At 32.3% G+C, this 118179-nt stretch overlaps 4 protein-coding genes and 1 long non-coding RNA gene across 12 annotated transcripts; 3 read left to right on the forward strand and 2 right to left on the reverse strand.

Annotated features, from left to right (window-relative positions):
* Nucleotides 1-2761: 2761 nt before the first annotated feature.
* LOC144845238 (dynein light chain Tctex-type 5-B-like) lies at nucleotides 2762-8885 on the reverse strand. 5 transcript variants are annotated; one of them, XM_078702421.1, is made up of 4 exons: nucleotides 8803-8885; nucleotides 6239-6506; nucleotides 5579-5738; nucleotides 2762-3106 (listed from the first exon to the last, which is right to left on the reverse strand). In XM_078702421.1, exons 2-4 carry the CDS (start codon nucleotides 6448-6450, stop codon nucleotides 2948-2950), a joined length of 531 nt encoding a protein of 176 aa, XP_078558547.1. In that variant the 5' UTR covers nucleotides 6451-6506; nucleotides 8803-8885; the 3' UTR covers nucleotides 2762-2947. The 5 variants fall into 5 exon arrangements, with proteins under 5 accessions (XP_078558547.1, XP_078558548.1, XP_078558549.1 ...); XM_078702422.1 differs by having other exon boundaries at nucleotides 6239-6503; nucleotides 8816-8875; XM_078702423.1 differs by having other exon boundaries at nucleotides 8816-8875.
* A 1055-nt stretch (nucleotides 8886-9940) lies between these two features.
* On the forward strand, nucleotides 9941-60242 carry LOC144844728 (pikachurin-like). Its single transcript, XM_078701763.1, has 13 exons — nucleotides 9941-10423; nucleotides 48786-49061; nucleotides 49513-49720; nucleotides 50343-50487; nucleotides 51656-51836; nucleotides 52912-53037; nucleotides 53539-53776; nucleotides 55382-55610; nucleotides 56730-56910; nucleotides 57024-57102; nucleotides 57506-57649; nucleotides 58151-58338; nucleotides 59133-60242. Exons 1-13 carry the CDS (start codon nucleotides 10282-10284, stop codon nucleotides 59288-59290), a joined length of 2295 nt encoding a protein of 764 aa, XP_078557889.1. The 5' UTR covers nucleotides 9941-10281; the 3' UTR covers nucleotides 59291-60242.
* Nucleotides 60243-62925: 2683 nt separating this feature from the next.
* LOC144845518 (eukaryotic translation initiation factor 2D-like) lies at nucleotides 62926-70833 on the reverse strand. 4 transcript variants are annotated; one of them, XM_078702907.1, is made up of 14 exons: nucleotides 70695-70833; nucleotides 69965-70155; nucleotides 69568-69651; nucleotides 69101-69296; nucleotides 68184-68452; nucleotides 67899-68013; nucleotides 67266-67415; nucleotides 66675-66845; nucleotides 66423-66512; nucleotides 65998-66087; nucleotides 65435-65564; nucleotides 64368-64542; nucleotides 63592-63698; nucleotides 62926-63555 (listed from the first exon to the last, which is right to left on the reverse strand). In XM_078702907.1, the coding sequence occupies exons 1-13, from the start codon at nucleotides 70748-70750 to the stop codon at nucleotides 63634-63636; spliced, it is 1782 nt and encodes a 593-aa protein (XP_078559033.1). In that variant the 5' UTR covers nucleotides 70751-70833; the 3' UTR covers nucleotides 62926-63555; nucleotides 63592-63633. The 4 variants fall into 4 exon arrangements, 3 of the variants coding, with proteins under 3 accessions (XP_078559033.1, XP_078559032.1, XP_078559034.1); XR_013612558.1 differs by having other exon boundaries at nucleotides 63456-63474; nucleotides 63541-63698; XM_078702906.1 differs by having other exon boundaries at nucleotides 62926-63698.
* A 363-nt stretch (nucleotides 70834-71196) lies between these two features.
* Nucleotides 71197-107527, forward strand: LOC144844990 (nipped-B-like protein A). Its single transcript, XM_078702108.1, has 43 exons — nucleotides 71197-71358; nucleotides 76433-76504; nucleotides 76865-77033; nucleotides 77728-77852; nucleotides 78411-78638; nucleotides 79271-79414; nucleotides 79563-79723; nucleotides 80310-81039; nucleotides 81289-81414; nucleotides 82103-82174; nucleotides 82628-82717; nucleotides 83456-83565; nucleotides 83803-83889; nucleotides 84373-84607; nucleotides 85106-85257; nucleotides 85603-85683; nucleotides 86110-86210; nucleotides 86616-86781; nucleotides 87177-87256; nucleotides 87599-87728; nucleotides 87964-88107; nucleotides 88461-88652; nucleotides 88940-89154; nucleotides 89944-90046; nucleotides 91021-91119; nucleotides 91600-91746; nucleotides 92354-92488; nucleotides 93045-93197; nucleotides 93832-93940; nucleotides 94541-94680; nucleotides 95345-95579; nucleotides 96009-96157; nucleotides 96564-96831; nucleotides 97451-97505; nucleotides 98120-98255; nucleotides 98940-99047; nucleotides 99424-99624; nucleotides 100339-100485; nucleotides 101919-102081; nucleotides 102807-102921; nucleotides 104480-104654; nucleotides 105063-105308; nucleotides 107363-107527. Exons 2-43 carry the CDS (start codon nucleotides 76441-76443, stop codon nucleotides 107525-107527), a joined length of 6651 nt encoding a protein of 2216 aa, XP_078558234.1. The 5' UTR covers nucleotides 71197-71358; nucleotides 76433-76440.
* LOC144845218 (uncharacterized) lies at nucleotides 72644-73582 on the forward strand. Its single transcript, XR_013612512.1, has 2 exons — nucleotides 72644-72814; nucleotides 72846-73582. It is a non-coding gene; the product is annotated as an uncharacterized LOC144845218 (long non-coding RNA).
* Nucleotides 107528-118179: the final 10652 nt, after the last annotated feature.

Genomic DNA, 118179 nt, shown 5'->3' on the forward strand with positions numbered 1-118179 from the left:
AACCGTGTTAAATTTATTTATTTAACTCTTTAATGCCAAAGGATTTGTTTGTTTTAGGTAGTTTGGCTAAAGCCATCGGTAAAAATGACAGAGTCAATGAAACGAATAGTAGTACCCTTAATTTTACTAGAAAGAATCTTACCACCATTAGTTATGACATCTGGAACAAAACCACATGAATACAAATAATGCATTAAAAAGTAACTATCATAAGCTTGATTATTATGAGCAAGGCATGTAATATTATGACCGTAGGGATATTTTTTGAATACATATTCACAGAACTGGAAGCATGCGTCATCCCCGTAAAATGTTTTAGTCTTTTCCCCACAAACATCACATTCTTCGGAAAAAAACCAGATCCATTACATACATTCTCGCCTGAATTATAATCCACTTTTTGTTTCAACAAGGGGGGCTCTAGACTGTATACCTCTGACCAATCAAATCACGCAAATGCTAGCAAACAATCGCTCCTTAATTATAACTCCCTCTTTTATATTATCCTATATTGTCAACAAAAAAAACAAAGCACCCGTTGTGAGTATTATCAGTAATTGTAAAACACCTGTGATACACTCTATACAAAGCCTCCACTTTGTTAAAACTATACATTCTATTGTTAATTAATTAAAATTAGATTTCTATTGTCATGACCACCATCATTCTACGAAAACACCTGTATCATCCAATTAATACCCATTTGTTTTCCTAACTTTAATCAAATATATTTCTTATTATTTCCCTGTACTTATCCTCCTCCTATAGATACTCCTTTGTGAGCCTAGGACTTTAAGTAGCAAACCCTTTGTTTTCCTATAATTCTTATACAATAGATTTCCTTTGTTAGCCTAGGCTTGTTACAAGCGAAAAATCGCTCCCTAATTATAACCCCCTCTTTTATATTATGATTAAATCCTATTGTCAAAAAACAAAGCACTCGTTGTGAGTATTGTCAGTAATTGTAAAGCACATGTGATACACTCTATACAAAGCCTCCACCTTGTTAAAACTATACATTCTATTGTTAATTAATTAAAATTAGATTTCTATTGTCATGACCACCATCATTCTACGAAAACACCTGTATAATCGAATTAATACCCATTTGTTTTCCTAACTTTAATCAAGTAGATTTCTTATTGTTTCCCTGTACTTATCCTCCTCTTATAGATACCCTTTTGTTAGCCTAGGACTTTAAGTAGCAAACACTTTGTTTTCCTATAATTCTTATACAATAGATTTCCTTTGTTAGCCTCAAAGCTCTTGGTTAGATTTCTATTGTCATGACCCCCATCATTTTACAAACACACCTGTATAATCCAATTAATACCCAATTGTTTTCCTAACTTTAATCAAGTAGATTTCATATTGTTTCCCTGTACTTATCCTCCTCCTATAGATACCCCTTTGTTAGCCTAGGACTTTAATTAGCAAACCCTTTGTTAGCCTAGGACTTTAATTAGCAAACCCTTTGTTTTCCTATAATTCTCATACAATAGATTTCCTTTGTTCCCCCCACTTAATTAGCAAACCCTTTGTTAGCCTAGGACTTTAAATAGCAAACCCTTTGTTTTTTTAACAATCACCCCTCTATTGTTACCCTTTCACACATTCTATTGTTCTCTTAGCGTCCCTTCTTTGTTAACAATCACCCCTCTATTGTTACCCTTTAACACAATAGATTTCCTTTGTTCTCCTTCAATCCCATGGATACTACTAGTGTACAGTACAAATTCAGCTCACTATTGATTGTATTACATTTAAAATGATAATCAAAAAGGAAGTAAATCTATGTACCAAAAATAATATAGAAAATGTACAGAATACTGCATTTATAAGGTATCACACTCCTCCTTACGCATACCATTTATTATATGAGATGAGTACATAACAGAACTTACATAAAATATACAGTTTACATTGCACATATAATGAGTTAATTTACTAATACTTTTCTTAATTTAAAAGAGTACAAAGAGAAAGATAGGCCTACATTGTAACATTAAAAGATAAATACAGAAATAATATAAATTAATACCATGTTTTTTTTAAAAAATAAAAATAGGTCTACACTAAAAATAATATTGCTATATAAAATTCATGCACATATTAAGAATAATACAAGAATATTAAAAGTAAGCTATTTTACAGAATATGTATTCTTAGTTTGAAATAAAAATACCATAGTCAGCACACCTCCTACAGTGAGCACATACTAGCCAATGACAGGGTACCTTTTTAAGGTTTTTTTGGACTAAAACACAATGTAAAAGGCCTATAAACTATACTTCTATAAACAATGTTATATGTACCTTTTGAGGTTGGTTATGCAGGCTCAGGCAGTGGATATGATGTTGTAAAATAACCTCGTACTGGACTTGAACCCAGGACTCCAAGGTTGGTAAGCAAAAATGTCACTGACCACAAAAACCTAAAATATCACTGAATGGTGACATTAAATTTGAGTTACTGCGTAATTGAAAAAAGAAACAATTGTAAAAGAAAAGATTGTCATCATCACTAGGTTGCTGCCTTACACTAAGAGTTTTAACATTTGTATGAGCAATCTTTGGTGCCAACTAGCTTTTTAAAAATCATTGTTAACACAAACAACATATGTATTAATTTTAAAAAGATCAAATAAAACTGTTTTACTTTAAACATTTTTTTAGCAGTTGATTTTTTTATACCATTCTATTTTGTTAAAAGGAAACATTTTACACCTCTACAGGTTGCATTAAATGGCAATTAAAAATTGAAATGGCTTAAAAATTCAATAATAAACAATTGAATAATTTGTGTACAGTATCTTTAATTTAATATATTTACAGAATTTATTTTCAAAACCTATGAGGTAACTTTATTTTTATATAATTGTTTGACCCATAAATCACAATTATTTTCGCCAATATGAAGAGGTCTCAAGTAGATGCATGTAGTCAAATTATTCATAATAAAGTCCGTAAACAGTCGCCGATGCAAAGAGGACGGAACTCTCATACGAAGCTGATGCAAATGTATCTCTTTGTGAATCCCATAAACATCGGCTTCCGAGTTGGACGTCTTGATCTCGTTTCTCGCCTATGTATACCATGCAGATCAGCTAAAATACAAAAATGATCTCTTTTGAGAATAGAGGGACAGAAATGACAGAGTCGTTAAGGGGCACAATATCCTGTTTTTTTTGTCTAAATAGGTCCTTGCTATAAACTTTAATTTAACTAAATGATAAACTATGAGAATGTATGCAAGATTGCAGTGTGTCTATTTCAGCAAACATCATTTTTAAATGTTATGACACATTACTAGTACTGTAATTAAACAAATAAAATTACTGTATTTTAACTATTTATTAATTTATGTTTTTTTTTGTCGTAAAGGCTTCAAAATGTAAAGCTTGACTTGATTAATGCTTATTCAATCAATTTATGAAATAATAATTGTAACAAATACAATAACTGATTGTTGAATCAAGGTTATGAATAAAATAATTCATTCATATTAAACAGAAAAAAAAAAAATTATAAATTGCAATTTTTTTTCATTATTAAGAAGCTTTATAAAGAAGAATAATATTTCTTTAATAAGCTCTGTCTACACTATCAAACTAGTTTGACAAAAAAGTGTGATGTGTCCAAATATGGTAGTGATATGACATCATCATATCCATATATGGGCACATCACATTTTGTTGTCACATAAAGTTTGATAGTGTAGACAAGGCTTAAAAAACAATATCCCAATTGATGATAATAGGAAATTTCCTCAGGCCTTAGAGTATTTAATAATAACAGAATGATAGATTAAATCTAATTAATGTGAGGACGAAAGTTAATAGACATGTTCTGCAGCAACAATAAAAACACCTGCGAACTGTGCAGTGAATCTATCTATAGCTATTAGGATCAACAAACAAGTGTTTGTATCTCCAGAACATCTGTCTCTGTTGAATGCAATGAGAACAAAAATATATATGCTGCTGGGTTAATAATTCTACAGAGACTCAACTAGATTTGCTTCATTCACTATTTGTCCCATTCAATGGAATAGATACATGTTTATAGTCAGTGAAAGCATTTAATTTGAATTTAATAGTAAATATATTTTATAATTGCTACAGTAGCCCAGATAGTAACACTATAGGACTGTTTCCTAATATTGCTAGCCCGGATAGCAACAACAATATGGGATTCTGTTTGTTAATTGCTAGCCTGGATAGCAAAACTATAGGACTGTTTCCTAATATTACTAGCCCATATAGCAACACTATGGGATTCTGTTTCCTAACATTGCTAGCCCATATAGCAACACTATGGATTCTGTTTCCTAATATTACTAGCCCATATAGCAACACTATGGGATTCTGTTTCCTAATATTGCTAGCCCATATAGCAACACTATGGATTCTGTTTCCTAATATTGCTAGCCCATATAGCAACACTATGGATTCTGTTTCCTAATATTGCTAGCCCATATAGCAACACTATGGGATACTGTTTGTTAATTGCTAGCCCGGATAGCAACACTGTGGAATTCTGTTTATTAATATTGCTAGCTCGGATAGCAACAATATGAGATTCTGTTTCCTAATATTGCTAGCCCAGATAGCAACACTATGGGAATCTGTTTCCTAATATTACTAGCCCATATAGCAACACTATGGGATTATGTTTGTTATTTGCTAGCCCGGATAGCAACAATATGGGATTTTGTTTATTAATTGCTAGCCCATATAGCAACACTATGAGATTATGTTTCCTAATATTGCTAGCCCAGATAGCAACACTATGGGATTCTGTTTCCTAATATTGCTAGCCCGGATAGCAACAACAATAATATGGGATTCTGTTTGTTAATTGCTAGCCTGGATACCAACACTATGGGACTGTTTCCTAATATTACTAGCCCAGATAGCAACACTATGGATTCTGTTTCCTAATATTGCTAGCCCAGATAGCAACACTGTGGGATTCTGTTTCCTAATATTACTAGCCCATATAGCAACACTATGGGATTCTGTTTTTTAATTGCTAGCCCGGATAGCAACACTATGAGATTCTGTTTATTACTAACCCGGATCATCATTAGCAATAATTGAATTTGCTAGCATTATCACATAAACATTTATGTTAATTACAAATGACCACTGAATCCAGTGAAGGGTGTTGTTAGTTGCCATGCCGTCATTCACTTCAAACATTTGTAAGTACATTTAATTAAATGCAAGTTGACTTAGCTTTGATAAAACATTACATGATGAATTAAATACATTTTCTACACTATCGAATTTTTCATTGAAATTCACATCATATTATTATTATTACAAACAATTAAATGGATCCATGTTGATTATGATATGTATATTCTCATATTTATAAAATAATGTAGGAAAGAGAAAAAAAAGAACAATAATATGGTATATTGATTTGTAATTTTGACAGGGAATTACATGCAAATTTTTTCTTAAAGTTGTCTACTAAGTATACAGTATTATAATATAATACGTTGGAATGTTGATTTTTTTCCTACCCACATCTGTATTGACGAGAGTAATATTGAATGGCGACAAACTGACCTTAAACCTTGGGAAGTCTAATAACTTGACCTGCTCATTGACTTCACCAGCGATGCATTTACTTAGATTTCCGATGACACTTGCATCATAGATGACCAAATCTGCTAAGTGTTTCTCAAGTGTAGAGTGGATTATTGGTTGTACATGCTCTACAACAAACCTACAAACAATTAAACATGCATAATATGGATAGTGATTTGACAAACTATAGACTGAATTATACTCTATATGACAACATTATCTAGATTTTCTTGGGTCCGATTTAAATCCATAACCTACAGATCATTAGCCTAGAACTATGCAATGCTTGTGCTTGATATTTGCGATTATTATTAAACATGAAAAATGAAAAAAAAAAAAAAATATATACAAAAAAAAATATTTTCTTGGAATGGGAGAGTCGTTTTGTAATCCTAATTATTTTATTGTCTATAAAAAGAATTAATTTTTAAGTAAATCATTACATGATGTTTTTCTTGTAACTGTCAAAGAGACTCATCAGAAATGACACCACTCACTGGGGTTGTTTGTTTGATGTCAGGTTTGTTGTTGGTGGTGTCATTCAAAATAAGTCTCCCTAACAGCCTGAAAATTAATGCTTTTTACATTTCAAATCCAATTAAATATTTCCTCAAATTTCATTATCTTTTACTCTTATACCTTTTTGGGGGTTCCATTCTGTACGTATTCTCTACCTCTACTTCACCCTTATGTTCATAGTCTTCAAGGTCTTCTAAGCTTGGTGCGCAAGCCATCGACACGTAACTGCTACCAGCCTTGACGTTGCGTCGTGTCAACTCAAAGAAACTGGATTTCTTCTTGCCCAATATACCTGACCTGGCCTCCAGACGAGGCTCAACTTTGGTTGCCATTTTCACCAAAATATATGTTTCAAAGAGTGGTACTGTATTGAACAATTATTTGTCTACTGGAAGAAAAAAAAAACCAAAAATTATTAGCATATTATGAAATCAAGGTGGTTGGGGATATTTTGAGGGTAAATGATATATTATATATTATAGTTCAGCATTTCTCATTCTTTAGGCACTGGGTCTTTCAGCGACCTATTTAAACAAAGTATATACTGTATTCAGTATGATTCTATAGAATTGTATTTAAATGATCCTACTCTTCTTATACTTAATTCAAAATAATATTAATTAAAAAAAATTACATTACCAAAATCAAAGAAATTAGTAATTAAGTTATTAATACCAGTAAAGTTTAATCATAGCCTACCATTATTTTATTTCTCTTTTAGTTATTTTAATGGATTGTATATTTTGTACTAACTCTGATTAAGATCAAGTGGATAGTACAAATTATCTGTTATAAGTAGAATTAAACATCCGCTAGTAAGAACATTATCACCATAAACAAACTAAAGATATTTGCAATAAACAATAACGATTTAATGAAGGATATGGTCGAGTAATCGCACCCAATATCTCCATTACTGTATTCTATCATATTACACCATCCAGGAAATATGAAAAATATGTACAATGCCTTGTAGGATATTAGCGTATTAATAGTGGCTTTAATATTGATTTTAGATGATAGTTCACAATGGATTATATTCAAAGACTAGGCCATGATAAATATCATTATTTACCAATGTTTATGAGTTACAATTACTGGATTAGAGTAAGCAAGTGGTTTATCAAAATGCAATTAAAAAAACATTGTTAAAATAATTATTTCAGTTGACAGTGTAGCCGCTAGGATTTGTGTTTAAAATAGTAAACAATTAATTTATGGTAAACAGTGATCATGATTTTCATAACAAATTTGATTCCTATCTATTATAGTTTACTTGTACAGGAGAATTCCTCCTTTTGGGACACAACATTTAAGGGGACAGTTTGTTCTAGTGTATTTGGACATTTTTCAAAATAGAAATGCGGAAGATTTAATTGATGTATTTACCTTTAAAAGCTTCTTTTCTAATAGGATTTAAAAAAAATACTGAATGGAATGTTCAACAAGCAAAAAAAAATAAAAAAACTCCTGGACTGACAAACCAAAATACCAATGTTATCATATTTCACCATATAAGGCAGGATAACTTACATGGTAAATAGAAATATACTAAACCAGATTTGAGTTTATGAAAACTGACAGAACTTACCTACAACAGTATGGAAAAGTACATATAGCATAAAAAGGTATAAATACCAACAAAAAACATCAAATTATAGCAGAATACGGATATGCATCCCAGGTCCTTGTTTACAATGCAAGATCCTACATACAAATGACTACACATGTGGTTTATCAATTACTATGGCAACTGTCATGGAGCTCTGTATGATATTAAAATAGCATGCACTGTGATTTAATTGAAAGGCTTCTCAATGAATGCTCGGTCATTGGTCTAATGCGTAATGAGGAAGTATTACTTCACATCAGTAGTTTACTTTGTAGATAGTTGCCATAGGAGCCAGATAAATTAATTTAAAATTGGAACGCTGGACTGTAGGAGGTCGGAGAATTTAGTTATCTTTGTTTTTATTTAAGTTAACTGAAGGATTTTTATAGGAATTTTGAAAATAATGTGATTGAATCACAAAAATAATATTTAATTATACTATGTGTATTTCAATGGTGTAATCAAATCCTATAAATAGGTCAAAATAAATACCAAGTAAAGAAAATTATTACTGTATTTTCTTTACTATGATGAATTAAAAAAAAAAACAAACAATACAGTAAATAAAAAATGAATACTGAACTTTGAAACCTGGCCTAAATTAACAGCATACAAAAAATGATAACTAGGCCTTTAAAATATTATTAGGCCTATGATATTATTACGCCAGCTATGATGATATACAATTAGGCCTATCTACAAAGTACAACTCGGCCTAGGCCTACCTAGCCTAGCTAGGCCTGGGGTAGGGCTCTAGGTGCCAGGGGGCCTAGGCCTAGCCTAGATAGAGTCCAGTTACTAGGCCTAAACTAGGTAGGCCTAGTTAGATAGAGGCATGTGCACTGCTGGCCTACTTTTCTTACTGGCTGGCCTCTACTACACTACTAGCCTCTAGGCATGCTTTTAATGTTTAGAACCCCTGCCCCTCCTGGGCTGGGATAGCTAGGCCTGTTCGGATAGGCTAGACCTAGGCCTAGGCCTAGTCTACTTTAGCTTTATGCCTAATAGTGTTTGCCTAGGTAGATAGGCTATGCCTAGCCTCTGCCTAGCTAGTAGGCTACCTCTTATTCACATTTATGCCGTACCCTAGAGAGGCCTAATTAATGTGGTAGATTTTCTAATCAAAACAAACACAACACACCAAAATAATAGCGTCGCTCGACTTTGCGCGTGGTTGCCAACAATTAATTTTGTCCAAAACTTTTAACCAATCAAAATTTAAAGAATCTTTACAGGATCGGAAAAAGTACTTTTAGTATAACGCCCTCTATAGATTTAGAAATCACGACAGGTAATACTGTAAAAGTTATCAAGAAAAAAGTTTATTAATTCATTCATTCCCTTTATTTCGGGTAGCAGTATATACAACATAAAAGATTGTACACTACTCTACTGTACTACTACTGCGTCAAGACGGCGTGGCCTATATTGAAAAAGTTTTTCAACACCTTTCTTGATGATTTTATATTTATATGTATAGATGCGCTTTTATACGTTTTTATTGATCATTTGATTGTTATAGTTTTAAAACTTCGTGAATACCATTAATTCATATATTAAATACCCATACTAGGCCTAGTTTGATTTAAGATTCTTATATACGAAATGCTCAATAAACTAAACAATTATATGGTCATTTCATGACTCTTGAAATCCACCTATGCAGTAGGTCTATTTTATTTCGGTGGTGCAATGCGATATATTGCACCACCAAATAAAATAAAAGAAACTTCGGAAGCTTTCCGATCCATCACAATAAAAACATATTTTGTCTGAGGTTTCATATTTAAATTTAAATTATTGTTTTATTATATATTTATTTGTTTTTTTACTGTTTGTTATTCTTATAAAGTTATGTATAAACAAATGTTATAACAAATATAAGTGGCAATTTTTGTTGCTGTTGGTTTTGAAATAAAATAGCTAAATAAATTACTGTTGTTCATGTTTGCAGCCATTATTTGGCCTCGGAAGTACAGTTTCCCTAATCCTTTCTCTTTTTTATCTGTTTTTGGACCAAATAAATAGTTATTGATTCTTAATTCTATACTAGACCTTAATAGTATGAGTATTTAGTATAATTACGAAATTAATGAATGGGGCTCACGATGTTATAGAAACTCTTTCTCTCAAACTCTTCTATTTTTAAAACAAATATAGAGAGCGCCCTCTAGGAGGGCGTGCAAAGTTGCTTTGCGCTTGAATGGTTCAGTTCATTCATCAGAAAAAAACACACAGAAGGTTAAGAAGGTGCTCAGCAGACGTGCATAACATAAGGAAAAGTTATTGTTGTTTTTGTGTGATAAGTACAGGTGGTGGATTTTTTTGGTCCCTCTTTACCTTCGCGAATTCCTCGACCGTTACTATTTAATTATTGACCAGAAACGAACGAATTTAAGAGAATTTAAGTACCTGGAAATTTAGGCTGGTTGCAAATTTACACGCAGAGATTGCCCCAGCAGAAACTGATTGCTTGGGTTTTTGAGATTGAAGATTTGGCACTGGAAACTATCACTCGTCGCCTTACTCAATTACTGGAATCCGCCAAAAAATGGCTTGTTATAACATTCTTATTGGACTAATTACTGCTAGCTTATTATTTAGTTCGTGTTATTCTCAGAGATGGCAAGGAATCCTACCAAATGTGGCAAAAAAGTCGTTTGATGTCATCGGAAAGGATAACCAGTTTGAAGGTATGGTATAAAATGTTGGTGTCTGTCCGTCTGCTGCTGATCATATTTCGGCGGCCGCCAGTCATTTCGTCTTTACTTTCTTGGCTGTCTAGTTTGTTCATTTTATATTTTGTTTATCTAGTGAATGTGAGTATCCCCCTCCTACAAAACAGATTATAATAATTTAATATATAACATCAATATTTTAGAAGAAAAAAAATGTTAATGCAAGATTTCTTGTTTGTTTATCCTGGTAATAATTGATAGAAAAAAAACACATGCTGTTAATTGTAATTGAATTTAGCTGTGGAAATATTGGGGATTTTTTATGATGTACATTGACATCATTATGTATTCAGATATGAAATCTATTTTGTTATTCATTACATTACACAATTATCTGGATCAATTTGTCTGCTTTTGAAATTTCTCTAGTTTCATTCTAAAATTAGACAGAACATGAACAAGTAAAAGTAGTATTTCACCCTGAATTTATTTTTAGACTTTTCAAAAGAATGATTTCATGATGTGGGAAAATCCCATGTGTCTAACTGTCCGCCTGCCTGTGTTCATACTCTATCTCCTGTTTAGTTTCATTGTTTACATTTGTTTACGAAATTGTTTGTAAAGGATCCAGTAAGTTATGAATACAATTGACTTTCAATGATGACATAGTTTACTAATTTGGTAATTTTACACATAAAATATCAGTAATATGAATATTCTATTTGCAGGTATGAGTTAATTATGTTCTCAATAAAGGAACTGTGATTTTTTTAATTCTTTGAATGGTGAATAATTTCAATGACATCATTTTATTTACTTTTTGGTAATTTCAATGGTAAAATACCAGTATTAATGCTGTAGGACTATGAATCAATTCTTAAAAATGAATTACCAAAATCATAATGTACAAATAATGTATGTTAATAATGTATTATTAATGCTATTGTATGACTATGAATAAAAAAATTACCAAAATGTACAAAAGTAGTCAACAGCATAAAAATAATTCCAAATTTTATTTGGTACATTATGTCATAAATGTATCTTTAACTCTTATCTCAGCAATACTATGAAATGTCCAACTTTATATGAAAAATGTATTCGAACCTGTAATCTCTCTCACTTAGGTCAAGTATCATAACATTATACCACAAAACAATGTAGTTACTATCATCAAATGATGCATAATAATAGTTTTTACAGTAAATTTACTGTTAAATATTTTTTGGAGGAGATTGCGTTGCGTTTTACTACAAACATATTATGAAACTTCAACCTTCATGCTAAATGTGAAGCAAATGTATAATTCAGTACATATGCAAGTGGGTTTATGGTTTATTGTACGATTGTGAATAATAAATCCTTGAAGAAAATTCATGATGAAAGCCAAATGTAGATGTTGAGAATTCACAAGGACTCCAGATTGTTTACATGCCTTTCACAATAAACATTCCTACAATTTATTGCTTTTATAGAAAATAAAAATTATCCTTTAAGCTGATCAGCATTGTAACTAATTTTTTGATTATATTTCATGAAATAAATTAATAATGTATTAATTAAACAATAATAGAAGCAAATAGTACCATATTGCTATAAAGTGAAGGTATACTAAAGTGTACATACATCTTGATCAATTTTATACTTTTCTATTGTTTTGAATACTGTCTGAGCATGATCTGAGTATTAGGCCTAAGCCTCGATTGCAATGGACTTAATTTGGTCATATTAACCTGGTCGCCGGCTGAAGTGACCAATCCAAACACTGGCTACAATTCCAACAGGGTTAAATTAACCAAGTCCAATAGTTACTTTTACTGGGCAGTCAATGGTCTCGGTAAAACTAACCATGTGAGTACACTCGCACTCGCAATCGTTTTTAAAATCACAGTTAAATTTCGGTAAAACTAACTGTGTGAAAATAAAAGTGCAAACGATGGTCAAATCTTCCGATGACATCGGGTAAAGTTACTCTGGTTAAAATTTACTATTTTTCAAGTTCAGTGTGAACAAGGCTTTAGTTCCAGAGTATTTCTCAATTTAAACAATACAGTAGGGAAGTGTACCAATGTAATTACATACCAATTGTTTTCCTGTACTTTGGGTATTTAAGTACAATTGTAGGTACTTTAAATAAGGTATTGAGCTGATTCAAATTGACTATAATTATGGTCATCAAATAGATAATAGATTTATTGTTGTCAATTAACACTATTGGTGTCATTGCATGGGTGTTTCACGGTTTTTATAGGTTATTATAGCAAATAAACCTATTGTCCCTTCAATTGTTTTGTTGTATGTTCTCATTGTTTCCCAGATAGAGTTAATAGACTTGCAGATTTAAGCCATCCAGATAGTAAAGGAATTATCCTCCATGTTTAGATCAAACAATAGAGATTATGTTACTCATCTAACCTTTGAACTTTTTAATGGACTTGTTTCCAGAGAAATTTTAAATTGTAGGTTATTGTCAATTGTTAAAAATAGCCATAGTAAGTATTGTACCTCTCTCTCGATTTGGTATATAGTACACTTAGGCCTAGTACTGAATGTGCAAGCATGGAGACTTAAAATAAACTCTATATACACTTACACTATACTGTAATTAAATCAAACTCCAAATAAAGAGTCAGTTTTACACATAATAATCAGTGCATCTATTGATGTTTTTGAATAATGATCGGTTTTACTCTTTTTTTTTTCAATTAAAACCCCAAATATACATGATAGTAAAAAACTCTGCATTTATAGTTAGTAACATGATAATTGTTTCTAAATTATTTTGTAAGTTTCAATTAATTACTGTGTAACTATAATGTGTAATCATTATTTTGTCTATAAATAACATAATTCATAATCCACTGTACCTAGGTATCTTTATTTTGGTTTCCCTTTCCATTATTTAAAAAACAAAGAGGAACAAAATGTTTTCTTGGAATTGAATATGCTAGGTTTAACACATGTTGTGTAGAAATCTTATCTGCTTTATGTTTATCTAATTGTCCATAATGATCTGATAAGGCCAGATTATTGACATAGGTACATCCTTCTTATTATTTCTGTTTTGCCAATACTGTACTAGGTGGTAACAAAATAGAAAGATGAAACTATTATTTTGGTATTACTTTAAGATAATATTTGATTTGGTTAAGGATAAAAAGACAATATTATTTTAGCCTTTAAAATGTCTGAAATTTATAGTTTCATGACTCCTGTTTCAATGTTTTGTTTTTAGAGTGAAAAGTGTCAACATGTCCTTGTTTGTTTTGTCAATATAATGTGGTATAAAACATGTTTTGAATATAATTCAAAGTGCAGTTTAATGATATCTGTATAAACAAGATGGACGAATGAATATAAAGATCCGGGCAAAGACCAAAAGATCCACTGATGAATCGCAAATTCATATAGAAAAATAGTACATTGTAACACCTAAAACTCTGTCTACACTATCAAACTATATGTGGCAAAAAATGTGATGTGCCCATATATGGACATGATGATGTTTATTACTACTATAACTACCATATTTGGGCACATCACACTTTTTTGTCAAACTAGTTTCATGGTGTGGACAGAGCTTGAAATGACAACCATGACGCTTTGAAACAGTTTGCCTATAAAGATGATAATACGATGTAAAGAAACTATTCTTCCAAACCTCTACAAATTAGATAATTTTGCATAAAATCACTTCAAAGTTTGCTATCTGTAGTAGTTATTACCTTATCCACAAGATACTGTAGGGTCATCAATGCAAACTGTTTTTCCTTTTTATTTCTACTAACCATTTGGCAAAATTATTCAGAATTTATTCAATTGAAATCATTAATCAATGTAATTTAATACACAATTGTTGCTTTACATATTACTAGAATTATGCATACCTGCAAAAATTCATCACAATGAAATTAAGATTTTAATGATATTCAATAGATTAACAAAGGTCAATAATGATCCACCTTTGAATAATAAAGCGAGACTAGGGACTATCAGGCCATGATCAGGCTGTGTTACGGTTTAAACAATTTTTAAGCACATGGAACATGCTGCTGGCAGTGGCACCACAGGACCGGAAAATCCTCAAATCTAGTCGGCCATTCATAAAATTTGAATGCGAAAGTAACATGATTTGAATAGAGTTCTCATAAAATCTTTTATTCAAGAAATGTTACAACACAAACCAAAAGAACCAGTGTGTATCACTCCAATTTTGTTGAATCTACTCAACTAACTTAAAGTTATCTGGGATTGGCCCCCGAACTTTAAGTTTGTATAAATGCACCCTTATTGAACAGTTGGTAAATGTTTATTTAATGCATGATTTAAACATGTTTGTGATATTTTTGTACTTACTTGTCGATAAAAAGAAACAAATGTAGACATTTAGACATTGTATTGCAGACTGCCTCCAGCCTTTTTCAACAATTTATAGAGAAATGTGTGCGAGAACGAGGAATTAAACCATTTACATGTCTCCTACATGTCGTGTCCAGCATTAACATTAGCGATTCTAAGCAATCATGAAATTGTCTAGGAGCAAAGACCTGGAGACTGACTAGTCGGCTCTTTTTGTCGTTGGCTGTTTAATCTTTTGGGAGTGATGTTATTCATCGCGATTGTGCAGTTACCTGACAGCAGAGGGCGATGAAGACTGAACCAGGTGTACATTTTTACGGGTGTTAATCGTCTCTTGTCCTGTTTCTATCGTAAACTTTATTTTTAGTTTTACTAGTGCCATGTGGGTAATATTGATGGTTTTGACGGTAAACTAAACCAAATTCAATTAAAGTTAAATATCCCCTTTTGTAAATGATACAAGCCACTAACCCTACTACATCCAAGTGGTAGCAAGCAATAAGTAATCATTAAATTATGTTTTCCATATAAATTATAAAACATACTAATGTAACTTCTCTTCACACTTTTGACATTCTTGACAATACAATATGTTATAACTTATCTTTTCTATGTAGTATAATGTCAGTTTTAAAAGACAAATGCTATGTGTTATTCATGTCTGGACACATATAGATGTTCTATTCTTTGTAGTAGAATTATTTATAAGATGACATTTGGATTTTTTTTTGGTTACACTGTATACAAATTTGACATTGAATTGTCAGTTATTATATGCCAAAACAAAACTTTTTAAATATTAAATGGCCAATATTCTATTAAAAGAAGTTAATAATACTCAATATAGAATTTCATTAAGCAACCAAATATGGTACAGTCGATCTACACTGTATCACATATGAGCAGGAACATCCTTGCACCTCTACCATTAAAACAAACAATATTTGGTGTCATTTAAAATTTATTTCAGACTCCATAAACGCATTATGAAATGTAATCAGATTTATAATACTTCTACTAATTACTACAAAGAGGAAATTTTGAAACTTTTAAAGTAGCCTTTTAGTTTTTGTTTAATGGAGTAGAAAATGGAAGTGGAAATGCTCTGATGTTTCTCACTATTGCTTCTATAGCATGTTTAAGGTAGATCTACTATTGGTTTTGTATTGTGCTGTGTCCTCCCTATTGGTAGCTACAGTACACCACCCTTAGGCGCATTCTTATCAATTGACTTGTTGATACAGTTTAGGACATACCATTGTCCTGGCTGAGACCATGGAGGTAAATTTTGCGGGTTAAAAAAAATTGATGTATGTCAAAATTGTTTTCTTTATAAATTGGTATCAAAAGAAATTCTATTTTAAGGACATTATATTTAGATAAAAGTGCAAGAATGTTTGTTTTAATGAATACATGGCGTTTTTTTATCCTAATTGGTATTCAGAAAAATCAAATTATAGTTGAATTCGCCTTTTCATTTTTGTATAACATAAAAGTTTTCTGCTCATTTAGAAAGTAAAGAAAGCCAGTTAATATACACATTTATAGAAATATTTGTATGAAAATTCATTTTGATTACTGTACCTTAATTTATTGAATTATCTTATCAGTCTAAAGTTAGAAGTGGATATCAGTGCTACCCAGACCACTTAAATATGTGAGTGGAATAGTACGTAGTAAGTAAAACATACTGTACATTATGCCTACAATATGTACTTTGTACAGACTTACACTTGTACTTTACTATACAAGTATGTACTTTCCTCTTTATGGGTGAATGGAAACCTATTCCAAGCATAAAGGTGATAATTTACAAGTTTTACAATCTTTAAAGAATTACAATTCTCTGGTTGATTATTAAAAAGCTCTGGGAAATTAAAGGTAAAATAGTTTTACTCTATTGCAAAATAAATAAAAACAAACAAAGAGGTTAGGTGATCTTTTCTCTAGCTTGAGGCCATTGAAAACAAATCCTTTAGTTATTAAGAGGATGGTCTCTTGAGTCTGATCGCTTAATTTACTGGAGCGGCGGCCATCATAGTGTTAACACTGCACCCACGGCAGTTCTTGCATAACTAGATAAGGACATTGTGCAATTCCCAATGCATAAGAATGCCTTTTTATATGTCTTCTGTTAATGATACTTGTTAAACAAGACTAAATAGCCTGAAGAAATACCCTGTTGTATTCACAATGTTTTGTAGGGGTTCTATACCAAATGCTATGTTGAACATGTACCCTATTTACACAATACTGCATCCATTCAATTGAACAAATTTGTTCAGTTCAACTTTGTTAGATTACCAGACAACAAAGAATGATACTGTAAGATTAACTACGTACAAATTGGTATCGTTGAATTTGCTTTTTGAAAAAATAGAACAAATTCCAAATTTGGTTAAAATGGTTACTGTTTGTACTATTAATGAATATTAGTTAATGAAATATTAATGAAGTACTATATCTCAGTGTACAGTATTTGCTTGCACCTAACATTTTTTTCTAAACTAAGTTCTGTGAATAAACTAAGCTAGTTATAGCTGAAGCTACTGTACAGTATATAACAAATAGTTTTGTATATTCTCTGACCTTGTGTAGGCCTACTGTATGAAAAATGTGAAATTTTATTTCACATTGATTCCATTGTGTTATTCTATCATAAATATCAATATCCAAACTTGTAGACAGGAGGAATTTGAGGGTTCAAACCTTTTCCTGTGCCCTCTTCAAGTAGAGACAAGTGGTGATGGAATAGGCCTACTTTACACTACCCAGTTCATGACGATTTTTTGCTTCTTTTGTGGAAAAACGTATCCTGTAAAAACCAGGCTAGAGGCTTGCTTATTATTTTGTCACCCACATTGTCCACCCACATTCTGTCACCCACATTGTTCTGTCTTCATTCAATACCTTCACACTTGTAGGCCTGATACTTGGACTTTTGGGAGCTGTAAGTGTAGGTTCCAGGTCAACACAAAGGTCAATTGCTTTTTTATCCAGGTGAATTACTTTCTGTCATGTTTCCTGCTGTATGGGATTATCCTCCTGATGATAATTAGCAAATAAACTGTAGAACAGATAGTGTATGAGGATGGTAATGGAAAAGGCTCTCCATGACATTTCCATTTATTAAGATTGATGACTTAATAAGATTTACTTGAAATTTGAATGATCTAGGAAGGTGATTTTTGTCTAATTTGAATATCTTGATAATCTCATCCATCTATTGGTATACTCTCATTTCTTTATTTAAATTGAATAAAAAAATATTAATATAGCATATTGTATTTATAGTACATAAAATATGTTTCATTGTAAGGTTTAAATTAATAATGTTGTTACCAAATTTGATTTAAAAAATGTTATCCGCTGCACTGTATGACATGCAACTAAACACCATGTGTTGTAACACAGGACTTTCCACAGTCCTTGATTCTAGACCACTGACTAGGGCCCAAGTCAGTAGTATCAGGTACTGTGAAGTTTAAAGCTCTGTCTACACTATTAAACTAGTTTGTGTGATGTGCCCAAATATTGTAGTGATATGCCCAAATATGGTAGTGATATGACATCAAAATATCCATATATGGACACTTCACATTTTTTTGTCACTTAAGGTTGATAGTGTAGACAGAGCTTAATTTAGTTCACATTTTTTATATTATTTTAACAATAGGTGTCGCATCTAAATATTATTCAAAATCATATGGTCTATTTATTGTTTGTTCTGTACTTTACTGCACAGAGTGCTAATAGTTGCAGATTGTCAATATATTTTATTATTTGTAAACTTTTGAAGCATATAGATAAAATTGTATTGAATGTTGACAATTGTGATCCAGCATTTTGTTGTATTTGGGTTTAGGGTTTAAAGTGCATTCTTATAGTTAGATTTATCTAGGAAATAGCTTGAGTAAAATGAAACTGGTAAAGACTGGTCATGTGTGTCAAATCATTTTATATAATTGTTAGTGTTTTTGGAGTATAGAACCCCAGCGATGTACCTATTGACATATTTACATTAACCTGGTTAAATGGCATTCCCAAAATAATGATTAAAACACCTAACCAATTGGGTTTTAGACTGCTATTACTGGTTATCACAAAATTTAGCAAGCAATGCAAACTAATGATGTCCAATGCTTTAAATGGTTTTATCAAAACAAAAAAAAAACAAACAAATTTGATGAAAAAACTTTAAGCTGCAGAGATAGTTTTCTACTGAAACAAAATTGATAGATTATTGTAACAATTGTAAAGAATGAAATAAAAGTGAGTGAATCTCACAAAAGACAAAAAAAAAAAATTTGATGTTATAAAATTATTTTTTATCTATTATCAAATCAAACAGTTGGAATTATGCAGTAGAAACAGACCCTTACATTACCGATTCACAACAGCTTTATGAAATTTAGATTTATATTTAAAAAATAAAATATATGATGTATTGAAAAACCGTACACTGTAGGTTAATCTGCATTTTAATGATGACCTTTCAAATGCATCACAAATATTTTGAATTTCCATCATGAGTAATTTGTATCAGTCTTACTCTTGTATTCTGTAGGTACTGTATGATCATTAATACTCTATTCATTATATATAACAACTTTTCATCGCCAGCCAAAATATGATGAATGAATTGAACAGTATACCAAAGAAAATGAAGGTGTCTAGCTTACCTGGATAAACTGGCAAATGCCATATTCTCCTCAAAGAGCGAGATATACTTGAAAAGTAGAAAATTCATTGAATACCCCTCTCCATAAATGGTACAGTCCATAAACCATGTCCTCAAGTGGGAGCATCCCCACAAAAACCACCATCATCATTTGTCTGTTTATCCAGGTAAGCTAGCACTTATAAGACTACCAACACCATTTCTGGTTTGTGTAATTTAATTACATCAAAGACATTTACTCATAAATTATTTGGATCCAATGAAATTATTTCAATAAATACTGTAAGTTGCACTGAATGTTCATGGAAATCAAACACCTTGGTCTAACAATCGTGCAAAGTTTAAAGAGAGAATTCATTTAGATTTCCTCTTGGAAATGGCACTTATTTTCCTATTTTCAAAGCACAGCCAGATCAAATCACCCCATTTCAGAATATCTGTATCCCATGAGATAAATTACCATCTTTCTCGCTCATTGTATGTGGTAATTTTCTTACTTCAGATTCAAAGATTGTATTCACTCAAATAAGCCTTCTTTATACTGTACAACAATATTCTACTTTACATGCACAGAGCTAAACTACAAAACATGTACTTTCTTCATCTTCAAGTATGGATGGTTCATGTATAATTCTGTTGTCTTTATTTTGTTTATTTATGTTCCATTCATAATTACTGTATTTGTGCAATTAGGAATAATGTATTTGACAAATTTAACAAATATAATGAGTTTGTTTCTTTAGGTAAAAAAACAGTTTTGCATCCTCTCCTTCATACATTTATGGACCTGTATGATGGTGACCATTCTTTAAAAACTATTATTCTCATTTTTGTTATGTCATAATTAGCTTAAATACTAATATTAAATCCCTACATAACTTAATAGTTTGCATACAGTACTGATAAAAACTATTGGTAGGATTCTACCAGTCTGGATAAATTTCATAAGGGAATGGCTTATAAGGTTAATTTATTGATAACATAATTATAAATTTTGAGAATATTATTGTGTTGTTGAGGCATACGGTATCTTGGGAATTTTCCTATTAAGATAACATTAATATTTAGGACGTAGAGTAGATTGGAGGCAGTTTCCATCTAGTAGAACATTAACTGTTATTGTCTCAAATCTTTGAAAATAGAAGATCTACTGTGATTGAATTTACAAGTTAACAGGTGGCAACAAACTTAAATTTATGAATAGTAAAGAGATCATTAATTGAATAAATGGTACACTGAAGCCAAACTGTAATTTAACATTTATAATTTGCTTTGACATGATTTTATTCATGCGTCAGCCCATTGTGACTACTATCAAGGGTTTCTGTATATTTAAAGCCATATCATTAAAATATATTTGACATAATGTTGCATAAAGCGTGGTTGCCATTAGAACGCACCGCAGCAACGTATTGACGTGATGTATTAAATAATCACAAGTGGGAACCGACGACGCAACAGTGCTGCAAAAATAGCAGGTTTGATTTCACGCAACCTACGTTGCTTACAGTAGGTTGCGTTACGTTGCATCACTAGTGGGAACTAAGCTTAATAAACTCATCTGGTTTTAGTTCTGTCTCTAGAGATGTTTGTTTGGAAAGGCTGTTCTCTCCCCCATGAAAATTACCCATTATGTAAAAGTTTAATTTCTAAGAAAAAGACATTTATTAGTATTAAAGATGATTGTACAGTATTGACATTCATATAAGCTGACCCTAAGGGTAAAAGTGTGCAGAATAATTAATGAATGAACCATGCCTACATTTTGGTCGAATCTCTCAAATCTGATCCACAATTAGGAGGTGAAAAGATCCAAGGAATTTTAAAACTTGATTTTATTGGGGAACATTATCTGAGATGGTATATTGCGGCTCTAACAACTTGAGTCCAATATATTGGCTCTCTGTGTTAAAATATGGACAATTTATTTTATTTACTGCCTAGTCTTTTCAAATGCTTTAGGATGTGTCAGTTCAGTCGTGGATTGCCATAATTCAGTGATAGTACTTAATCTTGTTTCAAATTCTAATTCAAGAAGGGTAGGCTTACTGCATACCGAGTCAATTTGATACTTAAGTTTTAAGTTGCGTTCTTGTGTATTCCGAGTTAAAAGGCTGAATGATTATTTTATTTTTCACATTAAATTGCGGAATGTGAACGTTTATCAATGTATAACATTTAGTATTAATTTTGTGAGCATCGTAAAATTCACAATCATCTTTCTCGTCTGCATAAATAGCCAGTCAAGGCGTTGAAGCGTGCAAGTATTAAGCCTCATTATAAGTTTACTATCCTCATTATGTACAGTGTAATCAATTATATTTTTAGTAGTTAACCTGTTTACTACAAAATAGGTTAATAGTACAACATGATTAAATGTTGTACAAGCAACTAAATGAAATATCGACTTCCATAAACATTTAATTCCAAATGATTCTGTGCAAATCAACCAACATGGTGAGTGCAGTTTTTAGACCTGCTAGTCTATTTTGTGCCTAACTTACCTGGATAAACAGACAGTAGCCCTTTCTCCTCGAAGAGCAAGATATAACTCGAAATGTAGAAATTCTCATTGAACACCCCTCTCCACAAATGGTATAATTCATGAACTATGAAATAATTATTAAAATACTCTATACTATAGAATTTTTAAAAAATGAAAAAGAAAGTTGGATAGATTTAGAATATTCATATTCAAAATTTGCTATGTAATTGTTTTCATTTTTCTGAAAAAGAGAATGTTTTTGTATTTCAATTTTATTAGTAAAATTTGACAGCATAAACTGACAAGTGCATCTTTAACGGCCCCTGTGCTTTGAATGAGAAACATAAAATGTTATGATGTATAGTGCATGCAATAAAAAGTTAGGTACGCTACAATACTGTTAGACCAGGAGCATGTAACATCCGTACAAGCAGTATTATAAAGAGGATGCAATATCTTGCAGAAGTATCAGCTATACTAGCCTTTTTATCCTTTTTGTAAAATAATTAATTTTCAATTAGTGCTTAACCATGCATACTCTATCTCCTAAAACCTGTATACTCTATCTCCTAAACCAATAAGGTCGATACTTGCTTATACTGTACTTATATTTTATATACTGTATATTTTTATGTCACATATTCAGGTCACAGATCGGTCACAAATACAGTCCTGTCCATATGAAAGGTAGTGGCTATAGTAACTTGACAAACTTCTATAAAGAAGGAATGCATAGCCTGGTGGGCTTTAAACAACCAACCACCAGCATCTTGCACAATATTCTGTATTCAACTTTTATTATTTCTACAGGGTATTTCTCTCAAGGCCTACTACATATTTCATGCCAAAATGTTTAGACTTAAATTTATGAAAGTCACAGATGTTTATAAAAGAGTCATGAATTTAGGTATTGAATTTTGTCCATCAATGTATCTGAAGAAAATGAATTTTATATGAGGTTGTCGTCTTTAATCAGTTTAAATGACTTCGATATCTTGCCAACTTGTGCCTCTTAGCATATTTTCTTCAATCTACATTGGATCCCTCTCTTTTATTGGGGACAATCCTATTCAGGGGACATCCCTATTCAAGGGGCTCTTTCCTATGAAAAGAAACAATATGTTTTAACCCTGCAACCAACCCCAATTCAGTTGTTAACAGTATAATGGGTCCTGAAAGTGTCCACTTAGTAGGGCTTCTATTGTTACAAGTTGAATTAATATTATAATTAATGGTACTGTATTTTACTTTCCTTTCAAATGTAGTACTGCTTTATTTTCCAAATTTATGATGCCTTTTATGACAATGTGTTGAAATTCCCATAGCAGTTTACTACCTACTGTACATGTGGGTAGACACTGTACCGGGTGATAATAAATTTAGCCATGTGTTAAAAAGATGCAGTCTATTACGTGACTAGCTTACCTGGATGAACCGACATAGGCCTTTTCCCCTTCAAGGGGAGAACATAACCGAAAAGTAACATTTTATTCATGAACTCCCCTCCAAGACAGTGGTATCGCCCATGCGCCACGCCCTCAGGTGGGCGGCAACGCCCATGCATACCTCACCATTTCTTTTCGAGACGTCGAAACGTTAACACGTTCCGACAACAGAGGAGAACAATAGAACCTATTGTGTTTGGACATACTTATAGTATTGTGCGAGACTGAGCCTAGCTCTGCCGTTGGAGTGGATTATACACGAAAGATCTGTTTTGTTGTGTGAGCAGCTACTGCTAGAAGCTAAAGCAACGCTACTCACGTTAAACATATCTGCCAACGAAGCTAAGTATCATAGTTTCGGCCGTTATCCGTGGGATTTCGGTCTGGTTTTTGTGTGCTAACTGAACATCGCTAGCCAAGACCCGGTGCCGGGTTTCCTTGTCCGATTGTTGTGGGCTATACGTGTGCTAGTCACCATGCCCAAGATGGCTTGTGTTGCGTGCGGGGGGCCTCGTGCCACGATAAAGTGGGATAAACATACGAAATGTTTATCCTGTAGGGATTGCAGCCAAGCCGATCCGTGTGAAGTGTGTGTCAGGTGGCCTCCGGCGCGATTCGCCGCTCTTCCAGCACGCGCTGAGAAGACCTCGCCTATACCTGAGTCTTCCGCGGAGGCTCCGCCGTTGCCCCCGATCCCGGTAATTCCGCCGCCGATCCCGGTAATTCCACCGCCAATCCCGGTAATTCCGCCGCCGATTCCAACTGTTACACCGCCGTATGTTGGTCAAAATACGTCAGGTCAAGCTCCTGCGGAGCAACAATTCGACTTGTCTCCCGCCTTTCTACAGGCGGTCGCGGCGGCCGTACGGGCGCTGCCTAAGGATGGCCCTCCGCCGGTGCCATACATGCAGCCACCTCCGACTGTCCTTCTTCCCACGCCGGAACCTGAGGACGTTGACATGGAGGACGATGAGACACTTGTGTCTTTCTCTGATTGCGACGACAGTGCGGGGGCACCCGGGCTCCAAACGTTGGTAAACCGTGTAGTACCGGCGGTGCTATCTTACCTCGGGGTAGACTACGCGTACAAGGAGGCTACGCCGCTTCCGGAGTACAAGCGCTTCACGACGTTCGGGGTACGCACTCCAGTGCGTCACGCGCGAACGAGCCCAATCGTTCCACTCGAGCCTGAACTGCTAGAACGATTGGAGAGCGTGGCCCGGGAACCGCCGCGACGGCCCGCGCCGGCCGAGTTTGCTACGGTATTCCCGGTCCCGCCGGCGCACTTTGAAGAAGTGCTTCGCTCCCCACCTATCCCGGATGCCGCGAAGGGGAGAGCGCGGGAGGACCAGGGTCTGGAATCGACTAGAACTGTTTTCCTTGACCCCACGGCTGCTAAAACCGAGGAGGCCCTCACTGCTTGTGATAAGGCAGCGCGTGAAACACTCCGCGTGCTCTCGATGGCGGGATACCTGCTCTCATTCTTGGCAGACCCGGAGCGGCCAAAAGAACTTGATCCGGGCGTGATCACGCTACTGCAGCAGATCACGGGACTTGCAGCCGACCAGCAAGCGTCAGTCGCATTAACAGCCAATGCCGCACGCCGAGTTAATTTGCTGCAAGCGACGGATATCGCGCCCGGCCATCATAAACGCTTTACTACCGTTGAGTCGTTTCGGTCTACGGACCTATTCTTTGGCACGTTCTCCCAGCGGGAGGATAAATGGGCGCGCGAACGAGAGGTTCGTAGGGAAACGCGCGCGCGCTTCCCTCAGAAGCGTGTTGCTTCTCAATCACGATCTCAAAGGGGCCCCCCGCGGGGGCCACCTCCGCCACCTCTCCAGCCGGCTCCGGTGCGTCCCACGCATCAACATGTACCACCTCAACCTGCTGCGCAGGCCACAGGTGCGTCTTCTTCACAGCCCTTTCGCGCTAACCCCACCCGCGGTGGGGCATCGAGGGGCCGTCGTCGCGATCGACGACGATACGCGCGGCGTCGATGATGCAAGGGGACGGTCCACTCCCAGCGGGGGGAGTGGACGGTCCACTCCCAGCGGGGGGAGTGGACGAGTGGGGGGTCGCCTCCGCGAGTTCGGAGGGGCGTGGGACTCACTCCTACAAGCGGACAGTTGGGTCTGCGCGACCGGAGGAGGAGGGCTACCGTATCGAATTTACAGCAACCCCGGTGCCGGGGACGATAAGCCACACTCGGATCCCGAGCGATCCACAGATGCGCGGCGCCCTCCTGGACGGCGTTTCCGACCTTTTACGCAAGGGCGCGGTCGTTCCGGTCGACGCTCGACACGCCCCACCAGGACACGAGTCTACGATGTTCCTGGCTCGCAAATCCTCCGGCGGATGGCGACCGATACTAAATCTCAAGAGTCTCAACAAGCGCTACATCCGACCAGCCAGATTCAGAATGGAGACGCTCTCCACGATTCTGCTTGGCCTGCGACGAGGAGACTGGGCAGCCTCAATAGATCTCAAGGATGCGTACTTCCATGTACCCATCTTCGAGGCCGATCAGCGGTGGCTGCGCTTCCGCATAAGCAACCAAATTTACCAATTCGTAGCACTCCCGTTCGGGCTGTCGACAGCCCCACGGGTCTTTACGCGTGTCGTTCGGGCGCTGGCAGCGTTCCTGCATCGACACGGTATCCGTATACACATGTACTTAGACGATTGGTTGGTTGTGGCCCAGTCACGAGATCAGTTGCTGCGCAACATAGATTTCGTCCTCGACGCCACGGAACGAGTAGGTTTCTTAATCAATCGGGACAAGTCGTGCCTGCTCCCGACTCAGTACCCGCAATACCTTGGAGCCCGGATCAATCTGAACACATGCGTGGCTCACCCGACCGCAGCGCGAGTGGTCTCGGCGCAGGCAGCTCTGGCCGGTCTGCTCGCGAGTTCGGCTCCAACGGTATTCGACTGGCTCAGGACTCTGGGCTTCCTCGCCAGCTTCGTCGACCTACTCCCATTCTGCCGTCTCAGAATGAGACCGTTGCAGATCCATCTGCTAGCGTTTTATCGACCCGCGTCAGACTCTATCGACAAAGTGGTGCCGGTGTCCCCATTCGTGGCGACACACATTCGTTGGTGGCTAAACACAAAAACTCTCACTGCCGGCCGGTCGTTCGTCAGGTCCACGCCAGACATACGAATTACTACCGATGCCTCCGAAACCGGATGGGGAGGACACTCGGAGACGCAGCACGCTTCCGGCCTCTGGTCTCACAGCGAGGCCCGTCACCACATCAACATTCTGGAGCTATGGGCGGTGCAGCGCACGCTAAAAGCTCTCAAAGCGTCAGTGCAGGGCCGTCATGTGCTCATTCGGTCCGACAGTACCACCGTCGTGGCCTACATAAACAGAGAGGGCGGCACGCGCTCGCCAACACTCTGCTGCCATACGTGGACATTAATTCATTGGTGCATCGCGCACAAAATAACATTAACAGCAGCCCATATAGCGGGCCGGCTAAACACAGTAGCGGACGCGCTATCAAGGCCTCTGCTTTGCCCGACGGAATGGCAACTCTCGCCGCGTATAGCCACCCTCATCTTCCACCACTTCGGGCGGCCGCTCGTAGACCTTTTTGCGACAGCGCGGAACACTCAGCTTCCGACCTACTGCAGCCGGTTCCAGGAAGCCCAAGCGTGGCAGATGGACGCCCTGTCCATCTCGTGGGACGGTCTCTGGGCGTATGCGTTCCCACCGATCTCTCTCCTCCCGCTCGTGTTGTCGCATGTTCATCGCCATCACTGCCGGGTGCTCCTAGTGGCTCCATACTGGACGCGCCAGTCATGGTTCCCACTCCTCTACAGCTTACTGTACGACCACCCCCTGCAACTACCGGTCCGTGCGGACCTTCTATCGCAGGGCAGAGCACATCTCTCACTAACAAACATCCGATCCCTGCGCCTGACTGCCTGGCCATTGTCAGGGATCGCCTCCGAGAGTCTGGCATACCAGATGGCCCGGCCGCCCTGGCGGCCAAGTCCCGACGAGAATCGACGCTAACAGTGTACAATAGCCGTCTGAAGCACTTCTTCCGGTGGTGCGCCGAGAAGAACACGGACCCCAGGACTGCGTCTCTGGGTCTTATCTGTGACTTTCTTTTTTACCTGTTCAATTCAGGGTTGCAACCCCGCACGATTGCAGGTTACCGGTCGGCCATCGCGGCCATATTGCCGGCGCTTCCCGACGGTTCGACGATCTCTAACTCTTCTGTCATCACGCACCTCTTGCGAGGCATGCATCATGAGCGTCCTCCTTCGTCGGTTCTCCTCCCGCGCTGGGACATCAACGTCGTACTCTCTGCACTCACCCGCGCCCCCTTCGAACCATTACATAATGCCTCTCTTTATAATCTCACCCTCAAAACGGCGTTCCTGGTTGCAGCGTCATCCTGTCGACGCCGGGGTGAGTTGCATGCTCTATCGCTAGAGCCCGGCCATATTAGGTTCGAACGCGGTGGCGTGCGGCTAACTTTTCGCAGGGGGTTTCTAGCAAAATCGCAGACGTTGCATCACTCGCCGCCCGCGATCTTCATCCCCACCATAGCTGCCTCTTCTTCTGTCCGCGAGGACAAACTCTGGTGCCCGGTGCGGGCCTTAAAGTTTTACGTCCATCGGACCAAGGACGTACGAGAAAAGCTCTCTCACCTCTTCTGCGTCACAGTCCCGCCATTCGGTCCGGCATCAAAGGCCACCATAGCTAGGTGGATCATCGCCGCGATCCAGGCAGGCTACTCGGCGTCTCAAACACCTCCACCTGCACACATGCATCAGGTACGGGGTATGGCTGCGTCATGGGCCCTGTTCTCGGGTGTTCCGCTAGCAGACGTACTACAAGCAGCATGGTGGCGATCGCACACAACGTTCACAGCTTTCTACCTCCAAGACCTCGCTCAAAACATGGCACCAGTAGCACACGCTGTGCTGAAGCCACAGTAAACAGGTATGTTGATCAAATTACCTCTTCTTGTCAGCCCACCACCGACTAGATGCCTAGTCCGGTGCTATTCTGGCCTATGTCGGTTCATCCAGGTAAGCTAGTCACGTAATAGACTACACAAACCAAGAGTGGTGTTGGTAGTCTATGAGTGATAGCTTACCTGGATGAACAACCCTCCCTCCTCCCCACTTGACAAGCGTCTCGTGGAATGGTGAGGTATGCATGGGCGTTGCCGCCCACCTGAGGGCGTGGCGCATGGGCGATACCACTGTCTTGGAGGGGAGTTCATGAATAAAATGTTACTTTTCGGTTATGTTCTCCCCTTGAAGGGGAAAAGGCCTATGTCGGTTCATCCAGGTAAGCTATCACTCATAGACTACCAACACCACTCTTGGTTTGTGTAATTGTATGCTAACATTAATGATATTACCATTTTCATGCAAGTGAATATAAACTTGTTTAGCATAGTAACTCCTGTAATGTGATTTAAGCATTAGGTCTACCGTATTCATTTAAACCATATACAGTCAACTCTCCCAATACCAGACTCTCTGAAAAACCGGAAACTCTGCCAAACCAGACTTTTCTTGAGGTCTAAAAGGTCTTAAATTCATTTTTATCATTAGAAATACATTCCAAATACTGTACCAGACTTTCCAGAAAACCAGACATATTACGTCAGCCCAATGGTGTCCGGTATTGAGAGAATTGACCATATTTTTTTTTATCATGTACTTAATTTTGACCAATCCTCAAAAAGTCACTTCTCTGTTGACAATATTGACGCCTTTAAACACAAAGAATCGGTATTATTTCATATATTAGTACCAAAATTGGTTTGAAGAAAAATCTTTGGAGTTTTTAAAAATATTTTTATATAAAAAAAGTACCTAAAGTTGATTAAAACCTATGAATAATAATTCAATGCACTTTTCTATTTATTATTACTGTATGTTAAAGTATCTTCTATTTCGATACTTGATGTTCGCCCCATTGTAAACTAATAAAATTGTTAGCAAGAGCTCTAATTGCTTCTAGATATTATTGTTAAATCTCGCCTAATTGGTCTTTTGAGGACTGATATCAACGATGGATATTGGCAACTGCTGTATAAAGGGAATAAAAGCTGATCTATAAAGGAGGGAGCCTATTAATAGTGCTTAATTTTACGATATAAAACCCAGAATATTAAACGCTAAATGTTAATTGTTCTACTTGTAATTTTAGTATTTTATTTAGTAACAAACTGTGCACAGTGGTGCTCATATATTTTCCCATTCTTTCTCCCTGATCAACTTGATTATATTTTTTAAAAAAACCTTTTTTATTTATACAATTTTTCTATTAAAGACCTGTTTCTATAGAGCAATAGAATAGAACAGATTAATGGGTCCCTTCAGAAAACCACAAAAAGAAATGATCTTAATACAGTTTACAGTTTTAAAAACCCCAATTGATTCCTGGTCTCGATCGATTGTCAAACCCATTTTTAGCTACAATGCCATCTAAAACGGTGAATTCCAATAAACGTTTGGAACTTATTTCAACTTTATTTATAGAGGGTAACCCTTCCAGCTGAACCCGCAGGCCAGCTGATATTCAGGGGCCCTCTTAAAAATGACAAAATATATAAAACTATACTTAACTAATACGAATCTACTATATACATTTAAATTTAAAACTATTGTATAAAAAAATAATTATCCAAAAAAACTGTCCTTTTATATTATTCAGACACAAAGCCTATTCATCTTCCATGACTCACACTGCGAGTATATCAATGAATACAGTAACTTTTAGATTGTAGTGATAGTATTATTATTATATTTAATGGCTTGGAAAATTAAATGCATTATTGTTCAAGTTCAATTTATAAGTTTAGTAATTTATTTCACAGCTGGCCCTGTGGAATATTGAGAGATTATATCATATCTATTGTTCCTCTGGTTTGGAGGATGTTCCATCACCAGGTTGAATCAAAATCCAAGGCCAGGCTAGTATATATGGCTGGAAAACTGAATAAAAACTGGGATAACTAAGCAAAAAAGTTATAAATAGGTGGATTGACTTAGCTATTTAATCAATATTGTGGATTTAGGCGGGGGCTAAACAGGCTGTAGCCCCCACCTAAACTCTAACAGCCATATCTTTTTAAAAATAAAATAATGACTATTTTTATTTTTGTGCAACCTGACAGATCGTTTTTATCATTTATGAAATATTTAACACCCCCCCCCCCCCCACCCTAATCTATAATGCTGGATCTGCCCCTGATTCCTCCTTGAGCAAATTGTGTACGAAATAATTAATTCTGGCTCAAAATTGTTCAATACTAATCTCTAGTCTAGTCTCTCTGCCTTTTAATATTTGTTTTTCTTTTTTAATGTTGTATTTTAAATGAAATTGAAAAGTTTGCATGTGATTTACAGCTATCCATCACCACTAAGTTTATGTCATGTTCAAATAAAATATTCATCTTCTGGAAAAACCTAATTCCTTTGGCATTTTATGCCACATTTAATGTAGCATTCAGTAAATAGATGATTTTATATTATCCTTCGTATCAAGGTTATCGTCTTTAAATTCAATACTATTTTTATGGAGAATATTTCTTCTAGATTGTTTACTTTTGGCCTTTCTCACAACATCAATCACAATTCTTTCCATTTTTAGAATTGCCGAAGTACTGTACATCATTAGACAAAAACAAAAAAATATGCCAAATTGTATTTGATAAAAGTTTAACATACTGTAATTATAGGAGTACGATAAAATAAATAGTACTTAGCAAAAACTCTTACGGTTCTTCTTACAGATTATTCTATTGCAATTATTATTCAGTAACTATGCTTTTTTTTTCTGAAATAAAAACATTAACTTGTTTTCAGTTTGTATAAGCTATTAATTATTATGTGTATAATTACCACAAAAAAAAATGGTTTAGTAAATAATTGTATAAACATAAGAATAAACAAAATATAGTTACTGTAGTAACTGCAGTAGAATGAATTATTTTGCTATGGTCTCTTAAAACAATGAGACCTTGACAATAATATAGTTTATTGTGTCTTGAAATATCACAAGCTCCTTTTAACGCCAATCTTGTACAGAAAAAAAACACGACAATAAAAGCGAACTAGTTTTAAAACACCAATGTACTCATTTAGTTTGTATGATGAACATTGTGTTGTAAATTCTTGCATGTGTAACTAACAACATCTCGTCGGCATTTTCTATGCCCCTGTGTAATTCTCTTGAGAGGATGATTCACCTAAGTATGTCAGTGTATACACGTTCTTCTCGTTGACTCGCTTGTCAACAATTAATAGCGTCCATCAGCGGAGTGGAATTATGGGAAAATGGATTAAGGTGAGCAAAGTAACAACTACAAATATTGACCGTTTTCCGTGAATCTATGAAAAGCCCAACTTTAGAGCTTTTATTTAAAATATTATAGCTATAAGATCATTGTGAAAAAAATAGATCGGATAATAAATCTAAATCGTAATAACTGGTAATATATCTTATTTATCATATCTGTCTCTGAAATCCACAACAATTGAAATAAAATAGAATCGAATTGAAGAACAACATTAGTTTTCAATAAAAAAAGTTATTAATTTTAGAACTTAAAATCTAATTCTTTAAATTTGAATTAGTTAAATTAAAGAGACTTTGAGAGGAGAAAGAGAATTTGTTTTCTATTTTTAAAACTAATTTTGTCAAGATAGTTATAAAAAAAAAATAAAGAACTCCTGTATGATTAATTAGAATAAACAAAATGTACAAGCTATGTTAAAATATCTTGTTCTTTTTAAAATATAGCACACATTTTACTTAATATGAAATGTTATTTATGAATCATATAACCTAGTTACTTTTACTACTTAATGAATGTAAAAGCAAGTGATTTGTTTTTTCTTGTCTTATTTATTTATTTCAAATGTCTATCCAAAATAAATGTGGTTGTCTTCATTTTCTATGTTTTAATGAATTTCCTCTGTAATTAACAATAGTATCACAAAATAAATATTTATCGTTTATATTTTAGATGTGCTGGCTGGTAATCAAATGAAAGTTCATAAGAACTCTAAGCATTGACCCAGAAAAATTATAGAACATTTTGGATCATCTGGTATTATTTATAATATTGAATGATCTGGCATTTATCAATCTTCAAGTCAAAAACAGTAACTTTTATTTATTAATCAAAGAAAAATATCCAAAACTATTTGCTCACAGTAGGTTATTTTACAAACTGACTGACAAAATCATTAAATTAAAACAAAGTTTAAGATAATTTGATTGCTAAGCAAGTTCAATAAACCTGGCCCTAGTCTACAGTATCAGTCTTACTGATCCAGATATAAGCCCATCCTTAGATATTAAGCCCATCCTTAGATATTAAGCCCATCCTTAGACATTAAGTCCATGCAAAGTTATTGTTTATACATTCAATTTAGATAATCATATTAAAAATATGTGTGCACCTCTTATAGAAATTTTAAGGTGTGTCTTTATAAATAAATATGTTGTGGAACAAAGATTGTCTGTATTAAGAATGTCTATGAATAAAAACATTGATTTTAATGTCCCTTGTAGAATAAACGAGAAAAATGTATATATATTCAGACTATCTTAGCCTTTTCTTAATGGTCTTATACTGCTATACCATAATCAGCTGAGTATTCATGCTAAGCTGTTACTTTGTGATAGCTGTGGATTGATTTTGCATTGATTAGTAACAGAATATCATGATTTAATGTAGTAAATTGAATGTTCTGTCAATAGGTGCATCTTAGTGGAATGATTGCCATGGAGATGGCATGTCTAGAGATTGCTATACAAAATTGAACTGGGTTTGACTCCTCTATTGAATTTAATAATAGTTAACCTGTGATTTTTTGTTATCATTCTAAGTAGAGTTCAGTTAGAGGGCCCTACGAGATTTAGATGAGAATTTAAAATAGAAGGAATATACTAAAAGTATGGTAACTGTAGAGAGAAGAAGTTAAGAGAGTAGAATAGTGATAAAAATGATATAAAGAAAGAAGAAAAAGAAAAACTTAAAAAGTAGATTGAAATTATTTGCCCTTCATAAATTATGAGCTTATCATAGAAATGTGCTCTAGAAGTGTTAGTGAGATAAAAATCCTTGATTGGTCAATATTTGTAGTTAGACATTTCAAAGCACAGTTAATTAAAAGGCATTATATTTTCACTACTACTCTTGTTGCAAAGCTGCTAAAATTGATCTAATTATCTTTTAGTTTTACATCATTTCTTAGAAATTATATTGGTTTTGTTATTAATAATACAATTTTGAAAACAAATTGTCAATCGTATAGCTATAATTTCGGATGCATCATCAATCAAATTTGTTATAAGTAGAGAATTAATAAAAATCTTTTAATTTAGAATTACATATTTATGTCTACTAAGTTTATATGAGTTGTCACTGTCACACTCGTATATTACTTACAGACTTTGGCATAGTATTTAGTTCATGTTATGAGTCTATAAAATGAGTCTATAAAATGTAAATTAAACATCATCAATAAAGCACAATGATATATTTGATGTCTATTGAGTGCAAGTATGTTGGTGCCAGTTGAATGATAGATAGCATGGTATTCACTCCTTCTTTCCTATAGAGTTCTGCGGTGTGACGTCACAACGATAGATGGTGCTGTGTGGTTGCTAGCGCAACCAAAAATGCGTTCAACGCTACTATGTTGATAAACTATAGATCTATATTTCTATCAAAAATGATGTATCTTAGCTTGATCTTTTTTAAACTTAAACTGTAGTTGAAGAATAAATAGATTATTAAAAACAAATATTTAGTGATCTTTTGAAATTTTAGTTTGTTTCTATAGAAAATTATTAAGTTTTAAAATGACTACTTCAATAAGCCTATTCCAAACCATTGGTGACCTTTGTTGGAGTCACTCAGGCAGGTTGAACGTTTTCTAGCTACGAAACGGCGCCACCTACCATCGTGACGTCAGCACCGCAGAACTCCATAACATTCTCTTTCTTCGTTCCTCAGACAAGATACAGTATTAATCGATCTCAGGCCATCCATTTTTTGCATCTCACCAAAAAGGTTAATCTTAATCTCAAGCATGTCCTTCTTCCTCCCCCCTTTAAATATGCCTTAGATCAGCTACTGAATGTGTATTCTATGATATTTCTTAAAATGATTAAAAACCCTAGAAGTTTTTATTCATCCAATCATTTCAAAATGCTTGTCCCTTCAAAACTCTGAAGCTGTCTCTTAAAACTTTAATCAATCTTCTCTTCCTACAAAGATTAAAATTTCAATTTTATAGTCAATAATGCAAAATATAGTATACCTTCGTTTCATGGGTATTTATGATTTATGCAGTTATTTTTTTTTATAGTGTCCATATTGCGGAAGTATAATGCAAATGATTTAAGAGGATGTAGTAGAAACTGAAGAAATAAACAGGTGTTTTAAATAATTTTGCTACTTTTGTCTTCCTAATGTTCCATTCTGTTATCGATAGACTCACTGCAGCATTGTAATACATTGTCTTGATTAACTGATGAATTTCATAGTGTTACAAATCGCATAGCTTAGCTTTATAGCAAAATTATTAAGATATAACTTAATGTCAGCTTATGTCTCTTTGTAGTCTTATATGCACTATTAGAAAATAATAAATGGACAACATAACAATTACTCGTAATCAAGAAGACTTAGTTTCATGTTATATTCTCCAGTGCTAATAATGTAAATAAAAGCCTAACCATATACAATTACTCGATGTAGACTACATTGACTTTAAGATGGAGTGACTAATTTTAAAAGTCGTATAATTTTCAATTTCGAGATCTAGTTTCTGCGGCATATCAGCAATCCAAGGATTCTTGCTTGCTCTCGATAATCCGCAAAATGAGAATGATTACTTTGACATTTAGAAAGTAGCTGCCCACATTATGTGGTCTGTGGTGACGTCTTGCCGCAGGAGTCCGCAGTTAATATCGCCAGTCTGATTTGTATCGGATATAAATGAAATTATTTAAATGAGTTTTTAACAACAAATTTCCAGCCAATTTGGTTGATCTAGATCTGAAATCTTTACATTCATTAGGGCATAATGTTGCCTTGGTGATCCTTTTGTAGTTAAGTGACGATATTTGAAGTATTATTGTAAATTAACGCAACATTGTTATGTGAAGATGTTCAGGTTACTGCAAACTGTGTTAATTGTATCATAATTTATTAGAACTGGATTTTAAATTTAAGAATTGCTGTTAAACTCTTTATATTTCAAGTTTTATTTTTTTTGTTTGTGTAGATCATCTATAGGCTCATGGTAGCAACAGAGAATCGATCTGCAATGTGTTTTAGGTTTATATATAAAATGTATAATGTATAGCCTACATAAAATGTTAGGGTGTAAACCTAGGGATCAACATGGAACCAATATGTAATCTACACTATGATATTAGATTAAGATTAAGTAATTTTTAATGCTATTTTATTAGGAAATATAATCCTTAAGATATATACTGTAAACCAAGGTAACAACAAGCATTCCAAGGGAGCATACCTCCACCCACACATAACAAAAGCGGAATATTAACACAAAAGAAACACTTTTCTTTTGTGAAGTACCACCTATAGTTTTCTTAAATAAGTATCTGTGGATTTTTCCACAGACAAACCAAAAACAAAAAAAGATTTGGAAAGACATTAAACAAGCAAAATAGGAGTGGAAGTATAACCTTTGGTGGACGTACATAACAATGTATTTTTCGTGTCGATTTTCTTTCAATATATTTCTTTAGACTGTAATAGTCTTCTCCAGTTTAAGCAGTCTTGTACCATACTAATGCATACTTTTACTAGAATGCAAAAACATAATATAATTCTGCAGTGCAAATGAGAAATCTACTTTAGAGAAAAATAAGACGGATTGAAAATCAAGGCTCAAGTGCGCAATCCAACAAATAAAGATAAATAATGCAAGGGATACAAATGTCATATCAAATCAATTGATGTTATTTGCCTGCTAACTGATGTTGACTAGATCAATCATATTTCATGCATTTGCTATGCTGATCTGATGCAAGGTGTAAATTATACGAGTCCAAAGGCATTTATATTACAGGCATTTAAAAAAAGCAGTACCGGCACTAGTGAATGCTTGATAAAGTAGTTCGGTATAAATGATGACTAGAACGATTAGAAGACATAGTTTGAATTAACATTTTTTTATTTTCTTAATATAATCTATGCATCTCTATTAATATCCATGCCCTCACTATTATCCACATTCTTCCTATTATCCGTGCCATCCCATTCCCGGCCCTCTATATCTACCCGTGCCAAATATATTCCATCTCTTTAACTTCGCAAGTTATACTTTTTAAATATGCTCATATACTTTCGAATGGGCATCCCATTCAAATGGGCGTACCATTCAAATGAGCGTACCATTCAAATGGGCGTCCCATTCAAATGGGCATCCCATTCAAATGGGCATCCCATTCAAATGGCCATCCCATTCAAATGAGCATCCATTCGAATGAGCATACCATTCGAATGACCGTCCCATTCGCATGACCATCCCATTGCAATGAGGTTCCCATTCCACTGATCATACATTTTGTCAGTACTTTTATAAAAATTAAAATCTTAAAACACAATGACCTAGTTTTTATCAACAACTTCAGTTAGATAGATTTTTACTTAGATTAAAAATAAAACTAAATTAAATTGGAAATAGAGAAATTTCATTAAAATTTATTTTCAATATTCTTATTTCAAATCATGTCATGATTGCTGATAACTTCACTAATTACAAAATATTGATTAACTAAAATTGTGAATAAAACCTTTGAACCTAGTCGGTCTAGCTTTCCACATTTTTAGCCGATTGGAATCGAGGTCCACGTTTTCAATTATCAAATGTCTTGAAAGTATTGATTTGTGGAGAATTTAAGCTAAATTATTGCTTATTGAGTTTGATATTGTATGAACCAATGAGATGTTACTATTGTTGTAATTAATACTTTAAAGGAACTGGGTCAATGTATTACTTCTTCTAGTTAGTTAACAGTAGTTAGTTATTATATACCGTTTCTCCCCTGAATAATATTAATTGTGTATGTGTATGACAGATTTCAAACTGACTAGCTAAGATACTAGCTCCAGGATATGTTTCAAAAGTCCCCTCTAAATTTCGAAAATTGAAAGGACAGCAAGTTAAGTCAGCACTTATTTTACCATTTTTAGGCCAGGGCTCTTCCCCTTCCTCTCCCTATTTCAAAATCTTAGATCCTTCACTGTACTGTTTTTCTGCAGCAGTTTAGCAATATATATGTCTACAGGAGGGTCTAATTGTGGTAGCCAGAAATGGACTAAAAACCAACATTTTGGGTGGGCTTATAACTGAGGGCCTGTAGCTTACATCTGACAGTATCTCTTGATATTGATAGAGAATGATAATGCTTATTATATAGAATTCATATTCATTTAGAATGATCGCTTTAAGATTAAAATAGTATTAGTTTATCAATGACAAGCGAGGTGTGGAATTACACGCACCACAAGGTGTTAGATTTCGGTCGCTATCACGTCTGTGAAGAAGATTTATCTGATCCAAAATTGTACGATGTACGTACATGCAGACAAGGCTGAGAATCTGTCTGTTTAATCGTGGTCACAAAAAAAAAAGAACAAGACAAATTAGAGTGCATCAAATAAGGACATATAAACTGTATTTTTAGTCAAATATAAAATTATTAAGAAAACAAGCTAAACAATGGAATTAGTTATGAAGTTTAATACAGACTCCTGTGTTGAATTATGCTAATTTAAATGATATTCTACCACATATCCACAATCTTTATTAACATTCGTAATTTGTAATTATTGAAATTGCTAAGGGAATTGGGAAACAAATATCCCATTAATCTGAGCATAATGTAGGCTATATTTATTTGTGTATTAATGATTTCCAAATGTACACAGTTTAATAATTTAATTCTTTAACAGCTGTTTATGGATTTATCTTTTACAATGGACATTCAAGAAAAGATTATTACTAGAATTTATAAAGAAAACGATTTGAATAGTGTTAGAAAATGGATACACTGTTATAATAACTCAATTTGGTATAAAAAAACCATGTAATTGATGTTAAGTTACATATAAAAAAAAACATAGTTGGAAATTAAAATTGCTTTATTTTACATTATGGTTAGGAAACAATTTTATTTTAATGAATACTGTTTTTTTCACAATTTCTTTTAAAAACATTTTTTTTGGTATTAAATTTTACTTAATTATTTAGAAAAAAAGAATAATATTTTCCCTTTACTGTCTTATAAAAACGAGGCCTCTTTTTTTCTTTTTCTTTAAGCAATATATAAATCATCATTTTAAATCCAACATTAGTTAAAAGCTTTAAATATTTTATTAGTTGCAAAAATATTTCCACGAGTATTATAGACATGCAGTGAGCTAAATTCTTGCCAAGAATAATGTAGAATTATTCATTAATCTGTGGCTGTAGTCATGCCAAACCATTTTGATTAGATTCCGAAATATAGAGAGAATACGGAAAATAAATCTAAAGAAATAAATACAGAAGGAGAATGGAATTTGTTTAGGTTGCAAAGGAATGGATGTTTTAGGAGTAGAAAGAGAGGAGTAGAGATATAATGTAGAATTATTCATTAATCTGTGGCTGTAGTCATGCCAAACCATTTTGATTAGATTCCGAAATATAGAGAGAATACGGAAAATAAATCTAAAGAAATAAATACAGAAGGAGAATGGAATTTGTTTAGGTTGCAAAGGAATGGATGTTTTTAGAGTAGAAAGAGAGGGGTAGGGATAGCAATATTATTAGGAAAAGGGGATAAAGGCCCATTTACACTAGGACGATAACGATCGACGATAAATATTATAAGCATTTTTTTACACAAAACAAAAGAAATTAGAAAGGTTTTCGTTCTAGAACTATAGGATAATCATTTATGCTGTCTCTGATAAAAATAATAAAATCGTTGTATTGTCATGATATTATTGCTCTTACTAATCATGACGTCATTTGATTGGACATGTGAAAATATCATTTTCATCAAAGGAAGTATAGATGGTTATTCTATAGTTCTAGAATGAAAAGTTTTTATATTATTTTGTTTTATGTATGAAAAATGCATATTTGTCTATTTATCGTCGATCATTATCGTCCTAGTGTAAATGGGCCTTAAATGGTAGGAGAGGGAAAGCAGGTTTGGGGTATAAAGAAGGAAACAAAGGTAGAATTCAAAGTGCAGATACAGTAGAAGGAGATAGAAAGAAATTGTAAAAGGAGAGAAGTAATAATAGACGATAGAGGATCATTATACATAAAGACAAGCGTTGCACTATATAGATTGTAATATTTATTAATAATCTAAATGGTAAAGAATAGCCAGCCATACCCAATTGCCATAAGAAAAAGTCTGCACTTTGACATTTGAATCACGTACAGGGTAATATAGCCTCTATTTTTCACACAACAAAATGTGCAAATTAATTTAAAAGAAGAATAAGTCGTATTTGTGCACAGCATGTTTCGAATTTCGTTTCATGATGCTGATTTTGAAATGTCGTCTCATTTTTACATTGTCAAGTATCTTTTTATTTATGATTTGTGTCAATCCAACTCAAATAATGTTTTCATAAAACTGTTTTCTTAATATTTCTAATGAGAAATTCTTTGAAAATTGAATTGCTACTTCACAGAAAAGTTAAAATATATTCATTTCATTATTTAGTAGCGGTGAATGGAATCGTTCACAGAAAAGACTTTAATTTAAGTAGCTTGCTGAAACAAATGTGCTTTTTTAAAAACATTACTGAATGCTTTATGTTTTGTTTTTCTACACTACGTCCATTAATAGTGTTATTTTAAAACGCTGTGAGTTAAATGAGAAGAATATTTTTTAGTTCAAAAGGAAAGATGAATGAAAATATATTATTTATCATATGTAATTAGTAAATCAACAATAGATTATGCAATAGACAGTGGGAAGAAATTGATATATGGTACATTGTTGTTACTGTTCAGTATAACAAATTGATAATGTGTATCAATTATATAGAGTTTCAGGCGTGTTATAAAAAGATATTGAAATTATCCCTGTAGAATAGGATACAAATGTCATCAATAAATCATATATTTAGAGGAAATGTCAGCGGTACCAGGTCACCACTTGTTATTCATGTCATCATCACCATCATTATTTTTACTGTTGTCAATAGTTATCATTTATCACATAACCATCTATATCTTTTATAATATAGTTTTAGTTTTTGTCATTGCTGTCAATCAATGTCATTTTTGTCATTGTCAATCAATGGCCATGTTTGTCAATGTCATTATTGTCACTGATGATTAAAGATGATCAACCTTAAAATATTATAGTAATCAAATTTCAAGGTTGTCTTTAGTCATCAGAACCCTGCTTGCTTTCTAGAATTTTGATTTATTCTGACAGGTTACAAAAAAAGATATTTCCATGTACCAAGGCATAGCTGAATATGTTGAATGTTCTGGTTTTTAGGCTCAGTATAAATTATTCACGATGAATGCTATAATTCATTCAAGTTTATTTTAAGTAACCCAACCTTAACATCTTTAGATACAGTACTAGGACAGGTATCAATCTTGTAATACCTTGATATCTAAGTACTATTATTATTAACAATTTATAGGTTTTGGTTAGTGTTTTATGAGCAAACCTACCTTTTAAAAACAAATGCTCTATACATGGAAACCGAACATTTGATGATAAAAAATATCAATTAAAAAAAGTAAATGTTTGCCAATTTCCATAGAACCATCTTTTTCCATAGTTTTACAAATGGCAATTTTTTAAATAACGTGGACTACATTGCAAATGGCAATGTAGATCTTGGTTCCCACTTCAACACGACGCAAGGGCGTAAATCCTGTAACCGTAAGTAAACAATGTGATGGATTATCTGTTGTATATGATTGGTCAACTAGTTGGGTCGCGCCTACGTCGTTGCGTTGCAACCAAGTAGAACCAAGCTTTAAGCTTCATTTCTCCGTGCCAGTCCATAGCTAATATGGTGTTCAACTATAAATGTCTTTCCTTAGCTCATATTCATGCAATTGAAATCATTTGATTACCTAAATGGTAATATAATTGGTTTTAGGAATTTTGATAACTCTTAAATGCAAGTCTTTGCATTAAATATATATAATTTTTTAATTATATCTTCTGCATTTATTTTTGATCTATGTAGCCAAACTATTTAAATTGCACTTCTCACAAAAATAGTTTTATCAGATAAGTGGTCTAAAAACATGAAGAAGTTAATATCATTTTATACATGAAACATATACTGTTTCTGCTGCCAAGAAAAAAAGAAGGAATTCAATCACACATAATTCATGTGTTTTATTTCTTTAGTTGAAGCAGGGAGATGTAAAATAAATTTATTTTACATCTCCCTGGTTGAAGAACATATTACCACCTTGCCAACATCATTGTTTGATGCACATGTTATAATAGTTTTGAGGAAAATGTTTAGCTACCAGCCATGTCAAGGTTGCAAATATATGAAACTTCCTTCCGCTATACAGCGATTAAAGTACAATCTTAAATCCAATAGACTTATTACAGGCACCTAGTAGCTACCCATTACTCCCTTACGGACACATTAAATTCTAAGAAGGTATAGAGATAAGTTGGCCTTGCCTAACAGTGAACTATATGGAAAAAATGTAACACATTTGAAAGTAAAGAGAACAAAGGCTTTGTGGTTAGGATTTTAGGGTGTAGGGCGTGTCTAATTATTCAATATTTCCTAGGTTTAATCTGTGGCTATTTGCTAGATTTATAAATGAATACTAAGGTGCAATTTAAATATACCTGCATATTTGAGGATCAAATGCATTGTGTTGACTTCCTTTACATCCACTTTAAATTTTGCATGAAAATGATTGAAAATGTTATGGAAGGCTTACACCCCGCTGTGGACGTGACTTATCACCCGTATAGTGAATGGCTTTGAAATGTTCTTCCCTCCACATAGCAATGTCTTGTAATTGTAGTTTGTGGAATTTGTAGCAATTAAAACATATAGTGATGATATCCTCTTTTGAGAATCATGCAAGTTTCAACTAAGTAGAATATTACGGGATAGTAATTAGGGACTTAAAGATTATCAGATTTCGTCATGATGAAAGGCCAGCCTGGTGGTCCCTAGTTAGTGGTATATCTACGATAGGAAGTTCAAAAGGTTCAAAACATTTTGGTTGGTGTTAAAATGAAAAAGTTCTTTAAAAGCTACATTAAAAGTAAAGTTGTAAATAGAATTGCATTTGTGCAATATTTATTGTCAAGATTGTGTCTCAACTAGGAGAAGATCATAAACTAATAATTGTTGATGGGTGATGTACCCGACGTAAATACATACATATAAACATTTTTTATGTATGTATGTATGTAACTGACGTACACACACCTACATCAAATGTGCATAACATATTTAGGAAACATTAGGCTTGCGGGAAGCTTGAAGATATTAAATAAATTAAATTAGTTGGCAGTGACATTATTAGAAAGTTTGTAGAAACAACCATCCAATCAGCTTTGTCAAGCATAACAAGGTAAACTAATCTATTGATTCTTCTTGTCTGTTATCACAATATCATGCCTGTGATTACAATTATCTGTGTGTATTTAATTAGCTAGTTAATTACCATGGTCAATATTATCAATGGGAGATTGACTATCCTTGTACAATCAATTTAGCTGACAAATTTAAAGATAAACAAAGGTGAATAAAAATGAAGTTTTAATAAAGTTTTTAAAAAAATGGACATTTAATTTTAAAAAATGACTAGAAACCTGTTTTCTTCCCGACAATGTTTAATTATTTTTTCATACATCTTTAATGAATTCTTAGTTTCATGAAGAAAACAAGGTTTAATGTACAAAAAAAAATATCCATCTTTACAAATTAATATATTCAAAGTTTACAGTTCTTTAGTGACTGTTTGACAACACTCGACTTTTAAAATTATTTACATTTGGTAGAAGCTAAAATGCATTTTCAAGATTAAATTTACACATTTGATGTTAGTACAAATGCAATGCACTTTTGAAAAACATACAGTTTGAGTTGAGTAGTAGCAAATATCTTGCCAATTTAAAAAAGAATATCGTGCAGATTCATTCCAGTTTTACAGGCCTTTTGATTTGTAATTCTAATTGTTAAATGTATTATTCTTGGTCCTCAAGTTTAACAGGAAACTGAGGAAATTTCTGTCTAGAAACAGTTATCTTACAAGAGAAACACTAAATTCAACTTGACTTTGAAAATTAGGTTTGTTACTTATTTCGTTTCACTGAAATGGATATTCTATCTAGGTTTAAAATTCTTGGTGAAACTTCTTCCAGTTCATTGAAGATGTACTATTAAGTTAGGGTGAACATTCTAACGATCATAAGTCAATTAAGACAAGTGCTCCATAAAATATAACAATTTTCCCATTTCTAAAACATGTAAACTCTTCAGTGGAACAAATTATAAAAACTGTTAAATTCCAGAAGAATATGCACAATTATTTGATACTGTATCAACAAATATTTAGTAGTTTAAATGAAATCTGAGCCAGATATCTTTTATTTCGTTATCGTGTCAGAATTGGCTAATTTTGAAAACATGTAAACTCTTTAGAATCGAGTATAAAAATGTGTTACACCATTTGATATTTAATCAATGATCATGTTGCAGTTCTAACAATATCCAAAGGAAATATGAGCTGGTTTTTATAAATAATTCATTCTTTTGTATATTTGAATATATTATCCAGGAAGGAAAATCAAGTCACAAAGTGTATTCATCAATCTTGTAGTTAAAAGAAATGAAAACAGGATTAAAAATTGAGAATATTTATGTTGTTTGATCATATCATATTTTATGGTTCTATTTCCAATCTTCAATTTAGTTTAATATCACTTTTATATTCATTGATTTCACCAATTCTCCCAAAGCTATACAGTTAGATATAAACCAGGTCTAAAATGTATTGTTCCATAATGAAATTTATTGTGATTAAAGAACCTTAATGTTGTTGGCCTCTATTCTGTCTTCCTCATCAATTCCCCTAGGTCTTAAATATGTATTCTACTGTACAATATAGCTGTTTCCTCCTGAGACCCCCTCACACACCCAACCAAAAAAGTGAAAAAAATATACAAATATAGTCATTGATCAGTACTTGTCCCATTTTTCTAATGTATATTTTTAGATCATGGTGACATCTTTTACAGATGTATTTGAAGTGGATTTATATTTACTACTAGTACAAAAAAAAAGCAACCTATACTCAGATGAATTTTTGCTTACCACCCACCATATAAAAGATTGCTCTTTATAACTTCCTACTACTGTTTATCAAACTTGCAATGTTCTCTATGATGCCTTTTAATTATACTTCAGGGTACACTTTGTTTGCATGTTTCTAATTTTGTTTTTCAACATCATAGAAATGGTCCATTTACACAGTATGACGAATAAGATGGTGATTGTACTAAATTCTGTCATCATCTCCCCATGAATTTTGCCTTTGAATCTGATTATAATTCAATTTAAGGAAATTTAATTTGCTATTGGTGTTTACAAAGCCCTATTCATTATGTCATTTCCTGAAAGAGATTTTAAATGCCCTAGATGAGGCAAGTGACTTACATCATTCAATTGTAATATTGCCCTAGGGTGAACTTGATAAACTTTTTTTTACCCACGATTTATGCGATATTATATTATCACTTATTGATCTAAAAATAATATACACTTAGTAATAAATATGATGACCTACATTTAAAAGTCAATGAAAATGCCAACTTGATGGAGGTTAATTGTCCTCACATTGTAGTTTTGTCTATTGTCAGTTTGTGGGATTTTACAATGCAAGCCGTGCATGAATTTCACATGCATAGCTTCAGGTCTTTACCTACTTGGTCACTTTCCTGTATTACACTGAAATCAAAATCAATCAAGTCCTCAATTCTATACCAAATGCAATATAGATTATTTCAACTGTACTTGAATATATATGCAGTCTTCGTAGATCGAAAACATTTTTCTAAGAATTTATCAACATGAAATATAGTTATATATTGTATATTCATTCAATCAATCTGGTCCATCGAAATAAATTATGTAAGCAACAAAATAAACTGTATTGACTAATTACTACAACAACACGCTCTCACCTCAGAATGGCATTCCAACTGGAGAGCATCTTTGAGACGTTGTCTATAATGTTGTCTATAATGGTTGAGAATAAAACATTTATATATCATTTTATTGTATGTTTAGACACCTTAGACTTAAGTAGAGCCAGTTATAGGACTGATGCTATTTCTCCTAGCTATTAATTATCAACAGTTTTATGTGTGTTATCAGTAAATTTAAAGGCAGTCTTAGAAATTGTTATTACATATATATAATGCATTTAAATACCTAAGAAATAAATGAATTATTCAATCTGTACTATAATATTAATACTCATGACAATGAACTTACCACAAGATCATCAATTACAATTCGTAAGATAATAAATACCAGCGATGAAAAACTGTGCCATGTGGCAGTGTTATGATAAGCAAAAAGTGTTTATGTAATAAAAAAAACTTTCTAGCTTGAATTCATGTACAGATTCCTAATTCGGGTCTTAAATTAGAATGTCTCAAGTACATTCATTACATTCACCCACGCACATGCTTTCATACGTGTGGCGACTAATGATGTTTTTAAATCATGAATATTACATAACTTTACAGATATAATGATGTATAGAAATTAGCTAATAGTGTTGCTGAATTATTGTTATATGTATATGAAGTAAGTGTTGTTCAAGTTTCATGCTTGATTGGTGTTTCTAAAGTCCTCATAACATTAATGTGTAATGTGATTGATTGATTGATTGATTGAGAGTGATATAAGATTGTGTTAAAAACGTATTACAATAATATTGAAAATTAGGATCCTCACAAAGACCATACAGGTACTATTTGCGTGGTAATAACCATCAGACCTTTTCGATGTGAACTACTAAATGTAGGTCTTTTCAGTTCAAAAGTTATAACCACGTTTTGTCTTTTTTCTATTGTTGTCATGGCCTCTTCTGTCATGCAAATAAGGTTTATTTTATATAGGTTAACATGATTTAATAAATTTTTGAATATTATAACAACAATTGATTGTCCATCAAACTAATATGTCAATTATAGTTTCCCTGGATAAAGTTACACTTGTATTGTATAAAAGCAATTCTAGATGATATTTTCTGTAATTCAAAACTAGATAATTTCAAATTTCCTGTAGTCACTTAATTAGTTATTTGAAGTTTAAGTGGTATAGTATTAGTAGTGAAATCTGAAGTACAATTTTTCCAGTTCGCAATTCAAGCATTATAAACATAATTGTACAGGTTCATGCCACTCCTCGACCATATAGTTCTAGTATTACTGGAGGTCTGGTGTACATTTATGTTTTGTGTGCCTTAAAAAACCAGTGCATCTTTCGGTAAGGGAGTTGCCCTGTAAATTTTCAGACTCTGTCGTACCAGGGAAAAGTTAATTTAACTCTTCCCTGGTTGTACAGAACCTATCTACAAGCTTTGCTTTCAGTACTTGTGTCTAACTTGTAATTCACTTTAAAGTCAAAGTTAGAATTCTGAAAGCTACAATAAAATTGACTAAATTGTTGGCAATATGTATTAATTGTAATAGGCCTACATTATGAAAAAGTTCTCCCACGTGGACACTCCCTAACATACAACCTTCATCATTTCTTTTCATAACGCCATTGCTTTACCAGCTAAAGAATTATTTGGAATCTTGTTCAACAAGTTTCTTAAAGCTTACTGTGTTTTACGTCTTGTATTTGCTGAGTAAATAGTGTCCGAGCATAACAACATGATGTATAAATAAAAACCATTGTTGTTTTAAAATTAGAATCGAGTTCGTTGAATGAACTACTGTATTGAAAATAAGGACAAATCCAAGAATGTCTTTTGCTAGGAAGTAGTACTACCAACACCATTATTGGTTTGTGTTATAATTATTTGCATACTCAAATATTTATGACTATTCTCTCATAGTTAACATTAGTGATGAGCAAGTTATGATTCAGATATGTTTTGCTTTAATTAGGCAAAATTCAGTAGCATGATTGAAATCCTTTAAACAAATCTGCATGGAAATGAGAATGCATCGACCTGATTACTTATGTTAATACTTTCCTAATCTATTTATATTACAACGCTTGATAGCTAGTTATTAGAATAATTTGTTGGTTTATAATGGAGGCAAACAAATACATTCCTCAATTAAAAATATTAACATTTATAAACCATCATTTTGCTTTTTATAGAATCAATTAAAATAAGTTTTACGGTCAAATAAATATGGTAAACTAATTCCTTGCTCTCTAAAAAAATGAATAAATTATAAATAGAAAATATACATTACAGACACAATAGTGGATGATCACCTAATTATTTAAATTACTATCAGTTTTCTTTACAGCATAAATGTCAAAATAAATAATAAATATATCAATGTTTATAATTTATATTAGTACTATTGAACTATTTGTGTATTATATTTCTTATCAAGATAAAAAAATATATAATATATATTTCAATGTTTGCAGCAATTAGGGTATAACATAAAAGATTAGTGATACTAAAAAGTTCCCAGCGGTCTGTAAGAGACTTTACAACCTCCAACTGAGCGACCCATGCTATGGTGATGAAAAATGTTTTAAAAAATTAGTACATGCCTATAGTTGATAGAAAGAAAACTTAAATTATGATTTATGGCATTGTCTGGGTAGAGGTCAAAGGGTATCTGACAAGGGTCGACCCCTATTTATTAAATATAATGAGAAGAATTTCTTTTCATGGCCTCTAAAATTATTTTATTTGAAAAGTATGTACAGAATTTAAAATGTCTTTGTTAAATTGAACCTAATTTTTGAACATGCACTGGTTTGTCATTCCACCCTTGTCTAAAAAAAAGTTGAACATGGAACAATGTGATTCAATAATGTATGTGGAGTAATTTGATTTGTATAAAATACCTCCATGATTGAATTAAATATGGTCTGAAAAGGCTGCCTAAATGGGCAGTATTCACAATTGCGTCAGGATATAGACCAGTTTAGGTTTTTTATTTGTTTATTTATTTTTATTTCAACCATCTTTAAAGAGGGTAACCCTTCCAGTTTAGCCCAGTGGGTTAACTAATATTCAGTGGCCTTTTTAAATACATTGCAACAATAAACAAAAGGTTTGAGATGTTGATAGTGTTATTTGTGACATGGACTTGATAATAACAGCCTCACTTTTTTGCTTATTTCTCAGATGGTATAGACATAGACAGTACAGAAGAAAGTGCATTCATAGTAGATTTGGACACATTTCCGCCAGAGTTTGGAAGCGGAGGAGAATTCAGTGGAGATGATGAGTTTGGCAGTGGAAGTGGTACAGATGAAGAAACAACAACAGCATCCGCCGTCATCGAGACGAAGGATCCGTGTGATGAAATCACGTGCCAAAATGAAGGTGTCTGTCTACGAGAATCGCAGAATTTTAGATGTCGATGTCCACTGGGCACGTTCGGAGATCTTTGTGAAGAATGTAAGTATATTCACAATATTTTCCAGAAAATGCAATTCTATTTTTGTTTCTTGTGTTGCTCTGAACTAGATTTTAATTTTCTGCAAATTATATTATTATATTATGCTAGCCAGAGATCAGTCAGACTAGTCTTCATTTGAATATCCATTCAAATAGCATAAAAATATATTTATTTATTCATCCATCCATATATCCGTTGATGTATCCATCCATCTGTCCATCTAACCATTTGTTATCAATTCATTTCATCTATCCATTTGTTCATCTATCTGTCCATCCATTCAACTAATAATCCACACATTCATCTATCTTTCCATCCATTTATCAATTCATTTCATCTGTCCATTTGTTCATTTATTGATCCCTCCTTTCATCTACCTGTCCATCCATCCATTTTCCTATTATGCATCACGACAAGCAGTTTTTAAAATGAATATTTATTTTTTTGCAGTTATTGATATTTCATATCCTCAATTCTATGGTCATTCTTACATGTACTTTGAGAAGCCTGTAAGTATCAACATGTATGATGCCTTTGAGATGACTATAAAATTCAAAGCGATGGACCGTGATGGCATTCTCGTTTTTGGAAGTCAAATGGAATCACCACGAGGAGATTTCTTCTCCCTCGAGTTACGTGATGGAATGATTGAATTTAGGTAGAGAAATTTTAACCATTTGTTCAAACGGATCAACCTAAGTGGTTGATGGTCTTTATTTATAAATCTCTCTACTAAATAGGAAATATTTTTAGTAAAAATGTAACAAAAGTTTTGATTTCTGTTAAATAAAGGCTTTTACTAGTACTAGTATAAAAGTGGTTGTCGTTGTATGTCAAACTACATATAATTTGTGTTTTCTAAAATATTGTAAAAGCTAATCAACAGGCATATTACAGTTTATTACAGGCTATAAAACTGTTGAAAATTCCAGCAACTTTATTAATTTAACAGTGTGCTTTGATAATTTTTTGGCTTTATTATTAATATATAAAACAATGTTAGGCTATAGTGTATGTGCTCATTAAAATGCGCAGTTTTTTGATTGACTGATTGAACCTAGGATAGTAGGGTTACAAGTAGTGCACTCAACTAGTTCCCCATTTCCAATTAAAAGCTTAACGTTTGGTCATTATCCAAGTCACTGCCTATATCCCTTTATTGCTTAGTGATAATAAATCAGTTGCTGCAGACATCGTATGCGCCATGTCACATAATAAAAACATCTATAATTACTAATGTTTGATACATTTTAATTGAAAACTTATATTTTGTCTTACAGGTTTAGCCTCGGTCTACCGGAAGTCAAGATCACAAGCAAATCTGAGATAGATTTGATGGACTGGCATACTGTAACAATTAAAAGGGACAACAACATCGCAAATATGGTCATTGATGGAGGAGAACGGTTAACCATTGTTGCCGAGGTTTGTATATCCCATGATTCATAGCTATCAGCGACTTTCATGCACAGGTTACGAATACATAATCACCTTGATGCATTTAAATTTTTGTATCATCTATTTTGTTAATGATGTGGATGTCTCATTATGATGTTAATAGTTTATAATGTACTAGGTAATATGCGTGAATGTTGCTAGAATACTTTGAACTTTTGAACCCTTCCTATTTAGCCCTTAAGCTTTTATAAATAAAAAAATAATCACAATGCAATCTGGTACGTTCAACAATTTTTATTGTACAAATCCTGTGGTTTTCCTGTTTTTATAGGTACATTTAGTAACACTCTGCATTAATTGAAATTAACATTTTATGTATTTTTTTCACTACAAAACCCGCAGGAAATAAATTAATTTTAACATATGCATCTGTAAATGTATATGTACGAGTATGTATTAAGTTTAAAATGCATAATGTAAGAAGCATTAAACACAGCAGAATTAATAGAATGAATATAACATAATAGAATATATAGAGATGATGAAAAGATGATGTTAAATAATTGTTTTTTTTATGTTAAACTAATACAAAATAGATTTCTTCGTACAATAGAACACCTCCCTTTCAACACCTGCATTCATATTAACATTAATATAAAGATGCATTGAATTCTCATTAGTGGGCTGAATTCTCTGTTGACACAGAGGCGTACGTACATTGTCAGTGACACCACTTAGTGTATAAAGCTATCAGCAAGCGTAAAAATGCGTGTTTATTCCTGCCTCATAATCATTGTACATGCAACATTTTGCACCCGTTTGCGAAATCAATGATGAAGTGAGAGATATTGTTACATAATAAGCAATTCTATTGAGTTTTTTTCGTTAAATGCAATGAAAATAGCATTAATAACAATTAATTTTTTAATGTTCAAAATGTATAAAAGGTTTAAGCCCTATCAACATTTTTATTTGGTATAATCTACCATTCTATTATGTACTGTACATAGTCATATCAAAATAAAAACTTATTGTTACAAATTGTAAAACTCGTCAAGTTAAGGGAAAATTGTTATACTGCTCTACCAAGTTATGGAATGACCTAATAATATAACCACCAATTTAAAAGATGTGAATGTTATTGTTTTAAATATCTTCTTTTATTTAGAAAATTGCCCTATTATTTTGTTTTCAGGACACGTACCGAAAAATGTCATTAAACCAGAAGATCTACATCGGAGGTCACACCGTTGATGCGTATCATAAAAATGAGGGCAAAGGTCTTACCGGCTGTATCGAGGAATTGAAGATCAATGACTATATCTTTGATATGAGACAAACCCCATTGGGTGATGCAATTAATGGAATAGATGTTGGTATGTGTTTTTTTAATATTTTTTTTAATTACAAATTCGACACAATAGCAATACATATACATCAATATTCAAAGAGAAAAAAAGAGGTACATAGACAATGGTTCATTATAATGATAATAACTAGGTTAATGGTGTGTCCAGAGAGAATAATGGGCTGATAGCCTGACACAAAAGTGAATTCTCTCTAAACCACTAACCTGCGAAAAGAGAACATTGAGTACATTCAATTAAAATTTGTTTTTTTTTTCAAATATGTATATTTAAGATTTTTAAAATTATTTATTTACTTTATTACGGTATTTATTTGTTACAATGTGTTGTGCATTCATGATGTATTTAAACTGTCATTTTAGATAATATTGTTCTATTAATAGAAGTACTTGCCAAAAAGAACATAAAAAAAAAAGATTTGGCCTACTGTATGCGTATACTCTTTCTTTCATCATTTTTTAAAATGTATTAAAACAAAATAACCAATGGATAATTGTCTCAAATAATTGTTCCAATTTAAATTTTTTAAATATTAGTAAGCAGTGGAGTATTATACTACCTGATTTTCCATATTTATATGATATACTTAACTAAAGTATTCCACTATAAAACATAATAATTCTAAATGATTTAAATATATCATTTTTGATGTAGTAATCGTAAATGTGGAATATTGGTTTGTTTGTTCATAAATCATATTATGCTTCTCCTCAAATTGAGTTCCTGTTACTAACTACTTAGTCTTTGTAAGGGTTCTATGGAAATGATCGTGTTAATTTTTAATTGTCACTAAAATAATATTAATTATTTAATTTTGAATACTGTAATATACAATACATATACATTTGACTGTATATTTTACAGCTTTTTGCAAAAGAAATGGCAATTACTGATAGAATTTAAAGACAAAATCTTATTACCATAACAACACTTGTTATTTTCCTAAGACGACAATTCCAGAAATTGCTCGTTTAATTTAAGAAAATACAAAATTAGATTGTTCATTGAGGATAATCAAGAAAGCCTTAATTGCAGCGGTGTCCTCGTTAATTTCCCTTCTAATTTATTTACTCAATTTAAACAGGCGAATGCAGTAGTGGATTGTGTATGGCTGATGCTTGCGTGAATGGTGGATCCTGCGTGGTGACGTCAGCAATGAACTATCAGTGTCTCTGTCAACTTGGATTTGGTGGTGTTTCATGCGAGCTTGGTATGTATACAAGTTGATTCAATAACTGTTTCAAGGTTTTTGTGAATGATTGATAATTGTTTGATGTATATTAATATTGATGATATTAAACCGATTAAGGGCTAGAGTTGCCCGAAAGATTTTTCTGGCTCTTTTACAATATTGTTTGATTTAGCTTTTTGCTTATTTTATTTTTTATCTCCATTGAGATTCAGCCACTGATACTCTCAGCATTGTAATTTTTTCAGTAATTTGCCTTTGGATTTAATAATATTCATAGCTAATGTATTAATGTATAAATTGATGATGATGATAATGATGATGTTAATCGATGATTATATTATAGATCCATGATTATAGTATGTATAGATAACACGGTTACAGTTTAGCGTAACAAAAAACTCCAGAAAGCTAATTTACTGTAGTAAAAAATACTTACTCTTACTCATGTATGAATATATGACAACTTTCATATTATTAGTTTATGAATACAAATTGAACATTATCTTGCCTTATCCACAGAACTCGATTTAATAGTGCCCTCATTTGGTGGCTATTCATACCTGGCGTTTGAAGGTCTTAATAAGAAACATCTGACATTCTTTGAATTGTCCATGATCGTCAAACCGCACAAACCAAACGGCGTCCTCGCTTACTGCGCTCAGACCTCAGACGGCAACGGCGACTTTGTTTCGCTAAACCTTGTCAATGGTTATGTTGAGTTTAGGTTTGACTGTGGTTCCGGTCCAGCAATTGTCAGGTAAGTAAATTGTACTGTAAGGTTATCATACTAAAATATATGGTTTTTTAGAACAAATTTCTAGTTCATGTATACCATTAGTTATCCACTATAAATCTAGAATTTTTAACTTTGTGACTTTTATACCCAGGGTGTCTGCCATTAATGTTTAAATGTAAAGTATGATGACATGTGGCAATAGCAAAAAGACATCCAGTTATGAATATACTTCAAAGGGTACATGAATGAATATGAAACATGTGGAACACAAAATTGATAGAAAATTAGGAAGCCCAGCTGCATAAATGTGACCAACCCATGTGTGACTATACTCAAATGAGGTTCTGCACAGTATAGGAAGAGGATGAAAGGGTTAATGAAATTTAGACCAAAATACATATCCCACCATATTAGAAGTACTTTAAGTGTAGATACATTCCTAAAAGCTAATTAGATGTTTAAAATAATGTCAAAATATTTCTTAATTTTACACCTTTAAAGTTGTCTTTGAAATACATATATATGGCCCAATCCCGTCATGACAGACGATAACCTAAAGTCCAAAATATTATTCAATTAAGCTAGGTGCGTCTCTGCTACTGATGAGTTCTGTTGGGTTCATTTATTTGTTAAAATGTTTGTATACAGTAATTTATAAACATATACAATTTGGTTTTACTACTCTGCTGGTGAGAATACTATGAAGCCTTTCTTTGAAAAGAATCTCTAAATATTAATAAACAACTGGGCTCCACGAAACTATAAACAAAAGATAATGGATGGTCATACTGTATATTATATTTTGGATCAAACGTGGTAATCTATATTCATGGCGTTAGTGCTTTCAAAACTACAGGAAACATAACCGCCTTAATGTCATTTTATACACGCATAGCAAAGTGATTGTTTTATGTGTTAATGTCTAACATGGACATTCATCACATTCCTGCAGGTGCTATTTACAGTCGCGCAATAAGTATGTGCACTTTTGTTGAGTGGACAATCGTAAAATGGATTACTTTGGATGTTAATTTCTATAAGAGTCCCAAATGACATGTAATTATTGATTGGAACATGATGAGAAATTAAATTTGTTTATATCCATTTTAGTGTTTAGATATTAACATTAAAATATGATAATGTAAAGATGAAAACAGATTAGTGCTGTCTATCCTGTATAATATTTTCCAAGATAAAATTAATTATTTTATATAAAAGCTACCACATTAATTCACATTGGAGCACATTGTCAATTATTATTATATTAGACTTTTAAAAAGATTTCCGACATTCTCCAGTTTTCTGAATATCTGGTTTATTAAATTTGTTTATATCCATTTTAGTGTTTAGATATTAACATTAAAATATGATATTGTAAAGATGAAAACAGATTAGGGCTGTCTATCCTGAATAATATTTTCCAAGATAAAATTAATTATTTTATAAAAAGCTACCACACAAATTCACAGTGGAGCACATTGTCAATAATTATTATTATATTATTATAGACTTTTAAAAGGGTTTCAGACATTCTCCAGTTTTCTGAATATCTGGTTTAGGAAAGTTGACAAGAGTTTTTTAATATTTTAAGTATTTAATTAATGGTTGCATGTTTTTTTTATGCAGGTCATCTGAGAAACTAGACCTCAACAAGTGGAATTCTGTCGCTATTTCACGTACAGGGCGTGATGCCGTCTTAATGGTTAACGATGTAGGTGAGGTGAAAGGAATGTCTCCAGGTGGCTTCTCGCAAACCACATTTAAAACTGATCTATTCATCGGTGGAGTTCCTAATTACGATAATGTCGCTAGTAAGGCAGAACTAAGTGTTGGAATGGTTGGAGATATTCAAAGGGTATGTCTAATTATATTCAGTACCTAAAGAAAGAAATCTCATTTCACTACAGTTTTACAAAAATTTAATCATCATATTTTGGATTGCATGGTAGTAAAGAAACGCAAGATACGTATAATACCTTAAGTTACGTTCACACTGAACCTAGATTCTTAGAGTTGCCAGATAATCCTGAAAATGATAGTAGTGATTAAGAGTAGAAACGAACCTTTATTAAGTTATGTTCACACTGATTCCAGTTGTCAGATAATCCTTGAAATGATAGTAGTGATTAAGAATAGAACCAAACCTTTATTAAGTTATGTTCACACTGATTCCAGTTGCCAGATAATCCTGAAAATGAGAGTAGTGATTAAGAATAGAACCAAACCTTTATTAAGTTATGTTCACACTGATTCCAGTTGTCAGATAATCCTTGAAATGATAGTAGTGATTAAGAATAGAACCAAACCTTTATTAAGTTATGTTCACACTGATTCCAGTTGCCAGATAATCCTGAAAATGAGAGTAGTGATTAAGAATAGAAACAAACCTTTATTAAGTTATGTTCACACTGATTCCAGTTGCCAGATAATCCTGAAAATGAGAGTAGTGATTAAGAATAGAACCAAACCTTTATTAAGTTATGTTCACACTGATTCCAGTTGCCGGATAATCCTGAAAATGAGAGTAGTGATTAAGAATAGAAACGAACCTTTATTAAGTTATGTTCACACTGATTCCAGTTGCCGGATAATCCTGAAAATGAGAGTAGTGATTAAGAATAGAAATGAACCTTTATTAAGTTATGTTCACACTGATTCCAGTTGCCGGATAATCCTGAAAATGAGAGTAGTGATTAAGAATAGAAACGAACCTTTATTAAGTAATGTTCACACTGATTCCTGTTGCCAGATAATCCTGGAAACGTACACAAAGTAACTCATTTAAGATTCTGTATAAAAACATGAATGCAGTGTCTGAAAAATGTAACATACAGTAGCCTGGAGATTTACAGCAACTTGACCGAATATAGAATAAGTGTGAATAGCTTTAATAACATTCAATAGTAGTATAATTAATAGTAATTACAATTATCACAATTTCCATTAATATTCATTCCCTCTATTTTACTTTTAGTTGAAAATTGATGGCTTCCCAGTTGATTTAGTAAATGACGCCCTGTATGGTATTGGAATTGTGAATGCTAATCATCATTGCACAAACCAACCCTGTCAAAATGATGCTGTTTGCCAAGCAGATTATGATAAACATAAGTGCCACTGTCATTTAAGCTATTACGGTGAAAACTGCGAAAATGGTAAGTTTTTTTTCCTCGCATAAATAAGTTACATATTTGTTGTTATTGATTAATTACTGGAGCTGTAGCTTGGTTATTAACTGGTTTTTAATATTATGTTTTAATTTTCTTAGAACATGACATCAAGATCGAAGTACCAATGTTTAGTGGAATGAGCTACTTGAAATTTACAGACACAAACATTTTAAAAAGGTAAATACATTATTTTTTTAATGTCTTTTTTCATATGTAAAAATAAAGAAAAACACATATAACAATACCAATACTCCACTTAAAACTTGAAAACTTTGTTATAATTGGGAAATCCCCTTCATAATTTTTGGTGATAACATACTTATTGCCTACCATACACAATCTAGGGTTTATATATATGTGGGTTTTTTATTGTCAAATTTCTATGGAAAATGAAATCAATATGAAATCTGATGAGACAGTATTGGTAAAATTCTCTTAGTACTTCCGTATCAAAAGCTATTAGCCCTAATAGATAATAAAAACTATGTCTTAATGATATTGTCTTTGTATTCTGTCTGTATTAGCCTTAATAGATAATAAAAACTATGTCTTAATGGTATTGTCTTTGCTCTTTCTTTAGATTGACTGGTTTGACAACAGACATAACAATGGATTTCAAAACAGTTAGCAATGAAGGTCTAATGTTATGGACAGGTCAGGATGCCATGACCTCATCTAGTGATTTCATGAGTTTAGGTATACAAAATGGTGTCCTCAGGCTAAGGTAAGAACATTATACATAAAGTGAGCACATTGTTTTATACTACTTTTAAGCTCTGTCTACACTATCAAACATAAAATTTGATAATAATGTAGACAGAGCTTAAGGATTGTGCATCAATATAATAATTTCTCTGTAAGCATCACAAGTGCCCCTTTAAAGCTCTGTCTACATTATCAAACATTATGAGACAAAAAAGTGTGATGTGCCCATATATGGACACGATGACATCATATCACTACTATATTTGGCCACATCACACTTCTTTTGTCAAACTAGTTTGATAGTGTAGACACAGCTTTACAGTTCTTGTGTGCTGAACCAGGTTCCAGAGGCTGTGTTCATATTTATTATTTTTATAGAGTTTTGTGAAGTGTGAATTCGTATACTGTACACTACAACCTTTCAGTTAAGATTTAAACTCGGACATTATATTCTAATAACAATATTTTAATTTGCTTTATTTAAAATTATAATATATATATATATATATTTATTTTGAAGCTATAACCTTGGAAGTGGTGAGACATCCGTGACTGCAAATACATCTATAAATGATGGAGAATGGCATACAGTAAGCGTTAGTCGTATAGGTAGAGAGGCCAAGATGACAGTGGACAAGAAAGAAATTGTAAGCGCTGTCACCAAGGGCTCATTATCCTATCTTAACACAAATAACGGAATGTTTATAGGTGAGTTTATAAACATTTTATACTCTATTCATACTGTATAAGCAACTCGGCCCGTTCGCACTTTAGAATTTACAGATGTATGGTTGCGTGTTGCTTCCTCTGTGGAACCAGTTGCTGGATTTTTAAAATTATTTATTTATTTATTCAATGTTCTGCCATATACAATACAAGAAGACAAAACATATACAAAAGGCAAGGAAAGACCAAACAGGTGCTAGTTGGTCAACCCAGAACAGAGCACAGAAAGAAATAAATAAACAATTACATTCTACAATCAAAGCATCTACAAGACAAGAAAACTACACACATTTTCAACAAATTACACCTTTAAACCACAAGCAAAGTTGGTAAAATGATGCATGAAATAAGACCTTGCTGTGTAAAATGTTGTCAGCTGACGACGTGCATCTGACTAGTCCCGAGAGTAATTTAGGTTACACATGTCATTGAGTTTACAGTCCGAACACAACCTCATTGTGATCAGTCATAATGTAATATATGGTGATTTGGAGTGAATCATGCTCAGTATGTGCTTTTTTCTCATGGTCACAGACAGTGGTACTACCCAACACACTTAAGGCCCATTCAGACTTAGTTATTTACCCGAGTAAGTTCGCTTTATGGACCAATTATTGCGAACTTGGGTGTTTAGATCACCAACTTACCTCGTCCTTAGTTTCTCATGTAAATGGTTGCTGTAAGGGTACAATTTAAATCAGTTTAAGTCAGTCAGAAACAATTAAGAAAGACATTTGTTATTATACAGTATTAAGAGTTTAATCTTTTCTTTTCAGGTGGAATGAATGACATTGAAGCTTTGACGTTAAACCGTTACTATGCTGGATTCCAAGGGTGTATTCGCAACGTTGAGCTTGCCAGCAAAGTCGGCACTGTCGTCGTTGAACTAGTTGGTGGTGCCCAGGAAGGCCGAAATATCCACCATTGTACCTAATCAATTCTAGGCCTAGTGAAAATTTAAAAAATTATTAAATTGTCCACAGTGAACTGAATGTTTTGGGTCTGTAACATAGATACAATTCACCATAGATATCAGGGTATGGAAGCAATGCGGAATAATTGTATAATATTGTAGAGTAAAGGATTTTGATTAAGAATCTTTAATTGGATATGAAGTGAAGGATCATTGGAAATACCAAGTTGTTGAATCATACTCTAAATTCCTATAATTTTAGGAATTTGCTAATGCCAAAGTATAATAATGATATTAGCAATTTAAAAAACCTAATAAATGAAAGAATTCAATTATCATCCATATGTATATTCATAATGGAATTTGTAAAATCATTTTCTACGGAGTACGTTTAGTCTGATACAGCTATTTATAGTCAGTACAGTGGCAAACTAATAAACTACACATTGTTAATAATAATTTTGTAAAAGCAAATTGGCATATATATACATACATATGAATATACATTCACTGATGCTATATAAATTTCATTATTCACACACTTACCTACATACTGTATGTAGGCCAGAATATTTATTATACTGTGTCTGTGTACATGGGTTAATTTATACCATTCCTTGTGACCAAATTGTAAGATATCTCAATGTTCGATAGTAATATTTAAGTTTATATAAATCATGATCAAAATGGTATTCTTCAAAAGGTGACATATCAAATTTTAGCTGTAACTTATTTTCATCATCATCATCATAATCATAATCATCATTATCATCATTGTGATAGCTATATAAAATCATGTATTAATGTATGTTTTCAAGCCTTAACTCAGAGTTCAGAAGAAAAGATAATTTGATAGCTACACCTTCCAATATGTAAACTGATGTACTCACAATTTTATTGACTTCCCTTGCGGACAATGTAAATCTGTATATAATGCTAAAACAAGGGGTTAAAAGACAATTCTAGGGTTGAATAGCACATGAAAGACTGAATAAAGAGAGAAATAATTTCTTTGTGTTTCTATATAAATCATATATATATAACTGCCTTGGCCAGCTTCGTAAAAAAGGACAAAAAAAGAGTTATTTTTTTTACACCATAGAGGACAATACAGTTACATTGAGCTTATACTTGATGGTGCTTTAAATTTGGGTGTAAAATGTAAATTTGCTGTTAAAATGTACCAAATATAGCAAATCCTTCCATTAGTAGCATGTGTACACTGTTTATTTGAGTATTACAGAAAATGTTTATTAATTTTTAGAATGTTCAAAAAGTATTTTTCCAGAACTGAATAGTAAATGTCCGAAAACAAATAGGGAATGAAAATTATGGAAGTTTGTTAGGAACTGTACATGTATATAGATAATGATAGATAATGGACATACAGTGTTTGATATTTGAGTATGAGAGGTTTAGTAAGAGAACTGTGGTATTTTCATTTGATGGAGATATATTCAATTTGGCATGGTGCTGACTTGGAAAGCAATACTGGATTTTATCCTATTTTTTTTATATATAGTTTTCATTGATTAAAAAGTGATTTTTATGTTATTAAACAAATGTTTTATGAATAGTAATTTGAATATACTACTACTAATAATTGTTGGTAGGTAGAGTACTTTTATAAAATAGCACTGTTATTAAGAGTATCTTGAAATCAGTATTAGGAATAGACGAGTGACAAGTTGAGAACAAATTATAATTTCCATATGAAACCCATTGCTCAGCTAGTTTTAAAAATCCATCAGAAAACCTTACTTCAATATTCATTTTCACTATGTTATGGATATTTACAGTGTACAGAACACAATGTTAATTAGTTATTGCCAATTATGTTACATGAAAGTTTATTTTTTAAAAATGACTTTTACTGTTTGAAATATTTTTTGAAAACATCTTTTAAATGATGTACAATTTTTAAAGAATTTATGTATTTTGTTTACTTTGAAAAAGAGTTTTGTTAAGGACATTTTGGTGCTTTATTGTACCTAAATACATTATTTTAATGTTCATTTTTACATTGTTGTATTGTTTTTTTCTCAATAATTTTTGAACAATGTTTTCTTGATATGATATATATTGCATATAGTAGTGCCACTGTAGAATTTTGTACTAAAGCTTACATATGTATTAAAAGTGTAATGCTGTAAATATTTCTGTTTTGGTTTTGAAGTTTTCATTGTCAAGTTTGTAGAAAATGTGCATAGATTTGATATACACATACAGACATAAACATTTAACGTATTGTATTGTTTGAAGGTTTGCATGGCGAAATCAAATGTTGATATAAAGTTTGCGGTACACCACATATATTAGTTCTGAAAAGAACTGTTGAGTTTCTTCTCAGAACTCAATAGTTCTTTTCAGAACTAATATACGTGGTGTACCGCAAACTTTATATCAACATTTAACATATTGTAACAATTCGATATAACAAATTGGTATGTGTAAAAGCGTTTCCATTTTACATTGATGTCAAATTTCAGAAAACAATGAGACATTGATGTAAAGCTCTGTTTACACTATCAAACTTGTTTGACAAAAAGTTTGATGTGCCCAAATATGGGCACATCATGTTATTTTGTCACATAAAGTTTGATAGTGTAGACAGAGCTTAACACAGCAGTGTTTGCATATAGAGAATGTGCATCTCCTTCTATGACTTTTTTACATGACAAACATGTGTGAAACCGTTCTAAAGTGGATAGGATTATCTCAAAAGATATCTATCCATTGCATTGCCTTCTGGCATACCCACAAAGTATGTCAGTCTGGAAATTATGGATTTTCTGTGGTCCATTTCCTTGTGTCATCGTGTTCTGTATATTTTGGTAACTACAACCAGAGAGAATGTCAGCATCACAATCACATACAATAGGTTACAAAACAGAATGGTAGAAGGTGACGATTGCGTAATGATGCGTACAATTATGTAGTTTAATTCTGCTCATCCCTGTGAGCTGTACCTGTGAATTTAAATCTGCGTTTTTATAACAACCGCTGATGGTTAGAACTTCTAATTTATTCATTTCTCAAGAAAAAAAAGCTTGTCTTTTACGTCATCAGTGCTATATTGGTGATTACTGTACATAAATAGTGTTGAAGGCAAGTATAAGTGCTATTTAGGTTACAACAACATATTTATTGAATAAAACCTCAAGCAGTTTTTAACCTGCTTCTTTCACTTATCAACCCAAGCACTCAGCCTATCAGAAGAGTTGATGAACATGTGACATTAGCCTAGGTTTGTAACATTATTGCACCCGCTCAGATAAGCGCCTGGGATTTATTTGGGAAAATATTACAATGTAATGATTAAATGTTATTTTTACTGACATGGGCTGCTATTTTTATTTTATTTCAACCATATTTAATGAGGGTGATCCACCCAGCAATTGCTGATCATTTGGGACCCTCAGAACGCATACAATACACTAAATACAACAAAAACAGAAAAGTTAAAGAAAAACAAAAGCCTATAAATAAAATAAATTACATGAGAATTAAAAATCTGAATAAGAAAATTTAGAATATAGAAAATAACTGATATGTTAAATTAAGCAAAAATAAAAAAATATATATACTTCTATTTGTATAAACTATTTTTAGAGAATTTTCCCTAAAATTGGTATAACATTTGCAAAAATTTTTATTTCTAAGTAAATTACAGCAAGCATAGTTTCATCAGAGAGGTCAACTTGAGATAATCAACAAAATAGACCTGAAGTTATTATCAAGATTATTTTTGTTAAAACCTAAACTTAACAGCACACATAGATCTCATCTTACCAACATCTCTAGCAGGATTGTTTTTATCAATCTAATTATAAGCAAATATACTTAGCTGATGAATTATTAACAGTATATCTAATAAATTAGGATAGCATTATTTTGTATTACAGTATATCTATATTTAGAGACAAATTCATAATTAAGTTACAATAGGGATATGTGAATGCTTCAACCCAGCACAGCATATTATACATAGTCTACATACAGCACCTACTGTTACTAATATATATTTTTGCTATTGGATTTTCTATATTTAGATTTTCTATATTTAGATTTTCTATATTTAGATTTTCTATATTTAGATTTTCTATATTTTGATTTTCTATATTTAGATGTGGATTCTCTATATTTAGATTTTCTATATTAAGATATGGATTTTCTATATTTAGATATGGATTTTCTATATTTAGATTTTCTATATTTAGATTTTCTATATTTAGATATGGATTTTCTATATTTAGATATGGATTTTCTATATTTAGATTTTCTATATTTAGATATGGAATTTCTATGTTTAGATTTTCTACATTTAAAACAGTTATCTGTTATATAACAACTTGGGCCTGTCATCACCTCTTCTTTCCTTTTCCCTTTTCTACACCACTTATATATTTTCTTGCTAAACCATATTTATCTGGAAATAGAATAGAAAATATTTGTAAATAAGCATTTGTTTACATTTCCTATAATCACATTAAACCAAATCAATAGAAAACAATTATGAGATTCTACACCAGAAATGAAGGCAGTATTACTGTTAATATAGATGCTTAACAGCATTATGGCAATTATAGGATGGTTTGTCTTCGTTTGAGTACACTACCATACACCCGTTTTTAAAAATGAGAAACATCCTAGATTTCAATCAATCAATCAATCAATCAAAATCAATTTTATTCCATAAAACTAAGGACTTGTGTAAAGATGTCATCAACTCAAAATAGGATTTGAACCCAGGACTGGTAACTAAATGAAATGAACATGGTGCCACCACACCATCCAACAAAGGTACCATGTTGATAACAATCCATCAACAGCATGAAAATCAATTTTATTTTGTGGTTGCAAGTATAATTATATGAGCATCTTCTCCTGATTAGTGTGAACTGTATGGTTGTTAGTTGAACCTCCTGTAAGCGGACACTCTCGGGACAGAGAAAAGTGGCCGCTTACGGGAGGTGACCGCTTACGGGAGGTTCTGCCAATGGCACTAATTAGATTGGAAGAACAAACAGGCTTTTAAAAGGTGGCCACTCACGGAGGTTCAACTGTATTAAAAGAAATACTAGATTAATGTACTAACCAATTAACATTGTTGCTATATATTCAATCTGATTGCCTTGTACTAGTACTTGCACTCCTGCATTTTTGCCAGGTAGCGATGACACTGAGGTACTTGTGGCGACGCCTACTTGTACATCATGAGCAAATTGTTTAGGATCAATTTTGAATACTTCAAGATTGGTTACCAGTGTGACCTGTCAAGTGTAGAATAAATACTGTAAATGATTTTTTGTGAAAAATTAAGGCTCAGTCTACACTATCAAACTAGTTTGACAAAAAAAGTGTGAATATGGTACTGATATGCCCAAAAATGGTAGTGATATCATCACGTCTATATATGGGTACATCACATTTTTTTGTCACATAAAGTTTGATAGTGTACACAGAGCTTAAGACTTAATTAAACTAATTCCTCAATGTTCAGATAGGTAAGGTAAGGTAGCCTTGAGCAAAAACTGAATGCTTATATATTGAAGTAGGGAACCAGCTATTAGTAGCTGTATTCACTAATCAGACTTACTAAGGAAAATGTTTCAACTTACGATTTAAAATGATCCTATCTAAATGAATACTACTTCTTAAACATTTATTGATTTAAGTGAAATACTTAGTATTTAAGGGAAATATCTCACTTTTAAGTGTGATAGGTGAATATGGCCAATGGGAACTGGACTAATTTCATATTCATCAAATCATTTTCATTATTCAACATCAACAAATAAAATGTTCTTACAAAACTTGTTATGCATATGAGTTTACCCAATACACTCACATGCAACTTGGTAATAAGGCTGTTAACATTAATGTAATTTGTAACAATACAATTTTAACATTTTAAAGATTTTTTATGTTACTTTTTAAGTAACAAAAGCAAAAGCGGATATCAATTTCTTAAAGAATTGTAAAACGTTCGGCGTGTTTCCCAGATTTATTACTTTTTATACTTTTACACTTTGTCATTTTTTAGTCCGTTTATATAGATGTATCTTTTTAATCGGATTTGCTAACAACCGACATAAAGCTTCTTGTATCTTGTATCTTAAGGTTATAAAGTTTGAATATTGTCTATTGAATTAATATATCAACCTTTTTGTTTCCAGCTTTCTGTACTACTGATATATTAATTGGTTGAATTTTTCCTTTCTTGACTGATTTACTACCTGCAACCTCTCCTGGAAAAGCAACCTGGTAACCGCCTTGCATCTTGTCATAGAATCTAAAAACAAACAAAAAAGTAATTAAATCGAAAGATACTAATTGACACAAATTTAAAGCATGATGAAAACATAACTGATATTTACTAACTGGCACTGTACCAACAAGGCAGTTTATTGTGTACATGCTTAAACGGATACAATGAACAGAGATGATGGAGAACACAACATCATACACATCTATGATGACATCTACCAGGCTCAGAAAAAAAAAGAGAGGTGGGTGACACAATCGACAATTACACAACTATACACAGCAGCATCAATAAGACTGAAATGATGTTACCAACGTACTTGTAAGTACTATATTGCTTTACTTGGATCAACAAAAAATAATTATTTGGATCCAGATGAAATTATTTCAAGATCTACAAACATAAAAAACAACAGAAACAGTACTTTTGACAATGAGCTTTTGAATGAATCAACGATTACCTTGTGAATAACTGATCCCATTTTAAATGTGTGATGTATTCACCTTTGTTTACTACAGCATCTGAAAGGTGGGGATCCAACACAATCATACTATAACAGAAATTAAATTCATTTTTTATTAATCAATGATTGTTCTACTGTGGAGCATGGAGGAAATATAATATATATATATACTGTATATTTCCTCCATGTGTGGAGTAAACAAAAAATACAAATATGGTGAATCCAGTATTGGTTATGAACTTGAAAGGATGGAACAAAAACACTAAAGCTCTGTCTACACTATCAAACTAGTTTGACAAAAAAAGTGTGATGTGCCCAAATATGGTAGTGATATGACATCATTATGCCCATATATGGGCACATCCTATTTTTTTCTCACATAAGTTTGTTATAAATAAATTATTGCATTATTTTTTTTTTACCTGGGATCATTAGCATCTACAAGTTGGTTCTCTTTTACATAGTCAGTTACAACGTCCTTAACCATATTGCGTAATAACCAAGATCCTTTCCTTTAAAAACAAAAGTAATACTTAAAAAAAAACAATACTGATGACTAAATTATATGGGATAAAGAAACAATATGCAGTATTCACTTGTCTCAATTCGCCAGAGCTTTTATTTCAACAACCGAACACAATTGCTGACAAGTAGAAATGCTTCAATTCACTAACTTGTATTTTGGTTGGAATATAGGAACCATTGCTGATGTTACTCCAAGCATCTCTACCACTTCAGGTGCTTGGTATGAATTCATTGCCTCCTCTTTTTTTGAGACTTCATCCAAAGCCACAGTTGTTGCTCTTGATTGCTCAAGTTCCTCTGGTACCACAAAATTTCGTATACTAATAGAATTCAAAATATATTAAATATTAAGTATAGTGAACTATCATAATGTGGTTATATAATAATAATAATAATAGTTCATTCTTATATAGCATATATAAGCAAGTTCTCAATGCGCTGCACATTTTTTTTGGATCAAACACGTATGGAAACATACTCCCATAATGCAGCTAGTAATCAGCGCAAAGTTGTGCCTTGATCTAACCGGGTACCCAGTTTATACACCTGAGCGGAGAGAGGCAAATGTAAGTAAATGTTATTAAGGTTACAAGCAATGAGGCGAGAGTTGAATTCGAACCACAACCTCACGATCAGTAATCCAACGTCACACAACACACTGCACCACACGCCCTCACTATTTTGTATAGTCAAGGAATACGGTTCTGATAATCATTTTAGGATGCAATTGATTCACTTACTCATCATGTGACTTGTCAACGCCCACAATACTAATCACGCCCTTGGAGGGTTCTTTTAACTCCAACAACCCTCGTTCCTTCATATGCTGTAAGAACTTGGACAATTTCTTAAAACTTGTTTTCTTGATATCAATTGATTTATTACCTGGACTGAAAGCAAACAAAAATACATATTTTTTATTTTTTCAATAAATATTTTAGATATCATTAATTCAAAATTGAGGAGGAAAATTGAGTACTATTTCACGCAACTTGTTTAAAATAGTTGCTGCAGGCCACAGTGCCTCTGTCTGTCTTCAGTCCATGGACTGGTTATTAATGTTTTCGTAGTTCAGTTGGTGATGTTCTAGGTCAATTTCTTTTTACTATTTCAATAATTATCTGGTCAGACCCGTGTCAATGCTGTTAACAATTTTTTACTATTTTTAAGAAACTATGTATTATATATGTATGTTGTAATGTTTTATGCTGGACCTTTTGAAAAACAACAATGTCCCCTTTGTGGGACAACGTTGATATTGTTATCCAGTGGAAATATGTTTATAAATAAATAAATATAAAAAATGCTAGACCACCAGCTAAATGCATCAAATCAAGTTGATCTGATCAGCAGATTTAATCAACATATCTTACCAGCATTTCTGAACATGTTGTGCATAAAATGTACTAGCTAGTAAAGGCAGGTCACTCTTCTTAACATATTTCAAACTGAATAAAAAACACTCCATTAACAAAACATCCATTTTTGCTGTGGGCGTAAAAAAAAACACAAACATTAATATAAATTGTTATCAAAAAATACATGTGTGGGGCCACAGTGTTTGTATTAAAGCATATAGGATTTGAGATTTGTGAGATTTGAGTCATATATACACAAGATGTACATTTTAAAGAATTTTGATTGGCCAATTCCCTCACCTATTCTTTCTTCCACTGATTCCTCTTCTACCTCTTCATCATCCATTTCATTGGTATGTTCAAGGGTTAATTGATTCATTTCATTGCTACAACCCTGTATAGCCCCCGAGTCTTCTTGAGTGTGGTCTGTTGCTGATTGGGAACCATCTGCTTCTGTTTCGTCTGCTCCTCTGTGTTCTGCTACTGCGTCGTCTGCTAACTGTTGTGAATCATCCATATTTAGACATTCCATTGGTATTTGTGGTGGTGTGGATTTGTCTCCATAATCCCTATTAGTTAAATAACCAATAGACATATATACAACATAATATATATCAAACATAATATTAAATCCTATTCATATGTCTATTAATCTTTATTATTCTATTTATTTATTCTTTCTTTAAATTAAAGTACACTTTTAATACAAATGTACTGATTTCCAAAGTGGTTCAGTGAATAATATAAATAAAAACACAAATCATACATTAAAATTAAACAAGAAAATGACATATAAAACTATTTACAAGAGTAAAGGTAAAGAGGTGATACAATTTGTTTAAAATGTCATGTTTGTAAAAAAGAAAGTCGATATTTATAATCTATATATAATATATCGTTTCAAACTAATTATTCAAATTTCAGTATATCACCGGGTGGTTTAGAATTAATGTTCTGTGCCTGATGTGTTTATATATAATATAATATATACATTTCTTTTCAGAACAATCATGTTATAATAATTCATTATTATTGAATAATTATAGTTTCAAATGAAAGGTTTTAACCGCTTAAAAGCGCTGACAACATCATGTCCAAATATGGGCACATCACACTTTCTTGTCACATAAATTTTTACAGTGTAGACAGAGTTTTAGAGAGTTTCAGCTATTGCAAATAAACCAAATGAAAAGATATGAATTTAAAAGTTGGTTTACCATAACTGATCACCGTATGTATGAAGGGTCAGCACTCCTTTACCTCTCATACCACTAGCCAACATGTCTTCAGTTGACCAATGTGCAACACCAACACCAACGGCTGCCTGGTTACCAACAAGATTGACACCACACACGTCACCTTTACCGACGGTTGGAAGGTCACCGATTTTCACAACGCCAGGTAACATAAGATCTACAATATATAGATTAAGATGTGTCACTGCTGACTCTAATAGTAATAGCTCACTGGTTTTCTTTCTAAACCAAAACACATATCAAACTATAATGTACAGTTACAATTGTATTTGTAGCCAAAAGGCTTTGTACAAATATAGCTTAGTGGAATCTGGGATGATTAGGTCGTGAGACGTTTCGGCCCAGGACGAAGATTTGTACCAGAGATTATTTGGAAACATCCCACCCAACCTCAATCAGCACAAATACCTGATTCATACATCACTTACCTGCTCCTCCCTGCAACTTCTCCAAGACTAGTGGCCATGTTGTGAAATATGGTAAAATATTTGGAAATTTCCACAAAGTATATACTGTATAAATAGAAAGTAACCGAGTAAAAATACTGTATAAAACATAAATAGTAAATGGTGTTTTCAATTTAACTATGGGCTTTTAGTGGTATGATATTAGTGCAGTGGTGTATTCAGTGGAATTAACTATTCTGGTTTGTAGGCTCAAATCATGGAGTAAAGTCCATGCCCAAATACAACTAAAAGTTTACGATTTGTTGCCAATTTTCAATTGTAATATATTAAAATACAAAGAGTTATTATAATTATTAACTAATGAGATAGCGATATCCTGATTCAATCTTTTAAATAACAAAATTTATTAGTTTTTTACCTGTTGGAAATAATTGCTTATCCTGTTCAAAGAACAATGGATTTTTTCCTAAGCAATATACAATGACACTTGTACCATTATGTGTGTATAACTTCAATACAGACATCTCCTCTTTATTTGGTATTAAATGTGCTACATCCTCATCCGCCAGAGAAGTAAATTGTTGTGAAACATGTGATTTTAGTTTTCGTCTGAAAAAAAAGTGTGAATGAATTGTTTCATGTAAGATGTTTCAGTTTACTGATTTTTATCAATAATATATGAAAATCGCAGATATTCACTCTCTTTGAAGTGGAAAGGCCAGTGCGATTTTTTCAACAAATTCGCTTAGTGGAAAATCGACTTTAGCTAGCTAACGCTGCATAAAGAATTGTAGGTAATAAAACGTGACGGATTAAAATGCAACAGATATCGTAAAGTCTTTTGTTCAGTTGTGCCAGGAATTTATGATTATAATTCGTTATTCATTAAGAATGAGGCCCTGTAAGTAGCACTTATCTACATCTAAGTGTGTACCATCCAACCCAGTGGATACATCGTTTTGGTTGCATCATTTATACCTCCATGGTTGCATGAAAAGAGCCTTCTCCTACTACTGCTAGGCCTACTACTAGCTACTACGACTCTAGACCTTTTGTACACCTATAATAAAAATAGTCTACTCTAGGCTTAGGCCTAGCCTTTTAATTTTGTTGTTGTCAACCAATAGTTATAGCAACGTTTAAATTACCGATCAGAACCTTTGATTGCCGAATTGGACTTTATTCTGAACTTCTTAGTGAACATATTAAATTAGTAGAAATACTAGAACATCAAACTAATAATTTGTTAAATGCAAAGGGTGCTGTTCACAATATTGCCAATGTGTGTATACATGTGTGTAAATTAATATGCAAGAGCCTGGATGAATGATTCATCTATAGTTAGCCAATCAAATCACGGCTAGGATCCACAATGAACCAACTTCCGAAATAGAAAAATTTATGGAGGCAGCCATGTTAGATATGAGATCGCGTAATGATGAAGTTCTTTTAACATTTTTGCGAATACAAAAAGTTTTTACAAAACAAAATTTATTTTAAATAGGCCATTTTTTGAATTAAATTTTTGTTTCGCGTTGTAAATTTTTGCAAATCCCAATATATTTAGAAATAAAGAATTGTTATTGGAAATTCTGGCGCAGTAAACCAATTATTTACCAAAATCATTTCATCGAAGTAATAAGGCTTGGATATTTGGCGCGATTGTCCTCAAACTTGTCGTCAAAATAATGTATTTGACTACTTAACTTGTACGGTTTTTTCACTAAATTTTCTCGATTGTGAAAGTTTAGTAATGGTTTAACAATTGTGAGAGTTTCTTTGTGAAGAGGATAGATCCAGACCATTTTAAAGGTAAGAAATATAACGTCTCAAATCGTAGGCCGTCATCTCATATGAATAGGAGAGGGCGCTAAAGTAGTTAGCAAGCAAGGGAGAAGTCCTTGCATGTTCGCGTCTGCTAGTTTTGTTCTTGCTATGGTTTTGCAGACGATCAAATGGTAGGCCTAGAGGTTTTTCCAAGTAAAGTGTAACACTAAACTCTGTATTTAAGAAATTTGGTTTATATAAACGTATATTTACAGTAATATGTTAATACTTATAGTTATGCATTTATATAACATTGTACAATTTATGCAAAATGTAGCATAATAATGTGAAATATTGTGTGTTTATCACTGGCCTGGCTGGGCCTTGCTTGCCTTCAGGCTAGCCTAACGAAGTAAAGTCCTACACTAAGCTCAGGTCTTAAAATAGTGTTGGTCCATTTTGGACTAAGCCATGCCTGTTACGGTTTTATGATATAAAATGTAAACAATTTGTGTTTAATGTTATTTAGGCCTAGTTATTTAATTGTTTGTTTTTCTGCAATTCTGTAATAAAAAACTATTATGAAATAGTTGACTGCTCCACCACTGTTTTACTAATAAATGAAGTCTAACAATTTTAACATGTTTCTTCTAGAAACAAATAGTTTGTTAATAAAATTTATGTCTGGATGCTACAATGCGTACATAAGTAAGGTATGACCCATCCAATTTGGTTTGAATTTTTAAATTAAAAAAATGTGATTTAGATGATGCTTTAGGCACTCCAATATATATTGTTCCTTGCAAAACATAGCTTTAACTATTGATTCCACAATAGGCCTAACTAGGCTAGTAATGGTATTCAGTGCAACATGTTCTCTTTGAGGAAATAATCACAGGAATTGTAGTACATCATGATTCACATTTTGTATTTCTTGATTAAAAATAAGTGGTAAATAATATGCTAATTATCTTCCCTAATTTGGTGAACTACTGGAAAAAAAGAGTAACTTGAATATGAGACTAAATATTAATTAACAATCACTTCTTCTTTTAATTGTTTACTCCTTTCCTAAATGGTATTTTTAATTTATAAACAGTTTTTGTATTTATACAAAATTGTTATTTTGTCTAAATTTAGCTGCAATAATGATTATGTAATAGTTGTGTTGACTATTGTTATAATTTAATGGTTCAATGAATTTTGAATTGTCTAAAGACAGTGCTGCTGTCACTGAATGGTCAATTGTCATGTTTCAAGCATGTTATAAAATTATCTAATCATATTAATCTACGCCCGGTATCGCTACAGTAGGTAGGTTAGGGTTTTATGATATTAAGAGCCATTGTCTGTAAGAATCAAAGAAATATCAAAAAGAGTGGCAGACTCAAAAAAATGGATTTCTTTCAAATTTTGCACATGGCTATATATGTGTTGAGAGAAATCAAATATGAAGTATTTTTTATTTCACACGTATATTTCCATGGCAACGGCCAAATTTGTGTTTTTGACAAATTTTGTCCTTTTTTAAGGTTTTTAAAAATGGATATTGGTACTACTTTGATGAACGATATTTTTGTTTTGTTCATTTAATTATAAAAAATAATTAGTGTATGCATAATAAAAATGCATTGTGTACCTGTTTCAAATTTTTTTATTTTTTTTTTATTTCATACTTTGGGAGATACCATTTATTTAAAAAGGGGTGTTTTTCACTTTTTTAAAATTGTTCAATGCAACTAAACTTTACTTCACCATAACGCCCAAAGTGGTGTATTTTTTTAGCTGATTTATTACAAATAGGTAGTTCTAATGTTTAATAATTGATTTCTAAAATAAAATACTGGGGTAAATTTAAAATCTACAAGCAGTGTTGCGAGAAACATAGGCATTTTTATAAAAAAAACATGGTACATTAGTAAAAACATTTTATTTTCTTTGATTATTTGATTTGAAACTCATTGGTCGGAAAAATTCTTAATGTTTTATATAGTTCTAGTTGTGTTGTGAGAAAAAAAAATAAATTTTTAATTATAGATTCTGTAATTCCCAGTTTTAATGTCATTTTATAGGTTATATCCTCTGGAAATTTGAATAAATTATCAGATCATAAATCGTCAGATTACTCCTCTCTTATTTTGAAGCTCCTCTTTCATTTGTTTACTTCTTTTATTTGCTAACCTAAGCAGATCCCACATGCCCATCCACCACCACTTTCGACTACCACCCCCCCCCCCCCCCCCCCCGACTATAACCACAAAAAGATAAACTGCAACACTTTGGTCGATCATCCACTATAGAGTGTCAAATGCATGCATCCAAGCACCACCCACACTGCCGCTACTATCGCCCCCCAATGAATAGACGGATTCAAACTCCTCCTCCTTATTTGCATTTTCAAATTACCGTTTCACAAGGTCATATTCGTAAGCACTTTCTTCTGTGATTATTTTTATTCATGAAAACCCCATATTTTATTTACAGCGGCCACCTCCCTTAACGGACGCACTTTGAAAAGCCTGTTTGTTCTTCCTATCTAATTAGTGCATTTGGTGCTTACCGTTACAAGCAGCTGCGGGCACCTTTTTATACTAAAAATGAGATTTTTTGTAAGCGGCCAATCGAAAAATGTGATACTTATTGCATGGACCTATGAATTAGAGGTGCATGTTTATTGTATTTCTTTATATATTAGCTTTATTTTGAAGAGGTTTTAAAAACATTACTGTGAAGAGATGAGAAAACTACACAGATTTTTACCGACCATTTTTCATATGATAAAAGTTTTTAAAATTTGTCTGAAAATGCTAAAAAATACTAAACCACCTGATTATAAATAATAATAGGCCTACAATTATAAGCGGCCACTTTTCCAGGTCCCGAGGGTGGCCACTTACGGGGTTACAATTATCCTTAGTTATGCATAGAAACAGGTTTTAAGATAACATAAATAATACATTTTGACATAACTGACCCGACAAATGACCCTTTCACAAGGTCAGACATTTTCTGGGATTCAGTAGATAAGTAAATTTGGGAAAAAGTAGTAAAGCTATGTAATCAATTGTTTGTAGTCATGAAACCCCATATTAAAAATATTGTACTTAGTTACGTATAGAAACAGTTGCTACAATACACTATAGGTATATGTTGATGTCATTTGACCTCAATATGTAAAATTTTTTTTTTTTCATGAAAACTCCATATTTAATTTTTTTTTTATATATCATTAGTTACGTAAACAAGTTTAAGATAACACTAAAGGTCATTTTTTTACCTTTATTCAGATTCGTCAAGACTTTCTTTCTGAGATTATTAGGATTCAGTATTTAAAGTAAATTTGGCAAAAAGTAGAAATGTAAAACTATGTAGAAAAAATGTTTTGTATTTATGAAAACCCCTTATTTTTTTGAAATTTTCGCATAGAAACAGTTACTATGGTAAAATGTTGACCTCAAAATGAATGAATTTACAAGGTCAAGTTTGTCATTAATGGAATGCAGTAGAAGTAAAATTGAGAAAAATTACAAATGCAATCAATTCTTTGTATTTATAAAAACGCCATTTTTTTTTTTTTTAAATTACTTTCCTTAGTTACACATAGAAATGGTTGCTAAGGTAACACTCTAGGTAAAATATGAAAATTGTTGAGAATTGTTATGAACTATCTTGTAAATTTTGATCAAACATTAATAGTTGTAGTTAAGTGGGGACCTGTCCTGTTTTGCATTCTGACCCCTTTTGACCTCAAATGACCTATTTACAAGGTCAGATTTTTTGGGAGGTCTTTCTGTATCTCTTTACACAAAATAGATTTAAAATTTTATAAAAACCATTGACGCAATTATTTCCAAGTTTAACATTATTTTCCATCAACTAAATATTTCAATGCAAAATACTGTTTTTCTGGCAATTAATTGAAATATACCTGGCAACACATTCTCCTATTTTATCTAAACTATTCGTATGACTCTAGTAGCATTATGACAAGCCACATATACATTTTATTATTGGATTAGCCATATTTAAATTGTGTTTCATGTGTTTTGTTTGTTGATATTTTGTTATATTTTTTGTATTTTTCGTATTTTCCTGGCAACACAAAACCTATGTACGAAATTTACCCCAGTGTTTTTTTCGTGATTATTGTTGACAAACCTATTGACTATCAAATTAAAAAACCTCATTGATTTAAAAACACCACTTTGGAAGTTATAGGTACGTTTATGAGGTATACTTTTATAAAAAAAATATTTTTTAAAAACACCCCTTTTTAAAATAATGGTATCAACCAAACTCCATTTTGTAATTTATTTTTTTTCTACCTTAAATGGAACTTAATACATGTTGATTACACTGCTATAAACAAAAACTGTATACTGTAAGTATTTTTGGTTAAAATAAGTATACAAGTTTGTACTTTTTCACTATAGAAAATCTGTAAAAAATGGCAAAAACATCAAAATTTGGATAATTGATTGTTGTCATGGCAACGGAGGCTAAAAATTAAAATGAATGTTGTAGATATGCTTTTTATTGAAATGTCTATTCATGGTAAAAATTTGAGAGAAATCCATTTTTTTACATCTGCCACCAAATCTTTGATTTTTACAGACAATGGCTCTTAACATGCTTTAGTGGTAAATTTAACTTATATATATTTTTTTCCAGAAACAAATAATATAATGTTAGCATGTACTTGATATCATTTTATATCATAAAACCCTACCGTGTGATACCGACCGGGAAAAGATTAGTATGACCCTTGACCTTAAGGCAGATTGTAGTCCATTAATATAATTGAAATTATTTATACAGTACTGCCAAAAAAAATCAATAGTTTCTAGACAAATTTATTCTTTTGTCTTCAGTTTGTTGCCTCCTAGAAGGAAATGTCAATTATATCATTTACCCTTGCTTATAATACGCCCATGTTGTTATTGAACAGATTAAGTCGTAGTTATGGTCAGTTTTTATTGGTAATAGCCTATTATATCAAATAGAGTGAATGTCTTTTTTAAACTTAATGAATAAATATTAACTAATTAATCAAATTAGAAATTTGGCCTATATAGATATTTTTCTGATATACCTAAAATAATGTTTGTTTCTTTTTCAGCCTCCAAGATGAATGGTGAGGTACCCTCAGTTCCTATTACAACATTGGCCGGTATTTCAAGTCTTACAGACTGTAAGTATAGCATACATATTTCTTATATTATTGTTGTGTGGGAGTTTGTTCCAGTCATCCTAAGCTTTTGTATCGTGGGATCCTGATCTTAATGTTCTTTATCTTTAGTGTTATCAGAGCTGCCGTTGCCCTCACCAATGCCCAATACTATTGGCATATGTATTTCTTATATTATTGTTGTGTGGGAGTTTGTTCCAGTCATTCTAAGCTTTTGTATTATAGGATCCTGATCTTAATGTTCTTTATCTTTAGTGTTATCAGAGCTGCCGTTGCCCTCACCAATGCCCAATACTAAGTGATATTCAGTCATCCTAAGCTTTTGTATTATAGGATCCTGATCTTAATGTTCTTTATCTTTAGTGTTATCAGAGCTGCCGTTGCCCTCACCAATGCCCAATACTATTGGCAACAAAAGTTTGCTCTACAGTCCGCATGTAGCAGAAGAAGCCAGACGTTTGTTGAATGGTAAAGATGACAACAGTCTACTTCAAGTGGTCCAGGCTCTCAGTCAAACCAACACAGAATATATGTAAGTGATGATTCTTTAAAGATATTTTTGCTATTTAGAAAATTATTGTTCTTGTCTAGATTAATATATTATATTATATAATAACACAGTAAGCACAGAACATTAATTCTAAACCACCCGGTGATATACTGAAATTTGATTATTTTGAAACGAAAATGAGGATGAAATCAGTGAGAATGAGAAAATGTCGCCCCAACCAAGATTTCAAATTAAACTGTTAGAACATAATAAAATAAGATCTACTTACTGTTAAAGTAGAAATTTACACTCCCACTATTAAGGAGACATTTTGTTTGGTCCTGAATGGCGTCCTATTAATGGGGGTTCTACTGTACGGAAATAAAATAAACATCACACTTTGGTGTTAAGATTTCAACCTCATGAGTATGTCAAACTGTTTCCATCCATCATGTTCAGCCATACCTTTTGTAGCTAACTATTAATTGTCACGTTTTGGCTGCTTGCCAAATTTGTCTATTTAATTGAAGTCGATATGACATCAATTCATAGTTATTCATAATTAATATGATTAATAATTATTACATCAACAGAAACATTCTGTATTCCTGGTATTGGGAAATACATAAGTTAAAATTAAGTTAAATTGATCCAAATTGAACTTTTGTTGGTTGATGCTGTTAAATGTGATATATATTTTCTTTCTTACTCATTTCAATGATTATTTTTATTTTAGTGAGCTAAAAGATCGAACTATGAATGATGATATTGAGGGTGATGTTCCACCCTTGCTGCAGACTATTCTGTCTCATAATCCTGGCATATTTAGCAAACAGAGTAGCCCCATGACCCAGATGGAAGGTAAGAAAATTTTATGTTGATTATCATGATTTCTTTGTTGGTAATACAGCACTGATCAGTATTACGCCTACAAATTATAAAATTATCTATAGAAATGCTTGCAATAGAAAATCTTTTAATTAGTTTAAAATGAAATCTGCAGTGCAACGCTGAAATTTATTACATGAAATTAACATGTAAATGAATAAATACATTTCTATTTCATCAATTTTAACCAATTTAATTTGAATAGTTGTATCAGACAAAACCTCAACAGTCTGAATTATATGTCTCATTAAGTCAAAATATGTTTTTATTTCGTCCTAATTTCGAGGGTTTCAGATATTGAGGGTTGCGATATTTTATCATGTAATGAGTTGCTGTATATAAGTCTTAGCAGGCTTACCAAGGCCAATAATTTTTTTTTATTTGTGATTGGGTTATGTGAGATGGTCTGTATAAAATAATAAAACTTTTTCTTGTGTGGGTAGTTTCTAAAAAAAATAACTTTCAGTATTTGTGTCAGTTTATCACTGCATTTCATTAGTTTTTTCATTTTCATTGCTGTACATCTTCCAGGAGTATCACCTCGTACCCCCATGGCACCATCTCCATATTATCAGCAAGCTGACCCTTCACAGCAGCAACAACCACAGCAGCAGCAGCAGCAAACTCAACAGCAGCAGCACAGTCCTTATCCAACCTTTGGACAAGTCCAGGGTAGTCCCTCAGCTCCTTTTACCCAGAATAGCCCATCAAATTTCCCACGCCCGATAGGTGGGTTTCACCAACCATCCTCTTGCCAAGGTGGGTTTTTATTCTGTTATATTTCTTTGTTGTTTATGTTATATTTATGCTTAGCTATAGTAAACAAAATGAGCATAGCATAACTTAATCTACCCAAAAAAAAGCTAAGTAAAAGTAATTAATTTAGAAATGTGCCTGAAGCTGATTTGTCCTATTATTGTAAATCATCTTTGACAAATAATATTAATTTATCTTAATTATATTTTGCGATAAAATTGCTTATAAAATCTTATGCTAAAGTGAAATTCTAATTTATATGTAGCATTTCATATGTATTTGTAATATTTGGACTTACTTATTTTTGTACAAATTTGCTCAACTAACATCAATTCATGGATATGACTTTTAACTGTGTGGACGGAAGACTGAATGAACTTTCAAATTTGGTGCAACTATCCATTATCAACTTAAGCCATACTTGCCTATGTTCTGCATGTCTCAATTTTATTTAATTAGCTTTTAAATGTTATTATATTCTAAAGTTCTGTCTACACTATCAAACTAGTTTGAAGTGCGATCACCCAAATATGGTAGTGATATTCCCAAATATGGTAGTGATATGACATCATCATGTCCATATAATATCACATAAAGTTTGATAGTGTAGATTAATTATCTTTATTCCTATTTAGGATCACCAGCTACAGCCAATGTCAATGGCTACAATCCCAACCAATACTCACCAGCAGCTGGAAGTCCAGCAGTTCCTAATATTAATAATACAACTCTTGATAAAACCAGGCCTGCTAACAGAAGTACCAAACCTGTCGCTAGTGGTAAGACATTAACCTATCTCTATAAGTAAATTTAAATTGTTCTATACAATTAAATTAGACAGTGTTGGTTTCTGTGTTGTTTAATAACCATTCAATACAAATAATGTTGACAATTTATCAGTCATATTCAATTATTTTTTTTTCTTAGCATCAATAGGTAATTACACGAATGGAGGAAAAACTGATTTAAGTGCGCGGATACCTAGTGCAACATCAAATGAAGATGCTCCTGAAGTTTCAAAGCCACAGCTTATTAATACAGCAAGGACAGCAGCACCTGGAGCACATCTACCAGGCCCATCGCATAAGGTGAGTGAACATTTTTATATTCATTTTTTAAAACCAAAAACAACAGCAGAATCGAATTCACCACTTAAAACCTGGTTAACAGAAGACATATTACACAAAAACACTTAAACTACGATGAAAGAAAAGAAGACTGGAATTAAAAATGTTGGGATTAATTATTATAAGATAAACTTAATCTAAATCTACTGATATACTCATTTTTTTTAAACATTGAATCTACTAAAGGGAATCACAGATTATGTTTTTGAAATCACAAGTACGACGTCTGGTTTTTGTAATCTTTTCATGTTAATTTTCAACAAAACTTTAGCTTGTTCTGTTATAGTAATAAACAGGCCTTGTCTTTTGAAAATTATAGGTGTGCTACAAATTGCACTCCTCAATACATTCAGGGGTGTTGTAGGTGTGCTGTTTGTATTTTGGTGTGTAGAAGTTTGCCAAATTTAAGCGTGTTGTAAATCGCACTCCTCGAGGGCAGTTTAGGAGTGTGTTAGGTGAGTGATCGCACTCGCTCGCCTTAAAAGACAAGGCCTGAATAAAGTAACAAGTTAAGATTTTCATTAAATGGTTTATTCTCTCCCGACAGGAAAAAAGCAATGAAACTCGCAGTAGCAACTCATCAAATTTACCACCTGTTAAAATGGTACCAACCCAACAAGAAGACAGTCAGACAGAAATTAGTACCTCAGCTACTGACACTGAACCAGAAAAGTCACATAGGAAAAAACGTAGAAAAGATAAAGATCGACAGAAAGAAAAACATTATGATATTGTTAGTCCACCGCCAGGGGAAAAATCACTGAAGCTAAAGATTAAAATTACAAAACTTCAAACCCCTAAGGATAATACAAAGGACACGAAAGAAAGCGAACCTGTTGTTGAGAGAAATAAATCCGCTGTGGAAATGCTTGAGGAAAAACATTCCACCGCTACGGCTGAAAGAACGGTGCCACTAACTAGGACATTATCGGCAGATCGTCCACCCTCGTCTGTGCTTGATAAAACACCTCCTAGAGCAAGTAGTAGTACTCACTGGAGTGAGAGTACCTCTCCGTCTTCCAAGCATGGTACTTCACCTAGGGCTAATGTTTCCCCGCGCGGAGCTGCTACGCCAAAGACTCCAAAAGAACCACCTAAGGAGCAACCAAAAATAGAACGTAAACATGATCAAAAGTCTCTGAAAACAATAAGGAATATTGACCAAATGAGAAAGGAATTAGAAAGGGAAAAGGAATTATTAGAAAAAGCTAAGGCTGAAAAGAAGAGGCAAGATGAACTGAAAGCTATGGAAAAGAAAGATGAAGAGATAACGGGAGGTAATGACATTGTGTGATTGTTGTGCGTTCACATTGAATGTGTGTCGTAACCTGGCTTTGCACACAACATTTGTTATGTCTTGTCTGGTGAAAAATTCCCTTTAAACAGTAATACAAAAATAAAATAGCTTTCTTTTTCAATCAAATGCAATTAAATTAATGTGTTTAAACACAATTTCTTTAAAAATCAGAATAGTGATACTTGTTCGAATTTTTATTTATGATTAATAAGTATTATTTATTTACAAGTAGACGACGTTCAAGAGGAGTGTGAAGACATCGGTCCTAGAGGGCGAGGTATAAAGCGAGGAAGAGCAGTAAAAGGTTACCAAGAGCTTGATAGTGACGAAGAAATGGAAGTGTCAGGGGATGAAAGTAAGTAGTACTTTTCATTTTAAGTCAGTCTCATTCTATTGTACAGTGATTGATAAAAAAAGCCAACACCTAATATTGACATACACCCTCCACTCTAAACAATGGTACAGTCCATAATGGGTGGTTATTGTCCGAGTGGTTATTGTCCGAGTGGTTATTGTCCGAGTGGTTATTGTCCTACCTTCTTTAATTGTATAATAAATTTCTGTTAACAAAAATTGAAATGGAACCAGAAATGAAAGAAATATTTTTTAAAATGTTTTACTTAGTTTTGTTTATTTATTTATTTATTTTTCATTTTTTTATTTATTCAACTTCTCTCTAACACTGTTAGTGAAGGATCGGGACCAAAACGGTCCAGTTCTAATTGCACAGTGGCTGTGTGTGGCTATGTTTGTGTGGACTAGTACACCGGGGTAACCCCCTACTCGTCTCGAAAGATGTACTAGGTTCTTTAAAGTGCACATGAGCTATGTGTACACTGGACCTACGGACTATAGTCCTTATCCGAGAAGACTCGTTCTACCACCAGAACCATGGAGCGAGTGAGCCTCGAACCCTTGCTGATGTTATGGCTACGTAATTACGGTTCCACTGTCTTAACCGCTCGGCCACTCACTCATAAAGTGCTTGTTTTTAAATGACAACATAACAACATTTGTGCTAATACATTTATTATTTATTTTAGATGAACCAAAGCAAGAGCCCAAGAAGCCTAAAATTATTCCCATTAAGGAAGAAATTGACCCAGTTAATCAAGGTAGAATTTTATTTTAAAAATAAAAAAAAACATTAATTATAACAGTACAAATAAGGATTGATTACTTTTGAGTTTTGTAGTTTCGTAGCAGAGCATTTTATCATATTTGTTAAAACTATTATAAAGTAGCTTTGTGTCAGAGAGCTAAGGTAATTGGTCAGATGTCACTAAACAATTCTATTGTATTTTTCTATAACTGGGTGTTTCTGTTTTTTAGCTTGCTTTTCACTTTAGCTTTTTCTATATAATGTTTTGTATTGTTATGTGTAATTCTATTGATGTGTAGTTTATGTCCTTTGTAGCTACACCCAAATATTTTTTGGACATTCACAAAACAACTAGAAGTCACTAGATTAGCATGGTTTTTAGATTGATCTATCATATCATGTAATTAGTCCCATGCTATATATAAATCAGGATTAGTTTTCACATAAGTATACTTTTTGATTGTAGAATTGATGGAGTCTGCAACTTTTAAGCGTTTCAATGCAGCAATTGACACCGTGTTTGATAGCCTTGAAGATGTTGATGTCACTGAAGTTGGTAAGTTCAATCATTTTTATATAATAGACTCGGTGTACTTAAGGCCTTTTGAAAAACTGTGCTACAAATGGCACTCCTCAACACATTCATGTGTACTGTAGGTGTGCTTTTTGTGTAAGTAATTTAATGTGTAGAAGTATACTGCCAATGGCATAACCTAAAGGCACATTTACACTAGGACGATCAACGATAAATAGATAAACATATTTTTCTTACATAACACAAAAAAAAGTTTTCGTTCTAGAATCATAGGAAAATCATTTATGCTGTCTTTGATAAAAATAATATTTTTAAAAATCCAATAAAATGACGTCATGATCATAAAAACAATAACATTGTATTGTCATGATATAATTGCTCTTATTAATCATGACGTCATTTAAATTGGATGTGTGCATATTATTAATATAATAAATAAAATATCATTTTCATTAAAGGAAGCATAGATGATTATCCTATACTGTAGTTCTAAGATAAAAACTTTTTACATTTCTTTTATGTTTGAAAAATGCATATTTATTTATCGTCGATCGTTATCATCCTAGTGTAAATGGGCCTTAAGAGATATTTTATGTGCGTGTTAGGTACACTCGCATGCTTCTAAACACAAGGCCTGCAACCTAGAGTGCATGACTAGTCTGAATTTTGTTGTCAATATATATTAATAAGATTAACCAGGGCAGTTTGTAGATTAGTAATTTCTGAAACTAATACAAATATTCTAAATGTTTTTAATAGATGATGAGGAAGATGGCGAATGGCCAGTTGATATGTTAATAAACAAAGCACAACTATCAGAACTTCTTTCAGAATCGGCAAAACTCAAGTCAATGGGAGTGACGAATAAAGTAGGTTAATTTATGTTGTATTTCAAAATGTGAATTGTATTTATTATCACCTAAACGGTGTTTGATATGTTTTTTTGTAATTGATGTAATTGATAGTATTGTATTATAATGAATATACAACCAATTTTCAAGCCAATGCCAAATAACCCATAAACTAGGCCAATTTCATCATCAAAGTTGGTGAGTTTCCATAAATATGGTAATCTTTTTATTTTAAAAACTGTTTCTGTTTTATAGATGCCAGTGGATCGTTTGGTAAGGCTATTGAATATCTTGGAGCGAAACATCAGAGATGGAGCACGACTACAACCAAATCTAATTCAGGTATTTTAGACCACCCTTTTCTCTGTTGAGTGAGACAGTATTTTAAAAACTTAAGATTATATATAAAAGTTACATTAAACACCACAGGACATCATTTATATATTATTAATTATCCATCATCACTTCTTTGACATATTCCTGCCTTTCCCAATACCAAAGTCTGATAACCAGAAACCCTCTGATATCCAAAAGGTCCCAAATTATTTTTTACCACTAAAACACATTCGTAAAATCAGAAGCATTAGGCCAGCCTAAAGCTCTGTCTACACTGTCAAAGTTTATGAGAAAAAAAATGTGATGTGCCCATATATGGACATGCTGATGTCATATCACTACAATATTTGGGAATATTGCACTTTTTTGTCAAACTAGTTTGATATTGTAGACAGGGCTTAAGGGTGTCCGATATTGGGAGCATTGACTGTATGTGTATACACGAGTTTTTAAGAAATCTTTTTTTAATTTATATAAATCTATTTTCAGGATCATAAGAGCAGTCATGAACGTAACATGTGGAGAGAAGTGACAATGGAGCGAGTGGCTCGTGCCATTGATGCAACGTTAACAGCACTCTACATCATGACGTCAGATGCCATGCCTAAAGAGGTCTTTATAGAGGATGTCATAGACAGGATAGCACAGCTCACAAAGTTCCATCTCATGAACACAGTTTATCCTGAATTTGATCCTGTGTATAAAGTGAAACCTGATGAAAAGGGTAAGTATGGATTTTAAAAAGATAATACTGTATTTATCTATCTAATCATTAAATTGGATTCCAGTAAAAAGGGTAGGGGAAATTGGATTCCAGTAAAAGGGGTAGAGGAAATTGGATTCCAGTAAAAAGGGTAGGGGGAATTGGATTCCAGTAAAAAGGGTAGGGGAAATTGGATTCCAGTAAAAAGGGTAAGGGAAATTGGATTCCATTAAAAAGGGTAGGGGAAATTGGATTCCAGTAAAAGGGGTTAGGGGAAAATTGGATTCCAGTAAAAGGGGTAGGGGAAAATTAGATTCCAGGGGAAAGGGGAGCGTGATTAAACTTATCTGGATCACGTTTTGATTTCTAAACCAAATTTTATATTTTAAAGGTAAAACTAATGTGTAATTTTATAGAAATGTTATTCATTATTTCACAATATTGTGCCATATACGTTAACAGTATTAACCAAAATAAAATGAACGCTAATTATAATAAATTTGTATTTGTATATATTAGCCTACATGCAAAACGTGAAAATGAAGAGAGCCAGGGCGCATGGACCTAAGGAGAAGAGTATGCTAACGTTATATACCAAACTATGTGAGGTGGTATCCAATATCGCAGAATTATTAGATGTACAGATACTAACTGATTCAACTGTGTTAGTGGTAAGTACATGATCTAATATTTGTATATATTTGTAGTTTTATGTTCCTAAATATTTTTATACCTTTAACCTAATGTTTTATATATTTTTATATTCTATGAAATACACTCAATATATTTTCTTTTTTGAGGACGAAATAAAGTGAATTGAATTTATGGAAAATGTTTTATTGACCAACATTTATATGATTATTTTAATGGAAATTTTACTGTTCGGTAAATAATAACAATACATTTAACGATTTGTTTTAAATGAAGAAGTGTTTTGAAACGAAAAGGGTATATGTAAATAAACACAGATTAAATAGATTGCTTATATATTGAAGATTTTGTCTTTTTTATTATAGGTATCATCTCTTGGTACATCACCCTTCTTTGTAGAAAATATCAGTGAAATGCAACTCAGTGCTTTAAAGCTCATCTCTGCTGTAAGTTATTACTCAGCAAAATGCTTGTATATTACCTGTTTGTTTATATTCATTTATTCATACACATTTATTCGGTTATAACAATAATAACTGGTGCCCGTACTAGAAGCAAGAGCTTGTCTCATGAGGGCCCCTACAATAAAAAAAGAAATATAAAACAATAAACGATAAAATAAGTAAAAAACAAAGAGATAAAATATATACCAACAGACATGCCTATTGATTTTCAGGAAAAGTTTTTGGTTACAACAAAAAAGCTTTTTATGAGTGTTCTTTATCTTCAATATGAGCTGAAAAAATTGAGTAGCACATCCTGTCTGTATTTCATTTCTGAGCAGTATTTTATTACATTTTATAAATTTGTTAATTAAACATTATAACAAAATATTATGTATTTTTTATAGATTTGTGTATTTTGTTTAACAGGTATTTTCCAAATATGATAAACATAGACAGTTGATTTTAGAAGATATATTTGCTTCACTTGCCAAACTTCCAACAAGTAAGAAGAACCTAAGAAGTTATAGGTAAGTTTGCAGTGATCTTATCAATATTAGCTCAATTAGCTCAAAGTTATACATCCCCCTAAAAACACCAACAAGTGAGAAGTAAAGCGTGGTTCCCACTAGCGACGTAACGTACTGCAACCTACGTAAGAAAATGCCCTTCCGATAATTGTGTTTGCCCCGCCTGCGTGAAATCAAACCTGCGACTTTGCAGCACTGTTGCGTCGTCGGTTCCCACTTGTGATTACGTAATACAGCATCTTGCGTCGATACGTCGCTGCGTTGCGTTCTAGTGGGAACCAAGCTTTATAGGTAAGTTTGCAACGTCATACATTTCTCCCTTTGCATACAAATTTCAATAAAAACAGAATAAAGTCTTTAGTATTTTACCATTAGAATTAACACACAAAATATAAATTTACGCAGATTGAATTCAGAGCAAAGTATTCAAATGGTAACTGCATTAGTACTGCAGTTGATACAGTGTGTGGTCAACCTTCGTAAGGACAGAAGTGAAGACAAGAGTAAAGATGATTCTTCTTCTGATGATGATGATTCAGATGTAGAAGATACCAAAAAAGAAACTCACAAGGTATTCATTATGATCCTATTCCTTATTTCTGTATTCTTGTTACTTATGCTCTCAGAGCTTTACATTTTCTTTATATATACAATCTAAAGCTCTGTCTACACTATCAAACTAGTTTGACAAAAAATCTATGATGTGCCCAAATATGGTAGTGGTATGACATCATCATGTCCATATATGGGCACATCACATTTTTTTGTCTCATAGTTTGATAGTGTAGACAGATCTATCCAAACAGCAAATTTGTTTGTGTTACCTACAGATATGAAACTTATCTATGTTTTCTAAACTAAGATTTAAGTTGTGAAAATGAGCCAGGATTTGAACCCAGGAGCCTGTGGTTGATAAACAAAAACACATTATTGTGTGGTTTCTTATTATGTATCATTTTTGTTCAGGTTTCTGATGTTGAAATTATTAGTCAATATGAAACAGCAAGGAGGACAGGTCAAAGCTTTCTGGCTGCGTTTCTGAAAAAGTAAGTTCTTACCTATACAACATAATCATACCACCAATACCTACTGAATTTATCAATTGAAATGTACAATTTAATGTTAATGTCTACCACTATTTCATTGTGTTTACTGTTCACATCCATTTCCAGTTATACATAAGGATCCCAACGGAAATAAGCTTTTTGGGCTATCCTCGGAAAATCTTTTCATCAATTTATTTATTTTTGTAATGTCAGTAATTTATGTTATCAAGTTGTGTGTATGTTTTATAGTGATTTTCCTAATAGATCCAAATCAAAATCAATACCGTTTTTAAACATTTTTTAGTTAGATAATTCTAAACAATCTGCTTTTTTCTGTGAAAGGTGTGTGAGCAAAGGTGAAGAGGATTACCGTCCACTGTTTGAGAATTTCGTTCAAGATCTTTTATCAACTGTCAATAAGCCGGAATGGCCAAGTGCAGAACTACTACTAAGTCTTCTGGGAAGGCTCTTGGTAAGATTACACAATTTACATTGTAACAGGTGTAATGTATTCTCTTTCATTATAAAAATTATAAAATTCGACCATTTCGAATAAAAAAAACTTGTATATGATATATTTAAAAAAATGAATATTTAGTAGCATGCGTATTATGTTCCAAAGGCAATTTACTGTATTTTATATAGAAGTCATAGATATTCTTACCTCGTTCACCTGAAATTGATATGCCTAATTAAATTCTCCTTAGATGCGACAATTTAGTAACAAGTCAAACGACATGACAATGCGTGTGTCATCGCTAGAATACCTTGGTCAGATTGCTAGTCGATTAAGAGGGGACGCAGTATCAAGTCAAACCGACCAATCAGCAATAGACGCTATCGTTGCAGAGGTTTGTTTACCGATTGTTATATTTTGTGTAGGCTCTTAGTGATTACTGATATAAGAGTAGATGATTTGCACTGTTAGTATGTATCATATGTTAACAGAAAACCAGAATAGGATAGACAGATGACTTTTTCACTCAAGCTCCTGTCAATACTATTCTGGCGAGCTCTCATGTGGGAGCTTCAAATTACTGGAAAACGGAGCGGTCTAAATGGTTCCTCTGCTTTTCTTTTTTTGGTTATCTATATATTATATTTTATGGATCATTTTTGTGTGTAAAGCGCTTAGAAACATTGTATTAGGTGCTATATAAGACTACCATTATTATTTAATTTTTTGATAAACATTGTTTTTTAGGTCAAATTATCTACCAAAGAATCAAGTATAAGGAATAGAAAAGGAAATAGAATTGTAGACAGTGAAGATGAAGATGAGGAGGAAGAGAATGAGAAAAATGAGCAGGAGATAAAAGCCCATCGGACACAAGCCTTACAGAAATCAATGCTGGATTATTTAGCTTATAACGGACAATCGGATCCCTCCGTATTAGTAAGTCATTGTTAGATTGTTTAGCTTATATATTTAGAGATTCATGCATTATTAGTATACAAATAAATGAGTTGATGAGGAAAATATTGTTTGATTGGTAATTGTTTCTTCCAACTATTTTCTGTGACTAAGTCAAATTCTAAAATTGGATCAACTTATTTCCCATTTGGTCTTTCTGTATCTTATTCGTGTTTCCAACATATACTTTGCTGTACCATGATAGTTTGTATTTTGTTGTTTTGAAACGATCAACAAACAATTTTATATTTTCTGTTTAAATTTTACAGTTTGCAAGGCAGTATTACATTGCAGAGTGGATGACGGATATTAATGCTGAAGTAGAGAAAATAATAAAAAGAAAACAAGAAAGTAATGGAGAAAATGAAGAGGATGAAGATGAAACGGAATCTGAGAAAATAGCAAAGTTACTTGAGGCAGCAGAACAACATAAAGACTATTTACAGTGCTCGGTAGAAGTTGATGTCAGGCCTATAAGCATTAGGTAAGTTTCTACTAGTAAGCACCTATACGAATTAAAATGTTCTTTAAATTTCTATAGTGGCATCCAGGGAACAGCAGGGAGTTTGGTTTGGACACTCCTCATTCACTCATTGTTAAGATCTTTCAATATAGTGTTTAAAGCTCTGTCTACACCATCAAACTTTATGTGACAAAAAATGTGCCCATATATGGACATGATGATGTCATATCACTAGTGTAGACAGAGCTTAACAAATTGCCTCTACATTGTATCGTACCAGATCATTCTCAAAAATGTTCAGCTAGCAACAGCAAGTGTGGAATATTACTAAAGCTCTATTTACACTATCAAATTTTATTCGACAACAAAATGCGATGTGCCCATATATGGACATTATGATGCCATGTTTGGGCATATCACTACCATATTTGGGCACATTACACTTTTTTTGTCAAACTAGTTTGATAGTGTAGACAGAGCATAACGCTTGGTTCTCACTTGGATGGACCAATGGTAGGGAGTATATACAACACAACTGAGTTGACCAATCACAAGCGACAGTTTGGATGATCCATCATGTCGTGATTGGTCAAATTACACTCGCAGTAAGAATTACACTCAAAATGTTATGTGCCCATATATGGACATATCACTGCCATATTTGGGCATATCACTACTATATTTAGGCACATCACACTTTTTGTCAAATTAGTTTGATACTAGTGTGGAATATTACTAAGATGTGTTTACTTGCACAAGAAATATGGTGTTTAATTTATGAATTTACTTTGTTAAATTATTGTATTACAGACGAACAAAATGCAAATTGACATACAGTACTGCAGGTCTAGTTGTTCGATATCTAGCTTCAGGTAGACCGTTTTCACAGAGTTTTGACATCTATCTATCACAGGTAACTATTTATCTGATTCTGTGGTTCAACGTTGGTCTTATTTACGAAAAATTAGATATCAACATATTCTTTTAAAGATGTATTGTCTCTTGAAACACAAAAAATGAAGGTAAAAATATTCTAAATTTAAATTGGCCATATCAAAGTAATATTAAAGTTATTCACTTTAAGTCGAAAATTCGAGCCAAAAAAAAGTTTACATAATTTGATTACATTTCGTCTGGAAAATCGTTGTGAGCGAAAGTAAACAAACATTTCAAACCACGAGTATGCATTATGTATGATGCTAATTAGGATTGTTTACAACTCGTCACGGTTGAGAAGGTGTTTTCACACAGATCGCGAGGAAGTTTTATGATTATGCATACAGAGTAGCCAAACAAGCGCGTTGCATTATGAGATATGTTTTGATCGAAAACTTTGACTGGAAGTTAATAACCAATATGATACTTCAAAATGACCTACTTTTTTTTCGAAATATTTTTTTTACATTTTTTTGGAATTAGTCAAAGGGACAATACATCTTTAAAATTGTGTGACAATGTTGTAATCCTTGTACAACAAAAACAGTTATTCCTCCAAGAATATACAATGCTCTGATGGTTATTATTACCTTTATAATTTATGTATTACATTAGAAAATTGATATCCGTATGTATATTCTTATAGTGTGAAAATGTTTATATCCTCTGATGGTTTTTTTATTACCTTATTTTTTATTTATTGTTATTATTAGAAAATTTATATCAACATATCTTATAGTGTGAACAATTTTATATGTGCAATGTTTGTTTTTCATTATAGGATTTTTTACATACATAAACAAGCACATGCATTGTAACAACACCTCATAATTTACTCGTTATCTCAAGCATTTCTTATTGTAACAAATAATGTTACAGAGTAAATCGTAAACCAGGTTACTAAAGCGTCATTTTCATCTTTTGAAATTAATGGATTATTTTGTGTGATAGATCTTGCGAGTTCTAAATGAGACTGCTGTAGCCATTAGGACAAAGGCAATGAAGTGTTTAGCAGCTGTTGTGGAGGCAGATCCAGACATTCTTAAGCGGGTAAGATTGTGAATTTCATCAAATTTAAATTTAGCTTGATAACTTAATTTTAGAAAGCATGTTTTTATTTCTAATCATATAATTTACATTAGTTGGATGTGTATAACAATTAGAAGAATCAGTAATTTAGAAAAAGTTGACAGAAATAGAGTCTACCTGCTACTTTGTCATTTGCCAGGTCCATGACAGTCTTCGTTCTCAATACTTCTCTATTTAGTGCTTCTTCTTTTAGTTACAAATATGTATTTTTATTGGTTATTTTGATTTGTTGATTTATCCACAAAATATGTGAAATAAAATTTAATTTAAAAAATAGCTAAGTTGTTTCAATGAAATTGGTCTATAAGATTTAAAAATCTATATATCAGTATGACCCCATGTAAATAGAGTATTACTGCTATTATCTCCCCAAAAGCGGTACATCATGTCTTTGGAAATCATATACAGGGGCCTAATATACAATGAACTTTTTACTTGCAGAGTGATGTTCAAAAGAGTGTACATTGTCGTTTTATGGACCAATCAACAAGTGTACGAGAAGCAGCTGTGGACCTTGTAGGACGGTTCATCCACATTAAACCTGATTTAGCTGACCAGTATTACTGTATGCTCATAGAGAGGATATTAGTAAGTGTCTTTAAATCTCATCTAACTTTGTTCTAGGCTAAAATTCAAATATGAAATAATAAATGTTTGTTTATACTGGGCGACCTCTTCAGTCAAAGACTGGTGTCCCAGAGGGCCCAGTTATGATAAGTGGCTGTGATGTACTAGTACACCAGGTTAACCCACTACCTGTCTCGAAAGATGTACTAGGTTCTTGAAAGTGCACATAAGGTAGATATGCACACTGGACCTACGGATTATAGTCCTTATCTGAGAAGACTCATTCTATCACCAGAACCATGGAGCGAGTGAGCCTTGAACCCTTACTGATGTTATGGCCAAGAAATTATGGTTCCACTGTCTTAACCGCTCAGCCACTCACTTACTAGTCATATTTGATGAAAGAAATGTTTTCTCCCCACAAAATAAGTCATAGATAGTTGATTAAACAAATTATTTTTAAAAACATATTGGTTCAAACATTCAGATATATTTACTTTTCCTGTTCCACTTTTAAACGTATTCAATTACATTGTCTTTATTCTCTGATCTACTAAATCTTTTCTGATCTACTAAATCTTTTCTTGTGTCTTGAAATATTCTTTAACAACAAATTTTTACTCAACAGGACACGGGTATAAGTGTAAGGAAAAGAGTGATCAAGATTCTACGAGACATCTGTGTAGGGATGCCAGATTTCCGAAGAGTAGTTGAAATCTGTGTCAAGATCATTAGGAGAGTGAATGATGAAGAAGGTATCAAGGTAAGTGAAACATCAGAATTTATGAAATCTCTTTAAGGCAGGTTAAAACATCAGACTTAAATGGCTTAGAAAAAATTAAAATATATATATATATTAGTCATTTTCATCATCACAAAAGCCATGCTATTAAGAATATATCTATATATACTTTATCACCAGGCGGTTTAGAATTAATGTTCTATTCCTGATGTGTTTATACTTTATATAATATATACAAATACAAAATACTGAAAAAATGACAATGCTGTGGGTATCAGTGGCTGGATCTCAATGGAGATACAAAAAAAAAGCTAAATCAAAACGATAAAGTAAAACAGCCAGAAAAGTTAGCAGAGCTTTCGGGCAACACTAGCCCTTCATCAGTGCATATTTATATAATATATATATATTTTTGTATATAATACTTTTTCGGAGGTAAACTAGTAAGTAAGTAGTAATTCTTCCTCAAGCAGTGCTAGACTGGTAGAATTAAAAAAGGTCTGAAAATGCATTTGTTTATTTAATATCTGCAACCATTTATTGAGTGGCGTCTAATCTTACGATATTTTCTTTCCAGAAATTAGTAAATGAAACATTCCAAACAATGTGGTTTACACCACTTCCCGTATCAGAAGCCGACAAGCTCTTAAAGAGGGCGCACAATATTATAGAAGTTGTCGCTGCTTGTAAAGATACAGGCTACGATTGGTTAGAACAACTGCTTTATAATGTAAGAACAATATTTTGAGTTTATGAGTGGAGACATTTTGTGTATTGAATATTATAAATCTAAATTTTAGAAAACATTTGTTTATGACATATCTACTGTTCTTAAATCAAATGTCTAAGGCTCATTAAAATTATTCAGCGTTCTGTATTTGACCGAAGAAGAAATCGAAATGCTCAATCATAGAGAATTCAAAACTTGCTACTAATAATTTTGCCTGAAATCTATACTCTAACATATTACCATAATAATCTGTTTTTATTAAATGTGTCTTTTTTAGTTATTAAATCTATACACTCATCTATTACCTTAAATAATCTGTTTTTTGTTAAATGTGTTTTTTATTGAATCAATACACCCAATCTATTACCATAATAATCTGGTTTTATTAAATGTGTTTTTATTTTTTTAATCTATACATTAATCTAATAATCTGTTTTTATTAAATTGTTTTTTAATTATTGAATCTATACACTAATCTATTACCATAATAATCTGGTTTTTTTTTAAATGTGTTTTTATTTTTTTAATCTATACATTAATCTAATAATCTGTTTTTATTAAACATTTATTTGGTTATTGAATCTATACACTAATCTATTACTTTAATCTGTTTTAATTTAATGTTTTTTTTTAGTTATTGAAAGATGAGGAAGAACATAAACTTAAACCAGTACAGAAAGCATGTGTCCAAATTGTTGATTGTTTAGTTGAACATGTATTAAGACTAGAAGAAAAGGCAATAGGTAACAACATTTATATTATATTCAAATGAAGAATTTCATTTCATTTATTTCGTCTCACATAATTATAACAAAAAATAACAAACAATAGAGAGAGACAGGATTCCCAAAAGCGAAATAAATCAAACTATCAAGTGGGTCTCCAAATTCTTCATATGGATGGTTGTATGTGATTTAAAAATGCACTTTTAAAAGTGCAGTTTTCTTGTGTTAATGTATGTAAAAACTGTATTTTTTGTCGGGTTGCTCATTCATATAATAGTTTAGTTCAAATGTTTCCTAACATCGATATTTTTAGTTGTAATACTTCTGCTTTTAATGTCATTTTTAATAATATATAAATCTGTTTGTTTTCCTTGTTCCTTTTTTTGTAAATCAAATGTATATTTTATGGCGATCCTGTTTTGGTGTTTTTCTTTACACTGTTGGATCTTGAATAAATAAATAAATATAACAATAATCAATATCATTCATTCACTAATTAGCCAATACAAACAATTTTAGTTGTTATTTTATACATTTTTAAACTAAATTTTACTGTGTTTGACCATTTGTTTGTTTTTTTTTTAATATGTTATCTTTTATTTTATATTTCGTTCACAGAAATCTCAGCTGAGGGTAAAGTAAGCAGTCTTCAACTAGTCTCGTGTTTACAGACCCTCTACCTCTTCAGTAAAGTTAAGCCAGAGTTAATGGTAGCCCACTCCACAACATTGCAGCCCTACCTCAGCACCAAATGCAGTGTAAGTAATATATTGTCCCCTTGAAAATATGATAAAATAAGTTTAATATCGCATAATAGTTTGATAATAATAAAAATAGCTACTGAAAAAAGTCGCACCGAAAGCCAAATGTGTCAATGCCCTCGTAGTCAGTGTGTTCATGGTTAAAATCAACTGTTTGATTTTGAAGTGAAATCATTATTGTTAGTTTCTTATTTATTGAAACTAAAGAATGTGCATGTTCAATGTTTGATTTTATTCATCTATATATTTTATTGTCATCTTAAACTCCAGTGACCGTATTCACCAATCATACTTAGATAAGATGTTTCCCTTAAATATTATTATTTCACTTAACTCAACAAATATTTAAGTATTGTATTCATTCATTCATACAAATGGTTTATTCAATTTTCAATAAATGTTCTCCATGCATAAAATAATAATTATATAAACATGTACGATAATAACCAATAAAAAACATAGTATGTGTGGAAGGAAACCTATATAAGTTTAAAACTTTACACCTAGGCTCCCAGAAAAAAATAATATTCACTTAGATAGGAGATACTTTCCCTTAGCCTAAGAGTGAATGGTGAATACGGCAACTGGATCTCAATTTTGATTACTATTAATTCTTTTCATCATTAAAACTTAATCTAACAATACAAATTTTGTGTTATAGACTCAAGGTGACTTTCTTGTTGTGCATAACGTTGCACGCATACTGGAGTTAGTGGTTCCCCTTATGGACCATCCAAGTGAGATGTTCTTATCTAGCCTAGAAGAAGACATGATGAAGTTGATCATAAGGCATGGACAGATGGTGCTACAGAGCTGTGTCAGCTGCCTTGCTGCAGTTGTCAATGATGTTACACATAACTACAAACTTGTCCGAGATTGCTTCCAAAATATATACTGTAAGTCTATTATATTTGCTGTCATTATAAATTAAAATGTCCTATTTAATTCAATGCTTTAGGAATATGAGGAAAAAATTGTTCTGCCCTTTTGCTTAATCATCTAAATGCTGATCTTGCTAACCTATCGGGGCCCAAATTCAAATGTCCTATTGAGCAAAATGGGTTTTTTTTGTGGCAGATTTAAGGCTAGTTTTTCACTAACCTACCCAGGCACAAATTGAAATTGGATGGTTAACCTGGAGTAGTTTTTACTATATATTCAATATATACAATACAAATGTGTCATAAGATTCACCAAGTCGCAAAGCACATTTTTAAATATAATTGTATGATATGATTCACAATAAGCACATGTACAGTGTCATCGAGACATTTAAAAGTACTATAGATGAATTATTATTATTATATATTATTACTTTTCAATAGGTATCTTAACAAAATATAAAAAGGAGTATGAGGAATTCCCAGACAACCCTGCCTTAGTAAGGGGAAGGCCTCGCTTACTCCGAGCTCTATTCACTGTTGGCCTATTCTGTAAACACTTCAATTTTGATGAAACAAAAACAGTAGGAAAGGTAAGATGCTTCAAATTATTCAATGCTTTGTATAAATATTTATTTTCTATATAAAGCTCTGTCTACACTAGCAAACTTTATGTGACAAAAAAATGTGATGTTCCCATATATGGACATAATGATGTCATATCACTACCATTTTTGTGCATAATGCTACCATATTTGGGCACATCACTTTTTTTGTCGAACTAGTTTGATAGTGTAGACAGAGCTTTAAGGTTATGCCACATTACACTTATACACATCAAATTGATTACAAAAAGCACACCTACAGTACACTTGAATGTGTTGAGAAGTACCATTTGTAGCACAGTTTTTCACACTAATTTGATAGTGGAGACAGAGCTTTATAAAGCAGCTTTTTTTAAAAATACCATCCTGAAAAATGTGTTTTTATTTGTTTCAGGTGCCAGTTAGTAAACGTGTCTTTGACACACTATATTTTTTCTGTAACCGAGAAGATGAAGAAATTAGACTGAATGCTTTAACAGGCCTTGGGTTTCTGTGCAATAGACATGCTGAATTCATGTTAGATACCCCTGTCAAAACACTCTACTGGAAATTTTTAGAAAGTGCGGACAATGGCTCGCGGCGTTTACTTTGTCAGGTGCTTAAAAACTTACAAAATTATTTATCGGAAGAGGATGATAAGATGAGGAAGGCTGATGCTGAATGTAAGCACGAAGCACATTTTATATTTGTATCACATTTATGAATGATTCTAAGAAAGCTCTGAAACTAAACGATGCATTAAATTGATACTTTACCTATAGATATGTATAGTTTAAAATCTTAATTAAATATTACTAGACCCCACACACTAGGGATTGCCCACAATTTGCAGTTTTATTGTATAGCATAGCATCATGTTTTTTTTTACTTTTTGACAACATTTCTCACTTGACAGGTATAAATTACATTTGATCATAGAGTTTATTATTAACTCTAAATACAATCATATGTCAAAAAGCGTTCCATTATAGAGTGGTAACATGAATGATGCATCACATCCGTCAATTTTAAACTGCGACCTCTGTGCAGTCATCCCCGGGTTGCAGCTTAAAACGTTGAGCGTAAAACATGTGACCTTATTCATCTGCTTTCATAGTATTTAATTATTGATTAGTTCCGGCCCTGTTTGCATCACTTTGCTGTTGACTTGTTGACCCTCTAATTATATAATACCTCTATGGTGTTGATTCAATTTGTTAAATTGACTCAATAATTAAAGTATGGTAATTTAATGAATGGAAAGAATTAGCATAATAAATAATTGTGTTTTAATGTTTACAGGGAAGAAGTCTGGACAGAAAGAAGATCTGAAGGAAATGGGTGATGTACAATCCGGGTAAGAAATGCATTCGATATCATTTTCATCAGTGGCGTTTTATTTCATATCAAGTTACACAATTGCTTCAGAGTATGAATATATTAACCTAATTGTATTGGTGTTTTGTGCATAGCGTAATTAAGAATGTGAATTAAGCATTCAGGGTAAGAAAAGGAAATGTAATTATCAGATGATTGTTAAATAGTTGGAAATGTATTGATTAAAATGATTATTTGTTTATTTCATTGTATGTAATTATATGACGTACATAATTTTTAAAAATCTTTTACATTGAGAACAACGAATGCACTTAGGAAGATGGGCTTTAAAATAAATAAAATATATACAAATAACACCACCATAATATTAATAGTATGCACTATTCAGAACATTCAGAATTCAATATATTGTGTGCATGGTTGAAGCTCTTCCGAAACCATTTTTTAAAGTCCAAAATGTCGCGAATTCTTACCATTTAAAAACACATTTGACACGCCAGAAATTCTGGAAAACCAGAGACATTAGCCTAGCCTAAGGGTGTACAGTGTCCAGAGAGGTGACCCTATTATGGTAAGGCGACACAAATTAAGTTCTTACACCCACGACTTAAATTATATATTTGTATTTCACAGAATGAGTAGTTCAGTAATGCAAATGTTCCTGAAACATGTAATGGAAATGATGCTCCACACGCAGTCAGTAATACGTATGTCTGCATTACAAGTAGTGGTACTCACATTAAAACAAGGCCTTGTACATCCAGTCCAGGTATGTGTGACCCTTTACAAATATCTCACACCGTTTATATGGTTGATTTGTGCAAATATTTAGCTGTAAGGATTTGGGCTTGCACTTTGCTGGTAGATTGGAATGTCAGACACATTGCTTAAACCCACTCTAGATTTTTGCCATCGAAAATGACATGCCTCATTATTTTATGGAATGGAATGTTACGGTTGTTGATTTAAAATGTTTCAACATATGCTTCTGGAATTAGATTAAAATGTAGTTTCTTTTTAATAACATTAACTTATAAAGGTTCTGTGATCTTTAACATTTAATACAGAAGTCAGAGGATAGCCTATAAAGAGGACAGTAACACTCATTATCAAGGCACACAGATATATTACATTTTTAAAAAGGACACTTATTTCAAATCTAATTTCTACTATCTTAATTTAATAGCTTATTGACTTTTCTGATTATTAGTTTCTAGCTTATAGCTTGAACTTGAATTTTCTGAATATTTTTCTTATATATGATAAAACAACAACTGTACACTCTTATTTTTTTGTTTAAATTTTTTATTTATATTTTATTTCATCATCACCTTACACTGACCATACATCACCATTAACAGGACTGAAAGACATAAAAAATTAATCCTATAGTGCTTGTAACAATATTTTAACATGGGCATTAACAATGGTTATTTTCTATATACTTGCATAGTGTGTGCCATATTTGGTATGTGCTGGTAGTGATTCTGAGGCTTCCATACGTATCAAGGCAGACCAACAGTTATCAGATATTGACAGTCGCTATCCAGGCTTCATCCATGTAAGTATGCTTTTAGATTAATTGTAACTAAAGGTAAATGTATTTATTCTGGTCCTCAACCTTAACTAGAAACTGAGGAAATTTGGATTAGGCCCTCCACGGACCCACAGCAGCCAGCAAGACAGTACCTACCAGATCAGAACACGGGAGACTATCCCCTACTCTTTTCGAATAGTGTACCATGTACTATAACATGCCCTATATGTACACAAGACCAAATCAAATGTATGTAACAGTACATGTAAGTCTATTCTCAAAATAGAGTTTTACCAATTATACTTGGTAAAAATGATTTTAGACAGACATTTATGTTTGGTTACCTTTTTAAAAAAAATTACATCCATGATTATTGATATTCCATTGATTTCATTATTAGATGAAAGCTATAGCTGGTATTAGGACTGCACTTAGGCTACAAAAGTTATTAAATGGTCATCAGAAAGAGCCACTGAGGGGTATGCGGGTACAAGAGAATATGGTTAGCCTTTGTACACATCTTTACTCCATGATTAGGAGCCATCGGCAACATAGAAGAGCCTTGTTACTATCATTATTACATCTCTATGATGACAGTTCAGTAAGTTTTTTGCCATTATTTTGAATTTTTATTGAATACTACGGTTTAAAAAACATTTAAAAGCACTATATTTCAAACAATGTTATGATACTAATTGATGTGAAGCGCCGCTGATTATAATTAAATGTTGTATAAATGTGCGCTATACAAGTAATAATAATAATAATAATAACAAAAGTATCTGTATATAATTCTTTATGTCAAACCATTCATGAATACGTACGTGTGTGACGTTTCGAATTGTTATCAACAAATTGTCATCAAAAAGATATACAATGGAGAATGCAATTTACATTAAAATCTAGCCATAGTTCACAACTGTGATGATACCACACCAAAACTACCAAAAGAAAATAATTCAATCCTTCTTTCAATCCAATCTTTATTATCAATCTTTCATTGTAAAACCCCTCTTTAATCAATTCAGTTGTGTAGTATTATTTTGTGCAAAGGCCCATTGAAAACTAAGAATTGAACAGTTTTAAAGTTTCATTCTATTTGTTTATTTCCTATCGATTATATATTTGCTATATATAATTGAAAATTTTAATTTTGAATATATAAAATATAGTAAAAACATAACAATTTAGTGTTTCTCAAATCTCAAACATTATTTTTTAAAGAAAAATCAAGGAATTTGAGTAACTTAAACATTTTCCAAAAACATATGTCCAATTACTTCATTTTACATGTTTGATATTTATTGTTCTTCAGAAAACGGATTTGGAAACGTTAGTGTTTGTTGCTGACAACCTATCATACTTTCCATATCAAACACAAGATGAACCACTATTTATCATGCACCATATAGAACTCATAGTCTCCGTGTCGGGCGGAAATCTACTACAGTCTTTCAAAGAGGTAATCATATTGTTTTTAATACCCATGATAAATTTGATTATCCCCTTGATTAAAATATTAATTATATTATAACAATGTTTAGGTTTAAAAGGTTAGTGTACTGACTATATATTAGGGAGAGTCTATATACGAATACCTTTTATTGCAATTAAAATCATAAATTGAAGTTTAAAATATTTATGTATATCGTTCTTCTACAATAAAAAGAATATTATTTTACTATGGATAAAAGCTCTTCCATTATTAATTTCCTGGTATTCATATTTATATTAGATATCTTCAAATGATTAAAAGTAAAGGAAAATGTTGTATGTTGTTTAGATTAACAAAGCAATTACATTGCTGGATTCCAATCATAAACTGTGGGCCTAAGGGGACCAATAAAGTAGGTGTTAACCCCACATTCTCTCCCTTCTCCACTGAATTCCAAGATACCATACAAATTCCTCACAGGGGCTAAAATATAATCTCTATTCTCAATTGTATCATACATCTATTGGCTAGTTCCAGTTTGTATTGGGTATAGCATCTCATGTGACAATATACCTAATGAAATAGATACAGATACATTATTTACAGGAGGAGATAAGTAGTTAAATCTAAATTGTATCAACAAGATTGATGGCTAGAGCCACTTTAAAAACATACGGCATTCTATGTATTGTAACAAATTAATTACTTATAGTCCTACATATCAAATATCACTGGCGACTGAACTTTATTTTACACATGTACATTTCAGCTATGTTCATAATTTCACCTTTAGTTTAAAAATGTCTACACTGTCAAATTATTTTGACAAAAAAAAGTGTGATTTGCCCAAATATGGTAGTGATATGCCCAAATACGGTAGTGATATGACATCATCTTGTCCATATATAGGCACATCACTTTTTTTTGTCAAACTAGTTTGATAGTGTAGACAGAGCTTTAAATGTCAATCTCTTATCATTCCACACATGTTGCACTTTAATGATCTTTCTAGCACATTTATTGTTTTTAACATTTGCATGTAAGTGCCCTCTTTTGTAAGAGTATTAAGTTTATAATGTTTGGACATTGTGAATTGATTGGTAATAAAACATTTTTAATGTATTTTCAGTCAATAAATCAGTGTCAAAAGATGATGTGTTAATTGTTTAGCACAACACTTGTATGATGCATTTGATTTATAGGTGGTTTTTTAAATTAAAACTAAAAGAAATTTCCTTTAACGTATACTAAAGTATGGAATAATTTATTATTACAGAATAATTTATTAAGTAATTTGCTTTTTACTACCATGTTCTATTTACCTGATAAGCATTTTGAAATGAATAAACCATACACCATGTTTTGATTAGCTTTGACATGCTTTGATAATTCAATAATAATAATATTTGAATGTGTAACTTAAATTATTAATTTAAAATTGTATTATTTGTATTTGTCAGGTTTTTTACCCACCCCCAGTCAAAGCTTCCTCCCCGCCACCACCAGCATCTCCATCTTTAAATACAGAACCCAAGTCACCAAAGTCGCCCCCATCACCAAAGGTACAACCTTCACGTGACTATTATGAAGAAGATTGCGAGGAAGATGTAGACGTACTAATAGGTAATCATTACTGCCTTGTTTATAATTAAAGCTCTGTCTACATAATCAAACTATTGACAAAAAAGTGTGATGTGCCCAAATATGGTAGTGATATGCTCAAATATGGTAGTGATATGCTCAAATATGGAAGTGATATGCTCAAATATGGTAGTGATATGCTCAAATATGGTAGTGATATTCTCAAATATGGTAGTGATATTCTCAAATATGGTAGTGATATGACATCATCATATCCATATGTGGGCCCATCAAATTTGTTGTCACATTAAGTTTGATAGTGGAGACAGAGTTTTAGAATTGTAGATTATAAATATAATGTATTGCTGTGGGAATAAGAGGGAACCTCCAGAGTAAATTTTATGCAATATGATTTGTGTGGATACAGTGGTGGATATATTGAAAAGCATGCCATGAATTTCTTATTATCCACCATTGATCTTAATTTATAATACTGTAAATTGTAACTAATGTTTAAAGATATTAAGTTGTATTACTATACACAGCTTCAATTTAATTTCATTTACTAAACTTTAAAAAAAAAAACTTGTCCACCATTGATCTTAAATTATAATACAGTAAATAAAGTAACAAATGTTAAAAGATATTAAGTTGTACTGTATTACTATACTCGGCTTCAATTTAATTTCTTTTAAACATTTACTAAACTTAAAAAGATGAAATTGTTTGATATAAACAACTAAATTGAAATCTGTTTCATTTTTTAGAACACATTCCTGAAGATCCAATGCCATTAATAGAATGCTGCCAAACAGCGCAAGGTATCATCTTGCTATTGGTACTAAAACAACATCTTAAAGATCTGTTTGGTTTCAGGGATAAGTAAGTATTGTTAACATTAATAATCTCTATTATATGCCCAACTTCTGTCACGACAATGACAATTAGTCTTACATTCATCTGAATGATGACTAAGCCAAGAATGTTTAAAGCACATTTGGCGGGTCCGAACATTGTCCAAGGGCTTCTCTCGTCCAGTGCCCACCTTAACCAGAGGAGAGGCATAAGCCAATACGTCTGAGGCAGATACTGATTTCAAATGCCTTATGGGACCCCATCTCCATACACAGCACCCGGTATTCCCAGATGGTCTCCCATCCCAACGTTGCTTATCTTCGGTGATCTGACGAGAACCGGTGTTTCAACGTGGTAAGGCTGTATTTTCTAGTTAACCTGTTATATGAGTGTGTTATATGGGTAACTATAAATAATTCATTTCATAGTATTATCCTCTGCTGTTATGTAAATTATTCAAACTCTATGAATCAGCTTTGTAGTTCATTTGATTTTATTCATGAGTTGAGGTTATTATTTTAAATGCGTAGGCCTCCATTTATAAGTGCTAACAATAATTTACTTTTATATGAATCATGTCAACTGTGTAATATACCCTAAATAAGATGAATTCTATTTGATTTTAACACAAATTGTTAATATCGTTTAAAGTTAAAGGTTAAATGAAATACTATTTCACAATGTTATTCTATCATGAGTCGATGTTATAATTGTGAATGCGTAGGCCTCCATTTATAAGTGCTAAAAATAATTTACTTTTATATGAATCATGTCAACTGTGTAATATACCCTAAATAAGATGAAACCTTATTTGATTTTATAACACAAATTGTTAATATCGTTTAAAGGTAAAGGTTAAATTAAATATTATTTCACAATGTTTATTCAATACTGAACAGAAAAAAACCAGGATATCCAATATGGAAATAACAGTTGGCTTAGCTTGCATAATTTATTCATGTTTTCCCAATGTATATATTAATAGTAACTTACACCTTAGCATGGCTATGTGTTGAAGGATTCCATAAACTAATTTATTGCAGATGATAGTGTAAGTTATGTCTGATATTGATGACTGCCATAGATAGTGTTCATGATGAATGCACATGTCATCTGATTAATGCCTTTTCAATTAACCTTCTGAACCCAAATCATATATTTTGAGGTATAAAAAAGTTTAGTAATGGGTGAAATACACTTTCATCACCATATATACCGCTAGACTGTATTAAAATTACTTTAATCCCACTTTTGCGAAATAGATTTGCTTTTATAACTCACCATAGATTAAAAGGTTTAAATTGTTAGTAAGTTTGTATATTTTTCCCACATTCACGATGCAGTTGTTATAAGCCGATGATAACAGAGCCATTAAAAGCCTCCATCAAAATGTTTCTATTAAATGATGTATATAATAATATATTTGAAAATATTTCTACCTCACCATTTTTAGCATTTTACATGTTTATTTTGTGGCTGAATACTAAAAAATAATTGATATTTCCAATATATGTCACTGAGCAGTTTGGAGTTCCTCTGTTGCCTAAATTAATACACATATCTTTTTTCATAACTTTCTTTCCAGCACAATACACCGGTATTCACCCACAGAATCGGCCAAAGTTTATGATAAATCATTAACACGAAAGAGTGGTATTGTTTTTAATCCAATTCGAGCCCTTGAAATCCTCAAGTTGGGTATTCCAAAATTGCCATTGAGTGACCAGGCTAAGAAAGACTTCGTAGAAGAGTACCTTGATGTAAGTATGAGATTGTTATGTTTTGTTGATGGTTGGCAGTTGAATTTCACTTTTAGTCTATGATACTCTAATTGTTTTCAATTTTAGTGAATTGACACAATCAATCAATTGTGTAGTTTGTAAATATTTAATGGTCTAAATTTAATGTTTACCATTGAAACACATTCAGCATACCAGAAAGTCTGTAAAAACAGACATATTAGACCAGCCTAAGGGTGTTTATTGTTGAGAGAGTTGAGTATAGCACCATTTCATCCTGCCCATGGCACTGTCAAAAAACATCAGAACAAGTGATTTTTAAGTAGTGACTTGAATCTGTCCAATGATGACAACTGTTTAGTTCCTAATCTAAATTGTCACATTGTTTTTATTGGTTTCTAATAACCAAGTATTTTGTTGTTGTCACAGTTTAAGCAGCTAATGGAGTTGGTTGATCCGGATGAGGATGAAGAAGAAGAAGAGGAACGACCAGCATCAAAACAAGACAAGACACCACCCGCCGCTGTAGCAAACCAAACAGCTGAAACTAAGGTTGAAGGTGCTAGTGATGCTGAGGTTGTAGAAGTGGCTGTAGTAGGGGCAACAGACACAGCATCAAGGGATGATGTAACAAGCACACATGGGCCTAGGACACCAGTCTCTGCAAATGAACAGGTATGCTTTGCTTGCCTAGTTGTTTATGCAGCTATTTTGGTTTTGGCCAATGCTAGAGGCTTCCTTAAATTGTGCATATTAAAATGGTCTCCCCTATCATACTTTAAGCCGATTTTCGACTAACTCTTTCGATTCGCGCAAACAAATTCGCCTAGTGGTAAATAGTTTAGTTGTTCTTTATCTTAATTTGATCACCTTTTCCTTATATAAGTGACTAAATATTTAAATATTTGGGTAGTATTTTAACTTTACTTTAACATAACCATATGCCTGTCATTGTATACGGTAATCTAATTTTTTCATTTGTCTTGCATGTATAAAAAAACATAATCAACAACAACTAATCAATCAAAAATGTCAAATCTCTCCCATAAATCTTTGCATTGAAATTACAAGTTATAATTTATTTCTCACTATAACTTCACATTAGTTCTTAGTTTGCACATGAATGACTTAACAAATTCACTTTATGTTCCTGAACAAAATGTCCAAAACACAATGTTGACATACATAAGTGGAGTCATGGCTTAGTGGTTAAGATGCTCTGCTTCAGATCATAGGGTCCTGGGTTCAAAGCAAAGATAATTTTCATGACAAAAGTCTTGTAATAAGACTTTTTATTTGTCTTGTGAACATGCTTGTCACCTCTGGACATCTTCAATTTACCCATCTTCAATTTGTCTATAATTAGTATAATAACAATCAAATATATCATGTATTCATATTTAAATATCATAGATTATTTCTAAGAATCTATATTGCTCAAGTCAAGTTCAATAAATCAAAGTTCTGATCTAGTTAAACCAATTTAAATTGCCAATCATTTTTGTAATTGTTAGTTTTTAGGGAAAAAACAGAAAGTTTACAATTACCTAGAAAAATCAAATTCAATAATTATTTTCTTTTAGATATAAAATAATTTATTCGTTAGCAAATGTCGTAAATGTTAATTACTTTTAGATTGGTATTATGCTAATTAAAATTGAGATAGCACATATCACAACTAGAGTAGATTCTTTACACTATTCTATCACGTTGATAAAATTACATTATAGAAAAATCAATAATTACTTTATAGTATCAATTTACTGTCTGTGTTTATCCTGTTCAATTTAAAGTACCACAGAACAGTTGAAGATAGGTAGTCATCTGGTATTATAATTATAACATTCCATGTCATGTACATACAAAAGGGGAAGAGGTATGATTGCCACCAGAAAGTGCCTTCTTCGATGCATATCAATACACACACTGAAGCAAACCCAATAATATGCATTATACAGTATTATTCACAAATTACTGTTATCAATTTGTACAGGCTTTTATTTATTTTTATTTAATATTTTCAGACTTACTGGGGCATACCTATTAAACACTAATTATATTATTTACAAATACAGTTGTCATTATCAATTTGTACAGGCTTTTTATTTATTTTTATTTAATATTTTCAGACTTACTGGGGCATACCTATTAAACACTAATTATATTATTTACAAATACAGTTGTCATTATCAATTTGTACAGGCTTTTTATTTATTTTTATTTAATATTTTCAGACTTACTTGTTCACACCGATTAACGCTATTATATTATTCACAAATACAGTTGTCTTTATGAATTTGTACAGGCTTTTTATTTATTTTTATTTAATATTTTCAGACTTACTGGGGCACACTTATTAACGCTATTATATTATTCACAAATACAGTTGTCTTTATCAATTTGTACAGGCTTTTTATTTATTTTTATTTAATATTTTCAGACTTACTGGGAAACACCTACACTATTATATTATTCACAATTACAGTTGTCTTTATCAATTTGTACAGGCTTTTTATTTATTTTTATTTAATATTTTCAGACTTACTGGGAAACACCAACACTATTATATTATTCACAAATTACAGTTGTCTTTATGAATTTGTACAGGATTTTTATTTAATATTTTCAGACTTACTGGGAAACACCTACACTATTATATTATTCACAAATTACAGTTGTCATTATCAATTTGTACAGGCTTTTATTTATTTTTTCTATGGTATTTTCAGTCTAATCCATCAAGATCAAGGAGTGGCAAACGAGTGAGGAGTACGTCAAAGACACCAAAACCAGTTAAAAAACCTGCCAACAAACCCAAGAAAAGAAGAAAGAGAATATCCTTTATTTACTTACTAAACACTAATGCCTCTCGTTGGGACACACCTTTTCAATAGACACTCTCCTGTGAAAGTGGTAATATATGTTTTAGTGCTATGGGCAACTACTATATTTACTATACCCCTATTTAAAGGGACACTCTCCTATGAAAGGGACAATATATATTTTAGTGCTATATGCAACTACTATACTCACTATACCCCTATTTAAAGGGACACTCTCCTATGAAAGGGACAATATATATTTTAGTGCTATATGCAACTACTATACTCACTATACCCCTATTAAAGGGACGCTTTCATGTGAAGTGGTAATATATGTTTTAGTGCTATTTTCAACTACAGTAGAACATTCGTTTTACGTGCCCTTGATTTTACGTACGCTTAAATGACCGATGACGTCATCATTTTCTTACATTGAGGGCGCAATTTAACAACAACAAAGCACAAAGCCATGGCTGTGTGAGGAACTCATGTGCATTCCCCTACAGCAGCGACTGTTTTTATTGATAGAAAATACAAGAACATTGATATTTTATTTATAACACTTTATTTAAACTAAGTCGCACAGCCTGTATATACTGTACTTTTCTAGGCCTGCTAGCCTGGCCTAGATTAGTCTAGCCCTAGGAAGGGCCTAGCTAAGCTAGTGACCACCTGCATGCTGTGTAGGCAAACACGGCAGCCTTTTTAGCTATGATCTACGTATTTGGGGGTTAATTTAAGGTCAACCTTGATTTTACGAATCCCTTGTTTTACATACGCCTTTCGGTCCCGTACCGTACGTAAAATGGAGGTTCTACTGTACTATACCCACTATACCCCTATTAAGGAGACATTTTGTACAGTGTCGTCTTAAGGATTAACCAGAGAAACACTGACAATATTTTCTAAATTTATGTTAGCGTCCAGCTCAGATATAACTAGCTGAATTCTTTTTTTGTTGTTAAATAATAGGAATAGGAAATTGCCATGTGTATTTACACCACTAACACAAGGCACAAGTGATAGAGTTACAAGTTGATAGTACATAATAAGTACAATTACATTTGACCATGATTACGTAAAATATTTCTCTATAACAAGTTACCTGATATTGAACATACAGTTTCCTGAATGTATAATTTATATTTAATGATAATTGCTGTTTATCATTCCCAAGAGTACATCATTAACACAAAGCAAATGGAATAATGGTTGTAACTAAGTAATACATTGCATTGACCATTTAATTACATGAAGTTATTAACATATTTTCGTACAACAAATAACCTGATATTGAACATACACTTTCCTAAATCTATAATTTATATGATAATTACATTGTCTTATTAATGGACAATTTTTAAAGATTTTGCAACGCTGGTAGTACTGCTTACAGATATGATTAACACGTAAAACAGATTTGTCAAAATCATACATGATTAGAAAGAATTTGTATCCAATCATTTTGTCACTGATGTAATCGACAAACTTATGTCTTCATTAAATCAGTATTATGAACTTGAAACATTTCGTACTTCTTCATGAAGTTAATGGCAATATATGCTAGAGACTTTCTAAGTGTTGTTATTTTATGATTAGGCTAATTACAAGCATAATTCCTTAACTTTTCATACTATTCCTATGAGGAAAGTGAAGAAGAAGAGGATGATGAAGATGATGAATCAGATGATCCAGATTTCATGGCATAAACAAGTGAGATCATGAAAGGATAAAGGTCAGAGGTTATGACATCCCAACCAAGTGAATATCATCCCATGCTCTATGTAACAGGCCATTGCAAGTCACCAAGAAATTGCTATCTTGATGCCTAGATATGTAGCCTGGCTATCTTGATGCCTAGATATGTAGCTTGGCTATCTTGATGCCTAGATATGTAGCTTGGCTATCTTGATGCCTAGATATGTAGCTTGGCTATCTTGATGCCTAGATATGTAGCTTGGCTATCGTGATGCCTAGATATGTAGCTTGGCTATCTTGATGCCTAGATATGTATCTTGGCTATCTTGATGCCTAGATATGTAGCTTGGCTATCTTGATGCCTAGATATGTAGCTTGGCTATCTTGATGCCTAGATACTTGACTTCAGTGGCTTCAGATGTCATGTGGATGTCTTGAGGCAACGATGTAGATGCCCAATTGATACCAGCATGGAAATGTAGGTGCCAAATGATAACACAAATTCCTTAAAACTGTATAATCAACAATGCTATGCTTTGTATCTATTTAATGAGCAATAATGTTAACTGAGTAACATGAATGTTAACTGGTACAGCCACTAATACTCTTCATGTATAAGAAAGTTAAATGGATGGAGTGTCCAAAGAATGTTTTCTCTCCTGAATTATATTATTATTTATTAACTGCCTTAAAGTTAAGTTCTATACAAGTAATGACATTTTTGTATGTTTTAATAACACATTTGTCAGAAATTTTAAAAACTGTGATTTATTTCATTTTACTTCTTTAGCTGGGATTATTATTTTATTGTTTATATTAAATTTATGATACCTCTGTTGCTCATTAATAATAATAACAGAATTCATATTCATTACTATACACATAATGAATATTTTTCAGGTCTTTCAATTAATGAAAATATCAAATGCAAAACATTTCTAGAATAAAATTTTTCTAGAGTAAACCTTTATTAAATTTATCAGCCGCATTCCTAAATAAATGGCCAAAATTCAGGCCTACCATGTTGAACAAAACATTTTGACTGTGCAATAGTGCCTTCATCATTAAATCTGGAAAAATAATACATGACATATGTTATCAAATCAACCAATCAAATGGCGACGATACACTTTTGTATCTTTATCAACATGCCATGTTGATAATATTACAAAACACACATCTAATTTAAGCATCCTCACCTACCACTGGTAAGAATATAAAATAATCTTTCATTTTAATTCAAGTTAATCAACAACTGTCTTAATAATTTCCATCATTTTTCATTTTCTATCAACAATTTCATTTATAAATTCACTGTTTGGTTTGGTTGTATATAAACATTCTCACTTTATTGTTTACAATTTTCTAAATAAACATTATTAAATTTAGTTTAATAACTTTTAACATACTCATAATTTTCATTATCTTTTGGTAGCATTTCTCCTCATGTTTAGTTACATATTGTACTATTTTGGTAACTTTGTCCATAATATCTTTAGGTAGCATTTTTCCTGATGTTTGCCATGAAATCTTCTTCATATAGTAATAACTCTATAATCAATTTAGCATACAACAAACAACTGTGCTTTCTCTATTAGTTTTCATAGTATCTTTTATCCATATCATCTCCCTTGAAGGCTTTTCTAAAAGAAAGGAAAAAATCTGTTACTTAATCAATTTTTATGCGTAGATGGCGGTTAGATAAGCAGTGGATTTTCAAGGTTATATTGTAAGATGATTAGGATGTGATCTGAATTTGCTAACTTATTATTACTTACTACTTATTATTTTAACCATTCAGGAAGATTTGAATTTAAGTGTGAACTTATACCCTGACGCCAGTAGCAATCTTACTTAATATGGTTATTCTCTATCACTATTTCCATTTATTCTATAAAAAAAAAATATTTCCAAACTACATCCTTTTTATGTTTCCCGATTTTCCATCAGTGAGATTGAAAATACATTCTGCAATAGATAATTTGGTTTTTTTTAATTAAAAACAAAATATAGAAAATGTGTTTTTTTTATATTAAATTATTAAAGTATCTATATTACACAGGAATTAACCGAATTACCACTACAAACATTATTTAATTAATTAATTTATATAATAATTATATTTATATAAATAAATGATTGTGATATACACATAAGGGTGTTCATATCACAGTTTAGTCATTTCTCACTTGCGCCACAGCTAGGGAATCGCACACTTATCATCTAAATTTCCAATATCGTATCTAGTTACACGACAGATAGACAAAATCTATTACGTGACTCTATGTTAATATTCTGCTTGCATCAGCAATCTGTATGTATACATAACATAGCTGTTGTAATGTGTAAAATACTAATAGCTCTAGCTGATTGTATTCGGTATTTCTATGTTATCAATTTATTTTGAAATATAAAATCATCAAAATTCTTCATTTCATCAAAAAATTGCTTTTAGATGTACAGGATGATTAAATTTAAATTGTATTTACATTAAAACATTTTTGAAATATTGTTTCGTTTTCATAAGTATGGAATTCTAATTTTCACAAGAATGATCTGGAATACATACCGTGTAATTTACATAGAATTGCAATCTGTCAGAATGCATAGAAATGATCACATCATCACTAGAATCATATAAATAAATAATAGTGATATAATAATGCTGTTGAAACAATGATATCAAATTTGTATATTTTTTGGCGAAAACCGAAAAAAAAAAATTGATTTACTTCACTTTGCAAAAACATTGCATTAGGACATTGTTACATGATAATTAAATAATATTGACAGAGAAGAAATTTACGCTAATTGTATCGGTTTTAGTGTGTGTTCACATTTCATTTGATCGTTTACAATTAGAATATAAAGCATGAAATAGAAATACTATGTGTTTACTTTGTACTCACATTAAATTTTCCTAATCCTGGTTGATTTACACAAGATAGTTGATATAAATCTTTTGAATTTGTTTCGAGATCCCAATGCTATTCAATTCCATTTTCATGTACGTACTTTAATGCCGTTGAAGCAATTGAAAGCCATGTCACATCACATGGATTTACTTGCAATAGCACATCAAAATAAACCTAATCAGCATTTACCTTTAAAATGGTACTGAAATATTCCAAACATAACTGATTGCATTTTCATTTCATGTAGTAATATTATGGATTTCAATATTTTTAAAAAGATGAACTTATAGATATTAATTTGAGTATAAAGTTCTGTATAATCTACATAATGGTTACTAAATTGGATAGTATAATAGTATAAATTCCGAAGCTTAGAATACAATGAAGCAATTAAATCCTACCATGCTTAATATTCATAACATATCCCTTGTTAATTACATATTATATTAGTAATAATATAGGGCTAATTATTCTCCATATCTATAAAATAGCATCTATGAGTGCACTATTTAACAAATTTAATCTAATCCAAATTAATTAATTAATTATCATTGTTTGGCCTTTTTTATAAAAATGTATATTGTTTTTTGCTTTTCACTTCAAAGGAATAAATTTGTTAACATTTGTAACAATTGGAAATCAAGCACTTTGGTTCCACTGTGTTTTTATGATAATCATTAGCTTGTTTTTATGTCTTGAAAATTAAATTTTTCTTCTGTGTTACCCTTACTGCTAACTGTTTTTGGCAATCCCGTTCCACCTCATCAAAGTTAATCATCATGATGGCATTTCATAGAATCTACAGATACTGATTACAATAATGTAATTAGCTAGGGTTGAAATGATACTAAATGTCGGTCTGACGTTGGTAAATCGCATAGGATGTTGCAGTGCATCAGATGTACCATGAAGAATCAGTACTATATGTCACATCAACTTACGTTAAGCTTGGTTCTCACTCGGATGTAACTGACGTACAACAAATGTAATTTGACCAATCACAAGCAATAGATCATTCTAACTATCACTTGTGATTGGTCAAATTATTTGCATTGCGTGGACATCCTTTACTTCCTAGTGGAAACCAAGCTTAAAGTCTATGACTTTAATTAAAGTAATTTTCATTGCAAATTGATTGTCTCACTGTGTATGCCAAACAGGTACATTTTGGTTCTTAAGGTCTGTCTACACTATCAAACTTTATGTAAAAAAACATGTGATTTGCCCATATATGGACATGATGGTTACTGTGTATGCCAAACCAGTACATTTTGGTCTACACTATCAAACTGTATATGACAAAAAAATGTGATGTGCCATGACATGATGATGTGACATGATGATGTCATACCACTACCATGTATGGGTATATCACTACCATATTTGGGCACATCACATTAGTTTGATAGTGTAGACAGAGCTTTACGTGTAAGCAATTTTAGCAATTTGACCACCAAAATTTTAAATCCAGATTAAATTATATCAAGTTAGCGATATCAGTTTATACGATGTGTCTCAGCTGTACAAAGATAGATTTGTATTCCCTGTAATAGGAATCACAGTTTGTTTATTTAAGGAAATTGATATCGTCTTTCTGATTGACCGCATCAATTATGATTTCAAATTGATATGGTCACTCTGAATTGACCACATCAATTATTCTCAATTTGTTAGTTAGCAAGATTGATCTTTTACTTAGTCACCCAGAATTCAAAACACAGACTGATGGATCAATAAGTACTACTACTTACAACTTATTTTGAAATGTATGTTGATTGTATCAATCCATGTAATTTAGTGTACCTATTACACACCCTGTGATCCAATCACACCCAACCCTTAAATTTTATTTTGTAGGGGTTTATTACGCCCATATCACTTTCTAAACATGAACCCACCCATAGTCTTAACTAATTAGCTAATTCTTAAACCAGTACCTTAAAATACTTTACATTCTTGATAAAGTAAGGCGCCACAAAAATAAATGTTTGATATCTGAGACATGTTATATTTTAATATTATAATATTACATTGTATAGCAATATATATTAAGAGCCCATAATGTTGGTAGCTAATTAATTATTTTCAATCTTTTATACACATTTCAATACATTACAATCAGTCAAAATTTAATTAAAAATCTTCTGATTAATAGTACTCTTGTAATCTTAATGGAACAAATATCCAGCTAGCCTACTGAGAAATTTCAATACTGGTGTTTTGTTTGTTTTTTATTAATGAGACCCTTACTATTAATATGTCTTCGTAAACAATAACATTTCCAATACACGTTTCCCATCAATACAAAAATGTAATTAATTTACCAGCTACTATAGTACTTGATAATCTTGGCCGAGCCACTATCAAAGGCAACTCCATGATGTAGTGTTTGTTTTTAATAGAGCAATGTATAGAGAAACCTTTATTTAGAACTTATGTGTCCCTTTAAATAGAACATTGTCAATGTATCTATGATATTAGAAAGTACTGAAATCAAATTTCTTCAGCTACAGTTCTGTTTGTTTTATCCAATTATTATCTCTTGTGTTTATCTTATGGAATCCTTATTGATCATCTTCTGATAACTCGTTGAAATTATCTTTATAAAATGCGGGGATGCAATTTCGGCGGAACTGACGCATTGGATCACACCTTATACCTCTGGATATCAATTATTGATGTCTTGTAAAAAAATTAAATGAGATGAACTTTTTATGTTTTAGATGAAACATGTTTAACTTGATCTGCACAATAATCCTTGATTCTGATTTTTAAAGCAATTGTCTTTAACCTGAATCGGTCTTTGCAGAGGTCTAAATTTTTTTAGGAGAACTCTTTTTAGTTGTTGAATAATTTCAATTACAAGCTTGTTCCTAATATCAACCTAGATAACTTTTTTCTGTTTGTCTTTCTCACTTGTTTAGTTGTATGATGATTGGATATAGTAACTGTTATCAAAACCATCGTAGCTACATTAGATAATTTTTGTTTATGGCATTAGGTTTTGATTAAAAACATACATTTTCTTTCTCATTTCTTAATCTTATGTTTCTTAATCACCCAGCCCTAGCGTTGCCACTCATTTATTTCCTCTCTCATTATCACCTGCTCTTTTTTTTCATTTGAAACCTATAACAATATACACACATCCAAATTATAAGTATTCTTATCTAGCGTTATTTTCTCCAATTACTAACAAAGATAAAATCAAGATTATATTTTACTTTAAAGACTGAATTTTACTTATTTTCCATTCAAGTAATATATACTACATCGTTTTTATTGACTTTATTAATTTTGGATTAATTTACATTATATAAGTTATCATCTAACATATTACAAATGAAACATTTTCCAACGTGAATCATTTTCTTTCACACCCGTTAATTCAAATTAAACGTGTCACTGTAATTCAATATTTGCTTTATTTACTAATACAAATTGTATAATGTAAATTGGATTTTGCACATATTTTTTTTTTCAGGAAAGATAACTGTTATTTTATAAATTTCAGCAACAGAGGTGTCAAAATAATATTTTACAGGCATAAAAATCTATAATAGAAAATAAATTTAATTATTTTAAGCCATTCTTGTTTCAATTGTTTTAAGATAATAACTACATTGGAGAAAAACTATAAAACTCTTATACACATTCTATAGAATTCTATCCAAACACATTTTTTTAAAGAATGTTTGCCAGTCTTATCCAGCATATAAATAGAAAGGATATCCATTGGCATATTATTTAGAATGATTGGATGGTATAGAAGAATTTGGTATAGAATGATAAGTTTAAATACTGCATTTTTATAAGCAAGACATACTAATTTATTCATATATAATTCAACTGGACAGTCAATAATGCTACCTGTTGTGAAAGGAATAGTTAGATAGATTAAACAAATTTGAAATGATGTACATGTCTTTGTCCAATTAAAGGTAATATTTGAAAATGGACTTGCATTACTGTACATCTGTGAGAACACTTATCTAAGGGCACTATATTTTGTGTAAATTATTTGAAATACAGTAAATCATTGAGGGCAGTGAATAATACAAATATATATTTGTAATTAATTTAAATAATAGTTAATTATATTGTCATTTGGATATTATTATCATAGTGGTGCAGGTTTAAACCCAGCTTGGGATAAAAACCCACCGCAAACATACAAAATGGTCAATGTCTACTATCACTACATTTTTGTTTATCGATAATAAGCCTACCCCAATTGGGCTTTTATCCGAGTCGGTCTGGTACTATTTCAAACAAATATATTTATTGAAACTTTCAATGCCTTTACTGAGGCTGAGAGTGGGTTTTAAATGGTTTAATACCAATGTTATATAAAGTCACATTTTATATATAAAAAATATAAATGTTTATTTCTTTTAATACCATTAAAATGCATATCAGAATGTTGTAATATGTTAATTTTTTGTTATTATTCAAAACCCAAATTTTTGTTTTAGTAGTACATCTTTTAAACAAGATATTTCTTCTTTTAAAAAAAAATAGTATTTCAGCTTCAACATGTTATTTTCAGTGATTTCGTCCTGAGTACCATATTCTTATTATAAAATGTATTGGGTCATAAACTCTTATTCGTCTCTGCATAATTATTTTAAGGTTTTAGTATGTATTTTATTCATTTATTCATTTGCTATTAATTATAAATACTTGTGTATGTATGAATTTTCACTTCTTTTAAACAAATTGTAATTGCTGTACTGTGGCATATCATTTGATAGAGTATGAATGAGTGAGTACGAAAGAGTGAGTGTAAACAATTTAATACCACCCAGGATAATAAAATGTATATAATGTATAAATAACTGTTGATAAAATTAGTTGACTAGAAAGTATAGACATAGTAAAATTCTTTGTATTTAGATGATATAAATTCACTATAAAAGTGAATATTCTTTTTTGTATAATTCTCTGTTTGTATAAATATGTACAATTTACGTTGTACACGTAAGTTAATGTGGTTTTTGGAATTGCAAACAATATAGGTCGTTTCCACTGTAAATACGTTTGTATAAAAGACAAAAATACAAACAAAATATGAGCCGTGAGGCAGTTTAAAAGGTTATTAAAATTGTTTGTTTACCTTTAATATTGGATTTGTTGTTTGTATATTTTTTTTACATTTTTATATGCCAATATACGGTATTTAGGCCATAATTATTGAATTGTGAAAAGTCAGTATTTTGGTCCTATGACTATATTTTTGATTTTCTCGAAAAATGACCAAATTTCTACCTGTTTATATTTCCACATAAAGTGGTCCCATGACACTATAAGATGATGATATGATATACGTGCACATATAGCAATATTAGTGCATATTAATTGGATTTCAAAAAGGTCGAAATTTGGGTGATTTTGCAAAAAATCCCTGTACTATAGTACAGGAATTTTCTCGAAAAATTACCAAATTTCGACCTTTATATTTTTCGACATAAAGTGGTCCCATGACACTATATGATGATGATATGGTATTATACGTGCACAATATAGCAATATTAGTGCATATTAATTGGATTTCAAAAAGGTCGAAATTTAGGTGATTTTGTAAAAAATCCCTGTAGTATATTATAGTACAGGAATTTTCTCGAAAAATTACCAAATTTCGACCTTTATATTTTTCGACATAAAGTGGTCCCATGACACTATAAGATGATGATATGGTACTATACGTGCACATATAGCAATATTAGTGCATATTAATAGGATTTCAAAGAGGTCGAAATTTAGGTGATTTTGCGAAAAATCCCTGTACTATAGCACAGGGATTTTCTCGAAAAATTACCAAATTTCGACCTTTTTATTTTTCGACATAAAGTGGTCCCATGACACTATAAGATGATGATATGGTAATATAGGTGCACATATAGCAATATTAGTGTATATTAATAGGATTTCAAAGAGGTCGAAATTTAGGTGATTTTCCGAAAAATCCCTGTACTATAGCACAGGGATTTTCTCGAAAAATTACCAAATTTCGACCTTTTTATTTTTCGACATAAAGTGGTCCCATGACACTATAAGATGATGATATGGTAATATAGGTGCACATATAGCAATATTAGTGTATATTAATAG

The sequence above is a fragment of the Antedon bifida genome, chromosome 6 (assembly GCF_963402885.1).
Source record: "Antedon bifida chromosome 6, ecAntBifi1.1, whole genome shotgun sequence".
NCBI lineage: Eukaryota > Metazoa > Echinodermata > Crinoidea > Comatulida > Antedonidae > Antedon > Antedon bifida.

What these genes read in the sequence shown, in the direction of transcription:
- LOC144845238 (XM_078702421.1), bottom strand. Translation starts at nt 6,450, where the DNA reads ATGGCAACCAAAGTTGAGCCTCGTCTGGAGGCCAGGTCAGGTATATTG. An exon ending in AGAATGGAACCCCCAAAAAG is followed by an intron (nt 5,739 to 6,238) that starts GTATAAGAGTAA and finishes AATTGTTTGTAG; the next exon opens with GTTTGTTGTAGAGCATGTAC. An exon ending in TAGACTTCCCAAGGTTTAAG is followed by an intron (nt 3,107 to 5,578) that starts GTCAGTTTGTCG and finishes TTTGTATTTTAG; the next exon opens with CTGATCTGCATGGTATACAT.
- LOC144844728 (XM_078701763.1), top strand. Translation starts at nt 10,282, where the DNA reads ATGGCTTGTTATAACATTCTTATTGGACTAATTACTGCTAGCTTATTA. An exon ending in TGGTGTTTCATGCGAGCTTG is followed by an intron (nt 53,038 to 53,538) that starts GTATGTATACAA and finishes CCTTATCCACAG; the next exon opens with AACTCGATTTAATAGTGCCC. An exon ending in AATGGTGTCCTCAGGCTAAG is followed by an intron (nt 57,650 to 58,150) that starts GTAAGAACATTA and finishes TTTATTTTGAAG; the next exon opens with CTATAACCTTGGAAGTGGTG.
- LOC144845518 (XM_078702907.1), bottom strand. Translation starts at nt 70,750, where the DNA reads ATGTTCACTAAGAAGTTCAGAATAAAGTCCAATTCGGCAATCAAAGGT. An exon ending in GAAGTTGCAGGGAGGAGCAG is followed by an intron (nt 69,297 to 69,567) that starts GTAAGTGATGTA and finishes TATATATTGTAG; the next exon opens with ATCTTATGTTACCTGGCGTT. An exon ending in TGGGATCAGTTATTCACAAG is followed by an intron (nt 65,565 to 65,997) that starts GTAATCGTTGAT and finishes GTTTGTTTTTAG; the next exon opens with ATTCTATGACAAGATGCAAG.
- LOC144844990 (XM_078702108.1), top strand. Translation starts at nt 76,441, where the DNA reads ATGAATGGTGAGGTACCCTCAGTTCCTATTACAACATTGGCCGGTATT. An exon ending in CAAACCAACACAGAATATAT is followed by an intron (nt 77,034 to 77,727) that starts GTAAGTGATGAT and finishes TTTTTATTTTAG; the next exon opens with TGAGCTAAAAGATCGAACTA. An exon ending in ATCTCTATGATGACAGTTCA is followed by an intron (nt 99,625 to 100,338) that starts GTAAGTTTTTTG and finishes ATTGTTCTTCAG; the next exon opens with AAAACGGATTTGGAAACGTT.